The sequence below is a fragment of the Condylostylus longicornis genome, unplaced genomic scaffold, assembly GCF_029603195.1.
Source record: "Condylostylus longicornis isolate FDR11 unplaced genomic scaffold, ASM2960319v2 ptg000031l, whole genome shotgun sequence".
Lineage (NCBI taxonomy): Eukaryota > Metazoa > Arthropoda > Insecta > Diptera > Dolichopodidae > Condylostylus > Condylostylus longicornis.
Window position 1 is genome coordinate 326,426 of NW_026578000.1, and position 144,179 is coordinate 470,604.

The 144,179-nt window shown below is 24.9% G+C and overlaps 2 protein-coding genes across 4 annotated transcripts; one reads left to right on the forward strand and one right to left on the reverse strand.

Moving 5' to 3' along the window:
* Positions 1–4,893: 4,893 nt before the first annotated feature.
* On the reverse strand, positions 4,894–106,509 carry LOC129608237 (fibronectin type-III domain-containing protein 3A). 2 transcript variants are annotated; one of them, XM_055519609.1, is made up of 7 exons: positions 9,176–9,527; positions 8,864–9,086; positions 8,604–8,791; positions 8,331–8,540; positions 7,510–8,263; positions 5,769–7,441; positions 4,894–5,691 (listed from the first exon to the last, which is right to left on the reverse strand). In XM_055519609.1, exons 1-7 carry the CDS (start codon positions 9,425–9,427, stop codon positions 4,915–4,917), a joined length of 4,077 nt encoding a protein of 1,358 aa, XP_055375584.1. In that variant the 5' UTR covers positions 9,428–9,527; the 3' UTR covers positions 4,894–4,914. The 2 variants fall into 2 exon arrangements, with proteins under 2 accessions (XP_055375584.1, XP_055375585.1); XM_055519610.1 differs by lacking the exon at positions 9,176–9,527 and adding an exon at positions 106,314–106,509 and having other exon boundaries at positions 4,895–5,691.
* On the forward strand, positions 22,431–69,827 carry LOC129608239 (probable WRKY transcription factor protein 1). Of its 2 annotated transcripts, XM_055519612.1 has the most exons (7): positions 22,497–23,003; positions 23,100–23,301; positions 24,658–25,774; positions 67,749–67,906; positions 68,495–68,891; positions 69,246–69,469; positions 69,582–69,827. In XM_055519612.1, exons 1-7 carry the CDS (start codon positions 22,709–22,711, stop codon positions 69,808–69,810), a joined length of 2,622 nt encoding a protein of 873 aa, XP_055375587.1. In that variant the 5' UTR covers positions 22,497–22,708; the 3' UTR covers positions 69,811–69,827. The 2 variants fall into 2 exon arrangements, with proteins under 2 accessions (XP_055375586.1, XP_055375587.1); XM_055519611.1 differs by having other exon boundaries at positions 22,431–23,301.
* Positions 106,510–144,179: the final 37,670 nt, after the last annotated feature.

The following is a 144,179-nucleotide window of genomic DNA, read 5'->3' on the forward strand; positions in this document are numbered from 1 at the left end:
AAGCGTTATTTAATTTTTAATTTAATAGTTTATTAATAAAAATAATTATGTATGGTTTATATTATGTATATTACATTTACTTAAAACTTATATGCGTGTTTTATTTTATACAAAAAAAGAAATCCAAAAATTACAATAAAATAGTTTGTAATTCACACATTAACAAAATTATTATAAATATTTTAGTTTTTATCCTTTAAAGTTTTATAAGCATATTTTGAAATTTGGATTTTTGGATTTTTCATATACGATCGAAATTAATATTTTGTTATTATATCAGTTAAATTCGAATTATATTAAATTTTATTATTCAATTTTTATTAATTTTTTTTTTTGGAAACTCGGACAAAGTTTTAAATAATTAAATAAACTATTGGAAGGCAATAAATTAAGGCTATCGAACATTAATCAATTTGAAAATATAAAACAATTCCTTGAAAATTATTTATAATTGAATTTTAATAGAGTACATCTTTGTATTATAAAAGTGTTGTATAGTTAGTGTAATAATGAATTACAATAGATCAACTGGCTGCGATAGACGTTGAAACTTTAAAGCCAGCTATTAATTAACAATAATATTAATAATTATATCAATTTTGCAATTTCAGATATTACTCGTATACTAAAAATCTTAATGGTTTTCAATTTAAAAGTACTGAGGTTATTCACTTTAATATCAGAAAAATTCACTTAAGTTTTAAAGAAAAGAAGTGATAAACGGAGAATTTTTGAAAAATGACAACACTAATTTTTTTTTTAAATAAAATTAATTTTCAAGGTTTAAATTAGTTTTAGTTTTATATGAAAATAGTCATTGAATAAAGTTTAGTGAAGAAAATAGGAAATTAATAAAACTTATTGTATTAAAAATAGAAATTAATAATTAATAATATTTATTTTTAATTTTAATACAAAAGTTTATTTTTTAAATTTTTACTTTTTTTCTGTCCGGAAATGCCAAATAATTTAAATGAACAATTTTTTGATCGACTATTCCAATGAAATTTCAGTGTTTCTAATACAAACAATTTTAGTATTAAAAAAAAAATTTAAATTAATTTTAGAAAAACTTTTCACTGTGGACCTCCATGCAATTTGTCTTGATCAGTAAAATAATTCCTTGATTTCACTTAATTATTTAATGTTATATACGTGTGGTGCTTGTACCTTTACTGAAAATTAAATATGCTTTGTAATTGAATATATAAAATATAAATTGTATTTATGAATATGTAATAGGAAAAAAATAGAATAAACAAAATACATAAAAATATTGTAATTAACACTTTTTTGTTTTGTTTTACAGTGAATATATATATATATATAATTAAGTATGTAAAAAAATTTATTATTATATATTTCATTTTGAATTCATATTGAGATTATTCACTTTAATTTTCAGGTACTTAAACATAATGGTATTTTTTTTATAAATATTTACTTATTTCGAATATGAAACATAATATTTATATAATATTCATATTAAAAACAAAAAAAAATTAATGAAATTTTTTTATTTTACTTTTTTTAGGAATTTTATTCAATATTTTTGAATTAATATAAAAAAAAAAACAATTAAACTTTTTATTGCACATAAAAATATCCTTTTTTTTTTTGTTTTGTTTTAAAGATTTAGAAATATATATTATATACATATGGATGCATTTTGTTAATTGTATTAAATTAAATATTATGTAAATTTAATATAAAATTATTATTTTTATCTATTCATATATTTTTATATACATAATCATAGTAATTAATTTTTGATTGTGTTCTGTGAAAAAAGTAAATGTGCCAACAATTTTATCTATGTAAATAATGAAATATTTTTATTTAATAAATTAAATAATTATTGATTTTTTTTTTTCTCATAATAATAAAGTAATCGTTATTAGAATCGTTCCAGAGCGAGGTCTTTTACTTTTTATTAAATTTGTACATTTTTAAACAGGAATATTATTTTGCATTTTTTATATTATTTATTATAGAAAATAGATATTTCACGATAGACACTATTAGAAAAGCACAAAAAAAAAAAATAGTTGTTGTTTTACAAAAATTATTAGAAAATTTGAAAAAGAATGTTAGATATATGTAATATATGAATTTTTATATAGAAAAAGCTATAGGCAAGAGTGATTTGTTTTATATTAATACTTATCGCGGTAATTATTATGCAATATAGAGAAAAAATAAATTTAAAAATTCTTAAATTAATAAATATAAATAATATTAAAGTTTCTTCGTTAGTAAAAATCAAAAATTTTGCATTCGTAATAAACATGTGATTGAATTCATATTTTACTTCTTTAAATAATAATTTATAATAGCTAGAAGCAATATTAGCTTATTTAGCCAGAAAAAATATTAGCCAAAAGAAATTTATAAAATTATATAAAATTATTATTTTATAAATTTCTTTTGACTAATATTTCTTCTGGCTAAACTAAATAAATTTTATTGTCAAAAACAAAACAAAAAAATTCTCAAAATCTAAATTCTTAAATATCAAAGAAAAAAAAAATATGCATTTTATTTCTTGTATTCACATATAACCTACACAATTGAATAAATTTAAAATTTTAATTTTATGAAAATTATTATATTTTTGTTAAATATGAATTTCATAAATGCTTATTCTGCATTATTTCAGATTTATTTCAGATTTTATACAAAACTTTTACATTTAAAAATTTTTTCCATAATTTATCTTAACAAGTATACTATAAAAAATGCGTGTATAACACAATTTATTCAAATATACAAGCTTGCAAGTTTTTTTTTAGAGAATTCAATCAGAATTTATAAATTTGCTTTATGAATAGGAAATTTTCATTTTGTGAAAAACATTAAAATTTTTTAAAGAACAATTTTTGATTTTTTTGATCTTACTTGATGAATATTAATTAAGTATAGAATAAAAGTATAAAAAATATTAAAACAAAAAATAAATAATGCATATTTTGTTGTTGTAAAAAATTTCAATTCCTTAAATATTGTTATTTATTTTATGTAATATTATTGTATTATAAAATATTATATTATATTGTATTATATATCGTATTAATTTACTGCTGTTTCTAGTTTCTAGTTAAAAAATTTTATTAAATTGCAAGAATCTTAAAATATTTTCATTATTTTTTCAATTTTGATTCTTCTACAAAATTTTCTTTCATTACTTTGCATTTAAATTATTTGTACAAAAATGTATTATATTTAATAATACCATAGAAATTTTAAAAGAAAAAACAAAAATATATATTTTAGTGATTGAAATATTACAAATATTATCGATTATTTTTATTTATGAAATGAAATTCGATGTAGTCAAAATTAATTACAGTTTATGTATATAAATATTATGCATATATGTACATATTGTATAAAATTATTATATTAGTATAAAAGTATTATATGATAATATTAACTAAAGCTGTACTACATATCTTTAAAATATATATATATAATTATAATAATATATATATATGCTCGTGTGTACAAATATTATTATTTTTTATTTATTACATACTTATATTTTTTCTTGTTTAATTTCATTTATATATAAAAATTAAATTTAAACTATCAAAATATTTATTTATTTATGTAAAAAAAAAAAATGTAAAAAAACAACTAATATTTATTTTATTTTGAATTTATTTTGAATTATTTATTTATTTATTTATTTTTTTTTTGTGTTTTTTTAATATTATTTTTCTTTTAAATTAATTATTTAAGTATATTATTTATTTATTTTTTTTTTTTTGTATTTTTTCTTCTATTTTTATTCAGTATAAAATCGATTTATTTACCTATACCCCTTATAATTTAAAATTAAAGCAAAATAACAAAAAAAAAGAAAAACATAAGGAAAATCAATTATATTTAGTCACAACAATGAAAAGTAAATATATTTATTTTATATTATTATATTATAATATTGTATATTGACAGATTACAAACTAAAATTTTCCAAAAATATTATTATTTTATTTTGTGTTAAAGTTGTTTTTTTTTATTTTTTTGTTTTTCATTTGAAAAGTCGCGATGTGTAATTTCTTTAATTATAATTTTACAAATCATTGTTAAAAATAAAAAATAAAAATATCTATTAAGTTTTGTTTTTATAGTATACATATATAATTATATTTGTAATATAACATTATGTATGTATATAAATGTATATTGATCTTAAATTTCTAAATTATTTTTTAAAAATATAGTTTTCTACAAATTTTTTTCTTTGTTGAAAAAAAAACAAAATATACTTTTCAATTTTTTGTATATAAATGTTTTACAATAATATTTCGTTTTTTTTGTAATTTTTATATTTTGTGATTAAAATTAATACAATTGCATAATTATTTGAATTTATATGAAATATAATAACAAAAAAAAAAAAAGAATTAAATTTTATTCCGTAATGTTTAAAAAAACAAATGGTATGTATACAAAAAATATTAAATAAAAAAAAACTATACAATAAAAAATTAAAATACATAAATGTAAATTAAATATATATATAGATATATATATATATATATATATATATATATAAATATATATATTTGAATAATTAACAAAAATAAGAGAGAAAAATTTGATTTTTATTTTTTTTTTTTTTTTGTTTTTTAATATTTAAAATTCTAACCTGAATATAGTAAATATTTATATGAATTATTTATATTTAATATGAATTTTATTACATTTTATATATATATATATCTTTTTTCCATTTTTTATAACATATTAATAATAACATGTATATATTATTCGTTTTATTTATATATATATATATTTATATATTTATATATTTTTTTAAATTTTTTTCTTTTTATTTTGATTTGTTTTTTTTTTTTTTTTAAATATATTATATAAATTTCATTATTTCTTTTATTACATAATTTAATTTTATCTCATGAACATACGAAGCAAATAAGCAAATATAAATGTAATTAATAAAAATGAAAACATCCAAAAAATAGCTTGTTGTGTATCTGAAAAATGTTTAGGATTTGTATATAATGTATAACATTTATTTATAAAACGTCTAATAGCACCAAATATATTTATACCAAATAATTCATCATTATTAATTAAATCAGAATTTGTACCACCATTATTATTACCACTCATTAGCATATTATTATTATTATTACTGTTATTATGTAATAATAAATTACCATCATTTGCTAAAATTGCATTATTACCATTATTACCAATATTCATATTATTATTGTTATTAGTTCCACTGCCAGAACTATTGCTACTACCGCCAACAACACTGTTGCTAACACTACTTAGAAAACCGCTTAATATACCACCACTACTACTATTTGATTTATGTCCATTAATATTATGTTGTTGATTTGAATTATAATTGTAAGCACCATAACGATTTAATTCTGTATTATTAGTTCCACTTAATATACTAGTAGATGCTGCACGATTTATTAAATTTGTATTATGATGTTGTTGTTGCTGATTATGATGATGGTGATGATGATGATGTATTGAATCTAATTGATCTTGAGTTAATTTGTGTGGCACTTGATAACGTAATGGATAGGTAAATGAACCTTGTATATCACCATTTGGTGTAACACGAACTGGAGCTACACGAAATAAGTAAACTGAGCCAGGATCTAAATAATCAATTGTATATCTAGTGTCAGGACCACGATGAATCTAAAATGTTAAAAAAAAAAAAACAAAAATAAATATGCTTGATTATATTTAAATTAAAAAATATATACAATTCTTACTTCTACATAATCATTTTCTTTTCCGGTCGTTGAGCACTGCAATATATATTCAACTGGATCAACAAAAGAATTTTTACTATGTTGCCATTCAATTGTTAATGGATGGAAAATTCCAATTGTAGTATTACCACCAGCTCCACCTAAAATATTTGTAGTTGAAGATGTTGCTATAGCTGTTCTTATATCATTTGGCATTGTGTCGGCTGCAATGCGTGGTGCTTTAATACCATTTGGTAAAGTTGCTGATGTTTTAAATACATATTCTTCAGAATAATCACCAGTGCCAGCACGATCAGTTTCGGCACATATCCTAAATGTATACGCAGTTTGTTCTTGTAATTTATTAACTTTACACATTAATGTTGTGCCATTATATACAATTTGAAAATCTTTCAATCTATTATTATACATTTCAACATAATAGTTAATAAAATCCAAATTTCTACCTTCACCCCATTTCAATTTAATAAAATTATGCCCAACTCCAGTACATTCTAATTTTGGTGGTTCGGGTGGTGGTGGTAATGTTGTTAATTTTAGTGGTGCCGACCATTGCCCAATTCCAATATCATTCACAGCCTGGATTTTGAATTTATAAGTAGTTTCCGGTAATAAATTTTCTATGGTAAATTCTGTGCAATTAATTTCGGTGCTAATGAAACGTTCTGTAGAATTATCATTTGAGTTACCACCATTTTTTATTAAATTATTATTATTGTTATTAATATTATTTGATGAAGAGTTATTGTTACTACTATTACTGTTATTATTATTATTATTATTATTATTACTATTAATACTACTACTATTGACAATGACATATTCAATTTGATAATATAAAATTTCTGAACCGTTTGATTCAGCTTCAGACCATGTTAATGTTACTTCAGTAGCAGTTATTTCAGACTTGGTAATTTCTGGTGCAGTTGGTACTGCTGCTGGTGTTTGTTGTGATACTATTTGTGAATATAATGATTGACCAGCTAAATTGGCAGCATTTAAACGAAAATAATATAGTGTGTATGGTACTAAATTTCTAATATCCGCTGTTGTTTGCAAACCTTGATAACATGCAGTAAATGAATTATTTTTTGTATCTTCTGTTAATGAACTTTCTAAGCGATATTCAATTATTGGTGCTCCATTTGATGCTGGTTCTTTCCATGTTAATGATAAGTGTGTTGGTGAACGAACAGATATTTCTGGTGCATCTGGTTGATTCGGTGGTGCAGCACCAGATTTGAACTTTAATGGTCCAGACCATGAACCAGCACCAATGCGATTAACGGCACGTACATTAGCTTCATATGATTCTCCTGGACGTAAGTCAGTACAAATACAATACATATCTTTGCCACGGTATATAATTTCATCACAAAAATTTGGCAATCCAGTTAGCTTAATTTCATATTCAAGTATTGGAGCACCACCATTATAATCTGGTGGATTCCATCTTAACACAGCTGCAAATGGCCCTGGTACATTGTCACAATATGGCGGATCTGGTGCGCCTGGTTGTATAGCTTCAGTTGTGACGGTGCAGACATCTGAATAATTACTAACACCACCAGGACCTTCACAACATACTCTTATTTGGTAAGTTGTGCCAGGTGATAAACGATCACATATAGCTTCAGGTTCACTGCCGTTATAAATTTGTTGGAATTTTGCTCCTATGATTTGAAAAATAAAATGATTAAAAAGAAATAATTAAAAATTTGGAGCTTTATAGCAAGTTTACCTGAACTTATTTCCAAAAAGTATTTTCTAATATCAGCCCCGCCACGATCATTTGGTGGATCCCATTTCGCTTTAAAATAATTACCATGTATTTTGCCTTTTACTTGTGGCTTTGAAGGTCTACCCGGTCTGTCCGGTTGGGTTTTATATGCAATTTCATTTGACCACGGCGATGAACCAGCTTCATTTTCTGCCCTTAATTTAAAATGGTAAACAGTGGCACGTTTTAAATTTGAACATTCATATATTGTATCTGGACCATTATATGCTGTTAAATAGCCGTGACCTGAACTATGATCATTCATTTGTAAGCAGAATGTTTCATCTGTTTGTCGATGTTCCCATGCTAATCGTAAATAATTGGAATTAGATGCTAAAAGTTGTGGTGGTTTTGGCGTTGACGGTAAATTTACAGATGTACTAAATGCTATCACATCAGAATACATTGACGGGCCGCATTCATTCACGGCCGATAAACGGAAATTGTATAAAGTTGATGGTTGCAATTTCGTTAAAGTATATTGTTTACCCTTTGTTCTAACTACTTCCATGAAACCTTTACCTTTGCAATCATCTGCTTCTAATATATATTGGGCTATATGTGAACCATTTTCACATGGTGCCAGCCAACGTAATTGAAGGGAATTTTTTGTTCGTGCTATTAATTTTGGTGGTAATGGTTGATCAGGTTCACACGGTGGTGTTGTAAAAGCGGCTGGTTCTGATACTGTTCCTTGAAGTTTTTCGTAATGAACCTTTACAATAAAAACAATTTATAAATAATTATCAAAATTTTGAAAAAAAGGAAGAAAAGTTTATTACCTGAAGTCTACAGTGATATTCTTGACCAGGTCTTAAGTCTTGAATCATGCATACATAAGATTCTCCTTTAAATATTAATTTATATTTTCCTTCTTTGCCGCGATCACTTAACAAAACATCATATCGTAAATCTCGACTATTCAATATTGCATCTGATAAAGGTGGAGCTTCCCATCTCAACATTGCTGATCTCGAAGTTATATCAGTAACCTATTTAAATATTTTTCAAATTTTCATTTTAATTTTATTAAGATATATATAGAAATATATTACTTCAGGTTTTTGTACAGCAGATAATTGTTCAATGATTGTCTGGCAATCATCTTCATCATCAGGCACACTGGAAGACTCTTCTCCATCTTCTGAAGTACCAACAGAAGATGCCCCATTTCTGGATATTCTTCGTCCATTTAACTCTTTTCTCGGCGATGGAGAATGAGCAGGTGTAGACATGGCAGAATCTAAATTTATTTTGAATTTTTATATCAAATACACAATTAGTATATGGTTAATAAAAAATTTTAAAATCTTACTCATTTCCCGATTATTTAATTTCCTTAATAATTTAGCATGTTGTCGTTGAGTTCGATCATCTTTATTATGATAATTATTTGGTGGAGATGGGGAATGTGACATTTGTTGTGGTTGTAAATGACCACTTTGTATTGGATGATAATGTGGTCCACCACCAGGACCAGGAAAACCAGTTGGTATTGGACTATAGTATGTAGCATGAGATGTTGTACCATTTGTTATCTGTAAGAAATCATTAAATTGAATTTTAATTAATATTATTTTTATAATATTTAAAATTAAAATATATGTATATGTATATTTCGTTTGACCTGGTAAATTTTAATTATTTCTGAAATAGTGTTTACATCTTCCTTAAGTTTTTTATTTTTTTCTTCCATTTCTTTAAGCTCATTTTCATTTTCAATATTTTGTTCAAATTCAATTTTTTCCAAACTATAATCATTTTTTATATTTTCTTCAACATGCTCTTGAATAGGATTTTTGCTAGCAACACTCTCATTGATTACATCTACATTTTTATCGAAATCTTTGTTTAATTCTACACTATTTCCCTCTTCCATGTTCTCTTTATCGCAACTAACTTTTATTTTCTATAACTATTTTTTGTAACAATAGGTTTGTTATTGAGCAAAGTTAAAAATCAACTGTTTTCATTAAATGAGCCACGAAAGCATTTTCGCTCTTGTTATCTGAGTTTTTGTTTTTTTTGTTTTGTATTTTGATTCCACGTAATCTAATATCTGTTAACTATTATGCATGTTTACTTTTTTTTTTCTTTCTCCAGAGATAACATGAATAAAACAGGGTTGTATTCTAGTATTATAATTTGAATGTTCTCGAATAAAATTTCAATTTTAAATTGTTGTTTGCAATCGATACAATTTTCAAAATATTTAATTAAGATTAGAAAGAACTCTAGATATTTTGTTAAAAAGCCGTTATTTAAATGTCCAATATATATGTAGGTGGCAAAACATATAGAATAAAGTGTCGTATGAAATTCCAAAGACCGGCAAACTATTTAATGTAATTTTCTATGTATGTGAATGAAAATAAAAGAAACAAGAGCTTTTAAACTGAATAATTATGTTCTCATAGCAACTTTTCTCGGTGTGTTTTGCACATCTAGTATTGTTTATGCAAATATATGTAAATCAAAGTAAATTGAAGGTAAGCTTAAAATTTATGCGAACTGTATAGAATATAGAGAAATTTAATATGAAATATCCGATATTAAATCAACATTGACTTACAATAATTCATATATTTTATAGATCGAGTCAATTAATATGATATTTTTCGAAATTTCGGGCCTATCTTTCTAACTTTTCAAAAATTAAAAAATTTTATTATATAACATTTTTATTAATTTAATCAAAGTGTCACAGGTGTTGTTCACTTTTACATATATTTACTGTTCACTAAGCCCAAAAATTTCAAATTTTCATTTTTTCAACTCTGCTATCTTTAAAAATTTTTGGTATAATGCTTTTCTTTCGTAAATATTTTTAATTAGATAATGATAAAAGCTTTAAACAGCTGATTAAAACAGATAAGTTTTTTACCTTACACTGGCGTACATAGCCGAATATACAAAATTGTCTATGAGAAAATGATAATATTTACTTATTTACATTCCATTTTTGTTTACATTTATAAATTTACCTTATAAAAACCACAAAACAAAAAATATTTGTATTTTTATAATGAACTTTTTTAAAACTGCTTTATAAAACACAAATACAGGATCTTAAATTATCTATGTATGTATACATCTATACAAATCCATGAAATATGGTGTACATATATAGTATACAGAATGTTACAAGCAGAATTAACGTTTTTGTTATTAGCTTGATAAATTTGGAAAAAAATTAATAAAGTGTTAGCACTTAATATTATAGAATTAGATTTGATAAGTATTTTCGATTAAATTTATTAGTTACGTTATAGAATTTATATTAAATCTATAATTGAACGATATCATAATATTTTTTAAATGGCATTTTAATTATTTCCGGCTCTGTCAAAATCTCTGTAAAAATCTTCTTATTTCTTAAAAAAATGTTTTGCAAAACTTTAAACACGTTTTCTGGCTAAACTAGAAGAGATAGACCGATTATAAGTGTTTTTTGTGGTCACTGGGAATTCACAGATTCTGCCAATATATGATAATAGGCTGTAGCAAAAATATTTTTGGAGATACTTAGATAAATAATTTTTTACCGGCACCGGATTGCATACAATAAGCGAGGTTGTGTGAAAGCAGCAAAGTTCACATGTAAAGTATTCGACGTAAATGCATTTCTCTATGGTAGGGAAGTGCAAATAAACTATTTTCAGAGAGTTGTTTCTCTATTTATTTGACGGTCTATCAATTTATTTGTCCAAATCTGTATCTTAATTTCGGTTAAATAGATTTCGATGAAAATTTTTTATCTAACTTTACTTTATTTATTTCATAAATTGATCAACTTTTTGGGATAAGTCAGGTCTCGGCAACTAAATTTTTATTACGATTTTTATTATTATGATTTTTAAGAAAATATTCAACAATAAGTCTAGCTATCTAGCTTTTTCAACGAAATCAGGTAACAACAATTAGACTTTTACAATGAACTTAATACAATACAAACTTAAACTAATTATAAAATTTTTGAATGTTCATTATATAACGGTTCTACTGTATGTAATTATGGATAATATTTTGAATAGACTGTGTTTAATATTTGGGATTGTTTTGTAAAATTGCTATAAAATACTTTTAAAACTATGAATGAAAATGATTTCCTACAGATAGGTAGAATGAACAAGTATATATGTACACATGTCATAAGTTAGTTGTGTTTCGTTTTGTGAAATTATTGCAAAATTTATGACTTATATTTAAAATTTCCATCTAAATAATCTTCAAACATGTTCATTCACAATATATATTTTTTCTATATTCTTATAAATTGAAATAGTATTCTAAAGAAATGATTAAATTCAAAAATTATTAAAAATTTTTACCATTTCTTGAATTTATTATAATTTCCATTTGCCTAACTGGTTTAAACAATAATTTATTAATATACTTATTGTAATTTATTGGTATATAAAGTTAACACAATTTCATATATTTTAAAGATGTTCAAAAGAAAATAGATAAATCTTCCAAAGATCTTACAAACAAATATCTATTACTATAATTGATTTATAATATAACAGGTACATATGTACATATGTATATATGTATAATATGTAGATTTTTCAAAATAATGTTTTTGTTTTTAAAATATGGTTCTTATTATTCAGCGGAAATTTAATATCCGTTCAAATTTTCTTACAAATCAATAATAAAGTTTTTGTTTTTTTTGTGAAGACTCAAGAAAAGGCTTATATTATTTATTTATTTATTTTTTATTTTCATTGTATAAATATTATTTATGTATGTATATATTGATATACGTGCATATCGTAAATATATTATAATATTTATAGATAGCAAATTTTTAAGATCTTTAACAAGTTTCAAGTGTAAATTTGATAAAAATTAATATTAATATGTATATAAATATATTTGTATAAATTAATCTATATAAAAGTGTATGACATAATTTTTTTTCTACTTTCAGCGAAAATATTAGAAAAGAAAAAAGCAAGAAAAGTGGATTTTTATTTTATAGTTAAAAATCTTTTGAGTAATATCGTAAATTTAGAGAAATTTTAAAGAATATAATGCAAAAGATCTCGAATGAAAATGCAGAGTGTTTCCTAATTAATAAAATCAAAAATCGGTAATCTTTATAAATATACTTTTCTGATTCTTAATTAAAATCTGTTCAAGATTTTATAAAATTTTCAATTTCCTATTGAGCTGAATTAAAATTGTCGAACCCTTGCGATTCGTGTACAATTTTAAGTTATGTAAAACGTACACTTGTACATTTTGAATCGTCATATTTTTAGTTTCAAAATAACTCATATTTAATAATGTTTATAGTTCAGAACATGAGAGAAAAGCTATTCGAAGCAGAGCTGTATAGTAGCAAATTTTCTCAATTTAATCATGCTTTCAAAAAAGTCTAATGATTTTCTGCAACATTACGATAAATCATCAGTCTAAATAAGGTTTATCGTAATAAGACGAGAATGAATATGTCAAAATAATTTTGATTAAGAGATTTTTAGTTTTTAAAGTGAAAACATTCGATATACATTCGTACATATTATACGAATGAATGAAAAGCAAAAAAATTAAAATATGAATGCATTATTATATTGCAGAGACAAAGCAGAGATATAAGATATTTGAAAATAAATTTTGTTTTGCAAAAATAAAAAAAAAATCTGCACACTAAATCTTTAGAAATCAATCAAAAATTATATTTACCATATTTATTATTAATTTATATTGTTAGAAGAGAAATAGTGAAAGATGTGAAATCATTATTGGGGTCTTTTTTTTTCAAAATTTTTTGAAAATTTTAATGACAATAAATTTTTGTTAGAGAAAATTCTAAAATTTATTAGAAATATTATATCGTATATATTGTTCAGGGTATATTATAAATTTTGATATTGATAGCTGATAATCACATAAAACTTAAATGAACAAATCAAATCCTAGATTGAATTTGGAAATCAAACTATAAATTTGAAATATAATTTCTTTTATAAAATAAATATTTTATATAAAGTAGTTTCAATTTTTTAACCTTGCCATTTGAATTGACATAGCTAACTATATATAGACCCATTTCTTTCTTATCTATAGTTTATGCAATAAAACTTTTGATATTAAAGCTCAATGACAGGAGGAATATTATATCGGAAGGCACAATAATCAGTTTTTATTGTGCCTAATTTATGGACTATGTATTTGTGGATTTACAAATCCCAAAAAAACAAAGTCTGTTTTATTATACTGCTTTATACTGCTTTTTTGTTATACTGTGCTCTGATTAACTCAAAACTGTAATATGAAATTATATGTTGCGGAGGTACTTATTTTTAATAACTATATGGAGACAGTCCTGCTGGCGTTAGAATCATATTTTGAAATAATTTAAATTTGGTGCATATCTCATACTGTAGACAACCTGATTCCGACGTATTACAATAGTGTTCTCTCCAATATTAAATCATCTAATTCACTAAGTTGATTTTCAAAATTGTGTAAAAACTGGTTATTGAAAAAATATTATTATGAATTTGAATTAATTTAGGTGTATAGGTATGTCTGTTATTTTACCTCTTATACGGCGTTAATACTAATAAATTGGAATATATTAGAAATTTTAATATTTTAATTTGAGAATTATAAATTATTCAAGAGTTATAATTTAAAGCTTATTCCAAATTTATCAAAAATCCAAAAAAAAATTTTTTAAAATTTACAACGATAAATTAAAATTATACCAAATTTTAACATCAATGTGTTCCTATGCATATGACGATAATGTTATGCGTATAACATTAATGAATATTATGCGTATAACGTATTTTTATACCCGTACGAACGTATGTTCGAAGGGTATACTAAATTTGCCTTACCGTTTGTAACGCTAAGAAATAACAGTGTTAGATATAGACTCAAGTGTATGTTTTTGATCAGCGTCAAATTCTGAGTTGATTTAGCTTTGTCTGTGCGTCCGTCCGTCCGTCCGTCCGTCCGTCCGGACGATAACTCAAAAACTAATTGAGCTAAGTTCACCAAATTTTCACAAATGATTTATTGTAATAAGTGCCAGAACCCTATTTAAATTGGACATGATCGGGGTACGGGTTCGGGTAGCTGCCATACAACTTCAAAATTTATTTGGCTATATCTCAGAAACTATAAAAGCTGTGATATTGAGATTTCACACAAGTGAATATATTAGTAGGGCCAATATGCCCCATAAAAGTCGTTGAAATTACTTGGCTCCTTCTGGTACCTGCCATACAACTTCAAAAGTTATTTGGCTATATCTCAGAAACTATAAAAGCTGTGATATTGAGATTTCACACAAGTGAATATATTAGTAGGGCCGATGTGTCTGGTAAAAGTCATTGAAATTACTTGGCTCCTTCTGGTACCTGCCATACAACTTCAAAAGTTATTTGACTATATTTCAGAAACTATTAAAGCTATGGTATTGAAATTTCACACAAACGAATATATTAGTAGGGCCAATGTGTTTCATAAAAGTCGTTGAAATTACTTGGCTCCTTCTGGTACCTGCCATACAACTTCAAAAGTTATTTGGCTATATCTCAGAAACTATAAATGCTGTGATATTGAGATTTCACACAAGTGAATAATATATTAGTAGGGCCGATGTGCTTGATAAAATTCGCTAAAATTTCTTGGCTCTTTCTGGTAGCTGCCATACAACTTTAATAGTAGTTTGGCACAACCAGTATTTTGAAAAACACATAGTACTGAAATTTTGCATAAATTAATATGGTAATACGGCAACTTAAATTCATAGTCTGCCCCATAGTTAGTTATGGCACATTAGTAATTCGCACATAGGATAACCAATTCGTACGGGTATCACAGAGTTGACAAGGTCAACTCTATTTTTTTTCTCGTTTTAACAGTTTTTAATTGGAACATTTAAATATTTTTATATATATGCTTTTATATATATATACATATTTATTATTTGAAATTTTAAATTAGTTTTATTGAATTAAAACATAATTTTGTACTTGGAAAACTTAAATTAAATTAATGAACAAGTAAAAAGATTTCAATCGATCTAAACCAACTGAACTATACCTTACACCTTGATAAATTTAGTATAAAAATTTGTTTTTGTAATATTTAATACGTATTATATTTAAAAGTAGTATTGCGATTATCCTAACCCGTTGTCCGAATTAGTCGAATAACAACAACAGCGTCCTTGGCAGAAAAGAAGCAATTTGTGAATTTTGTTGGTGCTGTTTGCTAATTATTTGTTTTTAAGTTATCGGGCAATTGAACAAACGGGATGGAAATGTTTAAATCAACGCAAAATTTTATGCTGAGCAAAAATATATATACATGTCCATACTGAAATCGACTCCTTCAGATAGTTACAAATTGAATACCAAAGTTACCTTCACGAAAACGTAGGGTATAATAAAAAAAATACATACATATAAGTAAATGTTAAATATTAGTTCACCTCCTACACTTTTCTTTCATATCAACCGTATAAATTTTAATTACTTTTAAAAAAAGTATCAAACTGCCTATATATATATTAAATATTTTATTTCTTTTGAGTTAATTAAAGTACTTCAACTTAAACATGCAGAATTACAGTTGACACCCATCAAATTGTAATGTAATGACACTAATGACATAATGTAATTTATTTTGATTTCTTAATAAAAAATAAATGTTGAACATGCAAGGTTCTCGATAATTATAACTTTTCAACTATATAATGTGTTCACTATTAATTTTATTTTAGGCATATTAAAGAATTAGACATGATTAAATTTCAAAAGTTTAGGTAATATTTAATTTATGTATTAATTATAATTAAATATTTGTATCGGGGAAGTTAATAATTTACTTATAAAAAAATTAGGTGTACACTGAAGTTCAAGTTTTATTTTATTATTGATTTTAAAAATAAATAGCTTTCCTACACATAAATACATATGTATATACATACCCAGGGGTTTCTCCTAGAATCTGATAACTAAATTTTTGACAAAAAAAATATGAATGCAGTGTTAATTAAAATTTTAAGCCCTTTCTGATGCAAGAGTCTTTGAAAAACATCAAAACTAATTAACTGTACAAAAAATTTTTCTGAGAGGTTCTGATCAATTGGTTATTAACTTCTCGAAATCATAAAAATATCTAACAAGGCATTAGAATATAGACACAAATGTCATGTTATACACTTTTGAAACGAAAATGTATTCTAGTTTCTTTACCGTTTCATTTCAAGTTGAAAATGAAACACCTGGACATATTTACTTCTCTATTTCATTTTCAATTGTTTATGTTAGTTATTTTCATATAAGAGAAAACTATCTTCACTAAATTTTCTATTTAATAAAATTTTAATAACATTTTAGTAAAATAAAATCATGTAGATATCATGTTCTGACAGAAAACTCTAAATATACGTTATATGCAATAATTCTTATTTATTTTTGTATAATTATATATTGTAAGCAGGTCTATGACTTTTCGATTGATCATTTAAAAATGTCAATATAATGACAGAATTCATATGAATGACAAAAATGACAACAATGATATGTAATATTTTTATCTGATCTTTAATGAATAACATCCATCATGCATGCATAATAAAATGTATAGTTGAAAAAATAAAATTCATGTATGTACTTATAGGTCAATGAATATAAGAAAAATGCGAATTTTAAATAAACACAATTTGAAATAAAGAATAATATTAAAAAAATATTAAAAAAAATTCCCGTTCATATATCCGCTCAGTCAAAAATAGTGTAGTTTACAACATCTATAATACCATTATATTAACCCCGATTTCAAAATTTGTAAAATAAACGCATAACATCCGCGATATTTCGTATTTTCGCCCAAGTAAACATATCAATGAACCTTAGTAATTATAGCTTACATTCATAAGGGTGGAAAAATTATAAGAACGTTACAAATTTGGAAACCAGATACGTATTCAACATGTGGGTGAACAAGGCAAGAGTAAGAAGATTTCAAGATGACAATTAACAAGAAGTTTGCCTTAATATATATGTAATTATAGTGGCTCAAAAAACGATAATTTAGAGTCAAAATAAATTCCCAGGTCCATAATTTTACAAACCTTTTCCAGACCATTACCATATTAAAAAAAAATAATCATTCATAAAAGGGGTTTCTATAGAGCACGAATAAACAATAAATGGGAGCATTCAAAACTTATAGTTTGTGCAATACGTTGTTTATTATATATATATACATCTATATAAATATGTGCTCTATCATATCACATATTATAGGATACATATATTAAATTAAGATCACTGATTCATAAATTAGGTACATAAACATATATAAATTGACTAAGCAAGAAATAAATGGTAATGTAACAATAAAATCAACATAAATTAACTAAAAAAACAAAAATTAAATTTATAGTAACTATATATATGTACATACATACGAATATATAAAGTATGAAGAAATTTTATATAAAAAAATAAAATTAAGTAAATATAAAAACAAGAACTTGCTCTCGTCATTCTTTTACCATAAATAGAAAAAACGCTAAAGAACAAGAATTTTATTCTTATATTTTATATATACCTATACATACATGTAGATTATTATATATATATGAGTATATATATATATATATATATATATATATAAATTAATTATATAAGTATTTCTATTAAGTTCATTTTTTAGTACATTTTGCTTTTGCCTCAATTTTTTCTATGTAAAAATTAAATTTATTTTTATTTATTTATATTTTTTTTTTAACTAAAATTATGTGAGCTATATTGATCAATATTTAAAGAAAATTTAATCGAAACAATATTGAAATTGTATTTAATTTAAATTTAAAAAAAAAAATTATTTTAAAAATGTGGGTGTTAAAGAAATTCCGATATTTTTGCTCAGTCCATAGTTAAAGAAAATCATATTGAATACACGCGAGTATTAACGAGAAATAATGAAATATTTATTAAGTATTTTAATTGAATAATGTTTTGAGATCATTCTAGGCATATTGAATTTTTTTTAGAAAAAAGTCATCATTTTAAATTCTTAAAAATTATTTTGACACCACTTAAGCATCTCGAACGAGACCCTCTCGCGCATCAAATGTGTTCCGATTTGCGCTACCCCGAGTACCTCTCGCCACTTATAAATATTATATTTATAGTTTTATCTGGAGCGATATCTCCTCGCAAGTTTATATTTCATAGAGCTTAGTGTATATTTATTGTATGCTCATGCGAATTTAGTGCGTACGCTACTGGGATGTACCCGCATGCGTATCACAAAGCAAACATAAATAAACACAATCAGACGTGTCCTTTATTTAGTAAGAGCAATCCATTAAGATTGACAGAACGGCACTTCTTGGAACCAATTCCAAGTACTGAAAAAAAATCGGCTCTAACAAAAAGATGTGTCGCCTGCTGTAGTAAACAGAATGAGATGGGGAAGAAAATTCGGCATGAAAGTCGGTATTATTGCCCTGACTGCAACGTGGGTTTATGTTTAACACCTTGTTTTAAGACTTATCACACAAAGTTCAATTTTTAATTTTTTTATGTTATGATTTATACTTTATCAATATTAATAATAAAAACAAAAAAAACCTGCTTTTTTTTTACCTCATTTCACAGAAAAACCCTAGCATTAAGTGGTTAAAATAAACAACTATAATAGTATTCTTTTTTGATGTAATCTTGATTAGCTGAAAGTTAAATAATAATAAATATTTAATAAAAATTTTTGGAGAACAATTTCTAAGAACGCTCTTATGAGGATTAAATAAGAATTTACTTAGTATAACCATTAGTTTCTAAATTAAATAAATAGTCAAATTTTTATAAAAAATAAGTTAAATACAAGCCGCCCCCTCCCAAAAGCGGTCAGTCTCATTTTCGAATTTCATTTCTTAAATTTACTTTTAAAATTTAATGCTGCTTCTAAATTTGAAGGCAATATTAAAACTTTATAAATTATTAAAATTTTTAAACTCCAGCCGTATTTGCAGGAGTAATGCTTACCGGTCCTTTACTAATAATTCAATTTGTACTATAAAAATGCATAACTTCTCATTATATACCAATGAGCATTCTAAATGGAATGTAAAATTTCAATATATAATGACTTCACAAATTTCAATAAACAATTACGTACATATATGTATGTGTGCTTAAAGAAAGCGTTTTTTTTGTTTTTTTTTGAAAAAATTTTCTCATTTATTAAGTAAATATTTATTTTGTTTATTTATATTGTGAATGATTGATATTTCTATTTCGTTAACAATTGAACTCAAAGATTGGATTGAACGTATAATAATGTAATTTTGAAATTTCTATATTATTTTTGTAATCTTACAGATAAAATATGTTTTCGTAATAGCATATTGTACACTATAATTAATAATGTAAGTAAAAATTCTTAATTAAATTAAATTTTAATTTAATTGGAATCAACAAGAAAATGATTACTATCTAACACTAATAATTGTTTACTATTATCCAAATACATTTCAATATTAAATAATACTATTTCACACCTCACGTCCTTACATACTATGTACATACATATATGGATATCTTTTATTATGATTATTATATTGTGTTCAATTTAATGTATGCATGTGTGTATACAAAAAAGATCAAAAATTATTTTACATCATAATTCCCGATTTTTAAAAACATACAAATGAAAATTAATTATAAATTTTGTTTACCCATAGCTGTTCATACTTTTATCTATACCCTTTCGGATTTAAACATGAAAAACTGTATAGGTAATTCTGTCAATCATAAGATTTTTATAATTAAGGAAAGCAGCGTAAAACTTACTACTACATCACGATAACTATATCTTAAGTAAAACTAGTTTGGCGTTCATATACATACATATATACATAAGCATGTAGAAACTTGAAAGTATACATCTCATGCAAATGATTTTAATAGCCATTACAAATGGAAAAATAAATTTATAATATTTCATAAAACCCAATTATATTCGACCGGGTATCAAATAACACCAAATTCATATATGTATAATAAAATCTAAGTAAGTGAATAATAAATTAAATATAATAATGAAAATAAACAAATTAAAAATAATTTACTTAATCCACCGCTTCAAAAATGACGACGAATTTTTAGATTAATCATCATCGATTAGCACCGTTGTTGTTAAAATTATATGATCTTTTTCTTTTGTATATATCTGTCTCTATATTATGTGAGTATATAATTGAGTGTTTATATTTAAACTTTGGCGTTGGTTTCAAATACATAAAGTTGTTTTTAACAAAATAGCAAAAAACAAAAAGGTTAAATACTATAACAATACCACTTGTTATTATGACTGTACAATATAATTTTATATACATAATAGTTTAAGTATAAATTTAGATGTATATCTACAAATAATATTAGTGCATACACGTATGATTGAAAATAAAGTGTTGCCATATAAGATCAAAAAGATTTTATGGTTTAAAAGAACTCAAAATGTTGAGAAAAAAAAGAGATCAGAAGAGATGTTAAATAGAGGAAAATAGAATAATTTTAACTTGTGAATTCGTTTTATAACAGCATAATATAGAAGGACAATACTAAATGAATAAAGGAACAATTCAAAAAAAAAAAATTCTTGAAATAAAACCCGTTCTAGCATTTATTTACATAATATTGTTTTTTTAAGTTACTGCAATTTAATATGACGTCATAACAAAATTGTCACAAACAATTCAAATCGGACTCCCATTTGTGTAGATTCTGCCGGAACGATGAGAAGACGATCATACATATTCTGTATGACTGTTCTGCTCTGGCCGCCAGGAGGTAAATATGATTTGGACGGGGCTTTGTCAATATTTGTGAGCTAATGTTCAACTCTTTGGTGAAGCATAAGTGAGATTTGGGAAGACTACAATGAGCCATGTTTGGCTGGAGTGATCGAAATGGAGTTCTTCCTTTGATCTTATATCTCTTCAATAATCAACAATCTATACGATCTATTTACATCGAGATTTTAATAGCATAAAAATTTTACATCGAGATCAAAATAATAAATTTTATGTTCCATTAAATCTTTAGTTAAATGAGCTCATTAAAGATTTTTTCCATCATATGGCAAATATTTTAGAACAATGATTAGTCAAAAAATAATTTTTACATGTTTTAATAAAGTTTCTCCCCCGATACAAAAATACAAAAAAAAAAAAAACTAAAGTGTGAGCTTTTTATTTAATTTTTCTATTTTTTTTTTTTTATTTTTATTTTGTAATTTATTTATTTTCTTAACTTGACTTAATAATACTATAATACTGAGAAAAGAGAATTAAATAAGCAAATCAAAACTCAAAAGAACAAAATGAGAAAAACCACACTAAAAAAAAAAAAGGAAAAAAAAAAAAAAACAAAAAAATAAAAAACTTCATACAATTTAAATTATTCAATCAAAATTCTTGTTCAGTCAGTCTTAAATCTGGCTGGTAACTGTTCGGTGCTTAAAACAAGGGAAAAAAAAAATAGAAAAATATTGAATGCTTTTTTTTTTTTTGAAAAATATTTGCAAAATTTGAAATTCTATTCAAATTTTTTCGATATTTAAAAATATATAGTGAAGGAATTACAAAAAATTATTAAAAAAATTATTAATGAATTAAAAAAATTAAAAAAATTTCCTTTTTGAAAATTTTAATTTTAAATAAAGAAAAGTGAATTTTAAATTGAAATTAAAGAGAAAAAAATTCTAAAAGTAAAAATTAAAAAATACCATAAAAGTAAAGAAAGTACCAAATTCAGAAAAATTTCCCTTTTTGTTTCAATATTGAATTTGCAAAAATTAAAATAAGGTTATATTTAAAGAGAGAAATATAAAATTTACGTGTGTATAAAAAAAATCTACATGCTTTAAATATAAGCAAAATCATAACCTAAAAAAGTAATTTTTTTTGTTTTTCCAAAAAAAAAAAAAAAAAAGATATATATATTTGTATATATATGTTTGTTTTCTTATATATGGCATAAAATACACGTTTAAAGAAAAATAATATAGCAAAAAAATAAATAAAAACAAAAAATCGTATGTTAGTCACGATTCTCGTATAATATTATCATTTTGTAAAAAAAAAAATTAAAAAAAAAAAAAAAATTCAAAAATGGTACGCGATACACATAATGACCATGTAAGGCGAATAAATGAATTATTTGCTGATGCAAAACGACGTTCATCATCCGCTGAACCACCAAAATATGTTGATATTGAATTAATTAATAAAAAATGTAATGTACATCGTGGATTAACAGCATCCCAACAACATCAACATCCCCAACATTCTCATTTACATTCAACAAATCCAAACAACAATTATACAAATAATTATTTAAATAATCGTCGTAATTCAAATACCAGCTCATATAACAACAACAACAACAATAATAATAATATATATGGTAATTTAAATACAACAAATAATAATAATAATAATACAAATACAAATACTAATTATAATGATATTATTAATAATAAAAAAATGACAAATATAACAGGAACTGGTACTACACAATCCAATATAAGTGGTGTTGGTGGTCCTTCACCATTATTATATAGTAGTGATGATGATAATAAAGCAGCAGAAAATTTTATTAAAGATTTACAACAACGTCAATCATTTTCCGAAAGTTATCATCGTGATAAGCAAAAGAAACAATTACATGATACATTGGAAGCGATTACTGGTGAAAAATACAGGTTTATATACCAAAGATTTTTATGTTTTTTTTTTTTTCTTATACATTAATATAATGTTTGTTATTATGAAAAAATTCAAGTTAAAAAAAATAAGAATAGAAGCGAATAAATTAAAAAACAAAAAAAAAAAATATTAATAAAAATGAAAAAATTCCCATTCCCTTTATAAGAAGAAACCAGAAATTGCACATTAATAAATTAAAAAACAAAACTGAAATTGTATACGATACTGAGGGGAGAACTTTAAAATTTATTTAAAGCATTGAAATCTTTTATATTTCAATTTAATTTTTTTAATTCTATAGTAGGCATCAACCTTGTTTAAAACAAAAACATTACTACAATTTTATAGTTAAATATTTCTTTTTTCTTCTTTTTTTTTTTGCGATCATATTTAAATTTCCTTTTAAATTTTGCAAGGCTTTTTATTATTTATACCTTTATGATTGTTTTTCATTTTAGCGAGTATGCGCTAAATTTGATCACCTAAATAAGGTGCTAAAATGTTTTGTAATATAAAACACTGTATGGTATATATAGATATATGTGAATATATTTTATTTTCTCGTTATACCTGTATTATTTTCAATATTCTATGCAAAATATATTTGTGAAAAATTGAAATCGAGATAATGTTGAAATTTTAAATAAAATTTTGCGAAAAAAATAATAATAAATTCATTTGTTTAAAATGAAGCGTCTACAAAAATTGAATTAATTTGTTGAGGGAACACAATTGAATTCGCTGTCATACTGAAAAACAATTTGTTTGTTTGAAAAATAATTTCATACAACTTGTTATGAAATTCATAATTTTTAATGTAAAATTGCATAATGCAAAGAAAATTAGCATATTTTTAATAATAGAAAAAAAGACATACTGTTATACCGGCAATTTAAGTTTGTATTTAAACTAAATTATGAAAAAAATTATAATATTGAAATCTAAAATCCAAAATTACAAATGGGAAATTAAATTTTGCAAATTAAATAAAATTCTATTCAATATCGTATATAAATTTGAATTTTCAATACAAATTCCTAAGTTATTGACTAAGAATTAATAATAATCTGAAATCTGGTTTCTAACTTATATATATATAATAAAATAAAAATATACTCTTTTTGTTTGAACAAAATTTTAATAGAAAACAAAAATCTATTAACATTTATTCGAAATTGATTTAATATTTGCCAACTTTTACTGACAAAATCTTCTTATTTTATTCTAATTTTATTCTATATATGTCATCATACAATATACGCAAAAATAAATTTGAATAAAAAAAAACAAAAAAAAACAATCGAATCGAAAATTTATAAACACCAAAATCGTTTCATATTTAATGAAAAAAGAAAACGAAATGTATGGAATTCAGATTTTGGAAAAAATATTGAACATCCATCAGCTTTTCCATCTTTATTACGATCAAGTAATGCGACACCATTACCACCACGTCAAAAAGAATCAATTGCTAGTCAAGTAGCAGCAGAAGTAATTGAAGCAACAGCAGCTGCAATGCGAGATAATCCAAATAATGATGATAATTACGGTTATACACGCCGATCAAGTGTTAATTCATTAAAAAATGATTCATTAAATGGTTCTACAACAAAATTAAAATCAACAACAAAATATCCAAATTTTGGTAGCGTTAACAGTAATTTAAATAATCGTCGTGATAGTGCCATCAGTTTAAGAAGTATACCAAGCAGTAAAAGAAATAGTTTTGATCGTACTGATTCTACATATTATAATGGATCACGTGCCGGTAGTGTACCACCATCATCAACAGCAGCAAGACGTGGTTCAACTAGTTATGATTCAACATATGGCAGTTTACCACGTCGTCGCAGTTCAATCGGTTATGATTCCGGTAGTTCAACACAATTTGCAACATTACCACGTAAAAATGGTATTAAAGATACAAAACGTTTTGTTAGTACCGGTAATTTATTAACAAGAAAAACATCATTAACATCGGAACCAAGAGATTATGTAAATACATGGACTAAATTACATAATTCAATACCAACAAAATATAGAACAACTACAACAACAACAACAACAAAAACAACATCAACGACACCAACAGCAAAAACTCCAAAAAAAACTCATTCAATATTACGTAAAAGTATTTCACCAACAGCATTCGATAATTTAGATTCAGATACAAGTGGTGGTGATACATCACGTAGTTCATTAACAAAAGAAAATTTAACAAGACATGTACGTATTCTTGAAAATACAGATCATGATAGACGACGTTTTCAAAATAGTATATTAGAAGATGCAGATGATATTTTTCGTGAATTTCATAATAGCAATAGTGATGGGAAGCGTTTCTCTATTGATTCATTGGATTTACGAAAGAATTCGGCAATCGATTTAATTGAAGAAGATATTTTAGCAAATTTATCGATGAATGATGAAAGTACTGCAGAAGAAACAACAACAACAAAAGAAAGAAAGGTGATCAGATATTATTTAAAATAAAATTTGCTTCATTTATATTATGAATTTTGTGGAGAAAGGAAACAAAATCCGAAAATCATTTAAAAAATCAATAAAATGATGAAAATGTTTTTTTTTTGCTAATCTTTACAATTAATGGCTTTAATTAACTTTTAATTAACATTAAATTTAATAAATGCGCTTAACATGTAGTTTTTGTACTGACATTTTATATATATATATATATATATATATATATATATATATATTTACATTTGTATTTATTAAAATTATTTATTTAATTTATGTTCAAAAAAAAATTTTTTTTATATAAAATTTATTTAAGAATTTTATTACAGAATGTTGTTAATTAAAAATACAAAATTGAAAATAATTATAAAATTATTTTTTTAGTATTTATACCGTAGTTATTCGTATTATATATACATACACACATATAATATGTACTAATTTATTTAACATTACTAAAATATGAGGGGGAGGGGGAGAGTTCATTATAAATGGGGGTTGGTTGCACAATTGATTTAATTTACATTTTTGTTGATTTTATTTATAAATTCTTTTTGTTTGTTTTTTTTTTCAATAAAAGAATTTTTATATAAAATAAAGTTTTAAAAATTTTATATATTATCTTTCAATTATATTTGAAATGAGAAGCTTGAATTATTATAGCCAATTTTGCTGTTTTTAAATTACACTTAATATTTACTTATTATTCTTAAATGTTTGCTTTTAAAAAGAATGCCGTCTTTGAATACGATATGAAAACTGTACTTATACGTTTAACTTTGCCTTTTAAAAGCTTTAAAGGTTGTTTAATGATTCAAATATGGGTGAGTGAGGTAGTGTCGTTTTGAAAAGTATTCCAATAAGCAAGTTTGACCAGACAAATTCTAAAGTCTTATAGTCTTGTATATTAAAGTTATTAAATGTAGATTTATAGGTATTCAAAAGGCTTGAGAGTGGGTCTATTTCGCAATATGAGTCTATATATACAAGAACAATACTTATGAAATTTAGTATTGTATGAACTAGAACTATTTTAATAAGGAAAAACGATGCGTGCAGAACGGAAGTTCACATTAAAATTATGTAAGATGTGATCTAAATTCTAGCAGAAAGGTGATCTATGTTGAAATCTCGTATACAAAGAAGAAAAAAATTTACATTAAAAACTCTGAGTGATGAGTTGTGTAATAGACATGTTTGTTTGAGACGTGTTCATACTTGATTAGTTTTTGCTGCTAAACGAAAATAGAAATTGAAATCAAAAAAATTGTTTATATAAGCGATTTTTTTAATTAATTTTTCTGCTTTTCTCAGCTTTTATCTCATGATACACTTACAATTTTTACTATTTTTTGTATAAGATATATAAAAGCTTACATTGTTCAATTGTTGGAAAATCTTTAGTTTTATTGTTCTAATCTTTAAATTAAAAAAAAAAAACAAAAGTACAACAGTATAGTAAGTATTGAAAAAAAAAAACTTCTTATGTAAGAAAAAAAGTTCTATATAAAATTTACGATTAAATTACACAATTACTTATAGAACCTTAAATTTTTTTTTTATCTTAATTTAAGGTGTTGTCCACCACCCAATGATTTTACAACAATTTGTTTTAAGTTAAGCTTTTGTTTATGTAATTTTGTTCTTTTTTTTTTCTTCATCTTGTTATTGTAAATTACTTAGTGGATACACTATTAAGAAAATTAATTGTCAAATTCCATATTTGGTATAAGGTGACCTGAATTTCAACTTATAAAAGTATAAATTAAAAAAAAAAAAAATTGAATTATTTTGCGCAATCAATTTAGAAATCTAGAACGTGATGTTGTTTATTGGTAATCAATTCTTAAATTTTTTTCTGTAAAGTATTGAATAAAATTTACAGATAACATTACATGATGTAATATTTTTTGGTAAATAATAATTTGTTTTTATTGGTCTTCAATGCAATTTTCTAGAATTTTTTTCTAGAAGACGCCGATTCAATTACAAAACTATGGTTTAAACTAAGCGGTATTGCTCGAAGGAAAATTTCGTAAAAAAAAATATTTTAAAAAAAAATTACAAAATATTTTGATATTTTTTCTCCTTCAACTTAATTATAGAAATTTCTCAACTCATAATTTGTCCAATAATTTGCCTAAGTTGTTGTCTAATAAATTCTTCATTGGATTAACAAAAAAAAAAAATTACATTTCTAAAACGTAATTATTAATTTGTTTTCTCATCAATAAAAAACAAAAATGTTGTTCTCGTAACAAAGCCTTAATTTCAAACTATATGTATGTATATATATATATATATATATAAATTTTATTTACCACCTACGCGGCTCATACCGGACAGGGACACAAAAATATTGTAATAGATATTTTTTTTTTAAATTATTTAGTTATAATAATAAAGAGAAAAAAAAAAACAATATTTTAATTCTATTTAGAATATCGAAATTTCAATTTTATTGTTCGATACAAGATCTTTAAATAACTAGCGAACATATACATACATATAATATATATGTGATTGATTTATTTTTAGAATTTTAAATTTTATTATTGATTAATATTAATTTGACATGAAAGATTTCCACCTGTACAATGTATATATATTTATTAGTGTGTATATATATGTTATGGTACACGTTCATTCCGAAATTGGTGAAAACTCATTTACTCAATAATTTATTATTTAAGAATTTTAAAATGTTAAGAATTTTATTAATAAAAATATTTTTTTATGATATGACAATTTTAAAAATATCAATTTTTTTTTTTTTCGGAAAATACAGTGGAATTTAATTAAATTATTCAAGTTGTTTTGTTTTCTAAAAGAGCAACAATTCCGTGTACAAGAAATACAAAAACTCGGTTTTAATTTTAATATTTAATTTCAATTTCTTGAGTTTTTTTTCCCTTCTTTACTCCTAGGAAGAGCGTAGGGTTAGCGCATCATATTATAGATAGTCATGCCCCAGTATTGAAATTAAGTATGTGTGACTAGCCTGCCGTAGTTGTTTCTTCATAATATTTTTCTTAGTTTTTTTAATATCGAATATTATGAATATATGAAAATTACTTGTATATTAATATTTATAAGTATTATTAATATTTATAAGTATAATTTAAAGGGCCGGTGTCATAACCACTGCACAAATTGTCTGACTATTCAAGTAGTTTTTTATTAGATTGAGAGTAAAAAATATGGAAAGAAAATTCTGAACATCTACCTCAATTAAAATTAGAAAGAATATTCATTAATTTACTCAATGAGAATCCAAACTATTGCAAATAGTAAAGATATTTTCGTCTTTATTCCGGAGATAACAAGAATATGTAAGACTCTCTAAATCACATAATGATTGTTTATTTGTTTATATACTTAATTATTTATAAATATACTTGTATTATTGCTTAAAATCAAAAATTTATGATGGCAGTAAAAAAAAGGTACTTTTTTTTTTTTGCTTGCCATTATGAATTTTGCCAAAAGATAGACAACAAAAAAATTATTTTGTCCCAATAGGAGGAAATTGTCTATAATTCTCATTGAATGAGGCAATTTTATAAAAATTTTAATTACTTCATGTTTTTACATTTTCTGCAATTATTTTTAGTTTTCAAAAGTAAAATTGTCCTATTCTTATATACTCAATATGACATTAACAATAATAAATATAGAATGACACTGAGTATAATCAGTGACTTAGTTTTTTACAATCTTCCTTTGTCTTCCTTAATAAATGATGGCAATTTTATTTGGGAATCCGGACAGCCGGATTTTATGCGTATAAATCATGATTTTTTTGTATGATAATTTGTATAACAGTTTATCCAAGCAATTGATTTGTTAATTATAATGGTAATAATATTTTCGCAGTAGTTATTATAAACTGTGTTTGTTAAATATAACAAATCAAAAACCAAGTAAATATTTCAATATTGTTATATTCTGCAAATTTATATACGAAAAAGAGAAAAACTTTAATTACAATCGGAAAAATTGCAAATATTTAAAAACTGTACTGTATTAAAAATTGTTTTTTGATTCCTAATTATGTAAGCATATAATATACGAGTATATGTGTACAGAACGTGTTTTGTATAACAATTAAGATTTAAGCGAGGACATTAATAAGTAATAATTTATATTAAATGAAATATAAAAGTAATAATTTATTTATTTTGGAAAATTTTAATTTAATATTTTGTTTTGTTTTTTTTTAATTGACACTTTTCGTTACATAACATTACTAAATAGTAATGATCTGGAAGAAAAAAGAAAAATTGAAAACGTGTTGGGGGTTTTTATTATGAATCTTTCTGTTTCTGTTTTGTTCTATTTGTTGTTTTTCATTTCTTCAAATGGAAATTCATGAACGCCTTCAAATTTAATCATTAAGTATCCGAAATAAGAAATATTCACTTGTTTTTTTCTTTTTTTTTTTTTTTCAAATAAATATTCATATTTAATTGTGAATCATCTTAAATTTTAAAAAAAAACTAAAATAATTTTTTTTTTTTGCTTCAATAAAATTTTTTTGTTTAATTATTTTATTACAAATTCTTATTGCGAAATGTAAATAAATAAAAAAAATTGTTCAAGTGAAATTTACTTAAATAAAAAAAAAACATTTTTTTTAACTTGTGAACAAAATTTCAAATGCCGCCTCCAATATATTTGTTCATGACATTCATTATTGCAATAATATATGTATACAATGTTAATTAGATTTCATTATTATGTAATTATACGATTAGATTGAATCTACATTATTATATGCGAGAACTTTGGTAATGAGAATTTTTATGGATATTTAGTGATTGTATTTGTCTATATTCTTAAATAGAATTCTATAAAATGCCTTTGAATATGAGCAAATTTTCTTCTCTCCGTCCTTCCCAACGGTAACTCTAAAACTAATTTAATTGAAGCTTACCAAATGATTTATAATAGTAAATGAACCCTCATTTAAATTGAATGTGATCGAAGCAGTCATTCGGATAGCTGGCAAACAACTTCAAAAATTATTTTTGCAAATTATATTATCGAAATTTTGAACAAATAATTATATTTTATGGGGGCTGTTATTTGTAATAAAAATCGTTGAAATTTCTTGACTAATTTTGTGGTAGCTGCCATATAACTTTAATAGTTATTTTGGTTATATTTTATTGTCACTATTGAAATTACAATACTGATATTTTTCACATATATTTTCGATTCATAAATTAATATGGTAATACGGCAACTATTATTTCCGTGCGGATATATATTAGAAGGGAAGGGTATTGTATTATAAATTCGGCATTCCGTAATTTTTCTCCATTATTCCCCCAATATATGGTCGAATACAGCCGAATGCAAAAGGTTTAACAACGCGTAAATAATTTACTAGTTGACTAATATAAATTACAACGCGTAAATTTCATTCCTTGTAAAACAAAACAGTGTTATTAAAGAAACAGTCTATCCTATAGACTATGATTGTAGTCAGCTATAATGACATGTTCGTTGCCTCAAAAAATAACAAGTTCTTACGGGTATCAAAGGATACAAGCTCGTATGGATATTTATTTTAACCAGTTCACGCTCATCATATTTCGCATACATAATCTAGAAAATAATAAAATTTAATTTAAGGTGAAAAATTTGGATTCATTTGCAAACAAAAAAGTAAACCTTTTAAGTAAAACTTCTATAGCTATGGTCTAAAAAATATTTATTTTGTTTAAAAGAAAAAAATTTCAAATTCATTTTTGAATTTGTTATATGGCTTGACTCCTTAAAACGTACTATATGTGATTCATTTCTAATTTTAACTTTTATTCTTTAGATAAAAATAAAAAAAAATTCTTGAATTTCTTTTCTTTTCAAAAAAAAATTTTCAATTCAAAAATATTTTTTTGCAAAATAACAAATGAAAGGTTTCTATTTTCTGGCCTCAGGTTTCTATTTATTAAAATTTTATTTTAACTTTTTTTTTCTCATTTTTTTTTTTAAAATATCTTGAATAACCTTAGTATATACCGTAAAATCATTAATTGATATTTTCAAATGAAATTTTAAGTATGCTCTTATTGTGTTCAAAATATTCCAACTGTCCCATACTATTATATCGGATAATTTTATTTATACAAAAGCAAACCATACTTGAGATACAATGGATTCTATTTTGAAATCTGTATAAATACGCAAATATATACAGATAAATTTAAATTGAATAGATCCATAGCTTTAATTGTTTAATGAATATTTACCCAACTTGTATACATTACATACATACACGTTAATGTTCATGTTAAAATTTATTTACATATAGTATTTTACATGCAGAATATTATTGTGTGTGCACAATCACGTCAAAAGTTGATATTTTATAAGATATATCGTAAAATTAAAATTTTATTATAATTTCAAGATTATTTGTACAAATTGCAATATTTGCAATGTTTTTTGAAATGATTAGCCGCAGTTTAAATTGAATAGAAAAAAAAAATAGAAAAAAAGAATAGAAAATTTCATAAGAATGTTATTGACCGTGTAATGTTGACACGATTTTTTTCTTCATTTTATTATTTTTGATTAAAATCATAAATGGTTTTAATAACACTCTTGAGTATATGAGGTTAATATTATAAAAATTTTAAAAAATTAAGATTGAATTTGTAATGAACAAGAAAAATATAAATTTTTTTTTAATTGCATTTTTTTTTTGTTTCTATTGGACATACTCATATCTTGTTAAAATTTATTAAAATCATTGCAATAAATATTTAGTAAATATGACTAATTTTATTTACATTACAAATTTATATATAGGATTATTATGATTATCTAATTATAGATGGCATGATTTAAGCAACTTTACACATATCACACTTATTAAACTATTTCATATTTGAAGAACATTGCCATATATCAAAAAATTTACGATCTGAGTTTTGTGTACCGATTTTTGCCATTGTTTTCATTATACCGTTTTTCTTTTTCCAAATATTTCATGTTGTAGGAGTGTATATTTGACAAAATAGATTTGTATGAATTTTTAGTGTGATGTTGTATATGTAATAATTATGGTTTCATTTGTGTAATGTTATAACATTAAAATTAATTATATATAATATTTTTCTTGTGATTTTAATAAATAATTCCAATATTAAATGGATAGAAGATATTTGAATAAATTTTCCCTAATATTTTAAATATTTGTTTTTGTTTTATTATAAAAATTATCACTTTAATGAACAATATTTTTACAATATTTCTTATTAGATTAATTCATAATTGTTGTAAATTTTCATTAAAATTCATTGCACTTCATATGAAAGAATTAATAAAGAAATAATATTAAAGTAGAATACAATAATTTTTATTGAAATTTTACACACACATGCTCTCTATTCGTTATATATAAATGTACCCTATATATAAATATATAGCTTCCTATATGGTATATAAGTTTCAATTGAAAAAATAATTAAATATTACATAAAATTATTTAATAACTGTTCAAATTAATTTCTGTAAATAAATAATAACAGTAATTTTAAAATAGATTATTATTGTACTTAAAAGGATATGCCTACATACATACATACGCACATATATTTTTAATTTTATAACAAGAATATTGCGTGCATTGTCATTTATTCTATTCTTAATATTTTTTTTTTGTTATACATTTTTTTATTATTATTAATGTCATTTTCACTTGTAAAAAGTATGTGTTTAAACAATTTTTTTATTCTAAATGTTAATTTTTTTTCATACTTTGAAGATTTTCCGCATTTTTTATGAAAATTTTACATGCTATACGGAAAAAGATTTTTTTTATTTTTGCAAAAACGCCTCTTTAAATCACAAGAAAATAGAAAATAAAAATAAAATATGATTTATTTTTTTTTTGTTCTATGTTTTCAATGTTTTCATACAGATTTTAAAATATAGCTACATTCTTTAATATAATTTGTAAATTTCTTTAGTAAATCATGTACTTATAGTTTCCTAGTTGTTTAAAATTTTCTTTCATACTTTTTATTGAAAACATGCCCACGACATTCAATGAGAAAAATTCTGGTTTTTGTTTTTCTTAAAATAATAATGATTATTTATTATTATTTGCATGATGTAGATTTAAAAAAAATTTCAAAAATATTTTATGTATAAAGTTGTACTTAAAATTTATTAATTACGCCCCTTAATATATGCAATTTTTCTGATTTAGTCAAAATATTTTTTTTATTGAAATTAGATTTGTCAGCTACTACTTTCTTAATTACCGAAAATTTTTATTTATTATAATTAAGTTTGTCGAATCTTATATTGTTAATTTCGATTTTCTAAAATTTTTTCTAATAAAATTAAAGTCCCTAAAGGTATGCAATTTTTATAATTTCCTTAAAATATTAAAAAATTTTAATTTTTTAATCAAAATTATTAAAACTTTAAAAGCCAATTTAAAAATTATTAACAAATGTAAGGATATTAGCAGTAAATGTCAGAAAAATCGACAAAAATATTTTCTTAAAATTTTTTTTTTTAATTACCAAAAGTGTTTTTTTTTTTTATTCTCTCCCTCTTTTGTCATGAATATTGAATTAAACATGAAAGCGAGAAAATTTGAAAATAAAAAAATATGAAAACAAAAAAACAGAATTGTATAAATGGAAAAATCAGTCAATAAAGTACGACACGTAGTGACCATTTAATGAAATAAAAAAAAAAACAATAAAATTCAAAAACAAAATCTTAAAATGGAGTGACTGGAAAACTTAAAAGTTGTAAAATTTTTTTGCCGATTAAAAATAATAAAATAAAAATAATGCATAAAGAGCATATAAAAAAAAAACAAGGTCGCAGCACAAAACGCGGTATCTTTAAGCGGGAACATATAAATTAAATAAGCATATTGCAAAATTATGGCGGTATTATATCAAATATTAGGTACAAGGTGTTTGTTTTAAAAAGTATGATTTTATATACTAATTATTTATAATAATATACATTTGTAATTAACAAAAAAAAAAAATTAAGTATCTATAGTAATTAGATTTGGTAATTTTTTTTTATTTTCAATTTCCAAAAGATTTGCAATTTATTTTAACAGCATTTCATTGAATAAGTAAGTGTATTATGTGTGCATGTAATAATTTTATTGAAATTATTTGTATAACAATTTTTAACCTTGATTAAATCTCCCACATTTTATACAATATTAATATTCTATTTCTGTAATTTTTATTTTTACATTATTTTCTCATATTATAAAATTTTCTTCTAATTCAATATTTTATTTTTATATTTCTATACATAAAAATTATTAAGCAATTATTTAATATGAAAAAAATATTAATAATAAATTAAAATTTTTAAGAAAAAATCCAAATATAACTTAACGCATTCGCTGCCAAGAGAGTTTTGGAATATTTAACTCCTGGTGCCAATTCAAAATTTTTATTTTACAAGATAAATAATGCAATAATATTGCATAAAAACACTCATGAGGCTTCCCAAAACTATTGTAAGGTGTTTTTAGGTATCTTTAGGTAATACGAGATATCTCATACTTTGGCCTACTTTAGACAATTTTATTTGAATATGCCAAATACGAGATAGCTCGTACTTAGTTTTTTATTTGATTTCAAAATAAAAAAGAAAAAGTCTAAATTTAATATTCGAAATTCAACTTTATTTCAATAAAATAAACCACAACAAAACAAAATTCATTTTTTTTTTAAGTATTTAATATAGTAAGTTACTTGTGGTGATAAATTTTGAAACAATTATTCACGCAAAGACCTGGTTTTTCAGAAATTAAGTTTCATACAGTTGCACAGTTCTTACTACGAGTTATCTCGTAGTTGGCAGTTTTGATACGAATTCCAACTACGAGATAACTCGTATTTGGCAGCTAATGCGTTAATAAACTTACTAGTTTTTGTTTTTAAACTTAATGAATTTACTGTTGCCTATAATATTCCAAATTTATAAAAATAGATTTTTTAAATTTAATTTATTTGGAATTTCACTGTAAAAATAAATTTATTATAGAACTAAATCTGATTGAGCCCATAGCAAAATGAAAAAAATTCTAAAATTAAAATCTAAATCTGGTCAATTAAAAACTTTGTCAATTTTAAAAGTAATTAGACTATAGAATTTGCAAAAAATCAAATTTAATATTGTTGAGACAGAAATATGATTTTTGTTTTTTTGTATTTTAATTCAAATATTTTCTTTGAAATCAAGGTACAAATTACAACACAAAAAAAAAAAAAATAAACAATATTTTATTATAATTTTATCAGATTACAAAAAAAAAAAAAATGAAAATAAATTTTAATAATTTATAAAATAAATAATTTTCAAATTATCCTGAATTTGTAATTATTTCCAAAAATTACACTTCTTTTCCATGGAATAAACAAAAAATAAAATAAAAAATAAATACAAAATATAAAATAAAAGAAAAACAATAGCATAGCTCTAGCTTTACAACATTTAATAAACAGTTGTATGTGACTAAAATGTATAATATAACAGAAATAATATATTTACAAACAGTATTCTTTTATACAGTGAAGTTTCATTATATAGAAAAATAATGTTTATTTTAATAGCAAACAATTATTCAAATTCTTTATTTAATAGGCAAAATTGCATACATTTAGGATGAATTTTAAATAAAATAAATTTGTAAAACAAAATCTACTAGTATAAAGATTTTAAATTAGATTAATTTTAACGAAATCTTAATAATTTTGAAAATATTTTATTGACTATACTGGACAAACCGGTTTTAAAATATAGTGGACGAGCCGTTTTCAAACTATAGTGGACAAATCGTTTTCGAATTATAGTGGACAAAACCGATTTTGAATATATTTTATTAAACATATTGGATCCGACATTGAAATAGATTAATACATTTTTTATCACAAATTAATTTTTTACCCATAGCGTTTTCCATTTACAGTGAAATCTTAATAATTTTAGAGAATCTATCATATTTGATATTAATTTCATGGAGTATGGATGTACAAGAAAAACTTTGATAGTAACTAAAATCTACTGTTTGCCTTAATGTATATAGATATACAAGTGTACATTATTGTATTAAGTATACACTATTAAACTTAAGCCCTTAAGGGTAATAAGAGATGAGAAAAACAAGTAAAAAAAGAAAAATAAAAATATTTCAGTCTTTTTGTATAAAAGTTTATTTACTTATACTTAAGATTATAATTTGGATTTTTTTTTGTCGACATCATCTTTAGGGAATGGAAAAAGAAAAAGAAAAACAAAGTATGTATAAGAAATCTGTGGCATTTTGATTTTTTTAGAAAATTTTCTTCTAAATATACGTTACGTATGCCATGATGTGATAGCCTTTTAAGTTATTCTGTTAAAAAATCTCTTGTGTTTATACAATGTATTTATGGTAACAATATTTGTGTATATATATTTACGTGTATATATATATATGTATTATATACAATATTATAAAATTTTACTTAATAACTTTAGGCTATTAAATTCACAAAGGTCCTATTTTTTTTGTTTCTGCTTTGCTTTCGTTCATTTTATACATGTATACTTAGAGTAAATAAATATTTTTTTGATAATATCTAACAAGATATTTTCTTTTATATATTTTATATTTTTGTGCATATACTTTAATTAATATTATCACATAATATTATTTATTTTACTTTTATTTTTTCTCTTAATAAATAATGTTATACAAGTCATAGACTATAATATAAAAGTCAAGGTTTATTGTTGATTATTAAATGTTTTCTTTTTTTTTTTTTTGTAAAATATAATAAAAAAATGTTAAGTAAATTTCATAATAATTTTAAGTTATATTTTTAATTAATTTTAGTTTTAAGATTTTTTTTTTCATTTCTTCCGGTGTTTTCTATTAGAACCTAATATTAAAATTAAATTTTATGTAAGCAATAAGTCTAGGGTACTTTTATCTTTATGTATTGCAATGTTATTTGAGAATTTCCAAAGAAATACTGGAAATATTGTTATACAGTCATATAGAGTACAGTTAAAACTTATGTGGAATATAAATAGAAGAGAATTTCTAATTCAGCAATTATAGTTATAGCAGTTTAGATGTGAAGTACTTTCATTTAAGAAGTTTAATATTTATAAAACCTCATGTAGTATAACACAAAAAATAATATAAAATTTTGGATGTACTTCTTCCCATATTTAAATACATAAAATATTTTTAAAATAGTTTTCGAGATTTGAATCTCTCTACTCATTTTATGCCATTCAATATGAACTTTCTTTTTGAAAATCTAACTCGTTATGGTATTAGATTACGATATACAGTATACACCGTTAACAATATTCCTACCGTAAATTGATCATTTAATATTCTTCCCCCATGCTGTTAACTTGCAAAAACAGACACAAATATTTGATTTGATACGTCTAAGAAGTACAAATTTGTCATTTAAAATTAAAGTTTCACAATATGTTGATAAGTTCCTATTTTTATAATAACAGTAGTTTGAAAAAAAAACAACAAAAAACAAAAGGGAGAAAAATTAATTTACTGAAAAAAATTATCACGTCAATTATATGGAATCAAATCACATATTTTCGCCCACAAAAATTAAAATATAAAAAAAAAAATTTAATGAAAAAAATATAAAATTAAATTTTTTTTTTTAAAAATAATTTTTTTAACCTTTTAACAACAATAATATTGTTACGCCATTGTTAAAAGGAGACAGAGAGAGAGAGAGAGAGAGACAGAGAGCAAAGAGAGGTCAATATTTGAATTTGAGTGACAAAACATAACAAGAAAGAGTAAACGAGAGAGACATGGAAAAAAGAGCTGGTAAACATTGTGTATATATTATGATGAAAATAAAAGTGTAAACAAAATATAGCTAATCAAATAAAAAGAACGAAAATAGCACCATTGAAATAAATGACCATAAAAGGTTCTTTTTAGGATACCCAAAAAAAAACAAAAAAAAACAACGAAGCGAAAAAGAAAAACGAATTGTAAACCCAAAATGAATTTCTAAAAATTTTGTTTGTTCTTTTTTTTTTTGCTATTTTTAGTTTGTCTCTTTGCATATATTTGCGGCGCTCAGAATTAAAGTGGCACAATTCCAAAAAATCACGTTTCGAAATAAATGGCATATTTTTTTTTTTTTTGTAGAAAAATTTTATTTTTGAATTGTAGACGCAATTTTTTATGTAAAATATTTACATTTGACAGAAATTCTATACTTGTATATGTATTTAAATAATAAAGACTCTTACAAATCAGGAAAAGTATTAGATTTAGAACAAAATTTTCTAATTCCCGGATTGCAGTATTTTTGAAAAAAGTGAAAATTCTTTAAAAGCAAAGAAAAGATGAAAGTTTTACTTATAATAGATCAAAAGAGATCCCTGATATTTCAATAACATATATATCAGGGTTGAAATATTGATTTGTGTTGTCCTTAATAGTTTTAAACAATTATTTCGGAATTGACAATTTATGGTTTATAGACCAACGTTCTTTTGAACACCTCATTTTTCTTATGGTTTCTTTCCTTTGTCATTTTTTATTTTATAAAAAATTAAGCACTTTCTGCCTTTGTCTACCAATCAAAACAATAAGAAATTAAATTCAAAAAACACAAAAAAAAAAGTAATGGTGGTTGTCTGTCTTAAAATCACTTTTTTTTCAATATTTGTTTTCTAATCGTTTGTTATGTGTTCAGCGCCATTTACTTTTATTCTTATTCTTTCTTATACTTTTGTTTTGCTAACTTTTCATTATTTATATATATATATATGTACGAACATTTTTATTTATTTTTTTTAATATTAACCATTTTTTAGTTAGCTGTTAAGCTGTTTAATATTATTAATAAAATAATAGATTGTCATATTAAAAGAACAACAAAATTTAAGAAGAAGAAAAAGAAGAATGTTGTAATAAATAGGTCGTAGACCCTAAACATTATAAAATATTAAAGAAGAAAACAAAAAAGAATTAAGTATTTTAATTTTGTTATATATAAAAATGAGGAAAAAATAATTAAATATTTACGAATTAATAGTTAATATAATAAAAATTATTTAAATTAGGCAATCAATTACATATATAAATTTATTTTAAAATTTTTCTTATTGTTGTCGCAGTACAGACTTCAGTTTGTTTATATTTTGCAATTCTCTATATTTTTTATGCATATTAGTGGCATGTATGATTTGATTAAACTGAACTGTCTCTTAAACTTCTTAATTTGGTTAAAAAATTTTACTGAAATCTGCAAAATTTGAAATCAGATTTTAAAACAGAAAATTCCACGGAACGATAGAGGGACTGCAATGTAATTTATTTAATATTCGATGGAAGAATAATTAATTAATTATATTTCCCTCCTCTCTCCAATATTATAGAAATTTAAAACCTGTAATTAATTTATCATATGTTAATAGATTATTACTTGATCAATTCAGATTTTCAATTTGTATAACAGTTTGTATAACTAATGTATAATTTCTTTAACTATATTTCAAAAAGTTAAACTCAACTTATATATTCATTATTATATCAGGTTATAAGAAATTCTTAAGTTAATTATTAAAAAATATAATCATTAATAATATTATTAATCATATAGGATATACGTGCGGTAAAATATCAAATATTGATTAATTCCAAATGATTTTTTGATTGATTTTATTAATTTTATTGCATAATAAATTTATGAACTCATTATAATTAATTATTTTTATATTATAAATGAGAATATGTGCCTATTGCAGATACACATTCCATTATGCAAATAATATAATACTATTCTCATTTTGTAACACAATTGTAATAAATTAAGAGAAGTAGAAGCACAGTTAAATAGAAATTAAAGCTTTAAAATTTTAATATTCAAAATAATCACATATTTTGAGAGAGAAAGAGAGAGAGCGTCTATTCATAAACATTCTATATTGCTACAATAATATAAGCTTAATGTATAAACTAAATTACGTGACGTATCACGTATACTTTATACGTGTACTATATTATATGTATGCGTAACATATCCGTAAATACGCATATAAATGAATGTTATTCATAAATAATTTCATTCATTTCAAGATATTAAATTCTTTCCATTCTTGAACATGCATATATGTAGCTATAATTTTCTATTATTAAATTCTAAATAAAATTATAAATATAAATTCTATATCATTATTGTATACACATATATGGATATATGTATGTGTTTATAATATAAATCAAATTAAAAAATAATTTACATATTTTAAATTATATTTTTTAACTTCCTATCTACAGTCAAAACAAAACTGAAATAATTTACAAAAAACAAAAAATATAATAATATTTCCCGTAATTTTTAATTAGATCTACATACGTGCTTACGGTTTTGTTTTTTTATTTTTCTTCGAATTTTTCAATTTTTGATTAAAGTTGAATGTATAAAACACAGAAAAAAATTGAAAACAAAATAAACAAAGATAATAATAGCGGTATCTTTCCATTTAAGGTATACAACCGAGATAGATATTGGGAGGTTCAATTTATTTTGTGTATATGTATATATGTACTTTCAAAATGAAATAATAATAATATTTATATTCTCATTGACATATCGATTTTAATTTTAAGAATATTTTGAATTTTTTTTTTTTTGTTCTCTTATTAAAATTATGGAAAATTTTAATTATTAAATGTAAATGAAACGAATTCTCCTGTCCGTCCGTTCTATTATATAACGCATAATTTGCTACAATATAACACATAATTTGCTACAGTATGGCAACGCCAAATTGAATTAGTTTTGTTTATTCGTTCATCACATATTCGTTCATCACAAACGAGCAAAACTTTTTATATTAAATAATTAATAATTAAGAATGTATTAGATTAAGCAAATATATAATTTCACTTTTAAATAACCCCAAATCAATTTGATATTACAGTAAACAACTCCAATAAAGGTATTCCTCCAATAATGTTCGCCAAAAAAAATAATCACGTATCCGTAAATTAATTTAAGTGAATTCGTTTGAGTGATATTTTAGTTCAGATATCCGGACAAATTAAAATATATTGAGAGTTTTAGAAACCTGGTACATAATGTACATACTTCTGTAATTTTTTTAATATATTGACAGTATGAATTCAAGAGTTTATTTCTTGATAAAAGTTGATAATACACATACTTGTAAATTTTAAATCAGGTACGTTTAAATACTTTATATTCCGCTATATAACAATAAAAAAAAAAGCAAAAAAAAAATTTAATTTTCGACCACTCATGCGAGAGAAATTGTAAATAAAATGTCGTTATTGTCTTTAAAAATAGATGGCGCTTAAACAAATACACTTAAACGAAATTCACTAAAGCACTCAACTAATCAAAGTCATTTAAATGTGGTAGCACTTGACTGTACTTGACTAATACAATTTGAGACCTCCATATAGAAATTTTTATTAGTATACTTTAACATAACTTATTTGAATATCGTTCATTCGGTTTCGATTTGATTTCCAAAAAATAATATTGAACGTTTTATTAATATTAATCTACTGATGACAATTAATATTGTCACTTAAAAATCGATTACTGAAAATCGAATGTATTCAAATTAAAAGTGTAATCTTCAATTATAATTTCGTTACGATTACACTATATACTATTTACGATTATACCATACTATTTGCTTTCTCTTGTGTATATGTTTGTAATAAGAGTTATTAGAGAGTCACACATAGATAATGCTCATTAATAATCATAATAATTATTATTTAAAAATTAATTAACAAAAGTGTGCTTTTTGCAATAACCTTTTACATATAACCTTTTTTCATTTTCTTTATTTATTTCATATAATATCAATTATTTCATATTATAATCTAAAATAAACAAAAACAAAAAATAATAAAAATAAAATAAATATTCGAATTTATCAGGCCTGATTTAATAATGTGTGTACTTGTATGTATATATATCAAATGAATGTCATAAAAAATATAGAAAAACAAAAAAATATAACAAGAAACCTCCTACATAGAATAAAATACGATATTATCTTTGTAATTATCTATTTTGATATTAAAACATTTTATATATATATATATATATATATAGGAACACCTTTGCATACAAGAATATTTATCTAAACGTATATATTAATTTGTGATATAATTTTTGTGATATACACATAATAATAATATATTCTTTTATCTATGAAAATGTATACAGGTGTTACATAGGCATGTAAAGAAAATTTCCTATTTGATAATAATTTATCATAATGTTTTTGAATTTTACTTGTTTTTTTTTGCTCATAATAAATGTAGTACAAATATGAATAAACGAGTATATTATTAGACGGAAATTTTCATCAAATATGGTAGCATTATTATATATACTATAATACATAAATTATATACATAATTTTGCTCTTACGGTATATACTGTGCTCATTCATCATTATCCTAAAAAAAAAATTTAAGGAGCAAGGTGTACTAATGTACTTTACGTACGCTTATATATATATATATATCGTATGCTTATATATATATATATATATATATTACTATAAAATTAATAAACATGTATATTATAAAAATATATATATATATATATATATATACATATATATATATATATATATATATATATATTATATTATGTTTATTAAATTTATTATATATATTATATATATCTGTTATATATAATAAATATATTATATCTGTTATATTACATATATATATATATAATATATATACATATCTGCAATAAATATGTTAAATATATTATATTTGTTATATATATTACGTTATATATATATATATATATATATACATATATATATATATCTGCAATATATATGTTAAATATATTATATTTGTTATATATATTACATATATATATATATATTACATATGTATATATATATATATATATACATATATATATCTACATTTGTTATACCGTATTTATGTGCGTTCTGTGTTCTGAGTAAATATGGGTATATCAGTACATGTATGTTAATGCGGAAGGAAAGCAAAATATTATAATTATGTATACAATATCATACCTATAACAGAATACTTAGAATTTTAATAAATTAATGTAATTCAAAAAAATTACATATTTATTATTTTTATTAAAATAATCACATAATTAAATAATAATAAGAAAACAAAAAACTTTATGAATTATAATTAATTTAAAAATAAAAAAAAAGCAAAATTATTGAAAAGTGAAATTTTTTTTCAAAAGTTTTATTTTTCAGAATAAAATATAAAAGTAATCTAATTATATTATATAGAATTTCAGAAAAAAAACTTTTATATTCTAATTGAACGCCTTTATTTATTTTTTTTAATATATATACAAGGCGATTCATTAACAAATTGGAAATCATATACTATCGGATAGATTAGTTAAAAATAAGTGAAATTTTTATTTGGAACATTACCAACATTTTAAGAATATTTGGCGAAATTATAACATACCATTCAAATCTTGAATTGCACATAGTTTCTCTAGCTATATATCTTGTACCATAAAAGAGTTTTAACGTGATTTAAATTAAAGATTAAGAGTAATTTTTGAAGTAACTCAGAAAACGATTTCGATTTGACACTATGTTCCGAACAAAAATTTTAATCATTTCCGACCGTCTACCTTCGATGATATATACGCCTAACTTGAATTACCCTGTTTATGTACATATACATATATTTTATTATGATTAATAATAATTTTAAATTAAAATGAATTTGATTTCATAATATTAATTAATAAAATATTTAGTGTACTTTATTTTATTCTATTTTATTATTTATAAATATTTCAATGAAACGAGAATGGAGGCGTTATACTTATATAGAATGCAAAGTAAATGTAATAAATTTCATTATTACAATATTCATCTTATTTAATAATTACAATTAACTATTATTATTATTAAATACATTGTATAAGTTGAAATCTTTAAACAAATTATACGAGTGAAATGAAACTAGTTTCACAAAAATTAATTAAATAAATTAAAATTTTACTGAAATTCAATTTTAAACTCATTCAAATTTCTATACATTTTGAGATTTTTAATTTCTATGGAAATTATCATTAATATTTTTTTTTTTTTTGGTGCTTTCAAATTTAAATATAATTACAATAGTATTTATATTTTTACTTGATCCAACTGGCAACATTACTTTTCAAATAATTCAATATTTTTAATTCATTACATTAATTAGTGAATCTCTTATTTCTGAATATTGGTGAGAATGAATAATATTCTTGAGTCATTTAATTATTTTTTAAATTAATTTCCCTTCTCATTTCATTTCTCTTATCGGAAAATTTTCTCATTTAATATTTTTGTATTCAAAATGTTTTTTTGTTTTTGATTCCAATTAAAATTCTCTTTCTCTTTATTTATAGAGAAGAGTGTAAATTTTTTAGAAGAGTGCAGATTTAGAGAAGTGCAGTACATGTGTGTGTATTTAATTTTAATTTCATAATTAAGCAACTAAATTAAGTTGCTATTTTTAATTTATAAAATAAAATTTTTCAATTAATTTTAATAATTTTTAAGATTTTTGAATTGTGTAAAGCACATGATTTGCTTAAAAGAAATAAAAATGTTTTTGACATGAAATCATTTAAATAATTAGCAAAATGACCAATATCATAAGAACTGCGAAAAATTATATATTTATTATTAGATTTTTTGTTGTTTTTTTGTTATTAAAACAACATACTAAATTCAAAAATTATTTGAGATGAAAAATATTTTCATTTTTATATCGGAAATTCCTTTTAGTTGTTATAAAATGTGTATAACTTTATTAAATTTAACTAAAAAATTATAGATTCCGCCCAGATATCTCAAGAAGAAGAAAAAAACCAAGAAAACAAGTTTTGGATAAAATTTCAATTAAAAAAAAAAAATTTAATATTATTTTACATAAAAAATTTACATAAATTTTAAACTTGTTTTGAATCAAATTTTCGCTTTAAAAAAAAAATTTATAACACACAGAAATCCAAAAGTTCAAAAAATTCTTAAAATAATAAAAATATTCTGATTTGAATCTAGTTTATGAAAATATTTTTTTATTTTTTTTGGTTTGATACAATTAAAATTCTATTTTTAATTGTAGATCAGTTTAATATTAACCTATCTGGTTTTCCTACACATTTATTTATTGAGGTATTAAACGTAAAAACAAAACGAAAAGGGTGGATAGAATATTGTAAGATCATGGAATATTTTACAAAGAATATATAAAGTTCTACATATATTTTACTACATTGATTTATGAGAATAAATTGTTAAGGTTATTCACAAATTATACATTCCAAAGAAAATTTTACACAACCACACACGTATATCATGTATAGCTCGTAAATTCCATTGTGAATTAATTTATTCTATAATTCATCTCGATCGCATTCTCGATTCTAAATTTATTTTATAAATTAACATATTTCTTTTAATTTTCTAAAAAATAATTTAAGTTTAAGGATGCCCGACTATTATAAAGAGAAAACGTCCGGACACGTTTATTATCATTTAGTTTTTTTTTAACAAAAATTCACTAAAAAAGAGCAATACTTTTTAAGGGCAAAATTTTTAAGAAAAAATACTAGAGAAAAAAATTTTGTTTGATATTAAAACTTACGATAATAATTAAGTAATTAAAAGGTACAGAAGTTAACAGGGTACAAGAAATATATTTGGTCTCCCTATACTACTTATATACCTATACCTCCCTACTTATATATGCATATACATCCATATTTCAAAATTACGAATTTCATTCAAAAAAAAAACAAATATTCATTGATATTATTTTTATTATAAAAATATAAAAGTGAGGTGTTTTTAATTACTTACTCATTTTCACTTATATATACTTATAATTTATTACTAATTTGAAATTGTTATAATATATAGAATATTTTGTGCGAAAAAAAATTTATTATACTGTTATATTGATCCAGTTTCAAACGTGATATTAAATTACCTATCCATAGTCAATGAATAGTTATATATATATATATATATATATATATAATATATTATATATATATTTATATATTATATATATATTTATATATTATATATATATTTATATATTATATATATTTTATATATATTATATATATATATTATATAATATATATTATATATATAATATATATATGATATATATATATATATCATATATATATATATATAAATTACTACCGAAAACGTAAAAATAATTTCAGTGAATCAATTTATTAATTGATTTTTTTTTATTTTAATTTTAGTTCTCTTTTCCGAGAATGTAGTTCCTACTTTATTTGGGTTAGATATTAACATTACTTGTTTATTATAATTATGGTGTTTAATGGAGATAGAAAATGATTTTAAATACCGTGCAATAATAGATTATATTTTATTGTTATTATAAGTATTTAAAGATTATTTAGAATGTCTACTTTTATTTCATAAGATTCGTATATTAATACCACCATTATCATGTGTAATAGACAACCAAATCAATATATTAATATCGTGACTAATCACATATGACATTTTATGAATATCCTTAATTGGTAAAGACACCTTAATTTTAATATTCCCTCAAATTATATACTAAAGATTATTAGAATTTTAATTTTTTTTTTTGTTTTATATTTGGTATTTCATATTTTCAAGAAAAAAATTATTTAATTTTTATTTGATTTTATTATTGGTCGGCATCTTATGTTGTAGAGAATGTTTAAGTTTAATGGTCACATATTCATATACATGCCCATATATATATATATGTACACAGGAATATTTTAAAAAATTCGAGTAAACATGATAATTTCAAGTATTTTTTTTTGTTTTAAAAATTTTTCTATTAAAATTCTCGATATTAGGTTACTGTTGCTCTTATACGAATTTATAACAATATTATTTATATGGTTATATTAAAAATCATCAACTCATCACACTATAAATCTCTTAAACTTCAATAATATAGAAGACTAGATATGGTTGTATCTTAAAATTTTCAATTTTTTAATCCCTGATCTTATAGTATATTGAATTCTTCATATTAGATGGTGTTTTTTTGGTATTTTAGTCAGTCACACTCTTAGTTTAGTCACAATTTAGCCGTAATATAGAACAGTCGTTAAATACGAAAAAAAAATTAATTTAAAATAAAAAAAAAACAAATTAATAAAATTTGCTATTTTGTTTTTGCAATTATTACAAGAAAAAAAAAAGTGCAAAAGTAAAAATTTCATTTTAAACATAAGAGGAGCATACGATCTTCTATATTGACTCGGATATTAGAAAAGCAAAACTTAAACAAAACTTCTTTTAATTCTTGTGTTTTTTTGGATATTTTTTAACTGTATCGCGACTATATATATATATATATATAGCAAAAATGGTAAGATGAATTCAATAAAGAAGAAAATATCTGGAATATTTCAGTTTTATAGAAAAAAAAAAAACAAAAATAGACGTAAAAATATTTAAAAAAATCAGGTCTTCTCTATCTCCTGTGTGTTGGTTTCGGTTCATTTTCTTAAAATAAAAAGAATAAACAGGATACATAAATTTCTTTGAGAAAAAGAGAAATATGAAAGCGGTGTACATAATATACTATGGTATATTATTAATCTTGTGTGTCTATTAATAGTAAAACATTTAAAGAATTTGTTTTAAAAGAAATGTATGTACATATATACTTCAAAGTATATGAAATTTTATGCTTAGATGTAAATATATACATATATCACATATATCATATATATCATATATATATATATATATATGATATATATGATATATATGATATGCAATTTTGTGTTGAAGATACAAACGAGGTGGTCTTTTATCTAATAAATAAATATTGCGTGTATTCATTACACAAAATACATGTAACCCTATATATAGGGTATATTACTGTAACATGGCACAGAAAAAAATTTTTTTGCATAAGTATATCGGTAGTTTTTCTCTTTTCGCGGAAATAATTAAATATTTCGGTTTTATTTGAATTAATCGGACATATGGAGTAACTGTGAAGCAAATTCCGTATAAATGATTCGAAAATACAAAAAAAATTTAAAATAATTAGATAATGTTATACTATTCACTATATTTAATTTAATTTTATTCCGAAATCTATTTTGAGTGATTTTCAATTTAAGCTAGAATTAAAGTGCATGATATGTAGTCATTCTTTTCAATCTTATATCTATATTATATTAAATGAATATGGAAGTTTTTGTGATATACTAAAGTATAGTGTTTATCCAAATGCCATTATAGGTACTCTACAAAATTTAATGCATTTTTTGGATGAATAAAATAAGAATTTCGAGTAGTAATAATTCGATTTTGTTGGAACATTTCAATTTATAAAATTATGAACTAGATATAAAAATTTTGCAATAATTGGATATTTTAAGCTTTTTTTGGATTTGGATTGGATTTGGTTTTGTTATTCGACTTTATTTTTACTTATAACAATTGTATTATATAAAAATTTATGTAAAATAAAATATTAAATAATTATAACGAAACAAATAAGTTAACATTATTAAAAATGTTATAAAAAAATCCTTTTCATTCAAAATTCTTATGTCTCATCTTATACTTGGTTTCTATTAAATTTATCTTAGTTATTATCTCTTTTATATTTATAAAGTGTAATATTTCATAATTCCCATATACCATTACCTTTACCTTTTATAAACAATTTTTTACTTTGTTTGTAAATTTCTTTAAGATTGTTTAAATTTTTTAAAATAATCCTTTACCATTAAAATCTAATATACAACCACACATAATAAGTAAAAAGTTCCATTATTATAAAAAGAATAAAAAAAAATTCTGCACATAAATCAAAAATAATAATCTATAAGAAGAGATGAAAATAAAGAGCTTTGTTAGAAAAACAAATCATTTTTAATACTTTCTTTAACCTTTTCATTCTTTACTTTTTGCAAACAAAAACAAAATTTTTTATGAACTTTGAAGACAACAAACATTAATACTTAAAGTTGGATTTCTGCCCTGGTTGGTATAAGGCCACTATCAAGACAAAATTTTCCGAACTGTTTCAATCGTGTCAACTTCGATATAATTCTCGTATATTTTTTCTCAAATTTTGTTTTTTATTGAAATTATTGAATAATAAAAGGAAAATGATTGCTTAGGGTTTGGTGAATTTACCCTAAAAGTTGTTTAAAAGTTAAATTTAATTATACTTAATTGTTAAATACTCATCGTCATATTCTTTCTGATTTGCCAGTTAAAATGGCTTATATTATAATCATTTTTCAAAGAAACAATCTTTAAATTGTATAAATCGGAGTTCAATAGAATCTAAGCATATATTCCGAGTCAAAAATATTTTTAATTTAATTTTCGCCTATTGTAAATAAAGAGGCAAGAAATGAATTATACAACAAATTGCTTATAGTGGTCTTCGTTTTTACATTCCAATGTAATTACAATATATTCGGATCTGAGATACGGGTACACTGGAACTTGCAACTTGAAAATTTACTAGTTTAATATTGTCGAAATCATATTAAGCTTTTGTTATGATCGCTATACCTTTGCCCTTAACCACATTATAGGGATTTAGTTCATTTATTAATTTTATTCCTTATCTCTCGAAATTTAAATTTTAGATTTTAAATTTTCTCATTTTTTCATAATTATAATTATTCTTATACTCAATTTGAGTTAAGATTATTTAATTTAATTTTGGATTTATTTCTGAAATTTCATAATTTACGAATGGAAAGCATATTATTATTTAAAGAAGTATGCTTGAATTTCTATAACATTAAAAATAAATTTTGCATAAAATAAAATTTAATAAAAAGAGAATTCAAAATATATCTACATACATATATGTATGTGAATATTTTATACAAATTAAATTAAATTAAATATAGAGTTTGGTTTTTTTGATTAAAATTTATTCATAACATTCAAATAATATTTTTTTACGGTGTGAATTTACATAATCATTCATATATATATATATATATATATATATATGTATATAATTATTTTTGAGTATAACGCGTTCTGCATCACAATCTTTAGAGAGTATATTATTATAGGTACTTATTAAAATTAATGAACGAGTTTGTTATACATAGTTATATTTTGTAATACGAGTTAGTATATCAATTACGAGTTAGTATACAAATAATTAGTAAATATAACATTTTCATATATTTGTGCAAGAATTTTCTAGTTTTTAAAATATACTATATACTATTGTCCATATACTATATTGTCTTATATACGAATATTTCATTAGTATATTCAGTAATGAAATACTTCTTTTTCATAAATAATTTACATTTAACTATAGTAATAATTGCAATTATACTATATATAAATTTTTTTAACAAAATATTCCATATATATATCTATATACACCTTGTATATTACATAAATTAAAGGTATCTATATGTATAGTTTATATACTAACATTATATTATGACATTATAACATATGTGATGAATTTTCATCAAGAAATCTCTAAGGTATTTTGTATATTTAATAACATTCTCAATATTTATTATTATATTAAATATATGAATGGGGCTATATATGAGAATTTTTGTGATGTCTTTGAAATGAAAACTTTCTAAATAGGAAGGTAAAATTAATTTCATTTTTCTTTATTCCTCCTGTATACATACAAAACCCTATATTGTCTGTTTTTTTTTCTCATTATAATATTAATATTGTTAAAAAAATATTTTACATAAAAAATATTGTTCTTTTAATAATAAACATTTTACCAAATAAAAAAAAAGAAATGTAATTTTTCTTAGGCATGATATACAAATAAAAAAGAATCTCATGAGTATTAATAATTTGGTATAAAATATACATAATATATATAGGGTATAGGCCCGGTTTTTAATTGTTTGGCACCCTCCCTTTCACTTCCGTGTATAACTTTAATACACTGAATGCAAAATTAGTTATAAAATTAAAGCTTATAGAATTAAAATTTCAGTATTTTTTTTTTGTTTTATAATATTTGTTTTAATGAAGGTACATGTTATCCTGTTAATTTTGTAGTAAATTGAAAGACAAAAATCGGAGAAAAAAAAATTTTTACTTTTTAAAATTTTATTATATTTCTGAGTAATTCAAAACGCCCCTATTTTCTTGCGCCCATTGCAAATGTTTACTTTGTATACATGGTTAATCCGGCACTGTATTAGCATACATACGTGATAATAAAATAAAAGAAAGCAATATTAATCATTCGACATTTATAATTTGAAATAAGAAGATTGAGAATTATTTGTATTGTTATTATATTGGTATGTTTGACTTAATTAAATTCGAGTTCTAATTATATGCATATGTATAGTAATAAGTTATAAAGGTTAAGAAATTTTTTTGGTATTTGAGTCTAATTTATCTAAGAAACTGATCTTGAAAACATAATATTTAATAAGCTCAATCAAAAATCTGGTAGGGTTATAAGAGTTACATTTTGTTTTAATATTAATTTTTCTATTACATTCACATACTATTAAATTTATAAAATTCATATTAATATTATTATGTATAACACATATTTCATATTGTATGTAAATTAAATTTTGAAAAATTCTCAATTACTCTCATTCCATTTAGTTAAATTTAAAAAAAAATTAATATTACAAATAGACAATTTTTCTTAAAAAAAATGATTTACTTCTTAAACCACCTTCCTAAAATAATAATGAATTTCATTTCATTAAACTTAATGTTTTTAATTAAAATTTTATTGTTATATACGATTTTCTCCTAAAAATGTTGAATAATTTTAAGTTTGTATAAAGGATGTGTTTAATATATATAATATGCGGGAAAATATTTTTATTTTTAATTAAATTAAAATTTTCTTAATTAATGTTTAATAAATTTAAATTAATTATAATGGTAAATATGTATGTTAATATGTTCTTAATATGTAAATAGTGTTTGAAGAAAATTTCACTGATAAATAACTTCCTTATTAAATATTATAAGAATATTATGAGATAAAAATAATCACCTTTTCATCTTAAGTGAAATTTTTTAATGAATTTTTTTTTCTGAAAAGATTATAATAAATTTAAAGGGGTAATTTTACACGTTCATACGTACATTATATTGTAGTGCTTAGTGTTAATTTGATAATGTATATGCAAAAATTTGAAACATTTGTAGGTTGAATATAACGAGAGCATAAATGAACTAATATTTGTGAAACGGGAATAAAAAGTGGATATTTAAATAATAATCCCCTAATGATTTGATGAGTATTATAATTGAAAATAAAAATTGAACTGTTGTTTTAAAGAATTTGGAACAAAAGAGCTTGACTTATATATAAAGTTGTTTATTAAGCTTGCTTTATCAGAAGTTGTGACTTATAACAACCAAAATCTGTTCTGAGTACAATGTTTGAAAGAGTACTCCAACAGATAATCGAGTAATTGCTCTAAGAGCACATTGCAATCTTCAGGTTGTAAGCTACATTACCCAAAGTGTAAACTACTCGTAAATTATTCAAGTCTTTATAATTAACATTTCACTTATACAGTAACAACTTATTGCTTGAATTTTAATTATTTACCATATTAAATTTTGTTCCAGTCTTAATTGTTATACAAAACCTATATACAAATTACTCTAAAATACACTCTAAATTATACTAATTATTTTTTTTTTATTAATAATTAAAATATAAGCAATAAATTCAATTTTGTTCATATACCATAATAAAAATTTGGAAAAAAAAAAAATTTTTTTTTTAAATTAAAATGAAAAATAAAAATTACTAACTTTTGTTTTTGCTCTAATAAATTATAATAAGTAAGAGAAATTTATTGTAGGTAAAGAGAGAGAAAAAATGAGCAAATAATATAAGGGTTAATTACCTATACAAGTTGTCTACTATATTATTAATAAAATTAATTTAAATATCAACTATTATTATGAAAACAAAATTGAAAAATCGTAAATTTTATTGTTTTCAAATAATTTTCATCTAGTGTATTAGAGATTGAACATTAGAATATAATAAAAGTATAGGCGGAAATTCCGGTAAAATCGAAAAATTTTTCAATATCTAAGTAAATTAGTCTTGTTAATCAAATTTCATTTTGTTCATATGTTTTTTTAATGAGCTGACCTTTCTATACATGTGTTGCTGCCTCTTAATAATGTTTGGGCATTAATTTTACCATCAATCATGCAACGGAACAAAATTAAAAAAAAAAATTAATTTTTATTGAAGAAATGAAAAAAAAACAAATCTGCTATATTAATAGAGAGATTCAGAGACTGACTATAAAAACTGTAATACAATATTGTAAGTAACTCAAAAAAAAACAAACAAAAACTTAATTTAAAATCTCTCAATCATTATAGATCCCTTCTTTTTTTTTTATAATTTTCTTATTATACATTCAATGTTTCAGTGTATATAATAACTTAATATAATGTATACAAAACTCTTATATATTAGATATATTTACATAATATGCACACTACTATATCCATATATGTACAAGGTATATGTGATATAAATAAATATATGTATATAAGTATGTGAAAATTATAACAAAAGTTCATAATACTATATAAGTATTATAATGTAATAATATAGTGTAATTTGTATATAGGTCGTTCATTGTACTCTCTATTTATTGATATTTTTATATTCGCACTGTATATATATAATGCAACTTTTCATTTCAACAGGTGTGAACTTTCATAACAAAAGCAAAATTAAAATAATAAAAAAAAAAATAAAATAAAATTGCTATTGTTTGTTCCTGTTAATTATATGCTTTAAGCCTTAAATGAATGAAAAGAAAAATTTTTGTATAATTATGTATAATACTTATAGGTATTTTTTGTATAAAAGTGAACAATCTTGAGAATCAATTTTCAAAGTCAAATATAATTAAAAATTAACATTTTAATAATAAATATGAGTTTGAATAAAATTTATGATTTTTAATAATAACTGTTATACAAATTGATAAGTGTTATACAAAAAAAAAATCTGTTATACGTATTAAATTCAATTGTCAATAAATTCAAACAAACTGAAATCATAAATTTTTTGAGTTATAAGAAGCTGGCAACAAAATTTTAATGTTTTGCCTGTTTGAAGTCGTTGGAAGTAGTTTTCATACTAGAACACGATTTTAGGTTATTTTCCATTTAAAAATATTAAGCCATATCTATTGAAAAAAATATACGTAAATACTCGTCTAAATATAAAGGTATGTTTTTTATGTAGACTGATTTAATTGACAGCCTCATACATCTAAGACTGTTATACGTTTCATTTTTAATAAGTCCGTAGTACTTTAAAGTTCATAGTACGTATTCCTTTAATTTGAAACCGAAAATGAATTAATGAGAAAATTACTTACGAACAGGAATTCCAATAGATGGAAAATATATCGGACATTTTTTGCGAATAGCGGCCGCAAATACAAACAAGAATACAATTGCAACTATTCTTGAAAATCTTCAACTCCAACATGTCCCGAAAAACCTACTGAATCCTATTTTATAAAATTACAAAATTCATAGTAAAATTTGACCTTAAACGAACATTTTGATTTATGAATCTACATAATTAAGTGTCTATGAACGAAAATTTAATGAAAATAATAAACACTTCAAAGCCTTAAAAACAAGTTAATGAAAAAAAGTTTCCCTTTTAAACCTTTTTTTGTGACTTCGAAAATAAAAAGCACAAAACTTTTTCCTGCATTTTTTACTTGTGAAAGTAATCTGAGTGAACAGCGCGATTAAAATTTTTTTAGAGAAAAATGTGTGTGTTTTTTTTTTGTTATTTTGAAAGAAGAGTTCGATAACTCTAATATTCATATATAATTCTTAAATTTATATTTACGCTGACATTATTGTGTGTTACAGGCAATTTGTGTATGAATTGTTTTTTTCAGGATCATTAGTTCCTAATGACTTAGGTGAAATCATTCAAACATTGAAAGATTTACATATAAGAATTACGCACTGAAACTGTTATACATAATAATTTAAGAGGCTTAATAAAAATTAGTATATAGTGTAAATTTAAAAACTAACCCGGCTGAATTTATTGTATTGCAGAAATTGAAATAATTTTAAATTAAAATTTTCCAATTTTAATTTTAATTTCTATAAATTATTCTTAAATTAATTCCAAAAATAATTATTGTTATAATTACTCAAATTATTTTTTCTTCAATTAAAATACTTGAAGTTTTAATTACATATGTAATTTAATAATTTTCATATATAAATTAAAAAAAAATTTCTTAAATAACAAATAATTGCCAGTAACATACTGTATAATAGATAATGCAGCATTACTTCATTAATTGTTATATACATGCATAAGTATACAGTTACACATAAGCAGAGCTTGAAGCAACGTAAATAATTGAAGTATTAAGAGAAAAAAACTAAAAAATCTTCTTTAACTTTTTTTGTTATTACTTTGGGATTGTAACAGATTATTTTTAAGTATAATAGTTATAAATTTACAATATTATACAAAAAATAAATGTATTTTATCTTTAAGTCTTCCTTATACACTATTCTCTTTTTGTTTTAATTTTGCTTCATTATACATTTGAATTCATTAACTCAATTTGTCATAATTGTCAAAATTTTGACGCATTTAAATCAAGTGGTACTGTTCCATTTGACATTTTGAAGTCATAACGTTTAAGCGTACATATACATAAATATAGTACAGTCGAATCATTTCATAAAATAATTAAATTATATGTGATTATCTGTATGCTTAGTATAGGGATAGTATTTATATTATTTCAATTTACATTATAGAATGCAACTGTATAACGGCTAACTTGTGTAATCAAAGTATTATCTGACATTTTACTTGGAATAATTTTGAATGAAGTACTGACTTGTAAATTTTTTACAGTACATGTATATTTTTTTTAATCTCAATCCCTAGTGACCCACAGTAAGGTGAGAAGGAAGTAATTTGACAATTTGTTATAAAGTGTTATACAGTGTTCAATTGGTTTATAGTGACATAATGATACGAGTATTAGTATCTTCTCATTTGACAAAGGGTTAAATTTATTTCCCCCTTTGTAATGTGCAATCTCGATTATATTACCGAAACTAAGATTATGTGTGGGTAGGACCTTAAGGTACCGAAGATGATTGTACCAATTTTTATAATAGCTTTATTAAAGTATGTCATTAACTAGACTTTAGTGGAAATTAAGCAAAAAATTTTAATAGACACATTAATCAAAATGTTACTGCACAAAATTAAGATAAAAATAAAGACATTTTTTTAAATTATTTTTATTGTAAGTGTTATATTTGTTTCTTTTTATTAAAACATAAAAACTATAAAAACTGTTATATAGATTTAAATAAATAAATTTTGAAAAAGAAGAGTGAATTATATAAGAAAATTCAAAGCATAAATAATACAAAAAAGTAAGGTGCAAATTACAAAGTTACTTTTACTTTTTTTTTTGTTATAATCGTGTTTATTGTTATACTAAAAAACTGTCATTAAATTTTATGAAAAAAAAAAAATATCAAATTGTGAATGTTAAAATTTGGACACCCATTTTCTTACGTAATATAAATTATTTAAACTATTATCGTAAGAGTACGCACATTTTACGATATTTTGTATCAAAGTTGAAAAGTTCATTGACATTTTGTAGTATTACAACATTATTACGAGTATAACATTATAATTTAGAAATAAATTTGTAACTTTTTTATTTGCTTATAATTTTAAATTTGCAATGTAGTTTACAATAACGTTTCGTACTTGAAATGGTGTAGTTCGTGCTTAAGGATAGTATTATAATTTCGGTATTAAACTTACTTTGTAAGAGATTCTATTGAATTTTTTAATTATCTTAATTAATTTTTCAAATTATATTCATGCTAAAATTGATATGTCACTATATACTATATTTTCTTAAATAATCCAAAGTCTTAGTTGAACTTGCTTTTTTATATAATGTTATTGAAAAAACCTGCCTATTTTAAGTAAGAACTCTCTTCAAACTTTCTGTTTTTCTAGAAAAATTTAAAATTTTTCTATATTTTATATAAAAATAAATTTGGTAAATTTTTAGAATTTTAATTTATTATTACGATATAATATTTAAATGGAAACCATATTGCGTTTCCATACTATGTGAAACATGAAAACCCAGAAAAGATGGTAAAATTATGAAGAAATATCTTTGAATTATGAAAAAATTAAAATAGAAACCAAGGAATACGAGTATATTAGCAATATATGTATAAAATAGCTCTATGTATAAAAGTAACTATATGCGGTTAAATTGTGAGATGAGAAATGAAAGAAAACCTGTTATACATCTTTTATATGCATAACGAGTATATAGTTACATTTTACATATTACATTTATATTATGGTATATAGTGCAAATATACTAGTACATACTCGTATATTTAAACCGTTTAACATTAACATAAATTTCTGTATAGCGTTATTTTTTTTTAATTCTGCTATTTAATTTAATTTTCAATTTAACAAACGCTTATTTGATTCGTATATAACAGTTAGTCATATTTTGTAGTATATACAATAAAGATATAAGGAGATTTTATTCATTCTGATTTCTAAATTAAAATTTAGAAGTGTCCGTCTATCTATTCAAAAATCTTGTATATATAATATTCTGTTCTTCTTTTATAAAAGTATAATAGTTCAAATTTTAGTTGTTATATTAGAATATTAACAATTTCGAAAATTTTAAATGTTTTCGACATTTTTAATGTAATATTTTGTTCATCCAGAGTAAATGTTGTTGGTGTTTTCTTACTCACATTCGTCATAACAAATATGTATAACAAAATTGAAACAATATATATATACTATTGGTATTTTCGCACAAATATTGATCTCAAAGAGAAACTTGTGGATTTTTCAATGAAAAAATAATTTAATTCTAATTTATTTTCTATTTAAAGAAGAAAATTACTGCAAAAATAAACTACAAGTGAAATTCACATAATTTTTTGAATCTTTTTAAATTCACCTTATATACATATACATTATGCCATACAAATTTATGTTGGTTTATGTATTAGACGAATGTCACATTTGATATATAGATATATACTTCTTTTTTAAAACAGTAAAAGCATATTTCATACTTTTTCTCGTATAACCAGCCACAATATCGTAAAAGTGAATGTATGCATAATAAGCAAGTATATATATTAATTGTATACTCATATATACATTTAAGTATATATACTTATATATAAGATATTCAATGATATGATGATTTTTTGTGTACATAAATGAGAATTTAACTTTAAAATTTTTGCATTATCAAGTATATAAATATTTGTGTAGAAATACTTTCATTTTATCTTTTTTCGGATGATATTAACGTGAAAAAATTCAAGGGGAACAAAAATTATTTTCTTTCATACATATTTTCGTATGATTTAATTGATTTTATAAAAATGTGATTGCGTACATACATATACGCATATACATAACATATTATGCTCAAACATGTTGTAAGTTATATATATATACTTTAACACTTATTCGTGTTATAATGATTTTTCTTAAAATAATACTAGCAGTACAACATCAATAATACATAAAAGAGAAAAATTAAAAAAGAAAAAAAAGAGAAAAAAACAGATTTTCTCTCAAACGGTATTGTTATAATTTTCATTAATTAATTTTAATTTTCTGAAATTAGAAACATTTCAGAAAATTAAATAATTTTTAGAATTTTATATTCTTTTAATTAGAGAATCATAATTGAATACAAAAAGTATATTTGAAAATTTCTTTTAAACATGTTCGATATGTCATCAAACATGTTCGTTTAATTCAATTTTGTTTGATACACGCATATATTATAAACTATTAAATACATACAATTCTGTTTTATTCTTTTTGTTTAGTCTTGTACAATCTTTATATTAGGATAGTCGTGTATCTCACTTTTTATTCACATCAGTTATTAAAAATAGAATTCTACGTTTTTCTATCATTAAATATTTCATGTTTCTCTTACTCTTAAAGATTACTAATTAGATTCTTACAATTTTTTCTCAAATTATCATTTGGATGTGTTCCCATCAAAAACAAATTGAATAAATTTTGTATACATTTTAGAAAAAGAATACGAAATAATATTGTTTTCATTTAAAAATTACATTATACAAAAATATATGATAATTACTTACTTTCTTCTAAATGGGCGAGTAAAATAGCAAGATACAAGATCACTGATCATAGAATCTGATCATTATTGAACAAAACTTAAAAAAAAAAACAAATGATTTATAAAGTTCATTCACACACACACAACATGTTCGATAAGCAAATCAAACACGTTCGATTCCATACTATTTTTGTTTTACGTATACAAAAATTTGGCAAAAAAAAGTTCGATTGCAAGATCAAAGTATATTTATATTTTAATTAAAAAAATTGTGAAAAGTAAGAAAAAAATATTTAATTATTTTTGTTTTTTTGGTAATTTTTAAATAAATTCATTTTTAAATCAGTGAAAGTAATTTATTGAATAAACTTCTTTTTGTTGTTCCTTTTCTTAAATTCAATTTCTTGTTTAATTTTCATGAAAAAATTGAAAAAGTTTTAAACAACTTTTTAAAGGTTTATAAAACTTTTTATTATACTTACTCTTATACACTCTTAAACAAAAACCTTTACATTAAAATTTTTAATACAATGAGCTTTTTTTACTGCTCTTAATATTTTTGTACTGTGATAACACTTTGGGTACAATGTTTCGAAAAACATTTTGTTACTGTTGGTTTTGTCTTTTTTTCTCTTTCCTCTTAATTTTTTTTTTATTTTCAAAGAAATTATGTTTGGAAAATTTTTTTTCGAATTTTTTGTTTTGCATTGAAAATTCTTTTTTAAAATTAATAAAATAGCAGAAAAAAAATAGCAAAAAAAAAGCATAAAAAAAAAGATTACTAGCTCATTGTTTTATGGAGAGAAAAGCAAAAATTGTTTTTTACTCCAAATTTACTTTTTATTTTAATTTTTACTTTGTTTTTACCTTTTATCCACACTCTATCTGCTTTATCAAATACACCTATCTATAGGTTTCTTTTGAATGTTTGTGTATGAGTAAAAAATTTTTTACTATATTCAAATGTTAAGTGGAATAAGTCTTGTTTAAATTTACAAAATAAAAATTTTACTTAAAAAAACAATATCAAGTCAAAGGAAGATCAAAAAATATAAAATAATTGAGAAAAAAAAAAATAAAACAGTCCCCATAGTACAAATTGCTGTAATAATAACAGTAGCATTGCGGTTATCGAATATTCATTTATGTACGTGTATACAGGTTCCATATTATGCACGGTTTATAAACATGCACGCGTATAATTGTATATTCATAAAAAGAATGGAGAATATGAAAAAAAAAAAGAGAAAAACAAATTGCACACCTGTAAAATAATGTTTGAATGCGTCACAAATTAAATTATCCGAAAATTTTATGTTTATGTAAATATCAATATGTAATACTTGTATGTGTATGTATGTTTAATATATTGTACTACATTAAACATTATTTCCATATATAATATAAGAAATCAAGTTAAAAAATAATGTGATATGACCGGAATAGGATCAAATATTTTATAATGCATATTTTTCAACAGTTGATTGAATAAAGTCCAAAAAGAAAATATGTTTGTATTGTACTGAATTTGTCAAGATAGGATATTGCTATTTGAGGTATACATATTGCATACTTCCCGAAATACAAGGTTCGACTTTCGATTTTTCTTCAGTTTCTGTCAAATGTCTTGTAACGAATCTAAAAGGAGTGTTAAAACAGAGAAAATTTCAAAAAAAAATCATTATAAATGTTCTGCATATATAGGGTAAAATACTTATAATTGGCAATCAGTAATGATTTAGCTCAATGTGCGGCCTTATTAATGATTAAATTCATGATGTTTAACTTTTGCAAATATTTTCCAATTGTACCTTATAGTGAAGTGTAAATAAATTATTTTTAGCAAGATGTCGGTCTGTGCGTGCACGCATGTATCTCAAGTTCAGTTGAAACGATTTTAATGAAATTTTATATATATATATGTTTATATGAGTTGTTTTTGCCAATGTTTTGGGATATATTTGGCCGATTTTGCATTTTTGCCGTATATAAAGAGAAATAATAAATCAACTTTCTTAAAAATTTAATATTAAAATTTAAGGTGATAAGATTATGAAAATTGAGTTGGCTGCCGATTTTACATTTTGTCTTATATCTAAGGAACTAATTAAGAGAATTTCTTGAAATTTTATTTTTGAATTCTGTTTACGACCAAAAGTAACTGCGGCGAAATTTTCATGGAATTCAGACGGTATAAAGTTAATATTCTCTAAAAGTCAAAGCAAGGTGTGTGTTTAAAAGACATTTTCATCTTGTACAACATTTCTGCTAAGATTAGACATTACATCTTCCGGTCCGATATATACTGACCACATCAGATTTTTTTTTTTTTATTTTATTTTTTCAATTTAGGAAAAAAAGTAATATATATAATAAAGAGTATAGTCTATATAAATTACACTACTTATTTATAATGCCAAGACAGTATCCAATGAATACACCGCTGTTATAAAAACAATAATATAATAATAAAATGATAATAATGGTAATGATGATGATGGTTATGATGATGATTACCAAATGATCATGTTGTAATGTTAATAATGATGATAGTTTAAATATTTTTTTTGTTTTTCCACTTTATATTTATTGTTATATATACATAACATAATACATAAATTGTACATTTAGAAATATAACAGTAAAATATATTGTTATTATTATTTTTATTATTTGTTGATGATTGTTGCTGTTACTGCTGCTGTTACTGTTGTTTTATTTAAAAAAAAAAAAGAAAAGAAAATAACTCTTATGTATCTTATATAGTTAAATACACTTGTTTGGATTGCAAAGCATATACACATTGTACTAACATACATATGTAAAATATTCAATTGTGTGTATTTGAAAATTTTAATTTTAATAATATAGGAAACTAAAGCACTTTCAAATATGAAAAGTTAAAATAAGATTTTCATTATTTTTTTTTTTTTTCTGATTTTTAATTTTTCTCTTTTTGCGTTTTCATCTTTTTTCGATTCGGCGGGTTTTTTGCACGTTAATTTCATTTTGTGTATGGTAAACAATAACTACTACCATATACCAATGAAACAACTAGTATAATGTAGGAAAAAAAAAAATATTGTAGCCGCGCTTATTTTGTATTCATCTTTTAGTTGCTATCTTGATGTTAAATGAATTGGATGGGTTATTTGAGAATAAAAATAAAAATAAAATAAAGAAAGACAAAAAAAAAAAAAGAAATTAATTTTTTTTTTTTTAAAAAAGAGGAAAAAAAGAATTTTTTATTTGCTTTAATTTTTACATTTTCGTGGATCGCATAAAAAATAATTTAAAATAAAATTTTCGAAAAAAGAAAACGCGCGCGGTGAAAATTAAATTTTCGTTAATTTTTATTCTCTTCTTTTTTTTTATATTTGTAATTTTTCTTCATTTTTTTTTGAAAAAATCTTTTGAAACCAGAAGAAAAAAAGCGATTATTTTTTATTTTGTTTCTTTTTCATATTTTTTTTTTTTTTTACATGAATAAAAATTTTGATTCAAAAGCAATCATTTTGTATACAACACATACGTTTGTAAATACAAAGGACTTATTTTTTTTTCTGCCATTCGTTAACTTTTACACAAAGGATAATATAATATTATTGGATTATAAATATACGCATATATACACGTATACAGCTAATATATAGACGCAAATAAGGAAAAAAAAACCAAATTACAAAAAGAAAGGATTTAAAAGGAAGGATAAAAATAAAATTATAATAACAAAAGAAAAAGAAAAAGAATACAAAAAAAAAAAATGTTTAAAAATGATAAAAAATTTTGGTATTCAAATAAAAATAAGGATAAATATCAAAAGAATCCTTTAATAATAATGGGTCAACAACAACAACAACAACAACAGCATCATCATCAAATTGAAAAATCTAATGAATTTATATGTGGAACAAATAGTTATAGCATAAATAATTGCAGTAATTCAATAATAAATGAATCAGGATATAATGATAATAATTGTTGTGAATCTATACCTCATAATGTAAATGTATACAAAATATAATATAATATACGGGATCGAAAAAAAAAAACAAAATTGGGAAATTATACATAATTGAATTTTTTTTTTTTTTTTCAGAATTTTAAAGAGCAATTTTAAATTTTATTTTAAAATAATTTCTATAATATATAGGATAGATTTATTTTTTATATTATTGTGAATATTATACATATATATACATATATGAATTTTAAATTTATATATTATATATATATACATATATATATAATTTAATTATATTGATTTTAATATAAAATTTCTTCGAAAATTCGAAGAAGAAAATACAAATTCTTTCTATATAATTTTGAAATTTTATTTCATAAATTAATTCCAAATATATTTTTATTAAAAAATAAAAATTTAATAAAATCAAAATATTCAAAAAAAAAAATGCATTGATTTATTTCCAAAAAATTAATATTTATATGTATACAATTATAATTCTATTATAAATTTCGAATAACTCAATTCAAAATTGAATTCAATTTCAAAATAATTTGAAATATGAAATATAGGACTAATATTTTGATTATCTTTTTATTTAAAATACAAATATTTATACATGCCTACATACATGTATTAAATTTTAATTCATATTATTTATGTTACACATGCCTACATACATGTATTAAATTTTAATTCATATTATTTATGAAGATTCTTTACTAGTCATATAAAATAGTTTAGCATATAGTCTGTATACTGCATAAAATTTCCAAAATAAAAAAATTTCATTTGAATTTTAAATATTATTTATTAAATTAATACCTACTATTATAAATTTTAATATAATTTATTTATTTTATTTCAATAATTAAAATTTCGGATGAAAAAAAAATTTTTTTTTTCTATATATGCATTTATATATGTATGTATATTGTGTTTATATACCTATAATATAAAAATGAAAAATTTTTTTAGATTCATAATGGAAATATAATTTGTGATTCAAATATACCAAAATGCTCTGATATTTCATCATCATCATCGAATCGTGATTATTATAATATATCAAAAAAAAAAAATAAATATTTTAATTCACGTAATAATAATAATAATAATAAGAATAGCAATAATAATAGTAAATGTGAATCAAAAAAAATATCATCGAATTCAATACAAGGAATAACAACAAATAAAACAGCAATAGTAACAGCAGTACCATTATCATCAACATTAAATTTATGCTCAATTGACAATGATGATAATAATAACAATAATAGTAATAGTAATAATAAATGTAACTTTGAAATTCAATGGTATGAAAAATAACAAAAAAGATAAAGTGAAATTTTTCTGTTTTTTTTTGTTTCTGCATTTTAATTTTAATTTTATAACATTATCATTATTATATGTACACAAAATTTTATATATATATTTACATATATAAGCATTATTTTTAATACAAAACAGTTGTCTTTATAATTTCAGATTCAAATTTTTGTTATTATTTTATTTTTCTCTCTCTTTCTCTCTCTCTCTCTCTTTAAATTATATTGAATTTTTATTTATTTATATATTTAATTTTTCTTTATTTTCTGTTTTTTTTTTCTTTTATTTATTTTTCGGTCTCTAACTTTGTCTCTGTCACAAAACGAAAAAAAAAAAAAAAAAAATAAATGACTTTCACTCTTTTAAATTTTACCATTCTAAAAATGGTAATTTTTGATTTTTTTCTGTACACACATTTTTAATATGCAACAATGATTTTGTGTATCTCAAATAATTATTGGAACATGTAATTTAATAATATATGTACATTCTCATTTATAAAAAACCAAAAAATAAACTAATAATTATGAACTGTGAAATATAAATTGACAAAAAATTTTTTAATTATATTGACAAAAATTAAAAATTTTAAAAATCATAATAATTATTACAATTAATATTCATTATTATAATTAATAAATTTTTTATTATATTAAATTGGATAAACTCTCATTTAAATTGGATAAATTCTCATTTAAATTGGATAAACTCTCATTTAAATTGGATAAACTCTCATTTAAATTGGATAAATTCTCATTTATATTGTATTACATTTAAATATTAAAATATAATTAATAAATTAAGTGAAAATGGTATTAGAAATCATAATGGTATAAATAATTGTAATATATTACATAATTCATCAAATCATAATAATAATAATAATAATAATAAAAAAGGATCATCATTATTAAAAGATCATATTAATTTAAATGATTGTTTTGAATGTCAACAACAACAACAACAACAGCAACAAGAACAATTATTACAACAACATTATAATCAATCATCATCAATATCATCATCATCAACAGTAGCACCATTAATACCATTTAATATTAATAATAATAATAATATGATTAATAAAAAAAATAAAAAAAATTTATTAGTATCACGTTCTGTTGATGATTTACGTTATCATAATGATAATAATTTATTTAATAATTATCCAATGGTATCATCTGAATTATTAAAATATAATAATAAACAATATCAACAACAATATCAACAACAACAACAACAACATTATAATTGTTGTACTAATGATAATTATAATAAAAATCATTCTTATACAAATAGTACTAATATTAGAAATACAAATAATAATCATTTAAAACAATCATCAATAATACAACAACATCCAGAATCATTTATAACACAAAAAATGTTAACTAACAATAATAATAATATTAATATTAGTAATAAAAATATTATAAGTAATAAAATATTACAACATAATTTTCCAAAACAAAAATCAGCATTATATCAAATTAAAAATAAACATTATTCAATGGATAATTTATTAACAGCTGTTAATCAACATTTTATTGATATAACAAATAATAATAATAGTAATTATAATAACAATAATAATAATAATCATTGTAAGAAAAATTATCATTATCAGGTGTGAATTAATTTATATTTCTATAGTAAATAATCATAATGTTAATTAAATATAAATTAACATTTAAAAATTTAAGATCATTAACAAATAAAAAAAAAACATTTTCATTAACAAAATATAAATATGTATATTGAATTAATTATTAAAATATTATTGAAATTAATGTATATTGTATTAATAATTATTATAATTAATTAATATAGAATTTCTATATACTAATTAATAGGTGATATACTAATTAATAATTATGATCATTACTAAGTAAATTATGATTAGTAATTAATTTCGTTTTTCAATTATTAGATACAGAAAATTCTAATTATTAAATCAAGAATATTATTGCATTAATAATAATTATTAATTGAATTATAAATAAATTTGAGCTTTATTTAAATTTATTTAAATTAAATTTTAATTTTGAATATTGCAAACAGTTAAATAGGTTCATCATTCATAATACCTGTTATGTGTAAAATAGCGTCTGTTATGCACATTCGAAATATACATTAAATTAAGCAATCGAAGAGCTTGTAAAATAAATTACATACAGAAATTTATGCTTGACTCTCATTATTGCTTATTAGAAAATGCAATAAATTTGATAAAAATCTTTTTTTTTAAATTTAATTGAATATTTTTTTATTTTACTCTTTACTTGTAATCTCATTTCATTGAAAATTTTTTTTAATATTTTATTTTTCTTATTTTTTTTTTTTACAAAACAAACAAAAAAATGTACAACAGGGAGATACAGATCGTCCTCAATTTGTTGCTGTGACATCATTAGATGATTGCCAAGCAATACGTTGTGCTGAATTTCATCCAAATGGAAAATTATATGCAGTCGGTTCAAATTCAAAAACATTTCGTATATGTGAATATCCATCTTTAGTTGAAATCAGGTTTGTTAATAATTTTTTAACTAGTTTTTAAGTAATAACGTCTCCTCTTCATATTAGTATGTTATATATATATACAGAAATATTAAAGTGTATAATATTTTTAATATTTTCATTATTGGAATTTTATTCAAGTTTAAATTAGTTAACAAGTTTGATTCTCAGTTTAAAATATCACATTTTTTAGTTAAAATAGAAATTCAATCAAGTTTTTCTTTAACTTGTCTGTGCAGTAATTTCAATTGCAGAAAATTATTGCAAAAAAAAAAAAATAAAATAAAAAATACAAATTGAATTTTCAAGTTTAAAAACTCGAATTATTTATAATAAAAAATTTATTACAAGTATTTGTAAGTGTGTTGCAATGACGGCATGAATTGTATAAAACAATGAGTTTCACTCCTTATATGAAAATTTAAATTTTCAACTTTTGTCACTCTTATTTGTGCATTAAAAATTCTCAATGCAATTTAAGTATATAAGCTGTTTTTATATGCATATACATTATATAGTGTTATTACTTTGTCCCTATAGGAATTTTTTTTTTCCAATATTTTATTAAAATGCATATTTGTTCTATATACAATATAGAGAGGATCATACTGCATATCAACCGATAATTGTATATGAAAAACAAAAATATCATAAAGGATCAATATATTGTATGGATTGGTCACCAGATGGTGAATTAATTGCAACTGGATCAAATGATAAAACAATAAAATTAATGCGTTACAATGATGATAATAAAGAATTGGAAGGACGTGAAATTGAATTAACAATGCATGATGGAACAATACGTGATATCTGTTTTATTGAGGATACATCAAATAAAGCTAGCCTATTAATAAGTGGTGGAGCTGGTGATAATAAAATTTATGTAACTGATTGTGGTACTGCAACACCATTTCAAGCATTAAGCGGTCACAGTGGTCATATATTATCATTATATAATTGGGGTGGTGCAATGTTTGTATCAGGTTCACATGTAAGTATACACATTATATTATTTAAATATAATATTAAATGTAGATTATATGTGTATGAATATATAGAACGTAATATAATATTTCTCTACTTATTTAAATTTAATTTCATAAAAGTTTTATAAAATCCAAACATTTTATTTAAAACGAGCATGCATGATATATACAATTTAATAACATTAGAAAAATAAATATGCATTAGAAAATATATCCTTTTTAAATAAAATAAACACATCACCTACACATATACATGCATATTTAGATATATAAATATAACCATTTAAAAATAAACATTTCTATAAAAAAAAAGTTTTTATTATTCTAAAATTTTTAACAAAATATTCAAATATTTTAAGGATAAAACAATACGATTTTGGGATTTACGTACTAGATCATGTGTTAATACAATAACACCATCAACACAACCCGGTATAAGACATGGTAGTCCAGTTGCAGCAGTATGTGTTGATCCATCTGGTCGTTTATTAGTATCTGGTCATGAGGATAGTTCATGTGTTTTATATGATATTAGAGGAAATCGTCCAATACAATGTTTTAAACCACATACAGCTGATATAAGGTAAATTTATCATATGTATAATATTAAAATAATTATTATATTATTATTATTATTAGTTATAATTAAATATAATTTTTTATTAATTTGAATTTTTTATTTAATATTTTTTTAGGTCTATACGATTTTCACCATCAGCATATTATTTATTAACAGCTGGTTATGATAAAAAATTAATGTTAACTGATTTACAAGGTGATTTAACATTACAATTGCCATCAGTAACTGTTGCACATCATAATGATAAAGTGATATCGGGACGTTGGCATCCAACAGATTTTTCATTTTTATCAACATCAGCTGATAAAACATGTATTTTATGGGCATTAACATCAAAACCGTAAAGAAGGAAGACAAAAACAAAAAATTCGAAAAGATTCGAAATAAAAATTTCGAAAATTTTTCGAAATTTTTCGAAGTTCCGAAAATTCGAAATTTTTTTTTTGGAAAAGTTGAAAAATTTTTTTGGAAAACTCCGAAAAATTGTTTTCGAAAATTCGAAAAATTTTTTTCGAAAATTGGAATTTCGAAACGAAAATAATTAAAAAAAAAATTATTTTATAAAATTCGAATAAGACAGAAGAAAAAAAATAATTTTCGAAAATAAATTTTGTTTTTTTTTTTAATTATTCGAATATTTATAAAATTATATTTAGTAATAAATTGTATTTGTAATAATGAAATTTTATTAACTTTAGAAATAATTGTTTTTTTTTTTTGTATTTTCAAATTAAATTTTGGCATTTAATATTTTTGAATTTTAATTATTTTTTGTTTTATTTAATTTGCATAGCTTATTTTTTCTGTTTTTCGAATATTTTGTTTGGAATAACTTAATAATATTGTAATTATTATTATTATTACTAACTCTAAATATTTTATTTTTATTATTTTTGTATTTTGTTAACCAATTTATTTTTTTATTAAAAAATTTAATATGATAATTAATATAAATAAAGAGAAAAATATTGTTTTTTAATTAATTAAATATAATATGAAAATATGCTTTAAAATGTAAAATAAATAACCAATTAAAATGCATATTATTCGAAAAAATTTTCATATTCAAATTTAAATGTAAAAAAAATATTATGTAAAAATTATACTTTGGATTGATAAATAAAATGAACAAAAAAATAATATTATTTTTCTTGAATCTACAGGACTTACTTAAGGATATTCATAATAATTTTTTAAATTTTTTATTAAATTTTATGAAAATATAGAATTACACGTATTAAAATATCGAAAAATTCAATTTGAAGTGAAAATATTTTGAAAGATTTTAAATTAATTAAGATTTGTAATTTATATAGCTGATGTGAATTAAATATATCATAGGGTAAAATATCGTAATAATGTTATGCATTAAATTTCGGTATCAAATTCATTCTGTATTAAATATGATCAAATAATAATAATAGTAATAATAGAAATTAATGAAATTGTGAATAAGAAAAATCAAGTATATTTACAAAAAAATGGAGAATAATTTCACGTTATTTTTTGTCTATTTCTATATATATCTCATTTTAAATAATGTATTATTGTATATACATATTTCTATATGTATTATTGTACATCCTTAAAATTTCTTCACATATCGAACTATATCGCAAAATAATATTATTACTTTATTATCGTTTTGGTATACTTAACCAAACATAGAAAGATTTTCTGAATTAGAAGATTATCAATTTTTTATAAATTCTTATATTTTATTTAAATTTAATGAAATTCCGAGACCTTCTTAATAAATATAAAATTTTTTTACCTTATAGAATTTATTAATTCCTTTTTTTATTTAATAGTAATAAGAAATTTATTCAAGCTATCTTTAATAACTAAATTATATAAATAGCTCAACACTATAATATTATTGTGAAACACTCACGTTTTTGAAATTTTAAAAAATATTTTCATATAGCCATTTTGAATTTAGATATTTTAGCACAATCTGCTGAAAAAGAAATATAGAGGTTATATCTACGAGGTTATTTCTCGTATGTGTATATATTTATAGAATATATATATATATATATATTTATATATATATACATATATATCCTATATATATGTATATATAGGATATATATATGTAGGATATCCTATATATATATATATATATATATATATATATATGAATATATATATATGAATATGCTGAAATAGAAATATAGAGGTTATATCTACGAGGTTATATCTCGTATGTATATATATTTATAGAATATATGCATATTTATATCCTATATATATATATATATATATATATTTTTTTTTTATATATATATATAAATATATATATACATATATATGTAGGAGTTATATTTAATCTCAATATAATTTTATTTTATTTGAAACATTTATTTCCATTCCAGATGATTGTAAAAAAATGTTTAAATACCAAAATATTTAATCGTAAAACTATGATTTTAAATAAATTTGCAATATAAAAGGAATTTCTTCCCACAATTTCGTAAGTGTCATAATATTTACAATATATATATATATATATATATATTTATTATATATATATCATTTCATTATATGTAACGTATATATATCATGATATGAATGAATATGTACCCACAGTTTTTTCAAACAACATTTGCTTCAGAATTGCGAAAATATTACATGAATAACGGTATCTAACGAAAGTAACAAAATTAATTTTTCACACACACACATTGAAAATTGAAATGAATGAAAAACAAGTAAAAACGTTTCAGTCGGTATAAACCGATTGAATTATACCCTGCACCTTTCATTGTTGTATAGCAATTACTCAAACCTGTGAAACCATTCTATAGAAACTTCACGGATATGTCAGGCCTATAACTGAACACACAACTACCAAGTTTCATGAATCTGACTTAATTATTTTTCCAAATATTTAAAATTAGCTTTTGGAGTTGTACGGCAGGTACCCGAACCTGCCAAGCAATTCCACTAAAACTTCGGTAATATATCTGATCTATAATTGGACACACAACTGCCAAGTTTCATGAATTTGACTTTATTATTTTTCCAAATATTTAAAATTAGCTTTTGGAGTTGTATGGCAGGTACCCGAACCTGTCAAGCAATTCCACTAAAACTTCACAAATATATATGATCTATAATCGGACACACAACTGCCAAGTTTCATGGATCTGACTTTATTATTTTTCCAAATATTAAGAATAAGCTTTAAGACTTGTATGGGAGCTACTCGAACATGTCAAGCAATTTCACCAAAACTTCAGAAATATCTTTGACCTATAATTGGACACACAACTGCCAAGTTTTATGAATCTGTCTTTATTATTTTTCCAAATATTTAAAATTAGCTTTTGGAGTTGTATGGCAGATACCCGAACCTGCCAAGCAATTTCACTGAAACTTCGCAAATATATCTGATCTATAATTGGACACACAACTGCCAAGTTTTGTGAATTTGACTTTATTATTTTTTCAAATATTTAAAATTAGCTTTTGGAGTTGTATGGCAGGTACCCGAACCTGCCAAGCAATTTCACTAAAACTTCGCAAATATATCTGATCTATAATTGGACACACAACTGCCAAGTTTCATGAATTTGACTTTAGTACTTTTTCAAATATTTAAAATTAGCTTTTGGAGTTGTATGGCAGGTACCCGAACCTGTCAAGCAATTCCAATAAAACTTCGCAGGTATATCTGATCTATAATTGGACACACAACTGCCAAATTTCACGAATCTAACTTTTTTATTTTTTCAAATATTTAAAGTAAGCTTTTGGACTTGTATGGGAGCTACTCGAACCTGTCAAGCAATTCCACCAAAACTTCAGAAATATCTTTGACCTATAATTGGGCACACAACTGCCAAGTTTCATGAATCTGACTTTATTATTTTTCCAAATACTTAAAATAAGCTTTTGGACTTGTATGGGAGCCACTCGAACCTGTCAAGCAATTCCACAAAAACTTCAGAAATATCTTTGGCCTATAATTGGACACACGACTGCCAAGTTTCATGAATCTGACTTTATTATTTTGCCGAATATAAAAAATTTGCTTTTGGAGTTGTATGGCAGCCACCCGAACCGGTGCAGCTATCTCATTAAAATTTTTAGAGCATATGTAGAATGTAATTGGACACATGTATACAAAATTTTATATTTGTACCTTTATTAGTTTTTGAAATAATTAAAATAAACTCTTTGAGTTGTATGGCAGCTACCCGAACCCGTTGTCCGAATTGGTCCAATAACAATAGGGTTCGTCCTTGGCAGAAAAGAAGCAACTTGTGAAAGTTTGGTGTCGATTGCATTATTCGTTTTTGAGTTATCGTGCGATCGGACGGACGGACGGACGGACGGACGGACGGACGGACGGACGGACGGACGGACGGACGGACGGACGGACGGACGGACGGACGGACGGACGGACGGACGGACGGACATGTCTAAATCAACGCAGAATTTTACGCTGAGCAAGAATATATATATATGTCCATACCGCAGATGACTCCTTCAAGTAGTTACAAACTCCATACCAAAGTTAATATACCCTTCACGAAGTGCAGGGTATAAAAAGACAAAAATTTTTATAGCACTCTTTTAATTTGTTTTTTAGCGTAAAAAATAAAATTCAATAATTTTCTTTTTGGTTCGCCTAAACTTATGCAATATAATTTTAGAAAAAATTTATCTGAAATTTTTTGAAATCTTGTTTAAACAAAAATATTAATAGAATTTTTAAAAATGAATTTAATTATTGAATTTTATTGAAAATTTTATTTATTGCTTAATTTTTTCAATATTGAAAATATTTTCATTGATAAATGCTTAATATAAGGATTATTTGAGGTATAGGAGAACTAAAATATTTTTATAACTTTTCAAATCCGTAAAATTTTTAATTGCGAAAATTTCAAATGAAAAATTTTATATTTTCTGTATATTGCAATATTTTTTTTCAACGACATAGACGTTTCTGCACTTGACACAAAAAAATTTTTCCTTAAATTTTTTTATCTACTTTTTGAATTCTTAATTCTAAACTAAAAATTTTAAATTAATTTTCAAAAAAATTTTCAATATATAGAAATTAATCTCAATTTGTTGACCTACATTTTGATAATTATAAAAATATTGAACCTTCTTTATTGTTTTACAGTCAAACTTGCCTAATATCACAGAAAAATGTCAACTAATTTGTTATTAAAAGAACTGCATGAAATTAAACGATGGTTCAGATAGACTCACATTATCTGAAATTAAGCGAGCTTGAAATAATTTATGAAACGAAAATAATTTAAAAATATCCAGGCATTTTGTTTCATTCATAATATAAGTATAAGTATAAGTATAAGGAATGATTTTTTAATAAACATCCCAGCAAAAATTGTATGAGTGCTTGAAGAGTGTGTAAAATGTGCAGATATACTCGTTCTCGAACTACAGCCTATTGAAAAAAAAAGTTACGAGATTTTTTCTGTATATAAATAATTTCAGAACCATGGAACATAGAGTAACCGTCGGAGGATTGTTTTACAGGTAATTGATTGTTCTTTATTTTCGGTTTCACTATAAGTTAGTTGTGTGGCATAGTTTTCGTTATACAGTTCGTCAAATTCAGAATTTTTAATTTCTTTTTTTTTTTGAAAAATACAAAATTTCTAGAAAATTTATGCTATTCTTATATTTTTTTCAGTTTTTTTTATGCGCTACAATGAGATTATAATGGTAACCCATAATTATAATATTTTCGTCTATATCTCGTAATTTTGCCAGTAAATCGTGTTAAATGTGTTTGAAAAAACATGAGGCCCATGAAATTATTTAACACATAATTTAAAATCTACACGTTGTATTTTTGTTTGTAATTCATATAAACCGTCTGGAAATTTACCTTAAGGATATAGAAAATATTTATATTTTCATTGGTTATTTTTTTATGTGATTATATTGTGTGTAATTCAATATTTACAGTATAATTTTATACGATTGTATATATGTAAACATATTAAAGATCACATATAAAATTGAAATGAGGGAAAAGTAAAACAAGTATACATATAAAAAATTCTACGAAATTTTTCCAATTTTTTATTTCTTTAATAAATTTAATTTTTTTTTCTTCTTTCCAAGAAATTTATTTTATATTTGTACCTTTCTTATTCTTAGAAAATATAATTTGGACTGTAAGGACGCAGGATGTACACATACATAATTTTTGTTTTAAAATTTATAAAAAATTTGATTATGCAATATGACAGCTTAATTTTTGAAATAAAATATAAACATAATTTTGGTTTTTTCAAAATTTTTCATTAATATTTATTAAGTATAGGTTAAAATTTATATCTTATTATAGTCAGTCAATCTACTTGAATATCTTGAATACTTTTTATATTTGAATTGCGTTAGGAAAGAGTGTTGTCTTGAATTGTAATCTTTGTTTAAATTGTATTAAATTTTGAATATTTAGGGACTATATGAGATGTGTGTTAAATTTTATTATTGAAAAAGAAATCCCGAAGAGATGACTATAATAACAACAATGTGAAAACACTAATATGGAAAATAAATTTTTTTGTTTTTAAAATTATTCAAAAATTTTATCATAATTTGCATAAGAAACCGGATACATGCATCATATTGCATTTATACATAGAAGATATTTATGATAATTAAAATATAAAATTTGCTTTAGTATATTTGTTAATCATATAGGCAAGTGAATTCAAACAAAGAGAAGAATGAGAATCATAAAATATTGTTTATGACCTTATTACCTTTAACAATTTATTAAGAATCATAATAAAAGAATTTATTGCTAATGAAATTTTTTCAAAATTAATTTATTATTTAAAACACAATGTTCTAAAAGCAGGATATGGCAACAATATGAATTGAAAAATTTTATAGTAAAAATTTTCCTAAATTTCTGTATTTATTCGTTCTTTCTCATATAACATTTTCATATCGGTTTTGTAGGTGGTTATGATATAAAAGTCCTTTAGAATGCAATATGCAATTAAACTATTGTTTAAAACTACTCTAATTACACATATAACAGTTCTTATTTAACCCTTAATTAAGCGCATCAATAAAATCATACAATTATTCGCTTGGAGTCTCTGATGGCGACAGTAAAATTTTTAAAAATTAATTTCTGAAAATAAAAAGAAAAGTAGAATTCTTTTCTATACCTGACCTAGAAATCATAAATTAAAGCTACAAATCAACTTTAAAATAATTATAAAAGTTCTTAAAATAAAGCCATTAATTTTTGTCTTAGCTGAGATTAATGCCGAATAATGTTTAATCAAAATCATCAGTCGATTCATTTGTTGTTAATTGGACGCAAAATATGTAAAAGTGTGGTCGGCAAATTAATTTGCAAAAAAAAAATTTTTTTTTAATTTTTAAGAAAATCCAGTAGTGTAGGGAACAGCTAATAGTGTTCTCCAGTTTAACTAGAAAAATACAGATAGAGTGTAGCAACAGAGATAGTGTTTGAAGCTCTGCAACACATTGTTTTTTTAATTTAAAATTATGTTCAAACCATGCGCCTAGCCAAGGGTTAATTAAATTGTTATCTCATTAAACTATTGTCCATTATGTTTGTATGTGAGTTCGGTATAAATCTCGGCGGAAAATCATTATAAAATGGTCATTGTATAAGAAATATAAAAAATAATGTTGCAATTTGACACTTGTTCATAAAGTGCTCAAAATTAATTCAATATTAAATATTTTAACATTAAATAGTTTGCTATTGTTACAAGGATATTAAAAGTCTACTCCTAACTACATTACAAAAACACCAACGCTATACGTTTGAGATGAATTTAATGATGAAAATCTATGTATTTGGAAGAAGAAAGTGAAAATCACAAGAAATTCTTATATACCACTTAATAACAACAATGAAATAAGGATTCTTTGATCCTAAAATCTGTTTCCTTTTTTTGCTTCCATCTTTATGAAAACATTTCGCAAGGTAACGATGACTTAATTAAATAAACAAACAGAGACGATATTTTAGAGTGCATAAAAAAAAATTTTATTCAAACAAAAAAATTTTTTTTTTGTTGGAATAAAACCTCTTGTAATGTCTCAAGATTTTTATTAATATTATTAATGCCAGTACTTGTAGGTATTCTTATCTTATCATTTAGGAAACAAGAAAACATTCCCAATTAACAATGTTAAGAAAAAGAATCAATATGCAGGGGAGGTTTCGTATTTAAGTGCATTGCTATATAGTCTTGTTTCTACATGACCCGAATGAGTAGACAAAACTTTTGTATGGAGACGAATTTGACTGTTAAACAGGTTAGGAGTTAAACAGAGGCTTAAAGTCAATCTTGACTGATTCTTTTTTAAATTTTAAATATAACGCCGTACCTGTATAAGAAAGACTCACAATTAAATATGATTTGGGCACTTCAAAATAAAAGCTTTCTGATAAATATCTAAAACAGTTCTAATATGTTCAGATTTCGGAATTACATGACTCTAAAACTCGAAAAAATTGAAATTTTATATAATAAAAAAAAGATTTCATACAAAAGTTTTGTCCAATCATGAGGGCCTATACAATAGTATATAGCAGTGCATCTAAATACGAAACATTCCGTATAGACAGACATTGAATTTAAGAATAAATTTATTGTTTTCTTCAAATATTTTTTCTTCTTGCCCAGTGATCACAACAATCACTTAAAATCGGTCTATCTCTTCTAGTTTAGCCAGAAAACGCGTTTAAAGTTTTGCAAAAGATTTTTTTAAATATCTCCAAAAATATTTTTTCTACAGCCTATTATCATATATTGGCAGAATCTGCGGACTCCCAGTGATCACAAAAATCACTTAAAATCGCTCTATCTCTTCTAGTTTGGCCAGAAAACGCGTTTAAAGTTTTGAAAAAGATTTTTTTAAATAACTCCAAAAATATTTTTGCTACGGCCTATTATCACATATGGCCGAATCTGCGGACTCCCAGTGATTACAAAAAACACTTAAAATCGCTCTATCTCTTGTAGTTTGGCCAGAAAACGCGTTTAAAGTTTTTCAAAAGATTTTTTTAAATATCTCCAAAAATATTTTTGCTACAGCCTATTATCAGAATCTGCGGACTCCCAGTGATCACAAAAATCACTTTAAATCGCTCTATTTCTTCTAGTTAGGCCAGAAGACGCGTTTAAAGTTTTTCAAAAGATTTTTTTAAATATCTCCAAAAATATTTTGGCTACAGCCTATTATCACATATTGGCCGAATCTGCGGACTCCCAGTGATCACAAAAATCACTTAAAATCGCTCTATCTCTTCTAGTTTGGCCAGAAAACGCGTTTAAAGTTTTTCAAAAGATTTTTTTAAATATCTCCAAAAATATTTTGGCTACAGCCTATTATCACATATTGGCAGAATCTGCGGACTCCCAGTGATCACAAAAAACACTTAAAGTCGCTCTATCTCTTCTAGTTTAGCCAGAAAATACGTTTAAAGTTTTGCAAAAGATTTTTTTAAATATGTTCAAAAAAATTTTTTCTACAGCCGATTATCATATATTGGCAGAATTCTAACTCCCAGTGATCACAAAAATCACTTAAAATCGCTCTATCTCTTCTAGTTTGGCCAGAAAACGCGTTTAAAGTTTTTCAAAAGATTTTTTTAAATATCTCCAAAAATATTTTTGCTACAGCCTATTATAACATATTGGCCGAATCTGCGGACTCCCAGCGATCACAAAAATCACTTAAAATCGCTCTATCTCTTCTAGTTTGGCTAGAAAACGCGTTTAAAGTTTTTCAAAAGATTTTTTTAAATATCTCCAAAAATATTTTTTCTACAGCCTATTATCATATATTGGCAGAATCTGCGGACTCCCAATGATCACAAAAATCACTTAAAATCGCTCTATCTCTTCTAGTTTGGCCAGAAAACGCGTTTAAAGTTTTTCAAAAGATTTTTTTAAATATCTCCAAAAATATTTTTGCTACAGCCTATTATAACATATTGGCCGAATCTGCGGACTCCCAGTGATCACAAAAATCACTTAAAATCGCTCTATCTCTTCTAGTTTGGCCAGAAAACGCGTTTAAAGTTTTTCAAAAGATTTTTTAAATACCTCCAAAAATATTTTTGCTACAGCCTACTGCCACATATTGGCAGAATCTGCGGACTCCCAGTGATCACAAAAAGTCACTTTAAATCGCTCTATTTCTTCTAGTTAGGCCAGAAAACGCGTTTAAAGTTTTTCAAAAGATTTTTTAAATACCTCCAAAAATATTTTTGCTACAGCCTACTGCCACATATTGGCAGAATCTGCGGACTCCCAGTGATCACAAAAAACACTTAAAATCGCTCTATCTCTTCTAGTTTGGCCAGAAAACGCGTTTAAAGTTTTTCAAAAGATTTTTTTAAATATCTCCAAAAATATTTTTTCTACAGCCTATTATCACATATTGGCAGAATCTGCGGACTCCCAGTGATCACAAAAAACACTAAAAATCGCTCTATCTCTTCTAGTTTGGCCAGAAAACGCGTTTAAAGTTTTTCAAAAGATTTTTTTAAATATCTCCAAAAATATTTTTTCTACAGCCTATTATCACATATTGGCAGAATCTGCGGACTCCCAGTGATCACAAAAAACACTTAAAATCGCTCTATCTCTTCTAGTTTGGCCAGAAAATGCGTTTAAAGTTTTGCAAAAGATTTTTTTAAATATCTCCAAAAATATTTTTGCTTCAGCCTATTATCATATATTGGCAGAATCTGCGGACTCCCAGTGATCACAAAAATCACTTAAAATCGCTCTATCTCTTCTAGTTTGGCCAGAAAACGCGTTTAAAGTTTTTCAAAAGATTTTTTTAAATATCTCCAAAAATATTTTTGCTACAGCCTATTATCATATATTGGCAGAATCTGCGGACTCCCAGTGATCACAAAAATCACTTAAAATCACTCTATCTCCCAGAAAACGCGTTTAAAGTTTTTGCTACAGCCTATTATCATATATTGGCAGAATCTGTGAACTCCTAGTGATCACAAAAAACACTTAAAATCGTTCTATCTCTTCCAGTTTAGCCAGAAAACGCATTTAAAGTTTTGCAAAAGATTTTTTTAAATATCTCCAAAAATATATTTGCTACAGCCTATTATCATATATTGGCAGAATCTGCGGACTCCTAGTGATCACAAAAAACACTCAAAATCGTTCTTTCTCCTACAGTTTAGCCAGAAAACGCATTTAAAGTTTTGCAAAAGATTTTTTTAAATATCTCCAAAAATATTTTTGCTACATCCTATTATCACATATTGGCAGAATCTGCGGACTCACAGTGATCACAAAAATCACTTAAAATCGCTCTATCTCTTCTAGTTTGGCCAGAAAACGCGTTTAAAGTTTTTCAAAAGATTTTTTTAAATATCTCCAAAAATATTTTTGCTACAGCCTTTTATCACATATTGGCAGAATCTGCGGACTCCCAGTGATCACAAAAATCATTTAAAATCGCTCTATTTCTTCTAGTTAGGCCAGAAAACGCGTTTAAAGTTTTTCAAAAGATTTTTTTAAATATCTCCAAAAATATTTTTTCTACAGCCTTTTATCACATATTGGCAGAATCTGCGGACTCCCAGTGATCACAAAAATCACTTAAAATCGCTCTATCTCTTCTAGTTTGGCCAGAAAACGCGTTTAAAGTTTTTTAAAAGATTTTTTTAAATATCTCCAAAAATATTTTTGCTACAGCCTATTATCACATATTGGCAGAATCTGCGCACTCCCAGTGATCACAAAAATCACTTAAAATCGCTCTATCTCTTCTAGTTTGGCCAGAAAACGCGTTTAAAGTTTTGCAAAAGATTTTTTTAAATATCTCCAAAAATATTTTTGCTACAGCCTATTATCATATATTGGCAGAATCTGTGAACTCCTAGTGATCACAAAAAACACTTAAAATCGTTCTATCTCTTCCAGTTTAGCCAGAAAACGCATTTATTTTTCGCTCTATTTCTTCTAGTTAGGCCAGAAAACGCGTTTAAAGTTTTTCAAAAGATTTTTTTAAATATCTCCAAAAATATTTTTTCTACTGCCTATTATCATATATTGGCAGAATCTGTGAACTCCTAGTGATCACAAAAAACACTTAAAATCGTTCTATCTCTTCCAGTTTAGCCAGAAAACGCATTTATTTTTCGCTCTATTTCTTCTAGTTAGGCCAGAAAACGCGTTTAAAGTTTTTCAAAAGATTTTTTTAAATATCTCCAAAAATATTTTTTCTACTGCCTATTATCATATATTGGCAGAAGCTGCGGACTCCCAGTGATCACAAAAACACTTAAATCGCTCTATCTTTTCTAGTTTAGTCAGAAAACGCGTTTAAAGTTTTGCAAAAGATTTTTTAAAATATCTCCAAAAATATTTTTTCTACAGTATATTAACATATATTGGCAGAATCTGCGGACTCCCAGTGATCACAAAAATCACTTCAAATCGCTCTATCTCTTCTAGTTTGGCCAGAAAACGCGTTTAAAGTTTTGCAAAAGATTTTTTTAAATATCTCCAAAAATATTTTTGCTACAGCCTATTATCACATATGGCCGAATCTGCGGACTCCCAGTGATCACAAAAAACACTTAAAATCGTTCTATCTCTTCCAGTTTAGCCAGAAAACGCATTTATTTTTCGCTCTATTTCTTCTAGTTAGGCCAGAAAACGCGTTTAAAGTTTTTCAAAAGATTTTTTTAAATATCTCCAAAAATATTTTTGCTACAGCCTATTATCATATATTGGCAGAATCTGCGGACTCCCAGTGATCACAAAAATCACTTAAAATCACTCTATCTCTTCTAGTTTGGCCAGAAAACGCGTTTAAAGTTTTGCAAAAGATTTTTTTAAATATCTCCAAAAATATTTTTGCTACAGCCTATTATCATATATTGGCAGAATCTGTGAACTCCTAGTGATCACAAAAAACACTTAAAATCGTTCTATCTCTTCCAGTTTAGCCAGAAAACGCATTTATTTTTCGCTCTATTTCTTCTAGTTAGGCCAGAAAACGCGTTTAAAGTTTTTCAAAAGATTTTTTTAAATATCTCCAAAAATATTTTTGCTACAGCCTATTATCATATATTGGCAGAATCTGCGGACTCCCAGTGATCACAAAAATCACTTAAAATCACTCTATCTCCCAGAAAACGCGTTTAAAGTTTTTGCTACAGCCTATTATCATATATTGGCAGAATCTGTGAACTCCTAGTGATCACAAAAAACACTTAAAATCGTTCTATCTCTTCCAGTTTAGCCAGAAAACGCATTTAAAGTTTTGCAAAAGATTTTTTTAAATATCTCCAAAAATATATTTGCTACAGCCTATTATCATATATTGGCAGAATCTGCGGACTCCTAGTGATCACAAAAAACACTTAAAATCGTTCTTTCTCCTACAGTTTAGCCAGAAAACGCATTTAAAGTTTTGCAAAAGATTTTTTTAAATATCTCCAAAAATATTTTTGCTACAGCCTATTATCACATATTGGCAGAATCTGTGAACTCCTAGTGATCACAAAAAACACTTAAAATCGTTCTATCTCTTCCAGTTTAGCCAGAAAACGCATTTATTTTTCGCTCTATTTCTTCTAGTTAGGCCAGAAAACGCGTTTAAAGTTTTTCAAAAGATTTTTTTAAATATCTCCAAAAATATTTTTTCTACTGCCTATTATCATATATTGGCAGAATCTGTGAACTCCTAGTGATCACAAAAAACACTTAAAATCGTTCTATCTCTTCCAGTTTAGCCAGAAAACGCATTTAAAGTTTTTTAAAAGATTTTTTTAAATATCTCCAAAAATATTTTTGCTACAGCCTATTATCACATATTGGCAGAATCTGCGCACTCCCAGTGATCACAAAAATCACTTAAAATCGCTCTATCTCTTCTAGTTTGGCCAGAAAACGCGTTTAAAGTTTTGCAAAAGATTTTTTTAAATATCTCCAAAAATATTTTTGCTACAGCCTATTATCATATATTGGCAGAATCTGTGAACTCCTAGTGATCACAAAAAACACTTAAAATCGTTCTATCTCTTCCAGTTTAGCCAGAAAACGCATTTATTTTTCGCTCTATTTCTTCTAGTTAGGCCAGAAAACGCGTTTAAAGTTTTTCAAAAGATTTTTTTAAATATCTCCAAAAATATTTTTTCTACTGCCTATTATCATATATTGGCAGAATCTGTGAACTCCTAGTGATCACAAAAAACACTTAAAATCGTTCTATCTCTTCCAGTTTAGCCAGAAAACGCGTTTAAAGTTTTTCAAAAGATTTTTTTAAATATCTCCAAAAATATTTTTTCTACTGCCTATTATCATATATTGGCAGAAGCTGCGGACTCCCAGTGATCACAAAAACACTTAAATCGCTCTATCTTTTCTAGTTTAGTCAGAAAACGCGTTTAAAGTTTTGCAAAAGATTTTTTAAAATATCTCCAAAAATATTTTTTCTACAGTATATTAACATATATTGGCAGAATCTGCGGACTCCCAGTGATCACAAAAATCACTTCAAATCGCTCTATCTCTTCTAGTTTGGCCAGAAAACGCGTTTAAAGTTTTGCAAAAGATTTTTTTAAATATCTCCAAAAATATTTTTGCTACAGCCTATTATCACATATGGCCGAATCTGCGGACTCCCAGTGATCACAAAAAACACTTAAAATCGTTCTATCTCTTCCAGTTTAGCCAGAAAACGCATTTATTTTTCGCTCTATTTCTTCTAGTTTGGCCAGAAAACGCGTTTAAAGTTTTTCAAAAGATTTTTTTAAATATCTCCAAAAATATTTTTGCTACAGCCTATTATCACATATTGGCAGAATCTGCTGACTCCCAGTGATCACAAAAATCACTTAAAATCGCTCTATCTCTTCTAGTTTGGCCAGAAAACGCGTTTAAAGTTTTGCAAAAGATTTTTTTAAATATCTCCAAAAATATTTTTGCTACAGCCTATTATCATATATTGGCAGAATCTGTGAACTCCTAGTGATCACAAAAAACACTTAAAATCGTTCTATCTCTTCCAGTTTAGCCAGAAAACGCATTTATTTTTCGCTCTATTTCTTCTAGTTAGGCCAGAAAACGCGTTTAAAGTTTTTCAAAAGATTTTTTTAAATATCTCCAAAAATATTTTTGCTACAGCCTATTATCATATATTGGCAGAATCTGCGGACTCCCAGTGATCACAAAAATCACTTAAAATCACTCTATCTCCCAGAAAACGCGTTTAAAGTTTTTGCTACAGCCTATTATCATATATTGGCAGAATCTGTGAACTCCTAGTGATCACAAAAAACACTTAAAATCGTTCTATCTCTTCCAGTTTAGCCAGAAAACGCATTTAAAGTTTTGCAAAAGATTTTTTTAAATATCTCCAAAAATATATTTGCTACAGCCTATTATCATATATTGGCAGAATCTGCGGACTCCTAGTGATCACAAAAAACACTTAAAATCGTTCTTTCTCCTACAGTTTAGCCAGAAAACGCATTTAAAGTTTTGCAAAAGATTTTTTTAAATATCTCCAAAAATATTTTTGCTACAGCCTATTATCACATATTGGCAGAATCTGCGGACTCACAGTGATCACAAAAATCACTTAAAATCGCTCTATCTCTTCTAGTTTGGCCAGAAAACGCGTTTAAAGTTTTTCAAAAGATTTTTTTAAATATCTCCAAAAATATTTTTGCTACAGCCTTTTATCACATATTGGCAGAATCTGCGGACTCCCAGTGATCACAAAAATCACTTAAATCGCTCTATCTTTTCTAGTTTAGTCAGAAAACGCGTTTAAAGTTTTGCAAAAGATTTTTTAAAATATCTCCAAAAATATTTTTTCTACAGTATATTAACATATATTGGCAGAATCTGCGGACTCCCAGTGATCACAAAAATCACTTAAAATCGCTCTATTTCTTCTAGTTTGGCCAGAAAACGCGTTTAAAGTTTTTCAAAAGATTTTTTTAAATATCTCCAAAAATATTTTTGCTACAGCCTATTATCACATATTGGCAGAATCTGCTGACTCCCAGTGATCACAAAAATCACTTAAAATCGCTCTATCTCTTCTAGTTTGGCCAGAAAACGCGTTTAAAGTTTTGCAAAAGATTTTTTTAAATATCTCCAAAAATATTTTTGCTACAGCCTATTATCATATATTGGCAGAATCTGTGAACTCCTAGTGATCACAAAAAACACTTAAAATCGTTCTATCTCTTCCAGTTTAGCCAGAAAACGCATTTATTTTTCGCTCTATTTCTTCTAGTTAGGCCAGAAAACGCGTTTAAAGTTTTTCAAAAGATTTTTTTAAATATCTCCAAAAATATTTTTTCTACTGCCTATTATCATATATTGGCAGAAGCTGCGGACTCCCAGTGATCACAAAAAAACTTAAATCGCTCTATCTTTTCTAGTTTAGTCAGAAAACGCGTTTAAAGTTTTGCAAAAGATTTCTTAAAATATCTCCAAAAATATTTTTTCTACAGCCTATTATCATATATTGGCAGAATCTGCGGACTCCCAGTGATCACAAAAATCACTTCAAATCGCTCTATCTCTTCTAGTTTGGCCAGAAAACGCGTTTAAAGTTTTGCAAAAGATTTTTTTAAATATCTCCAAAAATATTTTTGCTACAGCCTATTATCATATATTGGCAGAATCTGTGAACTCCCAGTGATCACAAAAAACACTTAAAATCGTTCTTTCTCTTACAGTTTAACCAGAAAACGCATTTAAAGTTTTGCAAAAGATTTTTTTAAATATCTCCAAAAATATTTTTTCTACAGCCGATTATAATATATTGGCAGAATCTGCGGACTCCCAGTGATCACAAAAAACACTTAAAATCGCTCTATCTCTTCTAGTTTAGCCAGAAAATACGTTTAAAGTTTTGCAAAAGATTTTTTTAAATATGTTCAAAAAAAATTTTTCTACAGCCGATTATCATATATTGGCAGAATCTGCGAACTCCCAGTGATCACAAAAATCACTTAAAATCGCTCTATCTCTTCTAGTTTGGCCAGAAAACGAGTTTAAAGTTTTTCAAAAGATTTTGGTAAATATCTCCAAAAATATTTTTGCTACAGCCTATTATCACATATTGGCCGAATCTGCGGACTCCCAGTGATCACAAAAATCACTTAAAATCGCTCTATCTCTTCTAGTTTGGCTAGAAAACGCGTTTAAAGTTTTTCAAAAGATTTTTTTAAATATCTCCAAAAATATTTTTTCTACAGCCTATTATCATATATTGGCAGAATCTGCGGACTCCCAGTGATCACAAAAAATACTTAAATTCGCTCTATCTCTTCTAGTTTGGCCAGAAAACGCGTTTTAAGTTTTTCAAAAGATTTTTTTAAATATCTCCAAAAATATTTTTTCTACAGCCTATTATCATATATTGGCAGAATCTGCGGACTCCCAGTGATCACAAAAATCACTTAAAATCGCTCTATCTCTTCTAGTTTGGCTAGAAAACGCGTTTAAAGTTTTTCAAAAGATTTTTTTAAATATCTCCAAAAATATTTTTTCTACAGCCGATTATAATATATTGGCAGAATCTGCGGACTCCCAGTGATCACAAAAAACACTTAAAATCGCTCTATCTCTTCTAGTTTAGCCAGAAAATACGTTTAAAGTTTTGCAAAAGATTTTTTTAAATATGTTCAAAAAAAATTTTTCTACAGCCGATTATCATATATTGGCAGAATCTGCGGACTCCCAGTGATCACAAAAATCACTTAAAATCGCTCTATCTCTTCTAGTTTGGCTAGAAAACGCGTTTAAAGTTTTTCAAAAGATTTTTTTAAATATCTCCAAAAATATTTTTTCTACAGCCTATTATCATATATTGGCAGAATCTGCGGACTCCCAGTGATCACACAAATCACTTAAAATCGCTCTATCTCTTCTAGTTTGGCCAGAAAACGCGTTTAAAGTTTTTCAAAAGATTTTTTTAAATATCTCCAAAAATTTTTGCTACAGCCTATTATCATATATTGGCAGAATCTGCGGACTCCCAGTGATCACAAAAATCACTTAAAATCGTTCTATCTCTTCTAGTTTGGCCAGAAAACGCGTTTAAAGTTTTTCAAAAGATTTTTTTAAATATCTCCAAAAATATTTTTGCTACAGCCTATTATCACATATTGGCAGAATCTGCGGACTCCCAGTGATCACAAAAATCACTTAAAATCGCTCTATCTCTTCTAGTTTGGCTAGAAAACGCGTTTAAAGTTTTTCAAAAGATTTTTTTAAATATCTCCAAAAATATTTTTTCTACAGCCTATTATCTTATATTGGCCGAATCTGCGGACTCCCAGTGATCACAAAAAAAACACTTAAAATCGCTCTATCTCTTCTAGTTTGGCTAGAAAACGCGTTTAAAGTTTTTCAAAAGATTTTTTTAAATATCTCCAAAAATATTTTTGCTACAGCCTATTATCACATATTGGCAGAATCTGCGGACTCCCAGTGATCACAAAAATCACTTAAAATCGCTCTATCTCTTCTAGTTTGGCCAGAAAACGCGTTTAAAGTTTTTCAAAAGATTTTTTTAAATATCTCCAAAAATATTTTTGCTACAGCCTTTTATCACATATTGGCAGAATCTGCGGACTCCCAGTGATCACAAAAATCACTTAAAATCGCTCTATTTCTTCTAGTTAGGCCAGAAAACGCGTTTAAAGTTTTTCCAAAGATTTTTTTAAATATCTCCAAAAATATTTTTTCTACAGCCTATTATCATATATTGGCAGAATCTGCGGACTCCCAGTGATCACAAAAATCACTTAAAATCGCTCTATCTCTTCTAGTTTGGCCAGAAAACGCGTTTAAAGTTTTTCAAAAGATTTTTTTAAATATCTCCAAAAATATTTTTGCTACAGCCTATTATCACATATTGGCAGAATCTGCGGACTCCCAGTGATCACAAAAATCATTTAAAATCGCTCTATCTCTTCTAGTTTGGCCAGAAAACGCGTTTAAAGTTTTTCAAAAGATTTTTTTAAATATCTCCAAAAATATTTTTGCTACAGCCTATTATCACATATTGGCGGAATCTGCGGACTCCCAGTGATCACAAAAAACACTTAAAATCGCTCTATCTCTTCTAGTTTAGCCAGAAAACGCGTTTAAAGTTTTGCAAAAGATTTTTTTAAAATCTCCAAAAATATTTTTTCTACAGCCTATTATCATATATTGGCAGAATCTGCGGACTCCCAGTGATCACAAAAATCACTTAAAATCGCTCTATCTCTTCTAGTTTGGCTAGAAAACGCGTTTAAAGTTTTTCAAAAGATTTTTTTAAATATCTCCAAAAATATTTTTTCTACAGCCTATTATCATATATTGGCCGAATCTGCGGACTCCCAGTGATCACAAAAATCACTTAAAATCGCTCTATTTCTTCTAGTTTGGCCAGAAAACGCGTTTAAAGTTTTTCAAAAGATTTTTTTAAATATCTCCAAAAATATTTTTTCTACAGCCTATTATCATATATTGGCAGAATCTGCGGACTCCCAGTGATCACAAAAATCACTTAAAATCGCTCTATCTCTTCTAGTTTGGCCAGAAAACGCGTTTAAAGTTTTTCAAAAGATTTTTTTAAATATCTCCAAAAACATTTTTGCTACAGCCTATTATCACATATTGGCGGAATCTGCGGACTCCCAGTGATCACAACACTTAAAATCGCTCTATCTCTTCTAGTTATAGGCCAGAAACGCGTTTAAAGTTTTGCAAAAGATTTTTTTAAAATTTCCAAAAATATTTTTTCTAACAGCCTATTATCATATATTGGCAGAATCTGCGGACTCCCAGTGATCACAAAAAATCACTTAAAATCGCTCTATCTCTTCTTGTTTGGCTAGAAAAACGCGTTTAAAGTTTTTCAAAAGATTTTTTTAAATATCTCCAAAAATATTTTTTCTACAGCCTATTATCACATATTGGCCGAATCTGCGGACTCCCAGTGATCACAAAAATCACTTAAAATCGCTCTATCTCTTCTAGTTTGGCTAGAAAAACGCGTTTAAAGTTTTTCAAAAGATTTTTTTAAATATCTCCAAAAATATTTTTTCTACAGCCTATTATCATATATTGGCAGAATCTGCGGACTCCCAGTGATCACAAAAATCACTTAAAATCGCTCTATCTCTTCTAGTTTGGCCAGAAAACGCGTTTAAAGTTTTTTAAAAGACTTTTTTAAATATGTTCAAAAATATTTTTGCTACAGCCTATTATCACATATTGGCAGAATCTGCGGACTCCCAGTGATCACAAAAAATACTTAAATTCGCTCTATCTCTTCTAGTTTGGCCAGAAAACGCGTTTTAAGTTTTTCAAAAGATTTTTTTAAATATCTCCAAAAATATTTTTTTCTACAGGCCTATTATCATATATTGGCAGAATCTGCGGACTCCCAGTGATCACAAAAATCACTTAAAATCGCTCTATCTCTTCTAGTTTGGCCAGAAAACGCGTTTAAAGTTTTTCAAAAGATTTTTTTAAATATCTCCAAAAATTTTTGCTACAGCCTATTATCATATATTGGCAGAATCTGCGGACTCCCAGTGATCACAAAAATCACTTAAAATCGTTCTATCTCTTCTAGTTTGGCCAGAAAACGCGTTTAAAGTTTTTCAAAAGATTTTTTTTAAATATCTCCAAAAATATTTTTGCTACAGCCTATTATCGCATATTGGCAGAATCTGCGGACTCCCAGTGATCACAAAAATCACTTAAAATCGCTCTATCTCTTCTAGTTTGGCCAGAAAACGCGTTTAAAGTTTTTCAAAAGATTTTTTTAAATATCTCCAAAAATATTTTGCTACAGCCTTTTATCACATATTGGCAGAATCTGCGGACTCCCAGTGATCACAAAAATCACTTAAAATCGCTCTATCTCTTCTAGTTTAGCCACAAAACGCGTTTAAAGTTTTGCAAAAGATTTTTTTAAAATCTCCAAAAATATTTTTTCTACAGCCTATTATCAATATATTGGCAGAATCTGCGGACTCCCAGTGATCACAAAAAATCACTTAAAATCGCTCTATCTCTTCTAGTTTGGCTAGAAAACGCGTTTAAAGTTTTTCAAAAGATTTTTTTAAATATCTCCAAAAATATTTTTTCTACAGCCTATTATCATATATTGGCCGAATCTGCGGACTCCCAGTGATCACAAAAATCACTTAAAATCGCTCTATTTCTTCTAGTTTGGCTAGAAAACGCGTTTAAAGTTTTTCAAAAGATTTTTTTAAATATCTCCAAAAATATTTTTTCTACAGCCTATTATCATATATTGGCAGAATCTGCGGACTCCCCAGTGATCACAAAAATCACTTAAAATCGCTCTATCTCTTCTAGTTTGGCCAGAAAACGCGTTTAAAGTTTTTCAAAAGATTTTTTAAATATCTCCAAAAATATTTTTGCTACAGCCTATTATCACATATTGGCAGAATCTGCGGACTCCCAGTGATCACAAAAATCACTTAAAATCGCTCTATCTCTTCTAGTTTGGCCAGAAAACGCGTTTAAAGTTTTTCAAAAGATTTTTTTAAATATCTCCAAAAATATTTTTTGCTACAGCCTATTATCACCATATTGGCGGAATCTGCGGACTCCCAGTGATCACAAAAAAACACTTAAAATCGCTCTATCTCTTCTAGTTTAGCCAGAAAACGCGTTTAAAGTTTTGCAAAAGATTTTTTTAAAATCTCCAAAAATATTTTTTCTACAGCCTATTATCATATATTGGCAGAATCTGCGGACTCCCAGTGATCACAAAAATCACTTAAAATCGCTCTATCTCTTCTAGTTTGGCTAGAAAACGCGTTTAAAGTTTTTCAAAAGATTTTTTTAAATATCTCCAAAAATATTTTTTCTACAGCCTATTATCATATATTGGCAGAATCTGCGGACTCCCAGTGATCACAAAAATCAGTTAAAATCGCTCTATCTCTTCTAGTTTGGCCAGTGATCACAAAATCACTTAAAATCGCTCTATCTCTTCTAGTTTGGCCAGAAAACGCGTTTAAAGTTTTTCAAAAGATTTTTTTAAATATCTCCAAAAATATTTTTGCTACAGGCCTATTATCACATATTGGCCGAATCTGCGGACTCCCAGTGATCACAAAAATCACTTAAAATCGCTCTAGTTTGGCCAGAAAACGCGTTTAAAGTTTTTCAAAAGATTTTTTTAAATATCTCCAAAAATATTTTTTGCTACAGCCTATTATCACATATTGGCAGAATTTGCAGACTCCCAGTAATCACAAAAATCACTTAAAATCGCTCTATCTCTTCTAGTTTGGCCAGAAAACGCGTTTAAAAATTTTTCAAAAGATTTTTTTAAATATCTCCAAAAATATTTTTGCTACAGCCTATTATCACATATTGGCAGAATCTGCGGACTCCCAGTGATCACAAAAATCACTTAAAATCGCTCTATCTCTTCTTGTTTGGCCAGAAAACGCGTTTAAAGTTTTTCAAAAGATTTGTTAAAATATCTCCAAAAATATTTTTTCTACAGCCTATTATCATATATTGGCAGAATCTGCGGACTCCCAGTGATCACAAAAATCACTTAAAATCGCTCTATCTCTTCTAGTTTGGCCAGAAAACGCGTTTAAAGTTTTTCAAAAGATTTTTTTAAATATCTCCAAAAATATTTTTGCTACAGCCTATTATCATATATTGGTAGAATCTGCGGACTCGCAGTGATCACAAAAAACACTTAAAATCGTTCTATCTCTTCCAGTTTAGCCAGAAAACGCATTTAAAATTTTACAAAAGATTTTTTTAAATATCTCCAAAAATATTTTTTCTACAGCCGATTATCATATATTGGCAGAATCTGCGGACTCCCAGTGATCACAAAAATCACTTAAAATCGCTCTATCTCTTCTAGTTTAGCCAGAAAACACGTTTAAAGTTTTGCAAAAGATTTTTTTAAATATCTCCAAAAATAATTTTTCTACAACCTATTATCACATATTAGCCGAATCTCCGGACTCCCAGTGATCACAAAAAACACTTAAAATCGCTCTATCTCTTCTAGTTTAGCCAGAAAACACGTTTAAAGTTTTGCAAAAGATTTTTTTAAATATCTTCAAAAATATTTTTTCTACAACCGATTATCATATATTGGTAGAATCTGCGGACTCCCAGTGATCACAAAAAACACTTAAAATCGTTCTATCTCTTCCAGTTTAGCCAGAAAACGCATTTAAAATTTTACAAAAATATCTCCAAAAATATTTTTTCTACAGCCGATTATCATATATTGGCAGAATCTGCGGACTCCCAGTGATCACAAAAATCACTTAAAATCGTTCTATCTCTTCCAGTTTAGCCAGAAAACGCATTTAAAATTTTACAAAAGATTTTTTTAAATATCTCCAAAAATATTTTTGCTACAGCCTATTATCATATATTGGTAGAATCTGCGGACTCCCAGTGATCACAAAAAACACTTAAAATCGTTCTATCTCTTCCAGTTTAGCCAGAAAACGCATTTAAAATTTTACAAAAGATTTTTTTAAATATCTCCAAAAATATTTTTTCTACAGCCGATTATCATATATTGGCAGAATCTGCGGACTCCCAGTGATCACAAAAATCACTTAAAATCGCTCTATCTCTTCTAGTTTAGCCAGAAAACACGTTTAAAGTTTTGCAAAAGATTTTTTTAAATATCTCCAAAAATAATTTTTCTACAACCTATTATCACATATTGGCAGAATCTGCGGACTCCCAGTGATCACAAAAATCACTTAAAATCGCTCTATCTCTTCTAGTTTGGCCAGAAAACGCGTTTAAAGTTTTGCAAAAGATTTTTTTAAATATCTCCAAAAATATTTTTGCTACAGCCTATTATCATATATTGGTAGAATCTGCGGACTTCCAGTGATCACAAAAAACACTTAAAATCGTTCTATCTCTTCCAGTTTAGCCAGAAAACGCATTTAAAATTTTACAAAAGATTTTTTTAAATATCTCCAAAAATATTTTTTCTACAGCCGATTATCATATATTGGCAGAATCTGCGGACTCCCAGTGATCACAAAAAACACTTAAAATCGTTCTATCTCTTCCAGTTTAGCCAGAAAACGCATTTAAAATTTTACAAAAGATTTTTTTAAATATCTCCAAAAATATTTTTGCTACAGCCGATTATCATATATTGGCAGAATCTGCGGACTCCCAGTGATCACAAAAATCACTTAAAATCGCTCTATCTCTTCTAGTTTAGCCAGAAAACACGTTTAAAGTTTTGCAAAAGATTTTTTTAAATATCTCCAAAAATAATTTTTCTACAACCTATTATCACATATTGGCAGAATCTGCGGACTCCCAGTGATCACAAAAATCACTTAAAATCGCTCTATCTCTTCTAGTTTGGCCAGAAAACGCGTTTAAAGTTTTGCAAAAGATTTTTTTAAATATCTCCAAAAATATTTTTGCTACATCCTATTATCATATATTGGTAGAATCTGCGGACTTCCAGTGATCACAAAAAACACTTAAAATCGTTCTATCTCTTCCAGTTTAGCCAGAAAACGCATTTAAAATTTTACAAAAGATTTTTTTAAATATCTCCAAAAATATTTTTTCTACAGCCGATTATCATATATTGGCAGAATCTGCGGACTCCCAGTGATCACAAAAATCACTTAAAATCGCTCTATCTCTTCTAGTTTGGCCAGAAAACGCGTTTAAAGTTTTGCAAAAGATTTTTTTAAATATCTCCAAAAATATTTTTGCTACAGCCTATTATCATATATTGGTAGAATCTGCGGACTTCCAGTGATCACAAAAAACACTTAAAATCGTTCTATCTCTTCCAGTTTAGCCAGAAAACGCATTTAAAATTTTACAAAAGATTTTTTTAAATATCTCCAAAAATATTTTTTCTACAGCCGATTATCATATATTGGCAGAATCTGCGGACTCCCAGTGATCACAAAAAACACTTAAAATCGTTCTATCTCTTCCAGTTTAGCCAGAAAACGCATTTAAAATTTTACAAAAGATTTTTTTAAATATCTCCAAAAATATTTTTGCTACAGCCGATTATCATATATTGGCAGAATCTGCGGACTCCCAGTGATCACAAAAATCACTTAAAATCGCTCTATCTCTTCTAGTTTAGCCAGAAAACACGTTTAAAGTTTTGCAAAAGATTTTTTTAAATATCTCCAAAAATAATTTTTCTACAACCTATTATCACATATTGGCAGAATCTGCGGACTCCCAGTGATCACAAAAATCACTTAAAATCGCTCTATCTCTTCTAGTTTGGCCAGAAAACGCGTTTAAAGTTTTGCAAAAGATTTTTTTAAATATCTCCAAAAATATTTTTGCTACAGCCTATTATCATATATTGGTAGAATCTGCGGACTTCCAGTGATCACAAAAAACACTTAAAATCGTTCTATCTCTTCCAGTTTAGCCAGAAAACGCATTTAAAATTTTACAAAAGATTTTTTTAAATATCTCCAAAAATATTTTTTCTACAGCCGATTATCATATATTGGCAGAATCTGCGGACTCCCAGTGATCACAAAAATCACTTAAAATCGCTCTATCTCTTCTAGTTTAGCCAGAAAACACGTTTAAAGTTTTGCAAAAGATTTTTTTAAATATCTCCAAAAATAATTTTTCTACAACCTATTATCACATATTAGCCGAATCTGCGGACTCCCAGTGATCACAAAAAACACTTAAAATCGCTCTATCTCTTCTAGTTTAGCCAGAAAACGCATTTAAAGTTTTGCAAAAGATTTTTTTAAATATCTCCAAAAATATTTTTCCAAAAATATTAAAATTTAATATAATAGAGTTTGAAAAGAATGCCATAAAATTAATTCTGATGAAAACTTGAGTACAGGAATAAATATTTATTGAACTTAATTGAGCATTCTAAACGGTAACGTCCCATACTTGTAAGAATGTATTTCTAATAAAATATTTAATTGTACTCTCACTTTTTAATTTATCAGTAAATTTTTAGCTCAATAATTTTTTTCCCAAGAGATGTTGTTAAAATTTTTACTTTGTAAAATAAAATCTTTTTTTGCACTTATTGAACATTGAGCAATTGCGATTTATTTGAGAATGGGAGCAAAATAAAAGGTTTACTCTCATTTCATTTGTTTTGGAGTCATCTTTAAAAATTACATTATTGTATTGACGCTAAATGCGAGTTTTATGTTCACCGGTGATTCAGTTACTAGTTTTACATTTTAAACACTAAAATAAAAATAAATTGATTTTTCAAACTGAATTTTAAACAAAATTTAAATTGCTATATCTATTCCTTTATACAACAGAGAATCGTCTGTTCTTTATAATTTATTTATAAGCACAATAAAATATATTCAACTGCACGGATATCCAAAAATAGACAAACATCCTGTTTAATGTCATTATAAAATTAAAAAATTGCATTTAATATTGTTCATATTTAGTGATTAAAATCATCTTTGACATTACCACAGAACAAAAGAAGTACATTAAACTATATGGAAAAAAAAACAGGAATAAGTGGCGTAAAATAAGAAGGAAGTGAATCTTCAAGGTATAAAATTATTAAAATTTAATATAAATACTTAAAATTAATTTTAATTATTTGAAGTACTCACGTATCTTTATTAATAATGAATTTATAATGAATTTATTAATAGGGACAGTGTCATAAATTTTTTATTAAAAAAAAATTTTATCTTTCCATCCGTCCACATATACAATAATAATGTGGAAGAAATAAAAGAATTAATTTTTTATATTATTTGATTTATATAATTTTTAATTGAATAATTAAAAAACAAAATACTAATGTGGACAGCACATTAGCCGACTGCGCTTTCTTAATGATATTCAAAAATTATAGTAAATTTATTGTTAACAGTTTGAGCGAAAGGGTTCTTATGCTTTAACTTTTAAAGCATATTAAATTTCAGAATCTTATTAAATTTGTACAAATTTCAAATTAATATTTTAAATCTACACGAATTTAATAAATAAGGTTCTAAGTTACCCATATCCAATATTCCTATAATATTACTTAAACGAAACATCACTTTGTATGGAATCGAATTTCACTATAACAGTAAGACATGAAACATAATTCAGAAAATCCGTCCAATTCTTTATCTATATAATGCAAATCCCCAATTTTAATTCTTTATCTCCAATTTCTCGAAAATACTTGTTAGTTCGTTCAACTGTCAGGCAAAACTGTAATAAATAAAATTTCGACAAAATCCTGCAATTATTATTTTAGAAATTATTTAAAATGTAAAATCGATAAGTCAGAGTTCAGCTTTCGGAAACTGGTATGTCAGTCAGGTATAAAAGTTGATCAATGTTTACTGGATGTATTCTATTTTTTGATGCAATTAAATTTTACCAGAATTAAACCATAAAGCGGCAGAGATAAACAGACCAGCAGCTATATCATTATATTGCTATCTCGGCGTGCAATTAAATTTTTGTGATTACAATACCTCCCTTACTCTATATACAATATGGTCGTTTTGATTGCAATTTTTTTTTTTGCATATTCAAATAAAATTTCAATTTTATACATTTAAGTTTTTTTTTTTCTTTTGAATACATTTGGTTGGTTTTTTCATTCATTCAAGTGAATTAAAAGCTTTGAAAATTTTTGTATTTATATAGAGAGAAAAATAATGAGAAAAAAAAAATATTTATTTTTTAATTTTTTTTGCGCACTTTCATGCAGAACGGAAGTTATGTAAATATCCTTTTTTTGTCCAGTGTAAATATTTAAATAGATATCACACAGATATTAAATGGATAGTGTGGTTTCCTTAACGTATGTAATTTAATAAAAGAATTACAGTTACTTATTAACAATTTGATAGGATTTTTTTTTTTTAATAATAATAATTTTTAATTAAATTAATGGAAATTTTAAAAAAATTGTCCATTAAAAATATTTTTTAACTTGGTTTCAACAACAATACAATTTTGAATAAAATTTAAAGAATCGTGCAAGTGTTCTTTACATTGAATTTTATTTTATTAAGCTAATTAATATCATACTTGCATGAATGTATTTTAATTGTAAGTAATAATGTTATGAAGGTGCATTAAATAATATTGCGAGAAAAGAGAGTGATATTATAAGACTTCGCCCAAACATATGCAATTTATTTCTTTTTTTTAATTAAAAAAATTTCACAATTTCAATTGTTAAGCGGGCATTATTTGCGTATTATAAAATTAGTTCAAAAAACATTTTAATATAAAATAGAAAAATTGCTTTACAATAGAAAATTAAATAACAAATTATTTCGAAATTGGCTTGTTTAAATTTATTCTGGCAATATTATGATTAGGTGAATTGCTGAAAAATTGAAATTCTGAATTTATGAATTTAAATTTATGGCAATTGAAAAGTGATATTTGATAACAATATTGAATTAAATTTATAAACAAACTGAGATATTTTAAATTAACGATAAATGCTGATAAAACTAAATATTTAATATTTAAGAGAAAGCCTGATGATGTACTAAATAATATAAAGTATGAAAATAGGAAATTAAAATTGGTACAATGTTATAAATATTTTGGAATTAACATTGATGAAAATTTAAATTGGCGGTAACATGTTAACGAACAAATTAAAAAAGCTCGATGAATAGTGGGATTTTCAGATTTATTGGTTACAGAGTCACAAAGCCTATGAAAATATGTTTATATTATAGTATGTTTCATGCGCCTGTCACATATGCATCCAGATTTCGGGTAATACTTTCAAAAAAGATGTGGATATGTTACAGCGTATACAAAATAAAGCTATAAAAAACTTATTTGGATATAAAGTACGGGCTTCAACAAGAAAGATTCATGAGACCTCTGTCGAAATTTTTCATATTGTCCATGTTATTGTAGAATATTATGTATTTTTCACAAAATTCGTTGTATCATAATATTATAAGATTAAAAATGTTAATACTAATAACTCTGATTATAAATAGATTATAAATTAGAGATCCCCGGTAGGGACTGAAGTCTTTCTCACACCCATTCCCATACAATTTGTTGTGATTCACATTTCCTACATTAGCACTATAAATTTACCTACGTTAGCACTGTATTTAGGTTACTAACCATATAGAAATATTGCAATTAGTCCAAGGCGGTAACAATACCCCGTCTAAAGTGAATTACTGCCTCGTAATAACACAATAAGTGCTCTACCGTTTCGTCCTCTTCCAGGCAAAGACGGCAAACCTCACTCTCTGCTTTGCCTATCCTCTACATTTGAACTAACGAAGTACAGTGTTCATGGTAAGAACAACCGCCAGTAGTCTTAAATTCAAACGACTAGTGTGGGGTTAAATAAAAGTTGCGTGTATTGCAGGAATTTCAATTTTATTTACATTTAGTCGGAAACTTAATACTTTATTAAAATTGTGAATTCCAAAATCCTATTTTCAATATTAATTAAATTTTTTTTAAATATCGATGAAAATGTTTCATAGTTTTGTTGCTAATATATATTGAGTTGGAAAAAAAATTTTTCTTTGTAAATCATTTATTTGGAATAGTGCATTAACGTACCATTTTATGCAACTTTAAAATTAAAAAATATTTTTTGTTAACAAAAATCTCTTTTTTTTTTTGTTTCAAATAAAGTTTTCCCAAAAAATAAGTTACTATTATCAATATTTATTCAGGACAATGACAGTATACCATACCATGAATTTAACATAGAGATATGTACGTATGTGCTACGCTAGAATTTGCAATATTTGCTAATATTTGCTATTATTACTATTAAATAAACTAATCACAAAGCGTAAAACCATTGGTCTTTTTTTTCAAAATTTTGTTCCTTTATTACCTGATATTATTCATAACTCTTTAATATATAGACATGGGTTTCATTCCAATGAAATTTATTTGAAATAATATTAGATTTGAATATGAAAATATTTTCATCAAAAAATATTATTTTGCATATTCAAAGCACAAACGCACATACCTATACCTCATATCACTACATATACACTTTTTGAAATAGGAAGAAGTTAGAGAGTTTTGCATAATTTTTTCATTTGGAAATTAACAAACAATTTAATTACCTGGTGTTTATTTTAGTTTATGCCGTTACGTAAAAGGTAAATTTTATTTTTTTACATTTTCCTTTCGAAATCATTAATAATAATTCTGCGAATTTTTTTTTTTCAACAAAATGCAAAAAACAAACGCAAAAATTTTTTATCATGATCAAATTTTTGTTATTAAAAATCATGCAAATTTTTTATGAAAACGAATAAAAATATAGTTGATCATCTCAACTATGTGATATTGTATGGCATTTGAATGGCTGGAATAGTAGCCGTACTTAAACTTTCGCTTATGCAAAGTTTGAATATTGCAGACATTTTTTTTTTATTTGGGAGAAATGGGACCTTCCACTTGACTGCAGACTCAAGCGACACTACTGTATAATCAATATTAATATTCTGGTATTCGAAACCATTGCTCTGATTGAAACCAAATTAAATAGAATTTTTGCGGTAACAACTCTTAAGGAGAATTGTTTAACCAAGTTAATTGGTTTCTGACTCGACCGAAATAACTAAATGGTGTCGAGTGTTGGACGCTGATCGAAAACATATATACACATACTTGTATCTCAGGCGTCTTCTTCTTAGCATTACAAATAGATTGATAAATTTATAACACTTTTCAAACATTCGTTCATACGGATATATGTGAATATTAAAGAAAATAATGAAAAAAAAACAGCAATTTAGATGGAAAAGTTTTTCTGTCCGTTTCCAGTTCCTTGATTTTTATTTATAGAATTTCAAACACAAAAAAAAAAAATTAAGTAATTTTCTGGCAAAACACGATGAAACTGTTGCTCATATTGGTATGTACATAGGTACATATGTTAATTGTAATTGAATAAGTAATTGTTCGGAATAAAAAGTAAGTACAATTTTAAAAGCAAAGAAATACTATAGCGATTCTTCTCATATAATTAACATTTTTTTTAAGCTTTTCATTGGTATCTGGGGGTAACCCTGGATGATCGTTTCTCCTGGAATACCCATATAGATAGAGTTATCGAGAGGGCTAGGGCGGCCTTATGGACGTGTAGGAGCTTCATCGGGGGACCTGGGGAATTAGTCCCAGGATAGCACTGTGGCTATATACAGCCCTTGCTAGGCCCATCGTCACTTACGCGTCGATTGTATGGTGCGGGCCAAGCTAGAAAAGCTACAGAGGCTGGCCTGCCTGGGAGTGACCGGGGCAATGCGGACGGCTTCTACCGCTGCATTGGAGGTGATGATCGGCTTGCCGCCACTGCACCTCTGTATATTGAAGGAAGCTCGGCTAGTGACTTACCGACTTCTCTCTGGCGAGGACGGGGCAAGACTAAAGTTGGCCCACAGGACTCACAGAGACTTCATTGAGAGCGATCCGATTCTAAGAATAATCGTGTCGGATACCTGTCTGCCGCGGTACAACTTCGACCACAAGTACAGGGTTCTGTTTCCGGATCGATGGACGTGGGACCTGGGTGGCCCCGTACTAGAGTCGTGTTCGAGCGTGTGGTATGCGTACGGGTCCAAAACGGAGTCGGGTGTGGGTTCGGGTGTATACGGCGTCCGCCCGGACACGCGTGTATACGCAACCCTTGACCCGTATAGCACGGTGTTCCAGGCCGAAATACATACAATAGACATCTGTCTGAGAATCAATTTAGAAAGGGAGTATAGAAACCGCACCATCTATGTGTTCTCGGCCAGCAGGGCTGCACTGCTGGCCCTTCTTTCAGCTTAGGTTACATCCAAGCAGGTTTGGGGCTGCTTTGCTGCACTTATGAAGAGAGAACAAAGTCACGCTCATTTGGGTGCAGGGCCATAGTGACCATGCGGGCAACGAAATTGCCGATGGGCTGGCGCGGAGGAGATCTGGGGCTGACTTTGTGCATCCGCTGCCTTTCTGCGGCATGCCTTCTTCCGCCACGGGGTTCAGGCTTGTCTGCCTGCTCGCGGCGGAATGCGGCCGTCACTGGCGGGACACGAAAGTGTGCCGTCATGCGAAGGTGTTTTTTTCGGCGTGCTCCAGCGGATTCACCGCAGAGTTGCTGGGGATGAGCAGGAGCCGGGTTCGCACTATTGCGAATTTCTTCACGGGGAACTGCCCGGTGAAGTACCACCTGCATAGGCCGGGGAAATAAGTTATTATTTATTTAAGTTTTTGCCTTAAGTGAAGATTATAACTGATGATTTTCTCTAAAATTTGAGTATAAATAACTATGTATTTGCAATTGAATTCTGTGGTTGCCTATGAGCCGGGAAAGTAGTGTAAAATAAATTCAATGCTTATACCACTTAATTTTAAAACAAATTAAGATGGGTACAAATTGTTGGAACTGAATGGCACCGAAATACAGAATCAGAGTCAAGAGATTCTATTTAGAGTATTAAGGTTAGGTAAGAATAAAATTAATTAAAGTACTGATTCTCTTAAAATATAGAAGTTTATTATTTTGAATTTTTTTTTAGCTCAGTAAATCAACAATGTCTACATACATACTTACACTAATTTAATATTTTATTTTTATTATACTCTACTACAGTTATTTATGGCAGCAACCTACTTTGCAAATTTCATTTTCATTGAATTTATCTTCTTGGATTTTCCCATTTTTCTTTTTTTGTTAGTTTTTAAATTTACGATTATTCAATGGAATAATTTTGTTATTTATTTACATTGTAATGAAGGATGAACATATTTATATCGTATATGTATGTATATAAAATAGTATTTATTATGTTGGTGATAATTTATTAATTAACATTATTATTCATGGTTATGTTAAGAAGGGTATAAAATAAAATGACAAATTAAAGAATTTATTTTTACAATTTAAAGTATTAGAAATAAAATATTGGGTTTTCATTTTTTTTTCCAAATTCATTATTGAAGCTTATAAATTGAAATGTGAATTAAAATGAAAAAAATTAAATTGATTGCAATATTTATTGGGGTTTGTTATAGGAGAAAAATTTATATTCAGAGAAGAAAACAATTCGATTTAAATAATTGGATTGCAATAAAATGCCATATTTAATAAAAATTTACGAACAAATAATTTTTAAAAATTATTATACAGTGCCGCGTATTACATTTTAAGTGTATCCTGTTTTCTTAAGGTAAGTTCAATTGTGCAATCAATTGTAAAATATTACTAACACGGATATAATTCCTCCGGAGCTCGGGTTGAGAGGATAAACAAAATGCAAAATGAAATCTGTTCTTGTTTGTTTTGAAAAGTCATAGTAGTAACAAGGGTGAGAGCAAGGTAGTAATTCGGTTCATGCTGAAATTTCTTTGAAGTGATTTTCAAAATTAAAGTTAAATGTGATGGGAGTTCGTAACAAATACAAAACTGACTTTTTTTTTAAGTCAATGTGGTGGAAATCGAAATATAAAATAAGAAAAGGACAACAAAAGATTTTGTGTTAATGATGTGAATTTGATTCCATTTCTTTAAATTAAAACTGATTTTTTTTATGTTAAATCGTGCAATTCAGCTTAATAAATAAAATTTCAATTCGACCTATTGAATAAAATTTAAGAATAATATATAAAATCTTTAATTATTGAGTTATAAATTTGCGACTACATATTGTTCTGCTCTTATTTAAAACACATTGGTAGTGCAATATGGAAAATTTTTTTTTTTATTTTACAACCCATAAAGCATTTTGCATTTACTATTATTAATTTTTATTTATTTATATTTTGTGAATATTAAATGTTCAATTTAATATTGGTAAACCACTAGTGAATTTACTATAAGGGTATAGAGTTTTAATTTTTAATATTTTTTTTCCATTACTTGATTATTGATTTTTGTAAAAAATTGTGTTAACAAAAGAATTTTATTTAAATAAATATTGATGGTAATTATTTTCGCATATATGAAATAAAAAAAAAAACACAATAAAGTCGAGAGTTATAACCAAATAAATACTGAATACTTATGAAAATTTTAACAATTAAATAAAAAAATTTTTTTTGTATACGATTCTTGCATTACATTGGCATATTCTCCTTTCTCATTAAGTTTTTCGAATAGAATAACATTCTGGCCGAAATAACGTAAATAGCCCGAAAAATATTTTTTCTGTTCAAGGAATATTTAATGAAAACTATTTAATTATTTGATTGAAAACTACGGGAATATTAATTTTCAAAAAAATTCGTCAATTCAAAATTTAGTCCCATAATAATTTAAATAGCCCGAAATGCCTACTTTCGTCGGAAATTTGCAGAATATTGTCATGTATTTTTTTGCATGAGCGCTTGAAAAAATTACCTAAACAGTCCTATAATCTACGTAAGTACGTATACATATACAATTTGCTTGAAAATTTTTGTTGGAGCCGGACTTATAGTGACTTATAGATTAAATTCTAAAAAATTTATAATAAAAATAGTTAAATATGATCTCATACTGAATTATTATGTAAAACATTTATGAACTTTTATTCGGGTACAATATAAGAATTAACAGCCGCAAGTCACCATGTTTCAAAGAACTATTTTGGATATAAAATAGTACATTTGTTCGGAGACAATTTTTACAGTCTAACGATACCTTGTCCTTTGGAAATATATTTTCTGCGACGTGTTCTACGTGATACCAAAACCCTGTCTTGTTGAGCTCTATATATATATATATTTTCGAATATTATCAAGCAAACATTAAGAAATCGATTTAGGGCACGTGTAACAACAAAAATTCGCCGACTATATATCGCCGACTAGATCTGACTATAAAGATGTACTATATAATCAATTATACAATAAATTTTATATTATGAATTTTTAATTAAAATTAGACAAATATTTGCCAATTTTTTTTCTAACCAAAAAAAAAAAACAAGAACCCACCAAAAACCAATTACTCAAAATATAATTTAAAATATTCATATAAAATAATTAAAATCAATTGTTTTGAAGCACTTAAAATATTGAATAGTTGTTGTTGTTTTGTCATGAAAGCATTCAGAAATACACAAAAAAAAACAATTCAACATAGAAAATATATTCAATGTGTATGTACATATATGTATACATAGGTATACACTTAATGTGACACATGTCAAAAAATTTTTTTTTTATTTAAAAATTCAAATTCAAGTGTGTTGAAATAAAAAACATAATCAAAAATAATAAAAATTAATAACAAATGAAAAGAATAAAATAAATTGTACCGAAATTACTTGTCATTTAGTTGGGCAACCACATATGCGCCTATAAAATAAATGAGTCTATCATCATTTTTTTTTTTTTTGTTTTATTACAATAATAAAATGTCTAAACAATATTGTTTATTTCAAGAAAGCCATAAGAGGAGAGATTGGAGAGAGGGAGAGAAAAAGAGAGAGAACACAGAGGAAAAAGTGAAAAAATACTAAAATAATAATTTTGTATTTTCCCATTTTCATGTACGTATGTATGTAAGTATATTGAAAATTATGCAAATTCATTTGTAGACCCGCATTGTACTTTAACACAATAATAATGAATGAAAATTTCATCTATAGACAAAAGGAACAATATGAATAAACTAAATACATACAAAACACAAAATTTGCTATAGTTTCCATTGGCTAGTTTTAAAAACAAAAGCATAATTTATTTATAAAATTCGTTTTTATAGTTTTTGATGATTTTTAAATGAAAGTTTTTTTTTTTCACTTTTATTCTTAGTTATATTATTTAAATTTATTATAGAAAAAATTCGAGGTAAATTCTAAAAAAAAAAAAATAACCTTAAAAAAATTATTATTTTTGGGTTTTTCATTTCACAATATGTAATAGGGTCACCCCCATTTATTACATTTAAAACAATTTGCTTCAAATGGAGATAGGTAATGACTAATCTAGTTACCTAATTAGTACTGAAAATAACAGTGTAGCAGAACATAGCACTCCAAACTTCAACAAAATAGTTGAACAATAAAATCCAGTTTTGTTTGAAAATTGAGTTATACGCGTTGATGTGAAAGCATTAAGAAAAAAAAAAACGGAAAATTACGAATATCATATTGTCAATTATTCCGAATTACTAAAATTCGATTCCGAATATTCATAATAGAGTAGTTATTAATTACGTTCGTAGTAAAAATACTTGCCAAAAGTCTATGAAAGAAATAATCATATATAACAAGGAATTAAAAGGGAACGGTTATTTTAAATTTTTCTCCAAAAATTAAAAATTCTCTGTTTTTTTATTCTTCCCCTTACGGAAATAAATTCTTATTTTCTAAATAAAATTTCTTTCACTTTCCGAAAATATTCAAAAACTAAAAAAACTGCAAAAAATATAAATAAACATTTTGATATTGGAGATGAAATACTGATTTTGACACTCCGAAATATGGTGCTGTCATTATTAATTCATAATCTCTACGAATGGAATTCGTGATTATTCAAAATTCTACGTTGTAGCTAAGTTCGTAATTCGTAGGATTCTACGAATGAAATTTATCATTAGGCCGTATATTCTTAAATTGAATACATTAATACTTTTCGCAATATTATATATATTTGTTCCAGCAGATATACATGTTCTTGTGTGAGAAAAAGTGAGTAAAAATTAGTACTTAAAATTCGGAAAGACTTCTCGAATTACAGAAATTTCTTTTATACGTTCATCAATCAAGTCAAATTTTACAAAATATAAAATTTATTTAACTGTGAAATAATTTTAGAAAAAAAATAATAAAAATATTTTCACTTACATATTGATGATGCAAATGTGGTACACCACCTTGTCCAGCATGCAATTGTTGTAATTGTTGATATTGTGATGGTGATAATACAACATGTGTTAATGTTCCATCATTTACATATTGTTGCATTACTTGACCCTGTGGTACTTGAACTGGAACTGGTATTGGTGGTGGACGATTCTGTGAAACCATTTGTACAGTTGTTGGGCCTTGAAAAAATAAAAAAAAAACAAACACAATTACAATAAATAAGAGAATAAAAGTATAAATAATTTAAAAACAACAATATTAAAAAAAAATAAGAACAAAAAAGAAAGAATAAAAAAAATGATTAATTAAAATTGAAAGGGATAATAAAAAAAAAAGCAATAAAAAAAATATAACGAATTTATGTTTGGGTGTTTGTGCACTTTATACATAAACAAAATTTATGAATTTTAATTTTCTTTTTATTTTAATTAACATATTTTTTTTTGCACACTCACACACACGCACAAACCATAAAAATATTTTTCGAGTTAAACGAATTAAATGTAGCCGAAATCGCCATTTTATTTTTTATTTTTTGAATTTATAAAAGAAAATAAGAAAAAAAAAAACAAAATTTCAACGTTTTCAAGAAGTTTTCCAAATTAAAAATGAAAAATAAAAAAGCGTGTTGGAGGGGGGCGGGGTGAACTGAACAACGGAGAAGAATTTGGTATTGAAAAGTTTCACTTTTTAAATCTGATATTGATGAAGATTATAATGATAATGATGATGATGATGATAATCATTTTGATGTTGATTTCAATATAAAAATTATCATCGTTATTATTTTTGATTTTTCGAAGGTTTCATATTTATGCAAAAAAAAAAAGCACAATAAAAATAAAGAAGGGAAAAACAAAATTTCCCAGTCTTTATAATAGGCTTATAGCATAAATAACAACACTCGTTTCTCTTTGTGCTCAAAATTTTTGCAAAAAAAAATTTTTTTTTGTTTTAATTTTATAATTTTATTATTTCACGTTTTAGGTCATGATTTTATTATTAAAGTCTATCACAGTTTTTCATATCTTGACCACGATTTTTTTAATTTTCGGCAAATGTTATACATTTAGATTTATATACATCTATGTCTAGGGTTACGTTGCCTAATTGTATAAGTTTTTGATTTATTTTACACAAAATTTTACATTTAGTAGTATGCACCTATACTTACATACGTATACATACAAATAAATATTATAGTAACAGATTATTTATATATACAATTTGATGTACATATGTATGTATTTGAAATTGAAAATTCGTATGATATTGCAAAAAGTTGATCTCTTAGAAAAAAATTAAGAAAATTTTTTGCAGATTTTAAAAATTTTGATTTTAATTTTATTTTAATGGTTAAGTGAAAATCACAATTAATTCAGAAAAATTTCCCTTTTATTCTTTTATGATTTCCGCAATAAAAAAATAATTTTTGTTTTTCACATAGTCATCGTAATTTATTTGTAATAAATTTAAAATTAAAAAACTTATAAATTTATGAAAATCCACCATTTTCCAGCATTTTTACTCATGCAAACATTAAAAAAAAAATACTCAAATTTTTATTGGGAGTGAAAAATGTCCCTTATATTTCATTTTATTATTATATTATTGTAAATGAGTAAATTTCCCTTAAAATATTTCTCTTCGAAATTAAATTTAAGTAAGGCTTTCGTTCGACTCAATTGGTAGAAACAAATTGTTGAGAATTTTATACGAATGCGGGACAGAAGGGATTAAATCCAATTGGTTCAAAATATATTTTGTCAAACAGGTTTCAATTTATAATATGCGAAGACATTAGAAGTGAAACTGAAAACATGACATACGGGGCTGCAAGACAGTTTGGTAAGTCTTATATTATTTTCATGCTACGGAAGTAACTTCTTCAATTTACAATTATCGGAAAAAGCTTTTATGTATGCTAATAATTTAACAATAGTTAACAAAAACAATGGATAGAAATCACAGACATCTTCATTCTCATTACATTATAGGTAAATTATAGTAGTATATAATGGAAATGCATAAAATATCAGCAATTTTGCAGAACGGCAAAACCTACTGTTTAGTCTTTTCCATATACTATCACATAAACATAGCAACAGATAATATGTCAAAGAAAAGCCGCTAGTAGTACTAAAATAGGAAGTTTGGGCAATTCACGACGGTGTGTATAATATATATGAATTCTGACATTTCGCTGCAGAAAATTGCTCTTGTTCTCTCTTCCACTTAATAATTTCTCAATCTAATACATATTTTGAGTATTTTGCAAGATTATATCAAAAAAAACCTCTAAAGCTATTGAAAGTGTAAACACTTATTTCTGTAATAAATTTACATATACTTTTAATCTTTGACACATGTCAAATTTTAAAAATTTCATTATGATAAACACTCAAAAGTATAAAAAAATTATTTTGTGATACATATTAAAATTTACTATATATATATTTACTATAGATATATATATATATATTTACATAAGTATATGTGTATAAATTAAAAATTCAAATTAAAAGTAAACTAAAGAATCTCGTTTGAATGGTATTCTCCATTTTTGGAAAAAAAAACACCATAATTTTGCTGTTCGGTTTATTTTTTTTCTTTATAAATAAATAAACAGTTTTTTTTTTGATAGTTTATTTATATTTACATACTCTATATAAAATATTTTAATTTATTCTATATAATATATTAATGATAAATTATAAAGAGGCATTTTTGATTTGTAAAAGAGTTGATTTGTAAATACATAAACCACATAAGTACATATGTATATTTTAGAGTTGTAGTTTGTAGTGTAGCCTACACAATGTTGTAGGAGCACAGTTTTCTGTTGTAAATCTCTTATACTACGAATATAATTTCAAAATATCGAACGCTATATAGTACAATAATCGAGAGAGTTAACGGTTGTTAGCTGAGAGAACATACTAAGCATAATTATGTTTTATAACAATAATAATGCTATACAGTATTAATTTTTAAAAATAATTGATGATTTCCATAAATAAGTATGCTGTTATTTCTCAGTTAATTAATAGAGTAAGTACAGTTATTTTTTTACCCATATGAAAAATTTATTAAAATAAAATAAGGAAAGAGAACAGTGTCAACGAGTCATTTTGCTGTTGATTTAAATAAGATAATTTTTTCACATAACCATTATTTGTACATTTATTTTTAATCAATGTGATAATACAATTTTTTATCAACAGCATTGCATACAATAAGAGAGGTACTGCGATGGCAATAAATTTCGAATGTCGAATTTTCGGTTACAATGCGCTTCTTCATGGTAAGGAACCGCAAAAAAACGATCTGCCGATCTGTGTGTGGGCACGCATGTATTTCATGTTCGCCTAAACCAGAGGTTCCCAAACTTTCCTCTTCGTAGACCCCTTGTCGCGTTTTTGAATTTTTGATAGACTTATTTACTTATTTTAGAGATACTTATTTATATTAGAGATACTTATTTAATTAAATTCATATGTTTGGTAGACCCCTAGCAGGTCTTTATGGACCCCTGGGGGTCTATATAGACCGCTTTAGAAATCACTAGCCTAAACCTATTTGTTGAGTTATGTGTGAGTTTATTTTAACTATGACAAGAATTGATTAACTTTTGGGATATATCAGATCTCGGCAGCTGGACCTTTTCGCAGCCCAATTTTACACTTCTTACAATATATGTGAAGCTAATTGATGAAATTTCTTGAAATTTAATATTTCAATAGTGATTGTCACCGAAATCAACTAGGGAATTCAGATGACACAAAGCGGAACTCTACTAAAAGTCAAATTTACATTTTTTTAGGTATGTTAACTAAGAACTTAGTAGAACCGTTAAAATTGGAAAGCAGTGTTGAAAAGGCGTTTTCACAATCTCAATTTCACATTGCGGTCGGTGCTGACCACATCAATATTTTTTTTTTGCTGATATGACACAAAAATTTATTCAAATAAAGAAATTAATTTAAATTTTAATAAATTAATTTGAATATCTATAAGTACATGTACATATATACATGTCTATATGTATGTACATAACTAGTTTTTAAAAATAACCTAGTTCTTTTTTTATTAATACTAAATTTTATAGTGGGCAGAAAATAACTCAATTAACATAAAATCTAAATTTACTTTTTAATTTTTTATTTTTGATTTTTAACATAATTTGATTGACATTTTTTAATTGATAATTAGATAAGTATTTAATTAGATAATAAATCAATTTAATAAATTTCCATTTTTTTTTTACAATTTTAGAATTTTAAATAGAAAAAAAAGATAAATTTGAAATTAATAATAATTAAAATATTTAATAAGCTTTTAATATTAATAAAAAATGTTAAAATTTAGGCCAACTTATGAATATTTAATATTAAAATTGAAAAATACAGTTATTTATTTATAGGCATCAGCAGATTTTTGAGGTTTTATATGAATGGAATAGACCGGTGTCCGGTACTAAAAAATAAAATATAAAAAGTCTATTTGTTAAACAATACCCATTTTGTCATCATGCTGTGGTAATTTCCACGGTCTACCTGTCAAGGAGGAAAATGAGGAAACATTTATTTGTTATACACGACATTTTTGGCAAAATAAGAAAAGATTACAGTCCAGTAAACAAGTAATATCGAATTATATAAGAAAATCACAAATCGTACATACAGATTTTGATATGTGTAGGTATCGAATGTACTTATAATTTATGCTGAGTACTAAATTCAAAGAAATTCTTCAATACTTTAAATAAGTTTACCAGAATCAGGTAGTTTTAATTCATTTTGAGTCTACCATAGTTTTCTTCCAAAGCAGTAATAGAATATAGTTCACATACTAATTACAAAACTATTGAGTTTAAGGAACTATAATTATCAAACCGGACCTCAAAATCTACAATATATCTATATAAAAACTTAAACGTTTTAAAGTCAATGCTCACATTCCCAATAATAATGTGCGAAATTTTTAACATTTTATATAAAAAATTAAAATTTTCAAAGAATGCAATAAAAATCTGAAAGTTTTACATAATCTATACGATTACAGTTTCCTACAAATTGATCTTTTCAACTTTTAAAATTATATATTGTGAAACTTTTCAATAAACATGCAAGCACAAAAAGGAAAATCAAATAAGAGAAATTGAATAATATAAAATAGAAAAAATAATTAGACCCAGCTATGTAAGTTTTTTACAATACATCCAAAACTTATTCGATTTCCGTTTTTTGCACTTACCGTACCGTACGGCGGTAAAATGTAACTAAATGGAAATGCCATACAATAATATTAAATATATAGTTATACATATATGAAAAAAGTTCAGGACTACTATATATCAAGAAAAACTAAACGTTAAGCTGTTTCCCGGTATGCGAGAGGAAAACTACATTATTTTAACATGAGTCTGTTGTGAAGAAAGGGGTATAAATTTCTTGAAAAGTTTTGGTATATTTTTGTCTTCAACAGAGGAACATTTAATTTTATAATTTAGAATTCAGAAAATAAATAAATTGAAAAGAGGCATTCTTACGTTTGAGAGAGTATAATAAACTCAAAATTCAATTCTCTCTCAAACGTGATATTTCGTTATCTGTACTTCGCGTTTACTTGTTCAGCATTTTATAGTTTAACTTAAATCGTAAATTGAAAAGGATCGAGAATTTTACGTTGTGAAGTTTTTTATTCTATTTTTATGTTTTAAAAACTATGTAACAATAAAAATCATCCTTTTCTCTTTTAAATTTTTCGAAATTAAATTTAAATAATTGAATTTTATTTTTTTTTGGCTAAAAAATTTCTGCATGTTGTGTAAACCATTTTCTTTTTTACAAAGAAAAAAAAAAGTAATCCGATGAACAGAAAAGTTGCCTTGTAACTCTAGAAACTCATTTTTGCTAGTTAAAAGCTACGGAAAGTTTTCCCGCTTTTCCTTTTTTTTTGTTTTGAAAGGACTAAACAAGAGAAAAAATTAATTGAATTAAATAAATACAAGAAAACTAAAAATACAATACTAACAAATATATAGTTCAGATTATTATAGATAACAAGAGGAAACAATAGCGGAAACGGAAAAAAAAATTAAAAAAAAAAAATATACGAAAAAAAAAAGTTTTTTTTTTGCTGCACAGTTGTCCTTAATTGGAAGGGAAATTAATTTGCCAAACGAGAATAAATGAAATTTGATAGATCAGTTTCTATAGGGCACCCCCTACTGGTGATAAAACAATGAAAAATAATTTATTAAAAATTCAAAGTTTTTAAAAGTTTCAATAGGGTTTGCAGTTTCAAATTTAATAAATTCTGTTTAAAGAGTTTGAAGGATATTACAGGGTTGTTGCTTAACTCTACTTGCATTAAATAATTTTGAAAGAATATTTAAAAACTCCATTGAAAAAATAATCATATTATAAATGAAAATGAAATCTTTTAACAACCTTTGAATTTCATATACACAAATTAAGTACGCATATTATTAAAATAAAAAAATATGCTAGTTGTTGCAATTCAAAATTAGTTAAATAAAAACCGGAACCTGCAGGAAATGTACATTTTTTTTTTTTGGTATTGGAAACAAATAAAAACAAAGCTGTATTTTGTTCTAAAAGGATCATAGAAGCAGAATATATATATTATTTTTATGAGCTTTTGTATTTAGAATTAATTTAAAAAATATTTCGATCAAGAAGCTTTGTACCATAAAACAGAATAAAATAATAAATTTTTAGGTTAAAACCGGAAACACAAAATATTTGATTAACCCATTTAATATCAACCAATATCGAAAACTTCTAGTATGACGGAATAAATGAATATCTTCTGAGGCTATGTATTTTATCTATTTCCAGAGGATCTGCCTGCATCGGAGGGGTGTCGATCCAGCGTACATACTTCGAATAATAGTCGAAAATTCAATATAGTACAGAGCTCTTTTTACAGAATAGAAGACTTTCTACAGAATTGAGCGCAATGAAATATGGAAAGCACTAAAGAACAGAGAAACCCTGGACAACATTATCCGCATTTGCATTCAAACGTTGCACGAAGAAGCCGAACTCACGGGAATACATAGAGAATATATAGAAACAAACGAGTTGTTCACCACTCAGTCAAACGAGGATGCCTACTTTCACCGTTGCTCTTTACAATCATGTTAGATAAAATACTACAAATCGCATGCTCACAGAGAAGGGATATAATTTAAAATTCTCACCCAATACCTGGAAGGCTATATTACGCGGATGATATTTGCTTTCTCTCCCACAAGATCAGCGACATGCACAGCAAATCAAAACACCTTAAACAACTATAACAGACATGACAACATTAAGAAATTGAAAAAAAAAATCCACTAGCACGGTGAGTCAGGAACTCAATAGCCAACAAATAGAGTTTGTCAGTAGTTTCTGCTGTTTAGGCAGCATCGGGGTTTAGGTAGATGTAGACAAAAGACTGCAGAAAGCACGAACAGCGTTTGGTAGACTACAACCGATATGGAAAAGCAGCCAGATATCTGGAGCCCACTATGCTAAGAATATTCTGGTTCTGTGTAAAATCGGTTCTGTTGTACGGTAACATAACTTGACCAATATGAAAATCCGTTAGCCAGATTTGAAAGTATTTATAATATATAAAAAACAAAAACTTCTGGATAGTACAAAGCACGGAACCTATCAGTAAATAAATAAGACGAAGAAAATTAAGATGGACTGTATACACTATAAGAAAACCAGCTATAATATAAGAAATCCAATAAATTGGAAATGACCAAAATTAAATAATTTTCTTCCAAAATAATTGTATTTTATTGTAACGAGTTTTCTTGAATATGAACCTGAAATCGCTGCAAATTCTGATGTATAATCCGGTTTATTATGAAAATGAGCAACAACAAAAATATATCGTACACTAAATTTGCTGAAAATCTAATAAAAATTATTAAATAACTTCTAATATTCTAATTATTACATAACACAATTTCATTCTTCTTAACTTCTAAGTTTATGTCATTTTATTGAATCATTCAAAGAATAAGTTATTGAAACTATAGCTATAGTGCTGATGAATTTTGTCTATTCTTTCAAAAAAATGAATTTATACTATGAATACAATTAATTCTACAATATTATTTTCTCATTCTATGTGTTATGTATTTGATTTCAAGTTTGTGTATTTTGAATTCTGAAGTATGATTTACCTGTTTAAGAAATGTATAAGAATAACAAATTTGAGAAGACGCGGTTGCGAATGTTTACATTAGTAAATAAGTAAATATTTAGGTATAAAGACGAATGTGTGCGTTTACACGTAGCACACTAAGTATAGATTTACGTTTCACATACAGCCGCCTATACTTTCATACATACCTACATAAATAAATATTTAATTTTTCTATAGCTAATACCTTCATATAAAAAATTATTCTGACTTTTTGATTGCGGTTCAATCCACAAAAAAAAAAAAAAACTTGTTTTTCAAAAAACATAAAATTCAAGTTGAAAAATAAAAGAAGAAAAAAACAAAATATAAAATTGATGTTGGAAAGCAAAAATCTTTTTCCATACGATGACTCTCACAAGGTCATCTGAAGACATTCCACCCATTCGAATTCAATTTAAGTTTCCATAAAGATTAAATAACAAAAACGAAAATCTTTTTTATCGTTCCATCAGAAAAACGGCATAATAAAAAAAACACACACACACACATAAAATTTTTGCTTTTTATTCGTAAATGCGTTCTAAAGAGAAGATTTTAACTTTAGGCTACTGAACTTTTTCCGAAAAGGTTTAAAATTATTCCAGTACCAGTACCATTAAATTGTGTTGAATTTCTATTTCTGTATATACGTTCAATTACACAAACACAATACAACATAAATTTTTGTAACTCAAACTAAATTTTTCTTTTTCAGCGTAATTGAAATCTTATGTACCAAATCTAAATGAGCGCGGTATGCGGTTATCAAAAAAAAATGTATTTTAAATGTAATTTTAATGTACGATATTGAAATTGCCGCATAGCAATCACGACGCATTCAAAATTTTTAATTCCAAGCGCGTGCGGTTGTCAAACTAAAGAAATTAATTTTATTATACTTAGGTATCAATAAATAATTTATCATACGGCAAGCGCTGTGCAATTTTTATTTGCCACACAAACATTATAGTAATTTTGATTACCGCATATCGCATTCATTTAAGTTTAACATTTAAAATTCATACACAAGTTTGAGTACATTTTCTTCTCTCAGTTGTTTTTGCTCGTTTTTTTTCCCTTGTTGCTGTTTCAAATTTTTATGTTTCTTGTTAAAGCAACCAAGGTTGTATTAATAAAATTTTAAAATTATGGGTAAAATCAAACGATTGGAGCAGTTAAACATAATGAAAAATTAGTTATTTAAATTTAAAATAATTGTTTCAAATATATTGACTCTTCTTTTCTTGGAAATTCAATCAATAGCCCGGGTATTTGAGTTCATACATGAATTTTTTTGAATGAAGAATTTTTGAATACGTATATAGGTACGTTTGTACGTAATATCTAAGTAATTTTTATTAATATTTTTTTTTTTTGTCATAATGTTTTATTCAATTAAAGAGTATTTAATTTAAAAATTAAAATAATCGTACATATATGTTAATTGAAAACTTATCAAAATTATACACTGACATTGTATAGGTACTTTCAACTCAAATTTTGATTGATGATTTGATTTTGACAATTTGTTTGATTTTAAAAGAATAATCTTAGTTTGTACTTGTATACAAATCTAAAATTTTTAATTTATGTAAGTATATCAACATGTCTGACAGTAATTGATGTCAATTTCATAGTTCACACTGTAATTCTTGTCAAATACATGTATTTTTTACTGAGAGTCATTTGCAAGAGAGAATTACTGCGGCGATCTTTTCAATTAATTTCTTCAACTTTACGATGCAATGCAATTGTATATATTTGTTTATTAGTGTTCAACAGTGTGGCCGTTTAATTTTGAGTTTTACTGAAGATAAAGAGAAAAATTATTTCTCTTAAACTAAATTATAATTTCTCAAACTCCAAAATGATTTGCAATTCATTTAATGTGTCATGTATTTGTATAATTGTTAACAAAAGATTGTTGTTTAATTTGATTTCAAATTCTTGTTCTAGATCATTTTTATTCTTAACATTCTAAAATACTTGATATTCCAGTTAAATTTGTGTTTAAAATATTTTGAAAAAAGTTGAACTTGATTTCTTTTTCTTGTTTTTTATTTCTTTTTTTTTTTAAATATAAGTATGCAAATCGCCTAAAAACCTAATTCCCGGCACACGTATTTTAATTTTTCTTGGAATTTTTATCAAATATATTATAGAATTTTGATATTAATATTAAAATGAATAAATTTATTTTCGAAATTTTAGTGTTTTATTGTCAAAATTTGTATAAAATTTATAACTTAAATATTTACAATTTTAATTCAATTCTAAATTTTTTTTAATAGATTAATGTTAATGAATAATTTTTCGAAGTGTTGAATGAAATTTTAAAATTTATGAGAATTTTTTTTTCTCTAAGATTTAAGAAAAACCACAATAGCAGAATCAATACCACAAAAAAAAGTTGTTGTTTCAAATAAATGAAATATTGAAATTCGATTCTCTTTATATTCGTTTTTTGTTAAAATCTACTTTCTATTTAATCCGATTTTTGGAGTTTTCTGGAAATCAAGAAGAGAAGATTTTAAATTGAATTTAAAAATTTTGTTCATACTTATGTTGGTATGCTGATGATTATGAGTGATGAGTGATTTCTGTTATGTTATCTCTTACTTTCTGATTACATGTTATCTCTTATTTTCTGTAAATAGCGATAGAATAAAATCGGGTCAAACCAATGATTTGAACAGCATCACTTTTCTCTTCATTAAACTAAAAAATACTGCTATTAATAACAAATCTATTACATGATACAAATTACTTTCATTCACATACCAAAATATTTCAAATTATTGCATACATTCAGGATGACCAAAAAAAAAAATTAAAGAAGCGTTTACATAAGTACTTATTAAACGAAAACTTTTTATTTATATACAAATTTTGGAAATAAATAAGGTACCAAAAATTTGAATCTAAGAAATTTCGAGAGACGATATCTTTAGATGAAATTGGTGACACGTTATGAATTCCAATTTTTGTTGCTAACGCAATTGATTCTCATTTTTCGCAAATAATATTTTTTGACATTGTTTTCATTTGCAGATGAAAATGAATGTTGTGGTTGACATTGCTATGAGATTGAAGATTCTTTGAGAAAATATATACCTTTATTTATAAGTGTTCAATCATCAGTGTTTTATTATGAAGTAAGAACTCTCACAATAATTCCAAGAGAAAATGGATTTTTAAATAAAAAGAAACGAAAAATTTCAATTATTAAGTGAAATTACTTCTTATTTAAGGCCTGAGCCAGAGTAATAGAAGATATTTTAAAAAAATTCAAAACCCCTTTATTAATTATTTCAAAAAATTGCTCACATGATAACGTCAAAACTTCAAACAAGTCACACAAAACACAACGCTATTTTTCATGATTGTCTCATATACTCTAGTATTCGAAATAATTTCGAATCAAAATTGAATTTTCGATTTTCATACTTTTCAATCAACTTAAATTTTATTTCAAAATTTTCGAACTGGAATTGATTTTATTTTTTATTTTTATTATAAACTTTAAGCTTTTGTTGCCGTTTATTTTTAAAACTGCTCTAAGAACAGCTATGATCGCTATCTCATAGTTTTTTTTTTTCTTATTTTCATTTTTTATTTATTCAATTTTAAACTACATAACTGTTTTAGACTAAAAATATCGTATTTTTTTTTTTAATTTTATGTGTTTTCAATGAACAGAAAAAAAAAATGCGAAAACAGATTTTTATTTTTTTTTTATTTTGGAGAATTAAAACCGGCAACAAAAGCATAAAAATGAAAAAAAAAAAATAATAAGAAAAAAAGTTGATTCTAGACAAACTGGAATTCTTTTAAAAGAATTTTTAGCAAAAAAAAAAAAAAAAAAAAAAAACAAAAGCAAAAGAAAAAATTTTTCTTTTTATTGCCAAAAGGTGACTCAGAGTCAACAACTTACCTGAAATCGTGGTATCGTACACAATAATTTTGTTGTTTGAAAACCCAAAAAAAAAAAAAGTTATAAAATTCTTATGGGTAGTAAAAATTAACATCCGATCAAAAAAATTAAAAAAAAAACAAAAAAAAAAATGCTAAGCGTGTGATGAATGTTAAGCAAAACAAAAAACAAGAAGAAATAACAAAAATTATTATGAAGAATGTTCGTAATCTCATGGGTCTTAAATTACAAAATTTTAAAGATTTGATGGCAAAAAAAATCCATTTGAAAAATTTTCTTTCTAAATTTCAAAGAACTTTGGTTTTAAAAACTTTGAAGTAAAAGTTAAACAGAAAAAATTTATTAAAATCTAAACGCCAATTAAAAGTTTCTTTTTTTTATCGTTAACATATCCCGACATTTTTGTATTATTCACACAAATCTTTGTCAAACAGAATCAAATTTAATAACAAATTTCAGTAAAAACTTTTTTTTATCATTTTTAATATTTCAACACACCGAATTAACGGAAGTTACTATCCCTGTCATAGAATCTTGGGATATGTATATGGAGGTAAGAACGAGTCAATATTCCTACATCTGGTAGTCTACTTTTTATTGAGATATGAGTAATTGCAACTTCTCCATACTACCCAACACCTCATTTCCACTTTAGTTATTAAGAAAATTTTGCTTCTCGACCACTTGACAAACTGTAAGTATGTATATATATATAAAACATAACAACGTATTTAACGAAAACAATTTCCGATAATTTTTGCTTGTAGAATGATATAAAATCACTTGTTCGAATCCAATTCGCGAGGAGGATTTTTTTCGACACAATAATAAGAAGTCTTATCCTGATTTTCGAATCACTAAGTGATAGTAATATTTATCGTAAAAGTTTTAAAAACTTTATTATAGATGCGAACCATTTTATATAAATCAATTCAATAAAAAATATCGAATTTTTTTACGATAAATATTACTATCATTTAATGATTCGATACCTAGAATACGCTCCTATTTCAGAATATCGTAAAATAATAAAATTTTTAGAATATCGTAAATATCGTAAATTTTCAAATGCTTCAAATTTCAACTAACGATTACTTATATAAGGTATGTAATTCAATTTCTATAAACTTTATATAGAATAATCATATAAAACAGCTTTAATAACACAAAAAATTCACATTCTTTATAATAGAATCATTTTTAAATTAAAGTAAAAAAAAAAGTTTATGTAAGTTCCAGATGCAAATATGCATATGTGCATAATATATATTTATAGATACATATATTAAGAATGAAATAAAATATTGTTATAATTTACGCACACAATATTAATTATACAATTGAAAAATTATTATAATTAAAAGCCCGTTTATGTTATTATATCTTGCACACATATACACTTGCATATGTACAAAATAATAGTATGTAGGTTGATATAAACAAATTGAATAAATTTTATTTTACACAATTTAATATTATAAAAGCTACTTAACATTTTTGACATCACAATAAATGACATATTATTTTTACTATATAGAGATATTTAAATAACGATAATAATTATTATGACTGATTTAATAGTATATAAGTTGTCTGACTCATAACTTTTGCTCATTTCTATTTTGAATAACATTTTCAATTGTTTTAACAATAATATACATGTATTTTGATATTTTAAGTAATTTTAGTTGTTCTAATACTATTTATAATATTTTATTGTATTTTATATACATATATATATATATATATATATATATATATATAAAATGGGTTTTTACATTTATTTTAAATACGTATGCAATTAGAATATATTACGGCATTGTCACTTTATTATGTCAGATGTGATAAAATTAAATATACCGATTTATAATTAATTTGCTTGTATTATTATAAAATGCATAAAGAATATTAAAAATTGAGGTTTGATTTAAAAATCAATTGTTTTAAAGTTTTAAATTTGAATTGAATTCAAATTAATTATGTTAGAAAGTTGATAATGACATTTTGAGAATTACATGTGATTTTTACCGATAACATCAAAATAAATACATTTATTAAGAATCGATAAAATTTTTGAACATATTTTTTTTAAAATTTAATTCTAAACTATTTATTGCGCATAAAATTTTACTAAATTTATTTAATTTTATACTTATTTTAAAATTTCCATTAAGCTTTAAGTTAATTCTACTACTCATTACTCAGCATCCTCATTATCCTCAGCATCTCAGTATATTATTCAGAAGATTAAAATTAAATGGAATTTAAAATAGGACATGGTTACTTACAAAAAATTCATATCAAATAACAATTTGAGCTAGGAGAACCCATACTTTTTCCTACTTACAATTTTTTTAGGAACTTATAGGTTATTAAATTTAATATTAAAATTTCCAATAAAAATATACTTTTTATATTTTACAAAGAATTCGGGAATTCACATTACTTAATATACTTAATGCTTTCAAAAATAATGTTTTATATTGAGTAAAAATTAAAATAAAAAAACAACAAAAGAAAAAACAAAATAACACACCATAGGAATGAAAAAGATATAAAATTAATGCTTTGGTCATTAATTTTAACCATTTTTATGTTTGTTAAGAGACTATGAGTACATAAAATTAAAATTCAAAATGATAGAAGTACACAATCTATACTGACACACACACATTCACAACACACATTCATTCATAAAAGAAAATTTGTTTTTGCAATCTCTATACATGCATGTATTTATCAGGGATGTCCTCAACATGGTAGCAAAAATATTTTTGGAGATATTTGAAAAAAAAAACTGATTAAATTAGAAACGAATATTAATTGTTATCACCAGGAACTCATCTCTGAACAAAATGTTTACTACTTTTACTGAGAAGTAGCGGAAAATATTCTATGGTTGTAGATTTGAATTTATAAAACTGAATATTCTTTATTTTGCATCTTGGTTGTTAAGTGTCCTAACACTTGATTATACGATACGTATTTTACCTGTATTTCTGGTGGTTTTTACACACGGAATGTACTTGATGTACATAATACACGGAATTTCATATGTACATGATTTGTACTTTGTACGGAATGCAATATATTGTTAATAAAGTTAATTTCATGTGTTGCCGTTGAGTTAGGATATTCAAACAATTTTTTATTGCTTTATTTTGAGCTATTTGAATTAGAATAATATTTTTATTGAATGTATTACCGCAAATATGAATGGCAAATACTTAAATACAAGGAACGCTCCCACTTATTTATTTAAATATTCCTGCTATTTCTCTTTTACTTTTATAACTTGCTCATTTATTTGTTCCTCTCAAGTAATTTTTTCGTCTAATACAACCTGTAGATATATTTATAACTACGTACAATTTCCAAATCGTGTTTAGCTTATCTGTTATTTTTCTTGTGAAGGTCATTTATTTTGTTATCTACTTATAACTACAATTATCGAAATAAGAGTCGTATAAATAAAATATTCAAATGAAAAACAATAATAGAAAACGGTGAATGGGCTAAAAGGGTTAATAAAATAAGGTACTACGCATTGCCTTATCCCTGCAATGTTTAACTTAATACTTAAGCCTAAAAGGGTTAATTATTGTGAATATAATGTAAACCATTGTGAAATTTGAACACAATTAATATTGGCCTTTCAAATAAAATCCCTAAAAGACCATTACAAATTTCAATAATTTGAGCATCCCTACTCATTGCAGCATTTCAATAATATTTAAATTTTCTTTAGTTTTTTCAATTTTTATTACAAGAGTATGAAAGATATTGTATAATATAAGTAACAATTTTCATTAATTAAGGGTTACTTACTACACAAAAAAATTCATTTTTTCCATTTCAAAGGCAATTTACAATATTAATTTCTTATAATATTTGTACTTGTGTTCTCCTGTTTTCCTCCAGCTTTATTTGTTAAAATAAAGGCACTTGCATACTTAATAATTGAATCGATTTAATATTTAACTTTTATTTTCTATAATAAATATAGCCTTGAAGAAGTTTATAAATCTCATTTTAATTTTAAATATTTCTTATATATTTTTTTTAATTTTTTATTTTACTCTTCTTTTTTTTGTAATTGATCCAAAATGAACAACTGCAGTTTGAGTCTATTAACACAATATTGTACGTTATACAATATTATAATATGTGTAGGTATCTCTATAAAGATATAGAGGAGCCCGATAGCAAATAAAATGAAACTGATATTATAATTATAATGTTATGAAGATGAAACTATATACATTTTTAGACCAATAAAGACCAGTTAAGGATATTGATAACAAAAAAAAAACAACAATGTTAAAGAATATTTTGGAAAGTTTAATACTATGTAAGTATTTGTGTATAGTTGAATAACAAGTCGAACATATACATTGATTATTATCAGGAGGAAGAATGATAATACTAGCAATATTCCAAAAAATATTAAGATTCATTTAAAAAGCAAGTCCTTCGAGTGCTCGATACGTTTTTAACTTTTATTATATTTGATAGCCCAGAATTTTTGTTATGACTCTAACTCCATTTTGAATCTTTTTAATAATAATTTTAAAAAAAATGTTTAAAAAAAAAAAAAAATGGTAAATTTACAAGAATTCTCAGAAGGTTTTCGGATACAATTAATTCACTTTTTGTCTTTTTCTCTTCTCTCAAAAAAGTTTATGTTAAATTTTATTATAGATGCTCAGTCCTGCCATTTCGATTACAATTTTTTAAATGAAAAGCCTTTAAAATATTTTGTATTTTAAATTGTTTGTGTAAATATTAATTTGAATACTAAATTTTATTATTTTTAATTTAATCCTACACTTATTTTAATTACAGAGGCTGTTTGTTTAGCTATAAAAATCAAGAAGGGGAGAGGTTGTGAGCAAAACAACTTAGGCAAATAGAAATTTCGTAAAAATTTCGTTAAAATTTTTGTACCTCCGAATACCCATGCAATTTGACTCGTAGTTTTTAATAAAAATTTTAGACATTTTTGATACCGTAAATGATCGTATTTGTTATGCCAGTGATTACTGAATCATTTTGTATAATTATGCACTATAATCCTGTTTCAATTGGGACATCAGTTATAGTGCAAAATTGGAAACAACGTATGAATAAATTTTTAACTCAATCTAAAACTTATCGGGCGATATACAGTGTGATGCAATAGTCAAATTTGTGTGGTTGTTTAAGAAACGTTTATCCTGTTTAATAGAAAGTATATTCAATCTTGGAATTGGAATTGAGCTAATCAAGTCATTTAATCAATAAAAAAATGTTAAATGTTGAATAGTTATATGCAGGGTTGGCTTGTAGGAATTTAAGTAGTTCTGTAAGATTTCATTGCGGATCTGTCGACCCCGAACTTTTGTAAGCTATCAAATATTTAATATTCCGGACTAATATTGCATATTGCAGAAGCAGGGACAGATTAACGAGCCCAATTCTGTTTGGTGAACGTATTAGTTACCCTAAGGAGGTGAAGTATCTGGGGGTAACCCTGGACGATCGTTTCTCCTGGAATACCCATATAGATAGAGTTGTCGAGAGGGCTACGGCGGCCATGTGGACGTGTAGGAGCTTCATCGGGGGGACCTGGGGAATCAGTCCCAGGATATCACTGTGGCTATGTACGGCCCTTGCTAGGCCCATCGTCACCTATGCGTCCATTGTATGGTGCCGTAAAGCTCAGCAGGCGGGTGTGCGGGCCAAGCTGGAAAAGCTACAGAGGCTGGTCTGCCTGGGAGTGGCCAGGGCAATGCGGACGGCTTCTACCGCTGCGTTGGAGGTGATGATCGCCCACATTGGAGGTGATGATAAAGTTGGCCCACAGGATTCACAGAGACTTCATTAAGAGCGATCCGATTCTAAGAATAACCATGTCGGATACCTGTCTGCCGCGATACAACTTCGATCACACGTATAGGGTTCTGTTTCCGATCGATGGACGTGGGATCGGGGTGGCCCCATACTTGAGTCGGGTTCGAGCGTGTGGTATGTGGACGGGTCCAAAACGGAGTCGGGTGTGGGTTCGGGTGTATACGGTGTCCGCCCGGACACACGTGTATATGCAACCCTTGATCCGTATTGCACGGTGTTCCAGGCCGAAATACATGCAATAGAGATCTGTCTGAGAATCAATTTAGAAAGGGGGTACAGAAACCGCACCATCTATGTGTTCTCGGACAGGAGGGCTGCACTGTTGGCGCTTCGTTCAGCTCAGGTTACATCTAAGCTGGTCTGGGCCTGCCTTGCTGCACTTATGGAATTGGTATCGGAGAACAGAGTCACGATCATTTGTGTGCCGGGTCATAGTGACCATGTGGGCAACGAAATTGCCGATGAGCTGGCGCGGTGGGGATCTGGGGCTGACTTTGTGCAGCCGCTGCCTTTCTGCGGTCTGCCTTCTTCCGCTGTGGGGGTCAGGCTTGTCTGCCTGCTCGGGGCGGAATGCGTACGTCACTCGCGGGACACGAAAGGGTGCCGTCATGCGAAGCTGTTTCTTTCGGCGTGCTCCAGCGGATTCACCGCAGAGTTGCTGGGGATGAGCAGGAGCCGGGTTCGAACTATTGCGAATTTCTTCACGGGGCACTGCCCAGTGAAGTACCACCTGCATTAGCTGGGGAAGTCGGGCTCCCCCCTGTGCAGATTTTGTGGGGGTGGTGACGAGACCGCCGTGCATATTCTCTGCGACTGTCCGGCACTGGCTAAGTGTTCGGGAACTGTTGTCCAACTCCCTTAGGGGTATCTCCGGCTTTGTGGCTGGGACGGGGATATTATAGGAGTGGGGAGGCTACAAGTATTTCTTTTCATTTTAAATTCTGGAATATTATTATTTTTACTTTTTAAAAGAATCATGGAATTGAAATTAAAATAATGCAAGTTTTTTTTCCGTGTAATCACTGATTGCAGAAAATTTTTTTTCTCCTCGTTCGTATTTTAATAATATAGTTTTAATGGTTTTGGGAATTTCCAGTTCCTGTTGTTAATTTAATTATATTCCTATATATATAAATATTTTGTTTTTTTTCATGAAATGAAACGAGAATAAATACTCAAAATGTACTCATGAATGTATGTGGTTAAAGAAGAAATTGAAAAATGATGCGGTGTTATAAAAATAGAATAAGAATGAAAAAAAAAATTAATAAATTATTCACTTAAGTATAAGTTTTGAGAATAATTTTTATATTTTTTTTTTTTTTTTTGATTTTTAATTTAAGAGAATTTTTATAACACTAATAATACATCATAAGTTTTGACCTGACTTTCTATAGAGCTTTTATGTACAAATATAAACACATACACTTTTCGCTAATTTAGTGCTTATTTCGGGCAAGCACCAGAGATCATATTTAATGAAATATGATTTTAAACTTTAATTATTTGAAAATAATGTGAAATATAAGTATATATTTTTAATCAGCATGGAAGCTATAATTCTGATAAGCTCACCAAATTTTCACAATTAATTTATAATAGTAAATATCGGAAACCTATTTGAATTGGGTACAATTGAGACAGCGGTTCTGCTAACTGCCTTATCATTTTAAAAGTTATTTTACAATAACTGAGAAATTGTTAAAGTAACAATATCAAAATTTTACGAAAGCAAATATATAATTGAGGCTGTTATGTGTGATAAAAGTTATTAAAATTTTTTGACTTCTTATAGTAGCTGACAAATATCTCTATTGGGCCAAATTTATATCTAATTCATATCTTTTATTGGGCCATATCTTAGAAATTATTGAAATTGCAGTATAGAAATTTTGCATAGTATGTAATTAATATGTAAATACGGCAACTTGAAGTCGTAGTCTATTCTATAGTCAACTTTGACCCATTTTTTCGCGCCTAGAATAAAAAAGTTCCTACGGGTATCACGATCAAATAAATTTTTTCTCGTTTTTATTTGCATTTTTCAAAATTTTTAAAAATTGATTGAAATATTTTATAAAACATATTCCAAAAATTCATAGTTTTCAAGATCCGTATTTGTTTATAAGAGAACCCGTGGCATTAAGAATAACTTGACGCATAAGAATTACTTGAAATGATTATAAAAAATATTTTTCAAGGTTCAAATTGAGCCTACCCATTAAAGATTAGTAAAAGTGTCATCCCTATTTAGAACAAACATTAATAAACATGACGTTTGGTACAAAATAAAAGAGGAAAAATGGCGTTTTTCCGAAATAAGCACTAAACCTACAATAATGCGTGTACAATATTTAATTTAATACATGAATTAGACAACAATTTGATACAAATATCAAAAATAACTAATTCAAAAGAGAACAAAGGAGTTTTATAAGAGACCGATCTTATAATTAAATTACTGCTTTTTATAATACCCGTGTAATTTGAGTAATAATACAATTTTTAAACAGTTCTACTAAATTTTGCAATATAAATGTAAAAAAAAATCTAAAAACTTAATTTTTTTAAATAATTTTTAATCTCCATTTTAGTTTTCTCCCTCAGCCCCCATCATACTTGATTGAGCACATAAATATTGTGTGACAAATTACAGCTTTTTTAAGTTTGAAAAAAAATATTGCACGTAAAAAATTAATTTTTGAATAAATAATTTTTTTTTTTTTTTGTTTTTAACATTCTCACTTAAAATTATTTGAACACGAATTTTTTAATATGGGTAGTGGTCTCAAAAATTAAGCGTAGGGGGACTTAGAATTGTTTTACAGAAAATTCCCAAAAATTATTTTAATTTTACAAAATCAATATTTGCAATTCTAAATGGAAAATTCATTTTAATAACATGCAACACCATATAATCATATTTGTTTTCAATTCAAAATTAAATGAAAATTGACATAGGGCGGACTTTATATTAAGTATGCATATATACTATGAAATATTGAATTGAACTTTCTAATTTATAACTGTAAGTATTGTAAGTAAATATAACAGAATTTTGGATTAAATTTTTTTTATTTAATTGAATTTAATCTCTTAAAATGGAAATCCAGTTTTAAGTTAACAACAAAAAATGTTAATTTCAGAAATTTTTGTTAAATTTTATGAATAAATCCGAATATGTTAGTATGTTAGTTAATAGAAACATAAGCTGCCAACATTTTATATAAGAATGTTTAAAATTTACAAAAAAAAAATAAAAAAAAAACATTTAATTAAATTGAAAATTACAAAATTAGGGTGGTTTTGCAAAACATAATTATTACCTTTTATGAATAATTGAACCAATGTGTTATACAGACAATTTTAGTTATATTTGATTTGATATTATGGAATTGTAGTGTAGCACAAAGCCAAAAACAAAAAAAAACTTAAATTTCTTGTTAAATTACTAATAAATAAATGATAAAATGTATGAAAAAAAATTAATAATAATAAAAAAGAAAAAAAAAGATAATGATCAGAAATAAAAGTAGAAAAAAAAACAGCTGAACCGATTCAGGTGTATACAAGCAATAATAAGGGTGTGTTTTTTTTCTCTCTCTCTTTCTGTTCTTTATTTTAATTTTTAAATATGGTTGTTGATTTGTGTGATTATATTTTTTTTTTTTTCTTGGTTACTGACTAGTGAGTGATTTTTTTTTCGTAATTGTTGTATTTTTGAAATAAACGCAAAATGCATATATAAAAGCAAAAAAAAATAATATATTCAGCACATTCACTTTATTTATAAGCATATTCTGAAAAAAAAAATGAAATATACGAAAAATATGCTTATTAATTGTATATGAGACTGCTGCAATGCATTTTACGTTCTTAAATAATTCTTTATTAATTAAATTTTATTAAAATGGGTAAATGATTTAAAATACCAGTGATATGACATAACTACGAAGGTAATGCAGTATTTTTTCATTTAAATTTTCTCACTAGATGATACTTGAAAATTTAATAAAAATTGCATACTTTTAGGGGTAAATATCTAAATAATTAAAATTACAAATTGATCACATTAAAAATCAGCCTTCAAAATTGAAGTATTACGTTTTATAATTGTTTTATATTAACAATTTATTTTCAAATTTTTAAATCGAAAAATGAAATAGTCTAAAAATTGACGTTAATCCATGAAATATTTATATATAAAAAAAACTGTCAAAACAATATCGTAAAATCTAATATGAATTAAAAAAACAAAATCAAAATTTGTAATTTTTCGAAATAAAATGTGCTTTTATGAATTTTCAAAATATAATAACTTTAGGCAAGTTCCTTGTGTACATATACATAGCTAGAAATATTGTACAAATTAATTTTCTTTTCGTATACATTTTAGTTATTTTTTTTTTGTTACGAAAATATAAGGTAACACTACTAGCCAGTTTGTTTTATTAAATACCTTAAATAATAATCAATTTTTTTTTTTATTTTTGCTTTTTGGAATTTCTGCTTTCAAATGATTTAATCAGCTCAAAAAGAAAAAAAAATTAAATTCCAATAAAGATTTATTAAGTAAATATGTAGTTATATCGTAAATTTAACGGGTATATTGAATTTGCTTTATCCGATTGTAATACTAAGAAATAATAGGATTAATTTTGAGTTGATTAAGCCATATCGGTCCGTTCATTCGTCGGTTCTAACTCGAGGTATACTCAAAAACTAATTGAGATAAACGCACCAAATTTTCATAAATCATTTATAATAGTAAATAGCGGAACCCTACTTAAATCTAGTCAATGGTTCATGCACCTACCCTACAACTTCAAATACTAAATTATATTAATGAAATTTCGCATAATCAAAAATATTATAAGCGCTATTATGTGTCGTTCAAATATCTTCATTCCTTACGATAGTTGTCATCGAAATTTGTCAAAAAACTAAAATGGTAATATGAACATTATTTAAAAATTGTTAAGATATCATGAGAGCTTACGATATAGCTGCCATACAACTTCACATCTCATAAATTATAGAACCTACAGTATTAAAATTTCATACAAGTAAATATTTTGTTAGGACTCCACTTATTTTGTATTTGAGAAAATTAGTTGAAATTTTTTGACTTGCGGTAATAACTGCCATATAATTTCGAAAGTAATTTGATTGTATATTAGGGAAACTGTTCAAATTACAGTGCTAAAACTTTACATAAACGAATAAAAAATCAAGAGGTTGTACATGGAAGGATGTGACAATTAACAAAAGCGCTTAACATCATTTATTATCCGTACGAGTACCACAAAGTTGACACGGTCAACCCTACCTCCTATTCTCGTTTTGTTTTTTTTTACATTATAATAGAATCAAAATTACACAAAAACAAAAAAAAAAAACAAGTAAGAAACACTTAAAGTTGACAGCATCAGGTTGTTATTATTGTTGTTTTTGTTTATTTTATTTAAATGATATACGTATACAGTTGTGTTATAACATATACTATATACGATATACGTATATATAGTATCTGTTATATTTTATTTCTTATTAACTCTTTATTATTATTATTAAGATTTTGTTCTGGTTTTATTTTTCAATTTTGTTTTTTTTTAATACAATTTTTCTGTTAACAACACGTATTCATTTTACCAATATACGAGTATATAGTATTTTGTTATATGTTATACATCTGTTATATTCGTACTGCATATCATTCGACAAGATTTAAATTAAACCACAATACTATACACAACAGTCCAGGTATTTTCTTATATCATTAAATAACAAAAAAATAGAAACAAGAAGTAAGAAAAAAAAATGAAAAAAAATAAATGAGTTCATGAAAAGACATCGACCTGAATACCATTTAAAAATGTCCATGAAAAGACATGAAATTGGTTGGTGCTTTTAACTTACATACATACATTTACAAAATAAAAAAAAAATATTATTCTTTCTTTTGTTTTAATATAGAGTTTTGTTATTTTTAATTATACACATAGTAAATTTACGAAAACAAAAAAAAAAAAAATATTTAAATTTTTAATTTAATTTTAATAAAAAATTCATTCAAAATATTTATATTTTAATTTAATTTAAAATTTTTTAATAGACAAAATAAAATTTGTTTTCCAAAAAAAAACAAATTAATATCGTAATTTTATTACGGTCTCATGTAGCAATAACATGATTACTGTCATGGCATATTAATGGTATGGCAACAAAATATAATTTACTATTTATACAAGTACAATATATCACGGTTGACAAATACCTTACAATTATTGTTCTACAATTGTACTACAATTGTTCTGCGTACATTTTCGATTTCAAATGTACCAAGAAACAAAAAAAAAAATTAAAGTACAAAAAATACAAATAATACACGGCAAGTCATAAACAATATTAAAAAACTTTGCAAAATTCAATTCAAATATTGTAATTTCTGAGCGAATATCAAAGTATTTTGGGAACAGGACAAGATATTAGAATTTCCAGCTTGTAAAATTCTCAAAATTGAAATTAGTCATACCGGTGTAAAATTTATTTAATACAACAATTTATGTATTGAAATATTTTCAGAATAACTAAAGCAGTTTTAAGTATATCGTATTCCTCTGCAAACACTGAAAGAATATTTTCGATTCAAAATTTAATAAAAACGAAAAACAGAAATTAATTGGCAGCTGAAACGTATTCTGCCTAGATTCAAACGAAAAATTTGTAATTAATATATTTTATTCAACTTCTTATAACTTTGATATTAGTAATATTATGTTGAATAGAAAGCAATGTACAATAAAGTTGGGTCAAACCAATGGTTTGTATTGTAGCACTTTTCCCTTCAACAAGTGAAAATTCTGCTTTTAAATACAGTCTACGATTATGTATACCTATCACACTATTAAAATTTTTTTCATTCATATACAAAACTATTTCTAGGATTGCATATATTTAGGATGAACGATTTATGCAGTCTTTGAAATAAAGCAAAAATTAATATAAGCAGGGGTTAACATAATGCTCGATTTTAAGGGTTACTTGTGTGAGTTAAGAAAAATAATTATATTTTTTAATATCATGGAATTTGCCGTTAACTTTTTGCGTTTATAGAAATTTGAAAAAGCTTGCGGTTTCAGAAATATAAGGTGTCGAAAATGCAAATTTTACAAATTTCAAGAGGCCATAACTTGAGAGGGGGTGGAGATGGAAAAAAATTTTCTTCTAACGAAATGAACTACATGTTAATGTCTAAAAGCCCCTAAAATTCCAAGCTTCTACAGGCTGGGGTCTAGAAGAAAAACGACATCAAAAATTTGGTAAAAAAGGACTGTAGATAACGGTAAATTTGAATGGCCATTTTGTTTTTCTAAAAATTAACTATAGTATACCGTGGTAGGGGAAGCAAGCCACAGCCTTTCTGCGTTTGCATAATTTCAAAAATGCTTATGGTTTCATTGCAAAAAATAGTTAAAATAGGCCATTTTTAGTGCTTTGGAGGGGTATAACTTCTAGATGGGGGGAGATAGGTAAAAATTTTGTTCTACAAAAATAAGTTTCTAGTAAAGATCTATGTACGTATTAAATTTCAGCTTTCTATCTTTAAAAATGTAGAAGTTTTGTAAACAGACACACGGACAGACGGACGGACGGACGGACGGACGGACGGACAGAGTGAAACTAATAAGCACTTTTTTTCAAAAAATTTTTGGAAAAGTGCTAAAAAGTACAATTTAGGATCTTATTTTAATACAATTAATTTCAACTGAATATCGACACTGCAATATATGTATTATATTCTGCAAGAGGCAAGGTATAAATTTTTATAATGAAATATAAAACTAGAAGTTAAGGAAAAAATTGTTTGTGTGAATGCTATTGAGTGAATGTTAATTAATATTAAAGACCCTTCTTTCCAGTATTCTCTTAAAATGACTCAATTTTTATTAAGTTAAACTAACAAAAGCTTTATTTTCTTTATTCATATTTTCTCATCGCCGTAACACCATTAATATGATTAACTACTTAATATTAGTCATAATTCAAAGTACAAATAATAATAATAATCCACTGTTAACATCATCATCAATAAAATTGATTACACATTATACTTAATAAATTAGATAATTATTACTCATATAGCGAAATAGTAAATGGAATCACACACAAACATAAAATAAATTCAAAATATACACGAATATTATGTACGAATATTATGAAGAAAACACGAATATGATAACTACTGGGAAATGATGAAAAATTTATGCACTTTAAATCCTAATACGGTAAAATTTTAATGAATCACCCATAATATAAATTGGTTTTCCCCAATAATACATACAATTTCGAAATTGTTTATAAAGACAATATTTTTAGCAGAAATTATTGAACAACTTCAAGAATAATTATCGAAAAAAAACGAGATTCTTTCGAAAGCAAGAAATTACATTTTTTACCTCAAATAGCATGATGTGTGCATATATATATTATGAACGCCTTCATTAGGCATAATTATTAATTTTCCCAATAATTTTCGTCTTATACCATCATGATTATTAACCATCTTCATTATTATTATCAAAAAAAAAATTTTAAATTTTTGGAGGATAAATTACATTACCATATACATTTTAATTTATGAATTCAGTAAAGATGAAATCAACTCACCTGAAATTAAAACAAAGAAAAAAAACAAAGATATTAGTATAAAAAATTTTAATACGAAAAATGTAATTATGTAAAAATTAAAGTTAAAAATTCAATAAGCAATATAAAAGTAGTTAAAACCTAGAAACAGAAAAATCTTGTAAAACTAAATTCGCCTTAGCATGCATTTTGTTAAAGCGAAATTTTTTCTAATTCATATAATCGTACTCCATAACACGAATTCTTTCTATAATAAGAACTAATACTTTTGCAGCAGAATGGCGGTGATTCGTGTTATCGAAAACCGAAATGCGTGTAATTAATGCCTCACACTCGCACATATTTATATACATATAACAACATTCAACTATTGCTATTCAAGTATGTATGTATGTAAGGTACGCAAATCACATAATAAATATTTTATGAAATGAATTTTGAATTTTAAATAATCCGATTTGTTCCGATTTTTTCCGATTATTTTCAATTGAAATAAACTGCATTTAATTATGGTAATTTTTATATGAAAACCATTTCCAAATGCCTTGGTACAAATTTATGCGACTTATATATATTTTTAAAATGCTTTTAATTATAGACATAGTACAGAGAGTACACCTAATTTATTATAATTTTTAAATTACCTATAAAATTTCCAAAAAAAAAATAAAAACAACAACAGTATTATTGTGCGTCTTTCTTTTGATTTTAAACTAAATAAACACATATGTGTTTGCTGCATATTGCTGCATACCTACTTATAAAAATAAGAAATCTATAAAAAAACAAAATAAAATTCAAATTAATGACATAAAACAAGTATAACAAAATTCCATAGAAAAATACAAAAATAGAAAACCAAAACACAAATAGATATACTCAAATATAAGAAAAAAAAAAACGAGAGAGAGAGACAGAGAATCAGATGAAAAAAAAAAAAGAAAAACTAAAAACGCATAAAATACCGTTCTATTCCCTACTTACGCTATCTGAAAGTATTTAGGTCAACATTCAACAGTGATCAACTTAGTGTCAACTGTTTAATATTTTTATTATATAAACACTTTAACAAATTATACAAAAAAGTATTAATGCTTTGTGTATAATACATATAACATGTATAATATGCATACGGTATATTATATACATATATATATATTATATAAAATAAAAAGCTGTATCTTATACGTGTATTGTAATTAAAATTGAATTTAAAAGAAGTATTAAAGTTGTACAAACATAAATATGAATGTATGCAAGCGAAATATAATATATACGTGTTCAAAGACCTCATTTTATTTTACTAAAACTTTTATTAACTTAAGAATAATGATATAATTATTAAGAATAAAATTGTATTATTTATTAAAATATTTGATAATCTATGCAATAAATACTAAAATTAGTGAAATATAATACACACAATAAGCGTATATTTATCTACACAAAAGTACAATATGTAAATAAAACATGTTGTAATATGTCAATACAACATGTTTGAATGTACAAATACAACATGTTGTAAATGATATAATACATTATAAAAAAAATTTAACACGATTATGAATTAAAGTGGTTTTCGAGTAGAATTACAGTTATTTTGTATATGGTTGTGTGTGTTATCTATCAATTATAATAAATTTGCAAAATATATTCATTATCATCAAATTTTTAGTAACACCAACATCACATATTTTAACTATTTTATTGAATAAATTTCGCCTTGTTTGCATAATAAAACTAAAACATTCCATTATATTCCAAATAAATAATTTTGATAGATTTCATTTATAAAATTAAATAACCTTTACATTCCTATACAAACAGATATTGTATATTTTATGCATACCTATAAGTATGTATGTGTATTAACGCATAAAATATTGTATTTATAAACCGTTATTTATTTATTTTTAATTTTTGAAATCTCATAATTTATTTAATTTGCAAAAAATATTCACTTTTTCTTTTTTTTTTTGTTTCTTTAATTTCACACTGGCGCCAAAACAATAATTTTTGATGTTTTCTATGTACATACGATATTAAACTATTGAATATTGCAAAATTATTGAATAAATGACTATACATATATTACGAAAAACATTCCCGAACAGTTCATTTATGCCCAAGTATTTATAATCAAGTATGAATTTAACAATTAAATATCTTTTGAATAAAATATCAATATAAATCTTGTATGAATATTTTTGATTGCCCCCAATTTGTATACAAATTATATTTTCGATCGATAAATTAATTATTAGTAATGGTTTATATTCAAATATAATTTTTCCAACATTGCAGTTGGGCATAGTAATGTCGAAGAAAACGAAGTGGCTGACAAACTTGCCTGATTGAGGGCGGCGGCCGACACTGCGGTAATGAACTGCTTGGCGCTTCCTTAGGGGAGTTGAAGGGCAATAAAGATGAGGAAACTAGAAGAAGGGAAAAAATACTTTAATATAGTGGGTGGATTGGTACAATGACAAAGGCCCTGTGGCCGTCGAAGAGGAACGGTGCCAAGACGAGAGAGCTGCTGGCACTGAGCGGGGAAAATCTCAGTATTTCGATAGTCATTTTAACGGGTCGATGTTTGTTGGGAAAAATATTTCCTCATCGGATATCTGCCGGGTATGCAAAGACATCTGCTGGCCCGCTCTGATGCGGAGGAAGGAACACTTTTTGGGAGGATATCGATTCCACGGACTCGAGGAGTTCTTGGGTGTGCCTGTGGGTGATCTGCTGAATTTTTTCTGGGGACTTCAATCGATTTTCGAGTTAATGGACCTTCTACAGGTCTAGTACTGGGTGGCAGCGTTGAAACTGCCACCTCCCCTCTCTAACTAACTAACTAACACCAATTAGTTTATTATCAGTACAGGCAAGCGCGAACGGGAAAATAAAAACAACTATAAGTAGAAAAAGAGAAAAATGTTTGAATTTTATTATACCCTCTTTAAATGCAATATGCAAACCAATTTTTGGAATTTTTTTAATGTATATTTATTTGTGAGAGAAAATCTTAATTTGTATTTTTTGATTTCCGTATTTGTATTTTTTTTTCCGGAATTGTATTTTATAATAAATTCCGAATATTTTATAATTCAATTAATTTAATCAATCAAAAAATTAATAATATGGAAATTATTTTATTATTAGGAAGAGTTCAAAATTAATACTGGGGCCTTACTATGTATAATTCGATTTTAGTGAAACGGTGTTCGTAATCGAAAAAGTGTTAAGGCAGATACCAATCTATTTCTGCAAACAGGATTACTAAAAACTGTAAACTAATAGAGATATTCTTACTTAAAGTGTAATGAAGGGAAATTTTATTAGTAATTTTCTTGTCTCATTAAAAGGCGAAGCAAAAATTAATAAATAAAGATGTAGAATTTTTGTTGTCTACAGCTACAGGTGCATTTATATGAAATAGCTATAAAGTGCGAAGAATACAAGATGTCAAATCTTGTCTACAAGTGTCTAAAAGAAGAGAATTATTATGAAATGAAATGACAAATTTACAAAACTACTACGTAAGTAATCATGTAGATTAATGAAGGACTCAAAATTTTTATGTCATAATCAAAAAGGAAAATTAAGTTTTTGCATTTTTACAGTTTGTTTTTGTTTTGTATTTTTTATTGTCTTGCATAAGCATCTTTGCAATAAAGCATTAATTTTTCCTTTTATCTGTTACGGTTGTCAGTCATATGTCAAGAAAAATTATTAAATACTTTTTAATGTTTTTTTTTTTTTTGCTTTCATTCAAATAATGTAAAATTATTAAAATGTCATTCATTTTATTTGATTGAGAACACATACATACATAATTATTGTAAGCGCGTTTGTTCATTTCTATTGTTAATTTTATAATAATGTTATGCTTATGCTTGCATAAAGGTTTAAAATTAAATTTTCGAAACATACGTACATACATACATTTGATATTTATTCAAAACTATGCATATATTATGTATAACAATTATGTATAACAGTTATATGTATATGTATATAACTTATTTGAATAATGTTTGTCTATTTCAACAATTTTCATTTTTAATTTATTATATAGCTTCTTATTTTCTTTACATACATACATACATACATGTTATATAAATTCAGGTCTTCAGTAATGTCAGACCTATTTAGAGTCTCTATTTTCTTTTCTATTATGTTTTTTTTCTGTTTTTTTTTGTACGTTATTAATATTGTAAAGTCTTATATAAACTATTTAATTTAATTTCATTAGTCTACTTGAACAATTAAATTAATTACTATTAAAAAAAAATAAAAGAAAAAATGAAGAATAAGAAATGAGAAATAAAAATGAACGTCTCATTCTTTGTATACACACACACATTTATTACATTATTACAACATACATATTTTAATTATAATAATGAACAAATGTATGTTGTTATAATTATAAAATGTCGCGATTATAATAATTATGAAAATATATTACTATACTTAAATGTTAATATAACAAAAAATGAAGCCTTTTAAATATTATTTTTGTCTGAATAATTGAAGTTAATTGTGATTTAAATTAATTTTATTTAAATTTTTATTATAAAATGTATTAAATATATGACATAAGTGGAATTTAAAATTTTTAAAATTAAATATTTTTATAATATGAATCATACAATGTTGTACACGCACATACGTACCTACATATACATATACACGCATAGATTGCGAAGCTACATATAGATTGCGAAGCTACATATAGATTGCGAAGCTACATCATAGATTGCGAAGCTACATATATAACGTATATCAGGGGTGTGTATAAAGTATCACGAGTGCGTATAAAAAAAAATTCAAAGCGAGTATACCTACATCTTTTATTATGTAAATTTATTTAATTATTTTAAGAATTTAGCATAAGCGTTACAATATCGTAACGAAATTGCTAAGATTCTAAAAATTTATTCGGAGAATGTTTTTTTGGAGATTCTAGAAATTCGTACACTCAAATTTAAAAGTGTACAGGAAATTATACTCAAATGAGAGGACAAAATTATTTTTTTTTTTAAATGAGATTCAGAGAAGTTTTTTAAATAGTTTGATTGATCAGATCATACTTATATCGTATAACATATGAAGAGAATGAGAGAAATATGAAACAAATGAGAGAAATATGAAAGGGAAGAAACATGAAATGGGTAATTTTTAGTTGTCTACATTGTATGTAAGTAATTGAAATCGCTTGGTAATTCAAATTGCATTTTACGATAAACTATTTTAGATATTAAAATTGAATTCTTTTGAATTATTATAAGTACTCCTCTAGTAGTGATTATTCGAATCGTTTACTCCGAAGTTTCTTTCCGAAATCAAATTAAATTTATATTTTTTATACAAGTAAAAAAATGAAAATTTGTAACTCAATTTTTAATGTTTTGATTTGGTCAACTGAATAATTATCATGTTTTTTTTTTTTTTTGTCAATAATTATTGTAGAAATTACATGAATTTTGTAAATTAATAAAATAATGTTAGTAGGTTATTAAGTAATAATTATAATAAATATGTATATAAATAAGAATAACAGAGAAAAAAGCAAAAACAAAAACATTTATAATAATTAAAAAAAAAAGTTGTTTACAACATTTATGATTATTAATTTTTGTTTTTGTTTTTCTCGTATTTTGTTTTTTTTTTCTTAATTATGACACCATTTTCCGGACTATGCTTTATTTCAATTTGTTTCTTTAATAAATAAATTATGTATATACATGAATGTACACATTCATATATTATAATATTATAATCAAACAAAATAAAAACAAAAAAAAATAATATAAAATTAAAATATTTTTGTATATATGTATGTATGTATGCATAACAATATTGTGTATGAATGTATGTACATATATATGTGTCCTATTATTATTATTATGAATGAATTTATAAAAGCACAAGAATAAAATTATAAGAAAAGCCTTCTCAAGATATTTTTAATTTTCATGTTTGTACACACATACATATTTATATAAATTCAAAATAACATGACGACATACAATTAAACTAATAATAACATCAAAAAAAAAAAAAAATGGCCCAACTATATAAAGCGCACTCACTCACTCATAATATTGAAGACAAACAGAAAAGAAAAAAAAAACAAATAATAACAAATATAAAAGAGAGAAAAATATCAAAACTTCCGGTGTCATTGACTTTATTAATGAATAACACAAAAAAAAAACAATATATAAAAATAACGGTATTTATAGTGGGCCATTATGTATATATGTATGTTATTTATGTTATTTATGTACGATGTATCTATTTCTTACTGTATGTATGTATATATTTATAGGTATGTATATTTTATTTTCATTTTATTTCATGCTTATATCACTTGTTTTTCTTCTTCAATATTGTATTCTTAAAGTGAAAATAGCTCCGTTATTATGGCACGTTCATCTAATTTATTTTAGCGTAAATTGAATATCGTACGCAATGCGTTTTCATGATTTTTCTTTTGCTTCGTTTTTTTTTTGTCTTTTCTTTTTTATTTTACTATTTTTTTTTCGTTCTTCTTTTTTTTTTTTGTTTTTACGCGCCATTTTTATATATTTTTCTTGCTTCCTCGTGTCAATGATGTTCGCATATACTTATTTGAATACCTAAGTGTGTTCGTGTGTTTATAAGAATTGTTTTTTTTTTTTTTTTGTAAAAAATCAAAGAATAGTGTTACCATTTAAATAATATTTTAAATAAATAATATTAAAATAAAAGAGAGAAAGCAGAAAAAGGTTTTAGAGTGTGATAGAGTAGCATTTTTCTCATTTTATGAATTTAAATCTCGTTCTTAAAATTATTTAAAAATTTCCGATATTAGTAATATCGTAAAATTTAATGCATTATTTACGGTTTCTTATACCGTAAAATTGTTATATTTTTAACTGTGTTTTGTCTTATTTTGAAATATTGCTGTCAATTCCTTAAAAGGCCTTTTAAAAAAGTTATTTTACTATAATAATAGGCAAAAACAGAAACAATTTAAAATGTTATTATTACTATAGTTTACGATATATACTCTTAAACAGTATAAAATTCGTATTATCAATTCGAATAAGTTCAACTACACTGAATGAAAGTATATGCTTATATTTTATTACGGCCATCTCGTTTTTACGATATCTTGTGTACTCTATTCAAAAAATTAAACAAAGGTTTCAAAAGAAAGCAGTTATATGTAGCTGTTTACGAGATGACAAAATACAATTATATAATACAAGAAAAATTTATTAAAAAATCATTCATAAAATTAAATTAACTTCGTTCACTTATTGTTGCACATGGTGTATTGCAAACTAAGCACATATCGTATAAGTGCAATAAGATATATATGTACATATAAAAAATTTTCAATTCAAGAAAAATTCCAATACATCTTATTCTACTTTTAAAATGATTACAATTTTTAATAACAGATGGCAACGCTTACCGTTTTTTATTTGTTATTTTTGTGAAATGAATGATATTTTAAAATGTGGGAAAAATTCCATTTTTAAATGTAGGTTTTTAGGGTATAACCATAATATATATATGTACAAGCATGTATACTTATAAATATATTTTGTAGAGTTGATGAATTTTTAAATTCATTGTACAATATATATTCATTATAAAATTCATTTGCATTAAATTAAAAAACAATAAAATTAATTTAAAAATATACGAAAAAAAAGAGAAAAAATTAAAAATTTAAAAACGAAATTGCATTTGATTGTTGAAATTTCATTCAGCAAAAGGAAAAATTTCATTTATCACAACTTTTTATCATTTATTATTTTTTAATTTTCACTTAAGGGCTCTTATACACATACACAATAAAAAAAAATTAAGTGGAAAATAATAATGATAATAACAATAACAATGTGTTGTGTGTAGCATATTTAAGTCAAATTTATTTAATTTGTCAAAAAAAAAAAAGAAAAAAAGAAAATTGAGTACAGTGGAAAAATATTTTTTAATACAAAAATAATGAAATAATCACAGTTATATGCATGCATAAATATTATTTTTAATTTCTGATTTAAATTCAATAATTTCTGATTTCTGATTTAAAATTTCTGAAAATTTTAAAAAAATTTAAAATTTTTGATTTTTTTAACATTTGCATGAAATAAAATTCAATATGTATATACACTTGTGTATTTCATGAAATACTTGTAGATTATAAACTGCAAAGAAGGAGTAACAGTGCACCGCGACCAGAAAATATAGATCTATTGTGCCTCCCAGCTAGGTGTGGCATAATGCCCTACAAGACTCCCTCCAGACCCACCCTCCTGATGAATTCCCTTGGCTTCGTCGTCAATTTCGCCTTCGAAAATTGAAGCTATTTACGTTCGACAGCTAATTTGTAATATATAACAAACTATAATATGAGCTTAATATATATTTAAAACAATAAAAATACTTAAAAAATAATTCCAAATGCATATTGATTATGTGCATACAAGTGTGCATATAAAAATTTTCACCCATATAAAAAAAAAACAAAAGTGAGTGCAATTACGAGGAAATGTAAGAGAAAAATAACTTTGCTTGCACATAAATTTCTTATGAATCTAGATTTCTCCCTTCCTCTCTCTCTCATTTTTTCTTTTTTCAATTGTTTTTTCTATAATAATCAATTGGTATGCATTAACTATCTATCTTTTTTCGTTTACCTCTCTTATATTTAGGTACTTGTTAACAAATTTAATATAAGTTGCCAGTTGGTGAAATAAAAAATTTGTTGAATTAATAGAAGAAAAATAAAATAAAATAAAAAAATTGTGATGACCTATAACCCGGAACTAGATAGTAACGAAGACTATATAATGTATATATGTATTTGAAAAGAAGTCAGCAACAAACAAAATATAGAAAAATCAAAACCAAAACAAATGATTCAATAGACTTTAAAACACTCTTCAAGACTAACAATTTAATTTGAAATATTTCATTTACAAAAAAAAAAAAAAAAACAAAAAAAAATTATTTGTCATATTCAATCACATAACCAATTCGTTTTGTACGTCTTATACTCATAGATTTGTATATATGTATATGTATATAAATATAATATAAGTATAAAAATAATTGTATTTATATATTTTAATTTAATTGCCAGCTAAAATATTTAATAACCATCACCAGAAGGTCTTTTTTTTTCCATTTTTATTTTTGACTCTCTTTGGTGTGTTTACGATATTGCAAAGTCGGCATTTTATTGCCATTATTTATTTTGAATAAATAAAAATACAAAAAAAATAAAGAAAATGGAAATAAAATGAAATTGAAATTTTAGTAAGAAATTTTAATCAGATTTTCCGATCATTATTATTGCGTGTATTTCAAAAAATCTCTATACGACATACGTTCATACGTTGACACGTGGTGTTCGTTTGTATATAATACATATAACGTACATAGATTTGAAATCAAGGGAACATTATTAAAAAATTTTAACCAAAGTACGTGTACAATCAACTACTTCAGATTTAAACCGAAAATTTCCTAACGTTATGGAATATTTCAATCAAGGAATGAAGTAATAGATTACTAGCATTTAATAAATACATGAGTAAGATACCACAAACTCTTATGCATTTAAAAATTTTAATAAATGTGATTCGATCATATTGCATACAATATGGGAGGATTATTTGATCACAATCTCATCACACCATATCACATATCGAATTTTCCGTGGCAACGCATTACTCAATAGTAGACAAGTACAAATAAACCATTTTTAGATGTCAATCTGTCGGTCTGTATGTGCACGCCTGTATCTTAAGTTCGGCTGAATACAATTTGACGAAATTTTATATATGACTGTGCTATTGGTGTTTTTACGAACCGATTTTACAATTACGAACCAAATAAGATAAAATTAAATAGTATTCAAAATTAAAAAAAAATTGCATATTTTTAGGGGCAGACAAGAAAATTTGGATCTTGTTGATAATTATTATAAAATTTAATTTCAAGAAACTAGAGTAGTATATATATAATTAAGCCAAATAACACACACAATACGCTGATGACTACATCTTTAGTACACCTTGTATTATAATTTACGAATGTTCTTTAAACTATTTTTAAATATGTATATAAACTAATGATAATAAGTACCTATATAGAAATAAATGCACATCTGTCCAAAACTAACTATTCTATATATAAATCTTGTATACTAGTATTATACAATTAGAATATATTATATAAGATAAAATGGAATATATTCGGAAATTTTTTTGAATTGTATGAATATCCATAATATTCAAGGAACAGTAATTCATATTACGAGTATATTTTTTTATGTATATTTTCCTTTTGCTTATATAATTTAAAATTTTTCACTTTTGAATAAATAATTAAACTTTGTGTGTGTTTTATTTATATGTTTTCTATCATTTTAACATATTTTACGGCTTGCATATGCAAATATATATATACTTGAATACTCTTATACCGTAAATTTTCATATTCTTTTTTCATTTTCTTTGCTCATATATTTAAATAAAAGTGAGCAATTAAAATTTCATTTTCATATTTAAATTTTATAAGTTGCTATTTTAATTCTTTTAGTTTTAACCAACACATTAAAAATACTTTGCTTTTTCAATATAACATCAAAGAGATTAAAATCGCGTGTTTTTATTATTAAAAGAAAATTTCGTTTTTTTTTAAATCTAGTATACGATATTATGGGTATTGTGTATAAAATATAATTCATTAAAATGTTTTATAGTTTTCATTATAAATTTTTAATTAATTTAGAAATTTATATAGTAGATTCTGTAATTTCTTGTATGTGAGTTTCCTTGAAACAGGACGACATTTTCAAAATGTTCATGCTATGCAAAATAAAATTAGCTGTGATAATAAAAAAATTCTTGAACTTATGAATCGCTACAAATTGACAATAAATACTTCTTAAACAAAGTACATGATATTTAACACAAATGACAACGAAAGACTTAATATAAAATATAACAATAACGTCATTCAAAGGGTTAAAACCTATAAATATTTTGGTTTAAAAATTGATAATGAATTAAACTGGAACCATCACGTAGACGAACTCAGAAAAAATGCAGGAAAATAGCTTTTATTTTTAAAAAAAGTATCTT

Excerpts from the sequence above, each read along its gene's own strand:
- LOC129608237 (XM_055519609.1), bottom strand. The coding sequence starts at position 9,427 with ATGGAAGAGGGAAATAGTGTAGAATTAAACAAAGATTTCGATAAAAAT. Across the intron at positions 8,541-8,603 it reads CTGCTGTACAAAAACCTGAA|GTTACTGATATAACTTCGAG; the intron begins GTAATATATTTC and ends ATATTTAAATAG. Across the intron at positions 5,692-5,768 it reads AAGAAAATGATTATGTAGAA|ATTCATCGTGGTCCTGACAC; the intron begins GTAAGAATTGTA and ends TTAACATTTTAG.
- LOC129608239 (XM_055519611.1), top strand. The coding sequence starts at position 22,709 with ATGGTACGCGATACACATAATGACCATGTAAGGCGAATAAATGAATTA. Across the intron at positions 23,302-24,657 it reads ATTACTGGTGAAAAATACAG|AAAACGAAATGTATGGAATT; the intron begins GTTTATATACCA and ends TAATGAAAAAAG. Across the intron at positions 25,775-67,748 it reads CAACAACAAAAGAAAGAAAG|GGAGATACAGATCGTCCTCA; the intron begins GTGATCAGATAT and ends AATGTACAACAG.